The sequence below is a fragment of the Lissotriton helveticus genome, chromosome 6 (assembly GCF_964261635.1).
Source record: "Lissotriton helveticus chromosome 6, aLisHel1.1, whole genome shotgun sequence".
Classification (NCBI taxonomy): domain Eukaryota; kingdom Metazoa; phylum Chordata; class Amphibia; order Caudata; family Salamandridae; genus Lissotriton; species Lissotriton helveticus.
Window position 1 is genome coordinate 1,980,624,140 of NC_136067.1, and position 144,179 is coordinate 1,980,768,318.

Consider the following 144,179-nt stretch of genomic DNA (forward strand, 5'->3'; position numbering starts at 1 on the left):
GGAAATATTCTGCTCTCCTTCCATTTCTTGCTGTAATTCGCATAAAAAATAAATATATCAGTAGAGATAGGGCACTGTTGGGTTTAAGTTCAGACAGGTATTTGTGAGTTTATAACAGAGAAGTAATCTATGGGCACTGTATGGTTTCAGGCGTGAAGTAGTACTATTAAAAAGTGCCTGTGAAGAAGCCTAAGTAAATTCATAATTATACCACAGAAACCTAAATCAATCCATAATTATAATAAACAAGCCTTTCTCAATGTCTAACTCTTACAGAGGGACAGTATATAACTATCTAAAAATGTTTTCCCAAATTAATTTAAAGTGCATGACATAGTTCTCCTTTCAAATTTACAAAATAACATATTACCTTTTAAAAACAAGTTTAAGTTGTCAGTGAAAATGCTCTTGCAATGTACTTCAGGAAGTAGTAGTCAAAATGGCTGTGTTTCTCTCTCTTTTGTTATATATATTCAGGTACATAACCAATCAAATGTCAGGTAAAAAAAGTAGAAAATGAAAGTAACATTTTAATTGGTTGTCAATTCCAACAATTCAGATGTGTTTTGTGAAGTAATTTACCTCAGGGTATTTAGAGAGGTCTACAGGCTAAATGGCTAAATGGAATTCCAACCAAATTTGTGAAAATGGTAGGGATTGGTATGTAGTATGAGCTAATCTATATTTGGTGAAAGTGTCTCCAGTGGTTTTTCTGTATATTACTTTCCTACCTTTTTTGAGCGAGCGCTTCCCGGTGCGCTCCCCGGTACGCGAACCGGCAGCGTTACGGGAGTCCTCCATTTTGTGTTTCGGTAGATTTGAGATACAAGATGGAGGGCAAATAATGTTGAGAATGTGTAGAAGGGGGCACGGTAGACGTATCCTGACCCCCTAGGTTTTCTGAGGGTGGCTGAGGAGGCCCATATGTGCGAGAAAAAAAACATATTTTTTTTAATTTTTGCACAGTTAGAGTCCGGTGCGCGTACCGGGTAGCGCTCCGAGGAGCGTACTTTGGTGAAAATTAGTGAAAAAAGTTAGAGTAAAATAATAATTGTGAGTGATCAGATGTAGGGTAGCTCTGAAAAGAGCTTTTGGGTCCTGTGGCTGTTTTAGGTACCTACAAGTAGGTACCAATGCACAGTCTTAAATTCAGGATGAAAATTCTGTTCCCCTCATCTGAGAAGTGAACTCCATCTCTTCTGTAGATATCTTGCATGTAGTAACGCAATTTTAAAACATTTAAAATTTTAAAACATTTTGTGTTTATTTTTGCGCTCGTTTTTTAAAACTTACCTTCCTATTCACTCTCCTTAGAGACTCCTGTCCTGCCTTGTCGCCCCCGTGCAGCTGAGGTAAACGCTGCAGCGGGTCAGGCTTTCCTCGCTCGCCGCCATCAGCGAGCCGCCCCTCTAGCCACGCCCACCTCCATCCGGCCACGCCCACTTCTCTACATAGTGAGGAGCTGAGTACTAGCTCGGATCGCTAGACTCTCCCCTGCCTCCGCGGGAGCCTAGCTTACTTAATACCTCATTTTAAAACATTTTGTGTTTATTTTTGCGCTCGTTTTTGAAAACGTACCTTCCTATTCACTCTCCTTAGAGACTCTTGTCCTGCCTTGTCGCCCCCCGCGCAGCTGAGGTAAACGCTGCAGCGGGTCAGGCTTTCCTCGCTCGCCGCCATCAGCGAGCCGCCCCTCTAGCCACGCCCACCTCCATCAGGCCTCGCCCACTTCTCTACATAGTGAGGAGCTGAGTACTAGCTCGGATCGCCAGACTCTCCCCTGCCTCCGCGGGAGCCTAGCTTACTTAATACCTCATTTTAAAACATTTTGTGTTTATTTTTGCGCTCGTTTTTTAAAACTTACCTTCCTATTCACTCTTCTTAGAGACTCCTGTCCTGCCTTGTCGCCCCCCGCGCAGCTGAGGTAAACGCTGCAGCGGGTCAGGCTTTCCTCGCTCGCCGCCATCAGCGAGCCGCCCCTCTAGCCACGCCCACCTCAATCAGGCCACGCCCACTTCTCTACATAGTGAGGAGCTGAGTACTAGCTCGGATCGCCAGACTCTCCCCTGCCTCCGCGGGAGCCTAGCTTACTTAATACCTCATTTTAAAACATTTTGTGTTTATTTTTGCGCTCGTTTTTTAAAACTTACCTTCCTATTCACTCTCCTTAGAGACTCCTGTCCTGCCTTATCGCCCCCCGCGCAGCTGAGGTAAACGCTGCAGCGGGTCAGGCTTTCCTCGCTCGCCGCCATCATCGAGCCGCCCCTCTAGCCACGCCCACCTCCATCAGGCCACGCCAATTTCTCTACATAGTGAGGAGCTGAGTACTAGCTCGGATCGCCAGACTCTCCCCTGCCTCCGCGGGAGCCTAGCTTACTTAATACCTCATTTTAAAACATATTGTGTTTATTTTTGCGCTCGTTTTTTAAAACTTACCTTCCTATTCACTCTCCTTAGAGACTCCTGTCCTGCCTTGTCGCCCCCCGCGCAGCTGAGGTAAACGCTGCAGCGGGTCAGGCTTTCCTCGCTCGCCGCCATCAGCGAGCCGCCCCTCTAGCCACGCCCACCTCCATCAGGCCACGCCCACTTCTCTACATAGTGAGGAGCTGAGTACTAGCTCGGATCGCCAGACTCTCCCCTGCCTCCGCGGGAGCCTAGCTTACTTAATACCTCATTTTAAAACATTTTGTGTTTATTTTTGCGCTCGTTTTTTAAAACTTACCTTCCTATTCACTCTCCTTAGAGACTCCTGTCCTGCCTTGTCGCCACCCGCGCAGCTGAGGTAAACGCTGCAGCGGGTCAGGCTTTCCTCGCTCGCCGCCATCAGCGAGCCGCCCCTCTAGCCACGCCCACCTCCATCAGGCCACGCCCTGAACGCCACTATAAATCATGTGTCTCCCACGTATGCGCAGCCAAAGGCGCGCCAAAGGCAAGCCCGTCTTCGCCCGTCCGCGGCCGGCCGGGACCAGGGGCCATAGACCCTGCCCGTCCCCTGGTCTATTCATCTGTTCAACTCTCTGCACTTATGGCCCCCTGCTCGCTTTCCCCTCCATTGGTGCAACGCCTCGACACTTTTGGTATTCTCGCGCCCCATCTTCCCCGGTCACTTTCTTCCTCTCACAGCTTCACTTCTTCTTCTCCCGTCCCTTTATTAGTATCCTCTCCCCCATCCCCCCCTCTACAGCCTCAGCCTGCCTGCTCAACACTCGTTCGGCAGTCAAGCTCCAGATTGAACTCTTTAACCTCTTAAGTTCAGATTCTCCTGACTACCTATTCCTCACCGAAACCTGGTTCTCCATCGACTCACTTCCGGACCTTCTGGCCATTCTCCCTGATACTTATTATGCTTTACGAGCGGACCGCCCGGCCGGAAAGGCCGGGGGTGGTGTGGCGATGATTATTCGTTCCACTCTAAAATTTCAGCTTCTCGACCACCCTTCCATACCCAATGTGGACTACCTGGTGGCTCGGTCCCTTAACCTTCCAGATCCTCTTACTTTTGTCCTTATGTATCGTCCTCCCCAACCCATGCCCCTATTTGTAGCTTCTCTGCAGGATCTCCTGGCCACCCTGGCGGTCAACAATTCATCGGTCATCCTACTCGGAGACTTTAATTACTGGCCTGACGACCCTAGGGAAAATTCCACTTCCAAAGACTTCTCTGCCACCCTCCAGTGTTTAAATTTCACGTCTCATATCGCAGCCCCTACCCACGTCAAGGGTCACATTCTGGACCAAATTTGGTCACTGCGCCGTGAGGTTTCTCCCCCTTCTATATCTACGTGTATTTGGTCCGATCACTTCTCTATTTCGTTTAGTATTTTTTCTGCCTCTTCCGTCAAACCCCCCCTACCTAGGAACGTGTTAGCCCGTAGCTGGAACCACACGGACCTCACTCTCCTTTCATCTTCTCTGGCCTCCTCAGTGCCTGACCTGACCGACCTTTCCCTTGACTCACAGACCAACGCCATCAACACTTGGCTCTCTTCCTCCTGTGATCAGGTTGCCCCAATCAAGAAAATCAAATCTGTCCGCCCGCATGATGCACATAGATGGTTTACGAGGGAGCTTAAAGACCTTAAACTTAATCTCAGGCGCTCGGAACGCCACTGGAGACGTAATTATTGCCCTATACTTCGGACCAAATACAAACTTCTCCTCAATAGCTATAAAAAGGCAATCTTGACGGCTAAAACAAATTACTTCACGGAGAGAGTCGCTCTCTCTGTAAATAAATCCCGAGAAATGTTCTCCCTTGTCCAGCAACTCGCCACCTCTGATCGCACTAGCACTAGCCCCGCCCCCACTCAGTCCCTCTGTACTGCACTCAACGATTACTTTATTGACAAGATTGCCAATATTAAAGCCAACATTCCCGTAGTTTGTCAACCCTGTGCCACTCCTCCCCTGCCTCTGCCCTCCTCTTCTCTGGACTACTTTCCTCCTATTTCCACCGATAGATTTCTTCACTTGCTTTCTAAAGTCAAGTCTGGCTCTCCGGCGGACTGTGCTCCGGCTCGGATTCTCAAAGCTCTCTTCTCTAGCTGCCCTGCTCCCCCTCTTATTCTGCTCAACACTTCTCTGGCTCTTGGCTCTGTTCCCACTTCTTTTAAAACCGCTATGGTTCTCCCTATCCTTAAAAAACCTGGTCTGGACCCTTCTCTCCCTTCCAACTTCAGGCCCATCTCTCTTCTTCCTTACTTGCGGAAGATTCTGGAAAGTTATGTAACATCTTGCCTGTCCTCGTACACCGAGGAAAATTGCCTTCTGGCTCCCCATCAGGCGGGCTTCCGACTGGGACACTCTACGGAGACTGTGATCATCGCTGTCCTGGATGAACTTAAGGGGAAAGCGGACATCAATCTTCCCCAAGCTCTGGTGCTCCTCGACTTGTCAGCTGCGTTTGACACGGTCGACCATGCCATTCTTCTCGACCGTGTCAGCGCAGTGGGCATCAGGGGAACAGCACTTTCTTGGCTAGCGTCCTTCCTCCAAGGCAGGTCCCAAGCGGTCCACCTTTCAGGCTTCTCCGCTCCCCCCCGCTCAGTCATGTGCGGGGTGCCCCAAGGCTCTTCTCTTTCCCCTCTCCTCTTTAATCTCTACATCTATCCTCTTATTCTTTCTCTCCGCGAGCAGGGGGTCTCCGTGTACAATTATGCGGATGACCTCCAGCTCGTTTTTGACCTTTCTACTTCTTCGGATTCCCCTCTTTTTCTTAGTTCCACCTTAGTTTTTATTTCCGAATGGATGAGCACTAACCATCTAAAGCTCAACCCGGACAATACGGAGCTTGTCCTCACGGGTGGCCCCTCCAATCCTTGGTCCCCGACTTATTGGCCCCCATCCTTTGGCTCCCCTCCCTCACCGGTTTCCTCTGTTCGAACCTTGGGCATCAAGGTCAGTGATGACCTTACCATGCATGCCCAAGTCAGCTCCGTCGTATCCTCCTGCTTCTTATCCCTCCGTCTCATTCGGAAAGTCTCCCGGTATTTTTCCACGGATGCCCTTAAATCCATAGTCATGGCCCTTATCACCTCTCGCCTTGACTATGGGAACGGCCTCTACGTGGGCATACCTGCTTTCGAAATTCGACGTCTACATGCCATTCAAAATCAGGCAGCCCGTCTTATTCTTCACCTTCCTAAATTTTCCCACATCACGCCTGCACTTAAGTCCTTCCATTGGCTCCCTGTGCACTTCAGATCTTTTTTTAAATTGGCCTGCCTGGTCTTTCGAGCCTATACCCACTCCGCTCCCCTTTTTATTGTTTCTTTGATCACTCCCTACACTCCGGTTCGCACTCTCCGCTCTTCTTCTCTCTCTTATCTCCAAGTCCCCCGTTTCCGTAAATCCAGAACAGGGGGCACCCGTTTTTCGGTTCTTGCCCCCCCAGTTCTGGAATAGTCTCCCTCTCTCTATTCGTTCTATTCCTATTTACACTTCTTTTCGCAAAGCCCTGAAAACGTTCCTGTTTGCCCAGGCCTTCCCTCGCTAGTTCCATTGGATGTTCTGTAGAGTCTGGCCCTAGTTCTCACCGCCAGGAAGCCGATTGGCCGCAGTGCGCTTTAGCAAGTTCCTTTTTTTCATTTCATTTCAACGCAAGTTATTGTTGTAGATGGAGCCCATTCCATGGTCTCTCATGTAAGCTGAAACAGACTTATTTACATGCTTCCTCGATTTCTCAATTTGTGGACAAAATTGGTTGGACCACCTCCATTTCTGTCTTTGGCATATATTTGAATATACCAAGGCAGTTTGAGGAAAAAGTGCCATCAATTGGTCAAAGGTGTCTTTTAAAAGCATTTCCAGACCTACCCCAGTCAAAGTGCCCAAGTCATTTCCTCCACAGTGCACAATTAACAGGTCAGGTTTTGGCAAATGCAAAAAGGTTTTCAACAATGGTATCAATTGGTGACATCTTAATCCTCTGTGGCCAATCCAGTTGATTTCCACATTTTGTAAATTGAGGTTGTGTAAATTTCTGTTATCAGCATACCTTTGAGCCCAGTGGATATAACTATGTCCAACAATCCAGACAGAAAACATGGTGAGAGGAGGTTCTGCTGCAGTCAGATGAAGTGTGGGAATGAAATGGCAGTTGGAACATTCGGAGTATGTAATGAAAAAAACTGTGGAGTTTCTGTGGTAATTAATTAGTAGCAGTGATTGGTGGATTTTGATTGCTGAAAACAGAAAATTAGGGTGCATGGATGAGTTATTTGAAAGATGTAATTTGAATGGTCAAGAAAAAATCATTGTATGAAAGATTGCACTGGATACGCAGGTGTACTGAGAGATCAGAGTTCAATTGAAACATTGTTGTGTGAACTTGCAAACATGAGAGGTCTTTCGGGAGGTGGTTGCTATGGAAAAAAGGCAGAAAGGGCAGAAGGGGGAAGGGTGTTGATTTGAAAAAAGTGAGGGAAGAGTTTTGATTGGGTGACATGAGAGATATGTGTGATGAATTTCAGCATTTCTGTGACATTGTTGGTTGCAGCCTCTGGAGTGCATACCTTTTGCTCTGCTGAAGACAAATTGGTGTGTGTCTGAGACTGTTTTGAAACTCAAAAAGTATTTGCTAAGGTGAGAAAAGATTCATTTAATTTAGATAGAGAATAGTATGCTTTAGGGAGAAAATTATGAAGAAAGTTGTGTATTTAAAATGTTGCCTTGTTTCATAGGTTGCTTGGGGCATATTTACAAGGCCTTTGAGTCCCTTTGATATTATTTTTCCCATTTTAATTTAAGACATTTCCCCGTGGTGCAAGGTCCTTGTAAATATGCCCCCATGTGTGCTTGGCAAATTTAGATTTTAGTTCTTTGAGTTAAATAGCCATGTTAAAAGTGATGCAAAAATGGTTTAAGGGCCTTCAAAATACGCTTTCATGTGTGTTAGGGCATTTTAAGTCACTTCCCCATGATTGTAGTTGAATAACTGCTTTACTTGATGTGTTTAAAAACGTTTATTGAAGTCATTTAAGTTTCTTGATATGTACTGCTAGAGTTTCATAGGCTGCTTTGGGCATATTTACAAGGCCTTTGAGTCCCTTTGATGTTATTTTCCCCATTTTAATTCAAGTCATTTCCCCGTGGTGCAAGGTCCTTGTAAATACGCCCCCATGTGTGCTTGGCAAATTTAGATTTTGTTTCTTTGAGTTACATAGCCATGTTAAAAGTGATGGAAAAATGGTGCAAGGGCCTTCAAAATATGCTTTCATGTGTGTTAGGGCATTTTAGGTCACTTCCCCTTGAATGTAGTTGAATAACTGCTTTAGTTGATGTGTTTAAAAACGTTTATTGAAGTCATTTAAGTTTCTTGATAGGTACTGCTAAAGTTTCATAGGCTGCTTGGGGCATATTTACAAGGCCTTTGAGTCCCTTTGATGTTATTTTCCCCATTTTAATTTAAGTCATTTCCCCGTGGTGCAAGGCCCTTGTAAATACGCCCCCATGTGTGCTTGGCAAATTTAGATTTTGTTTCTTTGAGTTACATAGCCATGTTAAAAGTGATGCAAAAATGGTGCAAGGGCCTTCAAAATACGCTTTCATGTGTGTTAGGGCATTTTAAGTCACTTCCCCTTGAATGTAGTTGAATAACTGCTTTACTTGATGTGTTTAAAAACGTTTATTGAAGTCATTTAAGTTTCTTGATATGTACTGCTAGCGTTTCATAGGCTGCTTGGGGCATATTTACAAGGCCTTTGAGTCCCTTTGATGTTATTTTCCCCATTTTAATTTAAGTTATTTTCCCGTGGTGCAAGGTCCTTGTAAATACGCCCCCATGTGTGCTTGGCAAATTTAGATTTTGTTTCTTTGAGTTACATAGCCATGTTAAAAGTGATGGGAAAATGGTGCAAGGGCCTTCAAAATACGCTTTAATGTGTGTTAGGGCATTTTAAGTCACTTCCCCTTGAATATAGTTGAATAACTGCTTTACTTGATGTGTTTAAAAACGTTTATTGAAGTCATTTAAGTTTCTTGATATGTACTGCTAGAGTTTCATAGGCTGCTTGGGGCATATTTAAAAGGCCTTTGAGTCCCTTTGATGTTATTTTCCCAATTTTAATTTAAGTTATTTCCCCGTGGTGTAAGGTCCTTGTAAATACGCCCCCATGTGTGCTTGGCTAATTTAAGTACTGATAGGATGTGCTTCTACATAGGACCTGTGTTGTGTTTTCAAATTATGACCAGAAAATCGTTTGTTTTTTTTTTAAAACGCTTTTCACATTTATGAGAAGGTCATATTGGTGTCTGCTTCTTTAAATAAATATTGAACTGAGAAATATTAAACTGAGGCTTCTGTAAGTGTCAAAGGAGGTGAGTAATGTACATTGCTCTGTTGCATACAGTCCTCATCCTCTGCGTACTCTTGGATATGCTAGACTAAATCTGCTCAATGAGATAACTAAGCTGAGGAAACACAGGTGATGTGATTGTGAATTGACCATAAATATTTGCACGTTTTTCAATTACATCACCTGTGTTTCCTAACATTACGAATCACATTGTGCAGATGAGGTTTAGGCCTGTCCAGGGAGATAGAGGAGGTCTGGCCTTTGTTCAAGAGTGTAGTGGACATGACTCACTTCATTGGTAGGCCTGCACATGTATTATCTCCTCTGTACTCTTCAACAAGCCTAAATTTCATCTGCAACACTGAGTAGGCCTCACCTGAAACAAACCTCTGGATAGGCCACACCTTATCGTCATCGTGAATCAATCATTTAAAATGTTAGGGGCAGATTTATGATTGCTGTGCGCCTCTTTTGTGCCGCTGTTGCGTCACTTTTGTGATGCAGCAGTGATGCAAAAGATGCACCATGTTGCAAGACAGGCCTCACTTCATCTCCATCAAGATACCGTCAGTTTAAACTGTAAACATTTAGGACTGTGTAGGGGGCATGGAGAAGCTGAATCTTCTGTAAATGTCAAATTGTTGCATACAGTGCTCAACTTCTGCGTAGTCTTTGATATGTTAGTTTCCATCTGCACAATGAGATACCTAAGCAAAGGAAACACAGGTTATGTGATTCTGAAATGAGGAAAATAAATTCCACATTTTTCAATTACATCACCTGTGTTTCCTAACATTATGAATCACATTGTGCAGTTGAGGTTTAGGCCTGTCCAGGGACACAGAAGAGGTCTGGCCTTTGTTCAAGAGTGTAGTGGACATGACTCACTTCATTGGTAGGCCTGCACATGTATTATCTCCTCTGTACTCTTCAACAAGCCTAAATTTCATCTGCAACACTGAGTAGGCCTCACCTGAAACAAACCTCTGGATAGGCCACACCTTATCGGCATCCTGAAACAATCATTTAAAATGTTAGGGGCAGTTTTATGATGGTCGTGCACCTCTTTTGCGCTGCCGTTGTGTCACTTTTGTGACACAGCAGCAGTGCAAAAGATGCACCATGTTGCAATATAGGCCTCACTTCATCTGCAACAAGATACTGTTAGTTTAAAATGTATATATTTAGGACTGTGTAGGGGGCATGGAGAAGCAGAGGCTTCTGTAAGTGTCAAAGTTGTTGCATACAGTGGTCACCTTCTGCGTAGTCTTTCATACGCTAGACTACATCTGCACAATGAGATACCTAAGCAAAGGAAACACAAGTGATGTGATTGTGGAATAAACAAAAAAAATTGAACGTTTTTCAATTACATTACCTGTGTTTCCTAACATTATGAATCACATTGTGTAGATGCCTCACTCAGTCTGTATCTGACACTCTTTCCTTCACTTCCTCTGTCTCCTCTCTCCCTCACTCTCTTTTCCTTATTCACCCTTTCCTTATATAGTTTACCTTACTCAGTTTTTTTAGTAGCTTTCACAACTTCAATTTAGTTTTCTCTTCTATCCTTCTTTTCTGTCACTGAAAGTATCTTCTTTTTTTTCTCTTAGTAATTTACTCTATTTCAATTTCTTTTTGTCTCTGACTGTCTATCACCGTTTCTTTCTCTTTTTTTCTGCATGTTTATCTCTAACTTTATTTCTTTGTAAAATTGGATGATTGTCAATCTTTTCCCTTGTCTTTTCTAATTTTTAAATACATGTTTTAATATTTTTCACATTTTTGTTGTTTCTTTCACAGATTGAAAGTATAAAAATAACAAGTGACTAAGTTAACGACAATTATAAGGTAAATGTTTTGTACTCTTTTCGTTACATTTCTATCACATTTAACTTCTATTAGTTCCACTGCTTCATTTCTTTAACCCTCAGTTTCCTGCCTTTGCTAATTCCCTCATTCCTTTCTCTATTACTTACTTACTCTACTCCTTCCACTCTTTTTCTCAGTCCCTCTGTTCTCATAGTTCCTCACTCCTGTTCACTCACTCCGTCTGTATTACTCTCACTTTCTCTGACTGATCACTCTTTCACTACTTGTTCATTATGCTTTCTCCCTGTAGTTCAAGCACACTAAGGGGCATATTATCAACACAGGCGATAAAATTATCGCTGCTTTTATCGGCAGAAAACTGCTGCAAAAGCGGCTTTAGCTGCAGTTTTCTGCTGCAAAAGCGGCTTTAGCGGCAGATTTCTGCCGATAAAAGCAGCGATAATTTTATCGCCTGTGTTGATAATATGCCCCTATGTTATTTACATTTCTTTGCTGTTTCAATCATTCCTTTTCTGTCACTTCTTCTTTTCTGCTTTCTGTTTTTTCTCTCTGTTATTCCACATGTTTTAACCTTAGTCACTATCATGCATCTTGTTTTATTCCTATTTACTTTTGCTCACTGTTTTCTTAACACTTTCCCTCAGAATTGTTCTTTTAGTCAGGTTCTATCCCTACCTCTTATTCTACATCCTTTATTACTTTTCTTCTTATTTTGAACATTCACTCACATTCTCTAAGAAACTCTTGTTTATTATTCTTCTACTCTCTTTTTTTTCTTTCACTTCCTTATCTATTTTGTTTTTCACAATTATACCTTCTTCCATCTTTTCTTTGGTAAATAGATCTATTAAACAGTATCTCTGTGTTACTCCCTCTAGCTGTATTTCTTTTAACATTACTCTCTGTTTCCTTCCCTTATACTTACTCTTCTTTTTAAAAAAAAATAATAATTTTCTGGTTCGCTTCCGGTTCGCGTACCGGCGCGCGAACCGGGAAGCGAATCAAAAGAAATAGAGGTTGCCAGAGTGCTAAACATTCTAGCAATTTTTTATAAAGCGTAGGTAGTTCTGAAAAGAACTTTTTTTTATATTTTTGTTGTTTTATATTTTTTAAATTATTTTTCTGAATTTTTTTTTACTTTTTTTGTATTTTTTGAACGATTTTAAATTTTTTTTGGTTGTTTTTTGAGGGGGAACAACGAAAAACAGGCATTTGAAAGGGCTCAACAGGAGCAAAAAAAAATAATTTATTTTTTGGGGCGTTTGAGCACTTGTGGTTTTCAAATGCTCTGTTTATCAAATTGATACTCATATTTGCACATGAGAGTAGGTCACCACAATAAAGGCACACTATCTTCATGTGCACAAAATTCTGTTGGATGTTTGGGACCGTTTCCCTCGCCTCTGGTCCCGACAGTGTTACCTGTGCCGATGTACTGGCCACAGGAGTTGCTGGGTTGTCTTGGAGGTGACGCATCTCTGCAACGCTGTAATTCAGTGGATGCCACCACTGCATATGACGGTGCATAGTATAGTTACCATAACTATACTTTTTGTCTGTACCTCTAGATAAAACATCTTTACAAATGAGGCATGTCACATGTCGGGCATTCACTTTTTTTTGGCCTCGAGGAAAAGAATAAAACTGCCAAATAAAACTATCTTTGTGGTGGGATTTCCGGGGCTCTTCACGTAAGAACTGCCTCCTCTCTACTTCCTCTTCCTCTTCTTCTTCCTCTTCCTCCTCTGGGTTGGGAAGGAACTGTGGAGGTGGTCCTTCCTTCCTAGGTGGTTGTGGTGGTGGTGGGGGTCCACCAGCTGCAGCTACGACAGATGCTGTTATTTTAATAAGCAAAAACAGGTCTTCCTCTCTCAAAGATGAAAGTCAGAGTGAGGAAAGAAGGTGGGGGCTTTCATCATTTGGGAAAAAAAAAGTTCTAAACCAATGAAAAGTGTTATTTTTAGGTCACATGACTTAGCCTTACATCATTAGGAAACCAAAAGTGAAATGAACCAATAGAAAGTTTTATTAACAAGTCACATGACCTGTTACGCTTACGTTGCGCGCTCCGCGCCGCGCCCCGGATCGCTTCCGGGGAGCTGCGCTTCGCGCCTCGGTTCGCGCTCCGGAGCACTTCCGGGTGCGCTAACGCGGCGCGTCATAAGACTCATTACGCGACAACGCGATACGTCGCGCTTACGCGAGGCGTCACGATGTTGTTTTCTAACGCGGTAGTTGCGCAAACGGAACGTTTACCGGTTCGCGGACCGAGTCGCGGCACCAAATTGAGCTAACGGGAAGCTCACCGGTTCGCGTACCGGGAGCGAAACAAAAAAAATGATTAAAAAAAAAATACATAAAAAAAATGTATTAAAAACATATAAAATATATTTTTCGATTTAAAGAAGAATACATTTTAAAGGTTTTGATATTTGCTATTAAAAAACCATTGAAATTCACTGAAAAAACCATAGGTTATAGACCATATATAGTTAGGAATTAGCATTTACAAAACCTTGAAAATTCACTGAAAAAACCATAGGTTAGAGACCATATATAGTTAGCTGAACATTTTATTGACATAAAACCAATGAAATTCCATATATAGTTAGTTGCACTAACTATATATCGCGCACCCGCAATCCACTGCTGATGATGTCACATATTACATCATTCATGACATGGTCAGTGACATCACTGATGACATCACTGATGACATCTCAAATGACATCACCTATAGTGGCCGAAAACGATTCAGAAAAGGGGGTGGTGATGAACAGAGTGTCTGAATTAAGCAGACCACTCTTACCCAGTCCAAAGATCAGGGCTTGATCCATCACCGTTATTTATCTCACTGCCCCATCCCGGCTCAGAACCTGGCTATATGCAAATTAGTCTGTCCCTGGCCCAGTGCATCATGGGAACAGGGCAGACCAAACTACCAAGCCAATTCTTCACCAGAAAGGAGACAAGCTTCCGGGGACCGGTTTCTGGCATTTCAGCCGTCGTCGGCCCGGCTTGCTTGAATCCTGATGGAGCAGTGAGCAAGGGACTCATGTCTGAGTATACCCTGCCACACCTATAGTGGCCAAAAACGATTCAGAAAAGGGGGTGGTGATGAACAGAGTGTTTGCCAACAACACGCAACTTACTGTTACAGGTCTGCTGCCCCATATCTGGTCGGACCATGTGGCAGTATGCTTTGAGCTTGCTGGTTCCTATCACCATGAGATGGGTAAACTAACTAAGAAGCAAAGGATCTCCAGAGCATGAAATAAAATTGATGCTAAAGAACTTAACGATCTGCTGAACTCTACCTTATTCTGTCCGGCTGTGGACATCGAAGAGGCAACTACTCAATATTCTAACTGGCTCGAGGTAGCCAGCAATAAGCTAGCACCTAAAAAAGTCTCAAACTCTAAAAGAGAACAACCCTCGGCCCCATGGTACTCTCAGGAGCTGAAAGATAAAAAACTAAAGTGTAAAATGCTAGAGAGGAAATGGAGGAGGGGATACAAAATCGCAAAAAAGTATGCATATAAACAGAGCCTGGTGGCTTATGAAGGTCTACTTTTTACAGCTAAGAAAGATTTCTTTGCCAACTAAATTAATTCTGCAATAAACTCTGCTAAAGAACTCTTCAAAATAGTCACCAGCCTAGCGTACCCTGGCACACTTAGTATCTTGTCAAGTCAGGGGCTTTGTGAGGAAATAGCCAGTTTTTTCAGTAGTAAAGTGAAGGCTATTTTCACCACATTTAAAGGGCCAAGGACAAATGGATCACTTGGTGTCAGGGAGAAATATAAACCTTGGTCAGGTCTCTATCCGAGTTTTGAAGAGTTTACACCTCTATCCATCAAGGATATTCGTAAATCATTGATGTCAGCCAAATTGGGCTCCCCCTATGATCCATGCCGGTGGCGGTGTTAAACCTGAACCCATTGTTATAACGCTCACTACTATGAAGAATTCAATTTTTAAGGAAGGATATTTTTCTAAAGACTGGAAAACTGCTTCAATACTTCCTCTACTCAAGAAGGCGAATCTGGACCCGAAGGATCCCAATAACTTTCGGCCGATCTCGCGCATCCCCCTGCCGTCTAAATTGATAGAGAAAGGCATGAATGCACAACTAAGTACAATTTTACGAGAGGTAAAAATATTGGATCCAACGCAATATGGGTTCAGAGTGGGACACAGTACTGAGTCCGCTCTCTTAAAATCTACAAAGGAAATTAGGGTTGCGCTCGACCAGGAATGCAAAGCTGCAATGATTATGTTGGACCTGTCTGCGGCTTTTGACACGGTCCACCATGACTTGCTGCTGGACCGTTTGTGGGATTGTGGAATCCAAGGTAAACTTGGGATCTCCTGATGTCCTTCCTCTCGGACAGAGTACAAACAGGTTCGCTCAGAGCATTCTGTTCCAAACCCTTCTCTCTGCCCTGTGGAGTTCCGCAGGGGTCCCCACGTAACCAAACGCTTTTTAATGTCTACATGTCCCTGCTGGCCCCTCTGATCAAATCCTTTGGATTTGCTCTGACATCGTATGCAGATGACACTCAGATTGTGGTGTCCCTGCTGCTTGAGCAAGAGACTGTGACTGCAAAATTATTTCATGACTGTATGGAAGCAGTGGGTAAATGGATGACCCAAAATTGTTTAAAACTCACTTCTGGTAAGACAGAAGTCATTCTGTTTAGCTAGGACCCCAAGCTCTGGACCCCAAGTTGGTGGACCGATTCGCTGGGAGTTCTACCGATCCCTACTAGGAAAGTAAAGAATTTGGGTGTCTTGATTGATGACAAACTCAACTTTGAGGACCAGATCAATGCAGTTGTCTCGGAGACTACATTTGCTCTTAGAACATGCAAGAAAATCTTGCGGTTTCTACCTAAGGAAAACCAGTGTACAGTAGTGACAGCACTAACTATGTCGCGGTTGGATTACTGCAACAGGCTTTACCTAAACATTCAGGAACGATTACGGCATACCCTCCAACTTTTACAAAATTCAGCCGCCAGACAGCTCACATCAATACGCTTAGTTCTCCGGAGATATCAGACGACTTCACTGGCTTCCCGTGAAGACACGGGTGCAGTTCAAATCACTCTGTACAGTTTACAAAGCTCTTCATGGTACCGGGCCAGAACATTTGAAGCAACAGTTTCAGTGGTATGTCCCCAATAGACCACTTCACTCTCTGGGAGCAAAATTGGTAACTGTACCCATCTCTAAAAATGCCAGCTCGGGAGGTAGGAGCTTCATAATAGGTGTAGCCAAGGCATGGAATACCCTACCACTTCATCTTAGAAACAGTCCTGATTTACTGGCATTCAGGAAAGCCTTAAAAATGTTGCTTTTTGGTGCATAACTCTGGGCTCTTCATCTATATCTTGTCAAGTTGCGTATAGACAGCGCCAGGACACCTTCAGGTAGCAGTTTGCGCTTTTAAAATACTTTACCATTAACACTTCAACATTAACATATAATTCCAAAACAGAATAGATGTATCATAAGGTATCTTAACAATATAGCCCAGAAATACATAATCATATATTTACAATTTATAGCGCTCTGGAAGACAAACTATGTTTTAATCCCTGACCACTCTCCTCTTCACCCACCACATTCATTCATACCTCATTCATTCATCATCTAGAAACAGTAAGATTAAAAAAACAGAACAGCTGGGTAGTTAAATATTTGAAGATCACACAGCATTCACAAAAATAGTAACTAATAGTAACAAAAAAACTCTTGTCCTAAAACTATCAGGGAAGAACTCAGTCCCATTCCAGCCCCGGAAAGTCAATACTGCACAGCTGAAGACATTGACACCATAATTAAAAAAGGCCGCCATGATGGGGCTGCAGGCCCAAATGGCATCCCCCAGGCTATCTTTGGGGCTGATCCTAACTACTGGCCAAAATTGTTATCAGGACTCCACAACGAAATCAGTTTAATTAATACCCTTCCCGCAAGTTGGAAAGGGTCAATTATTAATCCGATTTTCAAGGGAGGTGATAGGGCAGACCCGGCAAACTATTGCTTAATCGCACTTATGGACGTGGAAGCGAAATATTTTGCCTCACTAATCCTGGAGGACTTGGTAGAATGGTCCAACATGAAAGGGCTGATCCCAATAGCAGATAAGTGCAAATGCCAGCGAAGGCCACTACAATTGTGTTTTATAGATTTTAAAGCTGCATTTGATAGTGCGAGCCGTGGGCTGCTATGGACCAAACTACAGAACCTGGGTCTCCCGGGAACAATGTTACAACCCATTATACAACTGTATACGTGCACGTGGGCCACGTGAAAATGGCGAATAGTTCAAAATTATCAAAAAAGATACATACTGTGACAAGGCTGTGTATTAGCCCCCCATCTATTCAACCTTTTTATGGCAGACCTTTCACCCCGACTGGAGCAAGCAAACACACATCCTCCGCGCTTGGGAACACTGCCCATAACGCATCTTTCGTACGCAGACGATAAAGTTTTGTTTAGTTTGACCCAAGTAGACCTACAGAGAGCACTTAATGAGCTCCTAATTTTTGCTAAAACTAATGCACTGGAAATTAACAACACTAAAACAAAAACTATGGGGCTGATTATGATGGCGGACGGACCTGAGTCCGTCCGCCACCCCGGAGTAGGATGGACCGTCCGCAGGGGCAGCGGCGGTCCCTCCATGCAAATTAGGATGTGACCACCACCCTGCCGGTCACATCCTGTATTTGTAACATTGCTGTGTATTTGCACGCACAAAGCGGCAGGCACCGTGTGGTGCATGCAAATGCAGGGGGGTACCACAGGTACCCCCCATGTGCACCCCCCACCCTCCCTTCATACCAGGGGGCCCGCAACGGGCCCCCAAACAAAAATCCGTATGCCTTTGCACGGCGGAAATGCCGCCGTGTAAAGGCATAGTACTCCAGACATCCTAATATGGCTGGCGGTGTCTAATAGACACCGCCAGCCATGTTAGTGTTTTTCTGCCGCGGACGGGAGGTGACCGTGGCGGAAAACCTGCGGACGGAAAAATGATCCCCCAGCCATCCTAATCTGGCAGGGGGTCTTTTTTTCAGTCCGCAGCGGTTTTCCCGCATCCTCCGGGCCGGCGGTGGCTTCCGCCGGCCCGGAGGATGTGGGAAAACTGATATCATAATCAGCCCCTATCTCAGTCACGAATTGCTCACGGTATCACTATCAATTCAAATTGGGAGAGACGCGCCTTGAAATAGTAAGTACTTATAAGAACCTAGGGGTATACATAGATAAAAGATAACATTTTAAATTTAAAAAACAATATCTGGAATATGAGGAAACCACCAGTAGAAGTGGGCTCAACCACAGACACCTGCTGTGTTATATGGTGGGCAGAAGAAGCACATGATTGACCGTGCAACTTAACAATGGATGAAAACAGTTGCCTGAAAATTCTCTGTACATAAGTATGTTAAGGTTTATATATTTTTATTAAAATTAAAAGTTCTTGGCTCAAATCTGATCCATTGAGTTGCTTCCTTCCCGACATATGCATATACTCTGTAGCACACCTCATTTTAAAAATAGACAAGCATTACAATAGCCTTTGAGACTGGCATCCTTTTGGCTTTGTAATTTTGTTTGTTATGTCATGGTTTTTGTACAAAAATATTGTTGTGGAAAGCTGCTGGCCACTCACCACTATTACAAATTCTGGGATAAAATTAAAAAAAAGGTTTGGTCTCCAAAATCATACAAATCAAATCAAATCAAATCATTTATTTGTTTCGAAGGTTAAAAACCATCATAAAAATACATAATCATCATAATACATAATCACAAAAAGGAACATTCTGAGCAACATGACAATTGTTAAAAAGAAGACAGAGAAAAAGACATCCAATTAAAAAAAGAAGGATTTTTGTGACAGATAAAAACCTGTAAGCAAATGTGATGCAGGACCCCATATACTATTTCAGATACCTCCCTAACCCACCAATTCATCATCCCCTTGTATTTCTCAGTTTAAAAGCAATTTTAAGGAAACTTATAACAGCAAATAGGGTTCGCGTTTCAGTGGCTCTTTGCAGGAACAATAAGGCAGATTTAGCATGGATAATATTTGAGTCCTTCAAAACACCCACCAAAAATCTTTGGCGCGGTGTTTTATAAAAAAGGACACAATAAAACAAGGTGAAGGGTGTCCTGCGGAGACCTATTGTCGCAGCCGCAGGCACCCTTCTGCTCAATTGTTTGAGTAAAACCTGATGGATAAGCTAAAATATGGTGCAACAAATTGAGCCTAAAACGAGTCATTAAAAACCTCTCGTGCTGACTGTACATTAAAAAGAGGTACGGTTCCATGCCAACTTGATTAGAGACAAGAGAGTGGGCAACTGCCGAGGATTTAGTTAAATCCAACTCCCTCCTCCTGCCATTAAATTTATCCAACAGTAGGCTTTGTACAGAATGTCTAGAGTATATATCCACCCTGGTGGGGTCCAAGAATAGCATTTGTTCATCAATATCCCCCAGAGTATCTTTGACGTATTTCAGCCATGGGATTTGAAGGTATTTCTCTTTCAGCAAGCAATCCTGGATAATCTGTCTGGATAGTTCTGCCTTGGGATGTGTCCAAATTTTGAGCCAGGCCATTATAGGTCTCAGTCTAATAGTATCAGCAATATATGTGGTTCCCAGCTCTTCGTGAGTAATTGCTGCAGTGATGCTCGGCGGAAGTTTTAGTAGTTTTTTTAGAAATTTATCTTCCTCCCTTTGGATTAGTTGTGCATCTCTGTAGCCCCACACTTCTGCTCCGTAAGTGGTCTTTGAGATACTCACTGATCTATACAAAGTCATCACTTGTTCTGGGGACCAGCGACCCATTCGGCGTGCAAAGTTTAATATGGCCCCATTAGCTGATACTAGTCTCCTCGCCCTCTCCTCAATCAAAGGGGCGAAGTTTAACTTCTCGTCAAATAAAAGGCCCAGATATGGGAATGTTTTAACAGTGTCCAAGACATGATTCCCCAGTTTGAATGCAAATTTCTTTTGAGGTTTCTTCCCCACTATCATGATAAATGATTTTGTCATATTGACAGAGAGGTCCAATTTCCTCATGAAATCCGAGAAACCCTTGATTAACAGTTGTAAACCAACAGCCTCCAAAAGCATACATTGTCATGGGAGTCCCTGGCTTTGGAGGGAACTTCTTTGATGGTGGATGTGCTCCATGGTAAAGAGCAGAGTGGTTGTCCCTCAAAATGATGTTAGACAATAGCTATCATTTCTGTAAAATCTTAAGGTCTTGGCTAGTTTCAGACCAATAAATAAAGGAGACCATATACTCTTTGTTGTTTTATCTCTAAAATGGCTCCCCCTTGAAGCATGCAGAATGTATAATTGAATGAGTATTACTTAGAGAGAGGTCCTCGAATTGTGAGAAGCCAGAAGTCTGTCTGATGGGAAGCGCATAACTCAAGATGAAGTGCACCCCACACAAGCCTTCTAAGAACACCCTTCATGGACTACTTGCTGACAAAGCATTGAGATACATAGTGAAAATACAAGCACCTTTAGTTTCTTTAGAAACATATGGGGGACTACTACACCTCCACCGATGGTGATTTACAGATGAAACTCTGCCACATACGAATCGTACCCTGCAACGTCCCCCGTACGTACGATGGAGTACGATCCGTACCAGGAGCTGAACTCCGTATGAATCGTACAGGGACCGTATGAATAAAATCCCCTTACGAATCTCCCTCGGAAACCGCTGTACGCGACATCTGTACGGTTCGCGGCTGCTTTTTCCGAACCAGCAAGTATGATTCGTATTGGGTACGCACCGTACGACCCTTCTTATACGGGAACTGAAAATAGCCGTAAAAGCAGAGTTCGCCCCGAAACAGGTACGGAACGCCCCCCCCAGGGGTACGGTGCGTACACCCCATGATCACAGGGGTACAGTGCGTACCCCGCGATCTTGGGGTGTACGCACCGTACCCCATGTACGCTGGGTGTACGGTACTTACCCCATGTCTGCTGGGTGTACGGTGCGTACCGCCCATGATCGCAGGGGTTGCCCTTACCTGACGTGGACCGTACGAATGGCGTCCTGAAACCCCGGTCCAGATCGTACTCGTCAAGTCGTACGGTGTGTGTATGAGTTGTACGGAAACGGCTCCGGATGCGAATCGTACGGACGAGAATTTTACCGGATCGGAATCGGCCCCCATATGTAAATTGTTTTTGTTTTTTATAACTCTGTATTATATTGAAATATGTTGCTCCTCAAAGTCTGCAAATCCTGCTGACTCCAGCGGGGCCTAAAAGTTGTAAACAAATAAAGGGGAAAGCATGTTTCAGTTATCTGAGGTTGTCATGGTAAATGGTGGGATATTCAAATGAGTTTCTTGTTATCTGGCCTCACCCAGTGCTCTGTTTCAGTAGTCTCTTCCATGTTCATGGTGGCCCTCTGCTTCCTTTCCAGTTTCAATGAAATCCAAATGGCTAAACATTTATTTTTTCTATTTGCAGAATGAAAGCTGATCTGGCAACTGCGTTTGTCTGCACACTTCTGCTTGGGTTGGATTTAGCAGTGACAGGTAATATAAATATCCATTATTAGACACTATTGAGTTTATTTGAAATGTACACAGCTGCATTTTCATTGTTATCTTCATATTATATTTCCCTTGTCACAAGCCCATTGTCTAAGTCCTTGAGCACTTGCATCTCTGTTGGTCTTTCTCTCCAAAGTGCTCTTTGGTAAGCACCTGGTTCCTCTGCTAGACACTGGAAGGCTAGATTTATGTTGCTCTTCTAAAAATAAGATTATTCAGCAGCATGTTCTGAAAGTATTGTTCTACGGAATATCGAGGCTAGGAATATCGAGATACATTAATATCCTGCACAGAATATTGAGGGACAAAATAAGGTAAGTGGTTATGGAGGAGGTATAGATTAACTATTCCTAACTCCATATCTATTGACCTTAAAGATATATATATTACCTACTGGCGGTCGCCAGTAGGTATATATAGTTAGGATTTTTTCTCTATGGGTTTTTTGAAAATTCTATGTCTAATAACTTTGGCGTTTGTGGACGGAATTGGCTGAAATTTTCAGGAAAATGGCACATTTTGTTTCTGAGCAGCCCCTGAAAATTTTGGGGGGGTTCGTCAAGGGGGGGGCCGAGAAAAAAGGGGGGTCCCAAAACGCGTTTTTCCCATGTTAATTTCCATAGGGCGGTTGGCCTCACTTTTAGCCCGAACGGCTGAATGGATTTGCACGAAACTTGGCAAAATTGTAGGGACTGGTAGCCCGATGTGCCTTTTGTAGGTCTCAATATATGTGCTGCAGTGGATTTTGAGAAATTAACGTTTAAAAAAAGATATATATCTGTAACAGCGGACTGGGCAGCGGCCCAGGACGCGGACTTTTCGCGCAACGGAGCTTTGTGAAGCGAAGCTGATTGGCTCTCCGGCGTCTGTCAACATTCCAAACAGTCTGTAGCGGCCGCCATCTTGTCTCTCGGTAGGATCGAGAGACAAGAGGAGGCCAAAGCGAAGGGGCAAATGACCATAAGGGGGCATAGTACATTGTTGCTGACCCCCTAGGTTTGATGTGGAGGTTTTAAAAGGGCCCCGCGGGGCAAAAAAAAATAAAAATAATAATAATCGAACAGCTGAATGGATTTGCACGAAACTTGGCAAAATTGTAGGGACTGGTAGCCCGATGTGCCTTTGCTAGATCTCAATATATGTGCTCCAGTGGATTTTGAGAAATTAACGTTCAAAAAAAGATATATATCTGTAACACCGCACCGCTTCGCGTACTTTTCGCGTTACGGAGCTTTGCGAAGCGAAGCTGATTGGCTCTCCGGTGTCTGTAAACATTCCAAACAGTCCGTAGCGGCCGCCATCTTGTCTCTCGGTAGGATCGAACAGCTGAATGGATTTGCACGAAACTTGGCAAAATTGTAGGGACTGGTAGCCCGATGTGCCTTTGCTAGGTCTCAATATATGTGCTTCAGTGCATTTTGAGAAATTAACGTTCAAAAACAAGATATATATCTGTAACAGCGCTCCGCTTCGCGGAGATAAAATTATATGTGTATTACCTAGCTGTTGCTAACACTAGTTAGCGACGGCTAGTAGAAGATAGCGACCATCTTGGGCCCCACTTTGCATGTGAGTGATATTTATCACTAATGACATGCAAAGTGGGCATGCCAAGATGTTAGCGACTGGAAACAGTCGCTAACATCGCTATCTCCTATTATCAACTTTTGGAAATATTCGAGATAAGCGCGAATATCTCCAAAAGCTACCACCTGCCCTGAGCAGTTCTTAGCCATGTTATCCAATGGGAGGTGGATAACATGGCTAAGAGCATTAGCTCGGTAATGCATGAATATCGCTGAGTTTTCAGCGATATTAATGCATTGCGGTCGTTTTTTATCGTATTTCCGATAAACCTTGATAATAGCAAGGTTTATCTGCGATAATTTCTGACGGTAAAAAAATCGTTGCTAAGCATCGTTAGGGATAAATATCGCTTAACTTTGGTAATATGCCCCAACGTCTGTTAACGTTCGATTCGAAGGAAATCAGGAAGTGTTGAAAAACATTGTCTGCGCCTTCTTGTCTTTTTTCAAATGCCACACTTTTGTCGTGCACGGCAGCCATTTTAGATGCCTTGACCAGACCCACTCTGTGCACGCTGTCGATCCTTAGCATGGCTCCCCACCCTCGCAAGCATCTCCCCCAGGCAGTGGTCACCCCCGCTCTCTGTCTTATGCATGGGTAATAAACCTCCCCCCATCTGCGCTGCTCTTCCCTGAGAATCACACCCTGTGCCCGCCCGACACCTCCCTTTCGCCCTATTCACTACCGCACCCTCTGACACTCCTTTTCCTCTGTGTCCGATTGTCCAGGCTGGTCCTAGGGTATCAGCTAGCCCTGCAGATGTAGTTTATGGCCACAGCTGTAAAGAATCACCCCTCTTCAAAGGAGTTATAGTAGATCAAGGCCCACACTGGATGAGATCCGTCACAGCAGAAGCGTTGCTATTATCTGAAAACCATCCTGTATTGTGATTGGGGAGGGGACCGAGCCTGAAGCGGAAGATTCCAGGGATGACTCTTTGTACATCAAAGTTTTTACAATTATGTGTCACATTAAATATATATAGCACTCCGACAAAGTAGTAAGATTATAAAACTTTAATAATTGATAAATATATACAAGAAAACAAAAATAGTAATAACATATAAACATTTTTAGGGAAAAACAACGAAGTAGCGGTCGGCTGTGCGAATAGTCCCAACGCAGCACAACGTCCAGATTTCCGGCGTGGGGCGTCGCGGGGGGTGGGTCATCAGTAGCAAACTGTTGTGCGAATAGTTCCAAGGCAGCAGAACGCGCCGAAATCTAGATGACACGAAAGGGATGTCTAGTAAGTTGCCACCCAGCAAATAACGGCATGGGGCGTCGCGGGGGGTGGGTCATCAGTAGCAAACTGTTGCGCGAATAGTTCCAAGGCAGCAGAACGATGGCACTAAGGTGATGTCCAGTAAGTTGCCGCACTGGTTTTGGTATCCTACAATGCTGCTCCGAATAACGGCGCGGGGCGCCCCGGGGGAGGCGGTGAACGGGCCTCTCCAGGTGGAGTGTCATCTGTTGTAGTGGGGCGCCCCTTTACCGTTTCAGTTGCCATTCCGTCCGTTTTTGGTCCACTGTGTCAAAAGCCGCAATTCAGCTGAGTTGCGCCCACTCTTGCGGTGCAGCGATAGGCGGCTGTCACAGGACTCTCAAAATGGCGGCAGGCTGTTTCCTTTTTGGGCCTGGTCCACTGAAATGGCCCTGGGACACCTTGGAAATCGGACGCTTGTCTGCTAGGTCTTGGACCCCATTCTCGAAAGCGTCCCCTTCGCCTTGAGAATTCATCAAAAGTTTTGGGGGCTCCGACTCCTGCAGGCTTCTGGTGGGGAGCGGCTGCCATGATTGCTCGTGGAATGACCACGACTGAGCTACGAGATGGTGGTGCTCTCATGCTGACGCCAGCTTCAGTCTGAAACATCCAGAAACAAGGTGCGGCTTTCATCGTTTGGGGAAAAAAAAAGTTTTCATCCAATGAAAAGTGTTGTTTTTAGGTCACATGATCAAGCCTTCCATCATTAGGAAACCAAAAGTAAAATGAACCAATGAAAAGTTTTATAAACAAGTCACATGACCTGTTATGCGGCATAGGGTGTAAAATGCGGAGAAAATACGTTGGCACGTGAGGCGGCGTCAGTAGCGGACCGATGTGCGAATAGGCCGAAGGCAATACAACGCGCCAAGATCCGGATGGCACCGAGGTGGTGTCCAGCAAGTTGCAGCACTGGTGTGGCCATCCTACAATGCTGAAAGTCGGCGTGGGGCGCCCCGTTGGCCTGTGAGTTTGCGTCAGTAGCGGACCGATGTGCGAATAGGCCGAAGGCAGCACAACGCGCCAAGATCCGGATGGCACCGAGGTGGTGTCTAGTAAGTTGCCGTACTGGTGTGGCCATCCAACAATGCTGAAAGTCGGCGTGGGGCGCCCGTTGGCCTGTGAGTTTGCGTCAGTAGCGGACCGATGTGCGAATAGGCCGAAGGCAGCACAACGCGCCAAGATCCGGATGGCACCGAGGTGGTGTCTAGTAAGTTGCCGCACTGGTGTGGCCATCCTACAATGCTGAAAGTCGGCGTGGGGCGCCCCGTTGGCCTGTGAGTTTGCGTCAGTAGCGGACCGATGTGCGAATAGGCCGAAGGCAGCACAACGCGCCAAGATCCGGATGGCACCGAGGTGGTGTCTAGTAAGTTGCCGCACTGGTGTGGCCATCCTACAATGCTGAAAGTCGGCGTGGGGCGCCCCGTTGGCCTGTGAGATGGCGTCAGTAGCGGACCGATGTGTGAATGGGGCCGAAGGCAGCGCAACAATATTTTCGGAATAGAAGACACCACTAGGCGCTGAGATGCCAAGATCCGGATGGCACCGAGGTGGTGTCTAGTAAGTTGTCGCACTTCTGTGGCCATCCTACAATGTTGAAAGTCGGCGTGGGGCGCCCCGTTGGCCTGTGAGATGGTGTCAGTAGCGGACTGATGTGTGAATGGGGCCAAAGGCAGCGCAACAATATTTTCTACTATATTTCCGGAGTAGAAGACACCACAAGGCGCTGAGATGCCAAGATCCGGATGGCACCGAGGTGGTGTGTAGCAAGTTGCCGCACTGGTGTGGCCATCCTACAATGCTGAAAGTCGGCGTGGGGCGCCCCGTTGGCCTGTGAGTTTGCGTCAGTAGCGGACCGATGTGCGAATAGGCCGAAGGCAGCACAACGCGCCAAGATCCGGATGGCACCGAGGTGGTGTCTAGTAAGTTGTCGCACTTCTGTGGCCATCCTACAATGTTGAAAGTCGGCGTGGGGCGCCCCGTTGGCCTGTGAGATGGTGTCAGTAGCGGACTGATGTGTGAATGGGGCCAAAGGCAGCGCAACAATATTTTCTGATTTGAAGACACCACAAGGCGCTGAGATGCCAAGATCCGGATGGCACCGAGGTGGTGTCTAGCAAGTTGTGGCACTGGTGTGGCCATCGTACAATGGTAAAAGTCGGCGTGGGGCGCCCTGTTGGCCTGTGAGATGGTGTCAGTAGCGGACTGATGTGTGAATGGGGCCAAAGGCAGCGCAACAATATTTTCTACTATATTTTCGGAGTAGAAGACACCACAAGGCGCTGAGATGCCAAGATCCGGATGGCACCGAGGTGATGTCTAAGTTGCGGACCGATGTGCGAATGGGGCCAAAGGTAGCGTAACAAGATTTTCTGTATGGAAGATACCACTAGGCGTTGAGATGCCAAGATTCGGATGGCACCGAGGTGATGTCTAGCAAGTTGTGCCACTGGTGTGGCCATCGTACAATGGTAAAAGTCGGCGTGGGGCGCCCTATTGGCCTGTGAGATGGTGTCAGTAGCGGACTGATGTGCGAATGGGGCCAAAGGCAGCGCAACAATATTTTCTGACTGACACCACAAGGCGCTTAGATGCCAAGATCCGGATGGCACCGAGGTGATGTCTAAGTTGCGGACTGATGTGCGAATGGGGCCAAAGGCAGCGTAACAATATTTTCTGTATGGAAGATACCACTAGGCGTTGAGATGCCAAGATTCGGATGGCACCGAGGTGATGTCTAGCAAGTTGGTGTGGTCATCCTACAATGCTGAAACTCGGCGTGGGTCACCCCATTAGCCTGTGAGATGGCGTCAGTAGCGGACCGATGTGCGAATAGGCCGAAGGCAGCACAACGCGCCAAGATCCGGATGTCACCGTGGTGGTTTCATAGTTGAGAGGCACTTCATCTGCAGTGGGGCGCCGAGATCCGGATGGCACCGAGGTGATGTCTAGCAAGTTGCTGTACTGGTGTGGTCATCCTACAATGCTGAAATGTAGTGGGGCGCCCATTTACCGTTTCAGTTGCCATTCAGCTGAGTTTCGGCTGCTCTTGATGTTATAGCGACAGGCGGCTGCAAGAGGACTCTCAAAATGGCGGCCTGTTCTTTGGATTTGGGCCTGGTCCACTAAAATGGCCCTGGGACACCTTAGAACTCGGACGCTCGATTTTTTTTTCCTTTCCTGTACATGCAAAAAAAGGTAAATGCCCGGTACGTTACACGCTTCATCTGCCACGATGAACTCTCCAGAGGAACCGGAAAAAAATATAGTTGTGGTAACTATACCATGCATCGTCATATGGAGAGGTGGCACCAATTAATTATAGTGCTGCATAAAAGAGAGATTTGGAGGAGAACCCCTGACCTGCTAGTACATTCATCAAAGAAGTGGCACTGAGAGCTTCAGAGGCAAGGGAAATGGTCCCAAATATTTAGAAGAACTTTGGAAAGATTAAAATGACATGTTGAGATTGTGGTAAATTAATTTCATGTGGACAGATGAGTGTTACTCTAATAAATACAGCATATGAACATCATCATAGTCGATGGTTGGTAGAGACATTTTGACTATATCCTGGACCTGCCCGTCCTCGCCCAAAATGGCGCCGGAATAAATGGGACTCGTAACTCCTTGTTGTGTACTGGTTGCAGAACCTTGAAATCACGAGATACGTATGCAGTTTTGAAGCACATGGCGGGCGGGGACGAGAATTGATTGAATATTTCGACATCCCTATTGATATTAAGTTCTGATGTGTTATTGATTACTGTACTGTTGAAAATTCGAATTAACGTCACCCATGGTACTTGCCCGCAAATGTATATCTAGATAATTTTATTGTAACTGGCCCTGTCGTCTTTTAATTATAAAATGTACGTCCACCGATTCCGTAACTGTTAGACACCTTAGTTCTTGCAACCTAATGGCCCGCCCGTTACGTTCCTCTACAGTGTAAATGTCTATTCATCATATACGATTACAGTTTGCTCCGTGGCAGGCCCACGTGGTTATAGGCTCGTATTTGTATAATGAAATTTTCACAATAAAGGTTTTTAAAAGAAAACATGGTAGTAGTATATACATTGGTAAAGTTTTTAATAATAGTCACTGTTTTAGAATCATTAAAAGGCAAGTGAAATAAAGCAGACCAATTACATGAAGGGTAAAAGGTATAATACGAAGGAACGCAGTAAAGATAAATGGTCAAGGGCTGTTGTGTTTTCTATTCCTGCAACATAAAGTGATCGATAAGAATCTCATATTCAGGCGTATCGGCGACTAAGACAGCAGGTCGACCCTCTTTTGCTCAACGGCTCCGTCATGGGACGAAGAAACGCTCTTTTTCTCGAAAAAAGAATATATTTTACTTGCAGGACAGTTGTAAAATTTCCGGGAAAGTACATTAGCCTGGAACATTATAACATATATTTAAGAAAAAATAATGTTTGGAAGTAATTAAAAGCGTAATTTTTAGGTGATATGACCAAGGCTTTCATCATTAGAATAAGAAAAGTAAAATGAACCAATGAAAAGTTTTATTAACAAGTCACATGACTTGTTATGCTTACGTTACGCGCTGCGCGCCCCGGATGACTTCCGGATGCGCTAACGCGGCGCGTCATATGACGCATTACGCGACAACGCAGGTCCAGAATATAGTCAAAATGTCTCCACCAACCAGCGGTCGAAACACAACCCCTTTCAGCAGGCTAAATAGTTCTGTTAAATGACAACAGAAGGGACAGGGAACAAGAACCATCAGTCAAAGAGGGGAGGGCTAGTTCTTGTCTACCGGGTTACATTGGGGCGCTACCGGAACTGATCGAATTGGTAGTCTACAGTGTTTCTGGATGTTTCAGACTGAAGCTGGGGTTAGCATGAGAGCACCACCATTTCGTAGCTCTGTTGTGGCCATTCCGCAACCAATCATGGCAGCCGCTCTTTATCGTTATTTTGGGCGGGGTGGGTGGCGGAGCCGAGCTGTTTTGCAGCCATCATTGTGTGGAGTTCAGTTCATCTCACTAGTTTTGTATTTGTCATGAGGGGTTGTTCCTAATGTTTCTATTTTAGCGAGGTCAAAAAGAGATCCCATTAGTGGCCTACTGATTTTACTCGATTCCTTTTCTTTTTTTTTACACGATTTTTCGTTATCTGCAAAAAATAAACAGAGCATTGCGACTCTGTGTTTGTTTGTAAATAGAGAATGAACCAAAGAGAACTAATTCTAAAACAGTAAATACTTGGATAACAATCAATCAAATGGAGAGAGAAGCAGGCATGACGGATTACAACGGGGGCAAAGGCCTGCGTTAACTACCTTTCACTATCTGCAAAGAGAGAGTACTCCTAATAGAAATGAGGGGGGGGGGCACCATTCAAAGCAGATCAGTGTGCATAAACACGAAAATGTTTTCACTTACCACGTACTTGACATTCGACAGCTTATGATATTTGCTATTAAAAAACCATTGAAATTCACTAAAAAAAACATAGGTTATAGACCATATATAGTTAGGAATTAGCATTTACAAAACCTTGAAAATCACTGATGACATCATCCAGTGACTGTGTGTTTCTGTAAAGTTTAAATATGTTTTACATATTGAAGAATGAGTAGATGTATAAGTGTCTGGACGAAGGATTTAGTAGGTGCAAGACTGAATGTATGAGTCAGTGATTAAATGTGTCTCACTGAGTGCATGGGTTAGTGACTAAACTGTCTTAATTTGTGCATCATTATGTCTGTTGTTCTGTAAACTGCTGCATGTGTTGATCAGTAGCTATATGATTAACTATATGGGTTATTGATTGATTATCCAAGTATTTGTATGGGAGACTGAGTGTGTGTGTGGCTGGCTGGGAGGTGTGTGACTCTGTGCAGATCAATGTGTACTTGTATCAATGATTGTATAAGAAAGTAAGTATGTGTTAGTATATGTTTGAAAATGTAAGGTGCTCTATGTTTAACTGTATAGACAAGAAAATGGAAGTGTGATTGATTCTTTACAGGACTGACTAGGTGTGTGAGTAACTCCATGGATGAGTGGCAGAGTGTGAGTGTCTGTATAGGTGTATGACTGCATATGATAGTGTTGTAAAGATGAGTGATTGTATGTATGAATGATTGTATGGGTGAATGAGTGAATGTGTGTGTAGACGTAGGAATCAGTGAGTGCGTATGTAGTAACTAGTATTGGTGTGTCAATGGTTTCAAAAATTATACTCTGTATTTAACACTGGGTGAAACAGAGGTTATATTAAAATGTGAGGAGATGCATTGTATTGTCACATGAATGATATCATCAGTGATGTGGTCATTGATGTCAAATGAGATGTCATCAGTGATGTCATCAGTGATGTCATTTGAGATGTCATCAGTGATGTCATCAGTGATGTCACTGACCATGTCATGAATGATGTAATATGTGACATCATCAGCAGTGGATTGCGGGTGCGCGATATATAGTTAGTGCAACTAACTATATATGGAATTTCAATGGTTTTGTGTGAGTAAAATAAGGTTTTTTAAATGCTAATTCCTAACTATATATGGTCTATAACCTATGGTTTTTTCAGTGAATATATATATATATATATTACCTACTGGCGGTCGCCAGTAGGTATATATAGTTAGGATTTTTTCTCTATGGGTTTTTTGAAAATTCTATGTCTAATAACTTTGGCGTTTGTGGACGGAATTGGCTGAAATTTTCAGGAAAATGGCACATTTTGTTTCTGAGCAGCCCTTGAAAATTTGGGGGGGGTTCGTCAAGGGGGGGCCGAGAAAAAAGGGGGGTCCCAAAACGTGTTTTTAACATTGAGTTTTCCATAGGGCGGTTGGCCTCACTTTTAGCCCGAACGGCTGAATGGATTTGCACGAAACTTGGCAAAATTGTAGGGACTGGTAGCCCGATGTGCCTTTTGTAGGTCTCAATATATGTGCTCCAGTGGATTTTGAGAAATTAACGTTTAAAAAAAGATATATATCTGTAACAGCGGACCAGGCAGCGCTCCGGTTCGCGTACTTTACGCGCAACGGAGCTTTGTGAAGCGAAGCTGATTGGTTCTCCGGCGTCTGTCAACATTCCAAAAAGTCCGTAGCGGCCGCCATCTTGTCTCTCGGTAGGATCGAGAGACAAGAGGAGGTCAAAACAAAGGGGGAAATAACTATAAGTGGGCATAGTAGATCCTCGCTGACCCCCTAGGTTTGATGTGGAGGTTTTAAAAGGGCCCCGCGGGGCAAAAAAAAATAATAATAATAATAATCGAACGGCTGAATGGATTTGCACGAAACTTGGCAAAATATTAGGGACTGGTAGCCCGATGTGCCTTTGCTAGGTCTCAATATATGTGCTCCAGTGGATTTTGAGAAATTAACGTTCAAAAAAAGATATATATCTGTAACAGCGCTCCGCTTCGCGTAACGGAGGTTTGCGAAGCTGATTGGTCATTCTGTCACTGGGCTATAGTTGGGCTACATCTGGCTGATATTTGGGCTACATTTGTTTTTTTGTGTGTCTGGCGGCCATCTTTGGGCTACATTGGGCTACATTGGGCTTCATTGGGCTACATTGGGCTACATTTGGGCTCCAACATATATATAGGCCAATGTAGCCCAATATATATTTTTCAAAGTTAATTTTCGTAAAAACCACTGGAGCATATATCTTGAGACATAGCAAAGGCACATCGGGCTACCAGTCCCTACAATTTTGCCAAGTTTCGTGGACATCCATTCAGCCGTTCGAGCTAAAAGTGAGTCCAACCGCCCTATGGAAATGAAGGAAATGAATGGGTAATTTGTAATTAGCAAATAGCTAATCGCAAACTAGGAATGGTAAAGAATCGCTATTTATTCCTTAAAGTTCGCTATTTAGGAAATGCAAAAAACTTTGATGATACATATGGCGGTTCATCTCTAACAAGATAAGAAGCATAGGGATACATTTATGATGACTGGCGCATCACCAGGGATGTGTTAGTCATTCTGTGCCGCTGTTCCGTCACCTATGGTGTGCTGCATTTACAATGCGGCGCATCATGGGGCAAAAACAGCACAGATGCGTGATGTATCTGTGCCGTAAAGGTGGCGCATTGCTGGAGTTGTATCGCAAGTGTGATGAAGCTCCAGCAAGGGTCGGGGGTGCCCCTGTCGCAGGGTTTCTGTTCTCACACAGAACTGTGGACAGAGGATTGGAACCTCGGCGAATTAGGGTGTCCCAAAACTCACGTTAGTAATCAAAAACTCCTTAGCAAGCTAGGTACAGTGTCACATTGGATATAACAAACTCTCAATGTTTAGACAATCCAGAATATGAACTTATAGTACCTCAGGATACGTGGAACTCATGAACAGTCGGTCGTTATATATTTCTTAGAAACCAGAACATGGAGTTAAGAAGAACACATGTGTATTTGAAATGTTTATTTACTAATGCCGTCTTCTCAGGCGTAGTATCTTAGATAATAGAAGTACACATATTATCAGTAGCAAAATTACCAGCATAGTTACTAGTACATAAAAAGCGAATGGTGACAGTATGTTAACATGCTGTAAATGAATAAGAGTTAGCAACACTTATAAGCAGCCGCGGGCCGTGGAGGGAGTTACGGTGGGGCAGGGAGGCGGGGAGGGGGAGGGGCAAGGTAGAGAGGGCTCCACCCTGCTTCTCCCCCTCCCCGCCTCCCTGCCTCACCGTAACTCCCTCCACGGCCCGCGGCTGCTTATATCTCACCCTCCCTAATACACATATTATATTAATTGCTAAGAAGGTCTCTTTGTGTTGGTTTAGGGCGTGCCCATACTTTAGTGTCTTAGATTTGAAGGAATCACATCAGCATACACCAGCTCTCTCTTCATGTGAACCGCATCAACTGTTGTGTATGTGTGTTCGGCAAAGCAATATAAAACTCGCCTCATGCCCAGAATTGGCAGAAGTTGCACTTATGTTATGAGTATGAAGTCGTGGAGATCAGACCTCATAACAATTCTGTATCGTGTTGTTCTTGAAACTTTAGCACTCGCTGTACAGATATAGTTTAACAAGCAAAGCAGATAGTAGAGCAATAACATATTATTCTCATGTAAACCACGATGAACTACTAGGTGGAAAGCTAAAGCAACAACTAAGTGTCGTGTGCAGAAGTTGCAAAAAAGGAAAAATGGCGTTTAAACCGGTAATGAGCCCATGCTAACTTAACACGGTGTAAAGATATCCAGGACCTAGATGACACCTCCCCATGATCCGGAAACGAACTGAATAAGATAATAGAAGTGCCATCTCATGAGAGCAGATTGCAAGTTTATATGTGGACGGTCCGCAAGGTAAAGCATTAAAAACTAGGAAAATTTAATGCTAAAGAAAAATAAAACAGCCAACTACTTTATCGAGTCTTAAGCCAATAGGCAAGGTAAATAATAAAAACTTGACAAATAAGTCAATGAATTGTCAATGAAATGCTAGTACTCAGCATATCAAACATGAAAAAGGTCTATGACATAACTGTGTATGCAAAATAAGCTGCAACAGCCTCCAATAGGAAGTCACCGTCTTCATCCGAAAACAGTTCAGCCATCCAATTTAAAAGCGGAAAAGAACATACGTGCTCTCCCAGCACCGGATCCTCTATCACCATCAGAGGACAGCTCGGTGGGTTTTCAAGAAAGCTCTGTTCCAAGAAAGACTGTGCTGCCGCCATTAAATTCCAGGGACCAAGTAGTCCATGCATCAATGCCACAGCCATAATCCTTTCGCCAGGACAAACCAACTTGTGAGTAATGATAGGAGTCATCAGCTGATTAAAGTCGACGTCAGGAGAAACCGGTCCGCAGAGACACAAATCAATGGCCCAATCGAAATCACAGGTCAGGCAGTGAAATACAGGCTGGACACAGGTGAAGTAGGAGAATCGAAAAGATAATCCATATGCCGTGCTTAATATCGCCAACGGCATTGTGCCATAATATTCTAGCATGCGATTGCGGAACAGTGTCAGCAGCTGCAGGGTGGGAGGTTGCATAGGAGGGACATCCATATTTAAAAATGTAAAAATGCACAAGAGCGTCCGCTGGTAATGCAAGTAAAAATGCCAATCCACGAACCGGAGTGGAGAAAATGGAATGAAAGGAAGCAGGGATGACTCCAAAGATTTTCTCAAATGAAGTCACGAGACCACTGGTAACAACTTTAAAAAAGTGCGCCAGGGTCTTTGTGGAGGATGCGTTAAAGATAGTCGGAACCATCTTGCTGAAATTGAAAGGCAAATCTGAATTAAAAGTATTCCTTTTATCGTAACAGTAAGTGAACGGGTTATTTGCTGCAGAAATGTTCTATTTCCTCCCACACATGAACATAGGAGTTTTCAATCTGGCCACAAATACCAACCTTGGGACAGATTTCAACGGCATGGCAAGAATAAGAGCTCTTTTGTCTCAGAGAGAGGTGGCCTTGAGTTCGGCCCGTGAAACTTTCGTGCTTCACATAGCGAACACCCGTACAGAGGTGCAGACCCTTTTCAATTAACTCAGAACAATCTTCATTATTGAGCATCAAATAACTACCATTTTCCAACAACTTGAAAGTGGGGATGATAGCAGGAACTGGCGTGCCTTGCAACACGCAAGCCATATTTGGTCGGTGTTTGTTGCATGAACCGTGTAACTGTATGTGCCTACACATTAGTGAATGATCTGGCGTCTCAGTGCATTCCTCTCCATTCAGATAAACTTCTTGATCATCTTTGAAACATCTGTATGTGTATGGAAGCGACCAGACCTCATGAAGAAAAGCACTACCTAAAGGTTCATAACGACCTATTGGTATATATTTCATACAATTTGAAAACTTATATAAAGCAAAAGGCAGCGTTATTAAACCGTGGATAAGGCACGTTGCCAAAAAACCCGCAATCCTCTGCTGATGATGTCACTGACCATGTCATGAATGATGTAATATGTGACATCATCAGCAGTGGATTACGGGTAATAGTATCTCTAGTTTACTCCCCTATAGCTGTCTTTCTTTTAACATAAGTGTCTGTTTCCTTCCCTTATACTTACTGTTTTTGGTTCGCTTCTAGTTCGCGTACCGGCGAGCGAACTGGGAAGCGAACTAAGAGAAATAGAGGTTGGCACAGTTCCAAATATTGTATCAATTTTTTAATAACGGGGAGGTAGTTCTGAAAAGAACTTTTTTTTTTATTGTTTTTGTTGTTTTATATTTTTTTTATTATTTTTCGGAACATTTTTTTACTTTTTTTGAATTTTTCTGAAGTTTTATATTTTTTTGGGTTTTTCTTGGAGGGGGCAATGAAAACGATTCATTGTAAAGGGCTCAACAGGAGCAACAAAACAAAAAAAGAAGTATTTATTATTTTGGGCGTTTCGTACAAACTTGCATATGATAGTCAATAGCTCTGTTGATCAGAGTGATGCTTTTTTCTCCGTAGGAAATGAATCCATCGCAAAATACGCAGGTGTGTTTTACTTCACCAAATTTCATTTGTATATTTGGCACCATCTCCCTGCCCTCTGGTCCCGTTACTTCCGGTACAACAGATCTTCTGGCCATAATAGGGAGATTATCTAGGTCGTTCCGAAACTGTGCAGCACTGTAGTTGTTAGGATGCCACCTAGTCATTTGGCGATGCATTGTGTAGTTTCCGAAACTGTATTTTTTCTCGGTTCCTCTGGACAGTCTATCTTGACATATAAGGCAAGTTACGTATCTTGCATTTACTTTTTTCTGACCTTTGGGAATTTTAAAAAATTGCCAAATTAAGTTTTCTTTCCGGTGAGACGTCCTGGGCTGCTCAGGCAAAAACTGCCTCTCTTCGTGCTCGTCGTCCTGTTCCTCTTCTTCTTCTTCTTGTTGAATTATAACTTGAGCAGGTGGTCCACTCTTCCTTGGATGTGGTGGAGGTGGTGGGGAAGCACCAGCTGAAGCTACTAAAGAAGCCATTGCTCAGTGATCACAAAGGGTCTTTCTCTCACAATGATGAAAGTCAGAGTGAGGAAAGAAGGAGGGATTTTCATCATTTGGGAAAAACAAGAGTTCTCAACCAATCAAAAGTGTTCATTTTAGATTATATGACCTAGTCTTACATCATTAGGAAACCAAAAGTGAAATGAACCAATGAAAAGTGTTATTACCAAGTCACATGACTTGCTGTGTTTACGTTAAGCGCTTTGCAGGGCCTCCCGGTTTGCTTCCAGAAACCTGCGCTTTGCGACTCGCTTCGCGTACCAGTTCGCTAACGTAGCACGTCATATGACGTATCACGCAACAACGTGAAACGTCATGCGGACGGGAGGCGTCACGATGTTGTTTTCTAACGCGGCACTTGCGGTAAAGAAACGTTTACCGGCTCGCGGTCTATTTCGCGGCATCAAGGTCAGCTAACGGGAAGCTTCCCGATTCGCGAAGCAGGAACGAAGAAAAAAAAATATTAGAAAAAAAAATTATTCATAAACATATAAAATATATTTTTGGATTTAAAGAAAAATACATTTTACAGCTACAGATATTAGCTGTTAAAAAACCAATGAAATTCACAGAAAAAAACATAGGTTATAGACCATATATAGTTAGGAATTAGCATTTACAAAACCTTGAAAATTCACTGAAAAAACCACAGGTTATAGACCATATATAGTTAGGAATTAGCATTTAGAAAACCTTATTTTACTCACACAAAACCATTGAAATTCCATATATAGTTAGTTGCACTAACTATATATCGTGCACCCGCAATCCACTGCTGATGATGTCACATATTACATCATTCATGACATGGTCAGTGACATCACTGATGACATCACTGATGACATCTCAAATGACATCACTGATGACATCTCATTTGACATCAATGACCACATCACTGATGATATCATTCATGTGACAATACAATGCATCTCCTCACATTTTAATATAACCTCTGTTTCACCCAGTGTTAAAAAGAGAGTATAATTTTTGAAACCATTGACACACCAATACTAGTTACTACATACGCACTCACTGATTGCTACGTCTACACACACCTTCACTCATTCACCCATACAATCATTCATACATACAATCACTCATCTTTACAACACTATCATATGCACTCATACACCTATACAGACACTCACAGTCTGCCACTCATCCATGGAGTTACTCACACACCTAGTCAGTCCTGTAAAGAATCAATGACACTTCCATTTTCTTGTCTATACAGTTAAACATAGAGCACCTTACATTTTCAAACATATACTAACACATACTTACCTTCTTATACAATCATTGATACAAGTACAGATTGATCTGCACAGAGTCACACACCTCCCAGCTAGCCACACACACACTCAGTCTCCCATACAAATACTTGGGCAATCAATCAATAACCCATATAGTTACTCATATAGCTACTGATCAACACATGCAGCAGTTTACAGAACAACAGACATAATGATGCACAAATTAAGACAGTTTAGTCACTAACCCATGCAGTCAGTGAGACACATTTAATCACTCACTCATACAGTCAGTCATGCACCTACTAAATCCTTCGTCCAGACACTTACACATCCACTCATTCTTCAATATGTAAGACATATTTAAACTTTATAGAAACAAAAAATCACTGGATGTTGTTATCAGTGATGTCATCAGTGATGTCATTTGAGATGTCATCAGTGATGTCATCAGTGATGTCACTGACCATGTCATGAATGATGTAATATGTGACATCATCAGCAGTGGATTGCGGGTGCACGATATATAGTTAGTGCAACTAACTATATATGGAATTTCAATGGTTTTGTGTGAGTAAAATAAGGTTTTCTAAATGCTAATTCCTAACTATATATGGTCTATAACCTGTGGTTTTTTCAGTGAATATATATATATATATATATATATATATATATATATATATATATATATATATATATATATCATTAAGCTACATATATGTGGAGTTACCTATTGAAAATCTTTATTTACATACCTTTCAATATTTTGCCCTTCAGTATTGTGTGTGCAACACTTGGTTCCAGCGAGATTCCTAAGTCGATATTTTTGGGAAATCGTTTACATCACGGATTGTACTCTGCGATGCAAACACAACGCGGTTGTTACAATTATAAAACATTATCAGACACAGAGATAGTAAACAAGTCATGATTTGATGTAAGGACGCATTAGAAGGATCTCAGAGAGTGAATTAAAAAAGATGAAGGGCCTGATTTAGGGTTCATCAGAGAGGGTACTCTGTCGCAGTGGCAATGGAGTACCCTTCTCCACTAAATGGAACTCATTTAGGGTAAGGCAGAACTTAAGTATCTCAACAATTTGATTTGAAGGTTTTATATAGAGCGAACGTGAACCAGGCGGGTATCAGAGCGCTTTACAATTAGGATAGGTATAACATGAATATGCATAAAACAACAAGATATGAGTGCGTCACAAATAAGGTAGGGCAGATATAGGCCATGGAGAGGAATATTCAACAATGTTCGATACATACATGAGAAGGGCAGGTGAATGCTTGGATTCAAAGGTGTCCAACAATCTAGTGGTCAAACAGGGGGCATTCAATAAGTGGTGGGTGAGGGGGCGTGTTATGATAAAAACATGGACATCAGGATTTTTTTAACTTCCTTTTTGAAGTTAGCAGTGGAAGAAATTCATCGGACTTGCGGTGGAAGAGAGTTCCAAATATTTGTGGCACCACCAGCGAAGGCTCTCTGACTCGTTTTCCTTTTGTGGAAGATCTGTGATTTTAGGAGCAATGAACTTGCACTTCTTGGCTGTCTGAAACCTCCAGATAGTTCTATTTTTTGAGTCAGACAAGTGGGATTCTTGAGATGTAGGGCTTTGTGGCTCATGCAGGCTATCTTTAGCTGTATTCTAGATTCATATAGCAGCCAGTTTAGGAATGGTAGATGTTCTTGTTTCTTTGGTACTTGTGATCAGTCTTGATGCTGCATTAATAGAGGCTCTTAGCGGGGTCAAGTTCTATTTGGGAAGTCCACAGAGTGTGGTGCTACCATAGTCTAGCCTAGGCAGTACCAGAGCTTAAACTGCCATCTTGAAGTTCTCCTGTAGAAATAATAGTTTTAGGTTCCTTAGTGTGTTCATCTGGTGTGTAGAACCCTTACTTAAATAGCTAATGTGATTCTGCATGTTCAAGTAATTAGCAAGTATGAATCTGAGGGTGTTTGCAGAATCGGTAAAGTGGGGAATGCAGTTGAAGGCCGTAAGATGTTTTATCCAGTGGTCGATCTTAGGGGTATTATTAGGCGGAGTGATGACAAGGAATTCTGTTTTGAAGGAGTTGAGGTGGTTGTCAGTTAGACAGTTTTGAGTATCCATGAGGGTAGAGTTGAGTGAGATGAAGTCTTCAGGGGAGGTGATTTTCAGAAAAAGTTGAGTGTCATATGCATACATATGGAAGAGAATGTTCCCGGAGTTCAGAGCGTTTGCCAAAGGTTCTATTGATATATTCAAGAGAATCTGTGATAGTGAAAATGCCTGTGGAACCCCCATAGAAACTGAGGAGGTCTGGGATCGGGGTTGATTTACCTTTACTTTCTGTGATCTATTATGGAGAAAGGAAGTAAATCAAGGAAATACCTTGACCTGAAAAGCCCATCTTGTTGTCAAGGATGTATAGGAGATTGTCAGGGTTAACAGTGTCAAAAGCTGAAGAAAGTTCAAGGAAAAACAGGAGGCATGCTTCATTTTGGTCTAGCATTTTCATGATGTCATCCATAATGTGAGTGAGAGCAGATTCCATGCTGTTACTTCTTGAAAATCCGGTCTGATATTGGTCCAGAAGTTGGAAATAATCCATGTGTGCACAAAGTTGCATCTGCATGTATTTTTCCAGCAGTTTAGCCAGCGTGGGGCTGGTGGATATAGGCCAGAAATGTTTTAGATCAGATCTGACTGCATTAGTTTTTTTTTTAGAATGCGAGAGACCTACTCTACTTTTAGGCAGTTGGGGATGGTGCCTTGCGATAGTGAGGCATTGACAATCTTTGTCCATGGGGAAGGATGGTATCCTTGATGTCTTTGAAGATGGGTGGTGGTAGCGGGTCAATGAAATTATTAGATGGGTTTATTACCCACAGAGTGTTAAATATGTCTCTTTTGCTGAGGGGAGTGAAGGAGATCCAAGAGGCGGCGTTCTTGGTACAAATACCAGAGAGAATGGTCTGCTCATGGTGATCTGGAGGAGCAGCCTTCCCGGATGTTGGGACAATGGCCCTCTTTGCTTCCAGGTTGATACAGATGCTTTTTGTTTTCTCTGTGAAGAAGGCTGACATCTTGTCACATGATAGAAGGCCGTCACAAAGGTCAGAGTTTTTGGGTGTCCTGCACAATTGTTGTTTAATATTTTCAAAGTTTCTTAGGGCAATTTGTTGGTTAGATTGAGTTGGGTTAAATGAATTCAGCCTTTGCAGCTGTTCCTGACAGATCTAAGGTGAATTAGTCGGTCAGTGGAGGATTCTGATTGTCCAGGATCTTTCAGCTACCCATAGGTTATGGCGTTCAGCATTTAGGTTGTCGTTGAACCAAGGTTTGGAGATTTTGAAGGAGGCACTTTCTTGTTATAGAAGGGTTACTTCTTCCAGGACACCAGCTATGTTGGTATTATAGAAATCCATGAGGACATGAACATCAGACATGTTCGACTGAGGAGTCAAGGCTTTTCTATAGCATGTTGCTAAATCAAGAGAGTTTATATTCCTATGGTTCCTTTTCCACTGCCTCGTTTTCTTGGGTTGGACCCTCTTCAGTGACACCTGTTTGTTAATTAGGAAGAAGATGCTGTAATGGTCAGACCAATCACAAGGGATAATGTCATCTATTGAGATTGTTTTTCCTTTGGAGATGATGTGGTCCAGATTTTCACCCTTGTTATGGGTCGGACTCTTGCAATATTGTGTCAGCTCGTGCTTCAATATGAAGGATTTTAGACAGTTTATAGCTTGATCATTTGGGTTAGACCAGTGAAGGTTGAAATCTTCCAGAAAGATTTGGTAAACTAGGGTGTTATAATTGGAAGAGATGATTTCTATTAATTGTTCAATGAAGAATAGATTGTCTCCAGGGGGTGGTGGAATGTGTGTAATTTGCTAGTGGGCGGTATTTGCTAGAGATGTTGATGCATAGGCACTCACTGGAGTCTAGAGTGGGGGAATCAGAATGTGAGATCAAGAGTGTATTTCAGTGTATTCAGGCCAATCATCCACCCTGTTTTATAGATCTGTCCAATTGAATTATGTCATGGCTAGGTGGGACTAGAAGGTGAAGGATAGGGGTGGACGAGCCATTTAGCCAGGTTGAGGATGATCATATCCAGCTCATTGTTTTGAATGAGGTCAAAGATATTGGCTGTGTGTTTACTCGCTGATCCGCAGTTCAGTAGTACGAATTTCAAGTGGAGAGGTGCATGGGCGGTCGGAGTCTGCATATTGTTCACTCGCTTGAGGTTTTCATTGTTTATAACTCTGAGGTTGTGTGAGGGTTCCCTGTTCGGGTTTGAATGGATGGCTTGGATTAAGCCCAGAGGGGCCTTGCTTGATGCCAGAGGGGACGTGTTGGTGTTTAATGGGAGGGCATAAAAGAGAAAAAGAACATCAATATCATTGTTCGATAGCTTGGACTTCATTCTTCTGGGGTAGGAGGGGGCATTGGGAAGTGGTAAAGTTTTTGAGGTAAGGTGAGAAGGACTCATGTCTGAGACAGGTGTTGTGCCTGTGAGGCTCAAGGGCAGGTCCCGTAGTGCACATAGCATTCTGAGCAGGGGAGATGATTGAGAGCGAGGGCTTTCAGTTCATGAAGTTCCTCTGTGAGTAGGCGCAGATGGAGAGAGATGTCTTCAAGGCGTGCAGTCAAGTCAGAGTGTTGGATAAAAGATAGTAGTTGTATGGATAGTTCTCCCAGAGATATGATGTCTCAAGGGTGATCTGGTGGGTCAATAGTGGCAATGGAGAGGTCAGGGGGACCTTGTGATTCCATGATATCTTGGGTAATACCAGTTCGCATGGAGAGAGGATACGGCAGTTGTGCAGTGAGCTGAATATGAAGGATAGGAGTCGGGTGAAGTGGGTTGGGATGGAATGGATTGGATAGAAACCACAGAGGGCAAGAGCCAACAGCCCAATTGAGATGGTGGCTTGTTTGGCAGTATTGTGCAAAGAAGATCGCCAGGAGATAGAAAGGGCAGTGGAGAGTGAAGGGATAACCTTCAACTGGGAACAGGGTGTGACCGCTTAGTGATCAGGGAAGTATAATTTGATGAAGAGCCATTAGCCACCTGAGTCTATGGTCGAATGGAACGTAGCAGTATAGCGTTTTGGGATCCAAGCAAAATTTACTGATTCATGCCCTTATATAGGTACAATTCACATTGCCCTTATATAGGCATAGAAATCATAACCATATTTAGACATAACCCGTGCAGTCCAAATACAGACATGGCTACTTCCACTCGTTCCAAAAAGCCACAACAATCTCTTTGCAAACTCAGCTTCAGCAGTCAGGGACATTCCCTTGCTTGAATATTGATTTGTCCAAGAATTCATAAAGTTTTCAAAGAACTACCATTCCTTTGTGGTTCTTTGATGGCGTTATTATGTCCGACTTTACGTCAAACTAGGCACCTTCCAGGTAGAAATATGCCTACACTAGCCCTAGCAAACACACAGTGGTTCGGAGCAGCTCGACTATCTACTTGCCCGACGGAGCTCGCTACAACAAGTGCCGAAGGAAGCTGACCCTCCAGCTGATGCACTGATTGAGAAGCTGTCCTTTCTCTCACTGAGAATCCAGCTCCAGTGTTTCCAAGCTCCCCTTGAGGGAATACCAGACCTCCTTCATTCTGAAACCAAGGTACAGAGCTGATTAGACCCTAAGAGAAATCTTGGTTAGATTCTTGGCAAATACAAACTAAACATATGCTGTGCCTCACTTGCTTCTTCCCATGTACTAGACTTAGGTTAGGTACATTGGGGTAGGCATATTTTAGAAGCACTAGTTGGGTATTTTTAGCCTCTGTTATTTATGTATGTATTTATCTATGGTTTAGAAACCATACAATGCTTTTACAGTATTATTTTATAATACTCTTCCTACTGTACGTATTATACTTTGCAACCAGTATTTCGATTGTAGCAGTTCACTTTACTTGCTAGAGAAAGAAGACTGTTCAATAAATCCTTTTATTGAAAACACCTGTCTATTTTTCTCTGCACCTCTGATGAAACAAAGCATGCACGATTGACTGAGTAAAATATCTATCTATTGTTTCCACGACTCTGAAGATACGTTTATTCTTGCGGAAACAAAGTTGTCATGTTGATGCGGTTGTCAGAAACAAATCCCTTCTTGTGTATTCGAGAAAGTTTCTAGTGACCTCTGAGCTAGCTGTCACTCACAATTAAGTCTGATATATTCGATAGAGACCTCTTAGACCTCAGTCCTAAAGTCAAATCTATAGGATATATTATTCCAATGTGCAGAGCCTATTGGGAATATAGGAACTACATTACAACGTGAGGGGTCTGGCAAAACTAACTAAGGGGATTGAGAGGATCCGATATCACATAGGTGGTGGGGAGAGTTATGAGGGGTTGAGGGCATCCCAGTTGCAGTGGTGGGTGTGAGAGTGATATTGTGTGTTGTAGGATGTATTAAGCCAGAAAGATTAGACCAAGAGTGTATTTCAGTGTATTCAGGCAAATCCTCAGCACTGTTTTATAGATCTGTCAAATCGAATTGTGTCATAGCTAGGTGGGACTAGAAGGTAATGGACAGGGGTGAACGAGCCATTTACCAGGTTTCGGTGAGGATGATGATATCCAGCTCATTGTTTTGAATGAGGTCAAAGATATTGGCTGCGTGTTTACTCGCTGATCTGCAGTTGAGTAGTACGCATTTCAACTGGAGAGGTGCATCCGCAGTCGGAATCTGCATGATGTTCACTCGCTTGAGGTTGTCATTGTTTATAACTCTGAGGTTGGGGAGGGTTTCCTGTTGGGGTAGGCATGGATGGCTTGGATTAAGCCCAGAGGGGCCTTGCATGGTACCAGAGGGGGTGTGTTGGTGTTTAATGGGAGGGCATACAAGAGGAGAAGAACATCACTGCTTGATAGCTTGGTCTTCATTCTTCTGGGGTGGGTGGGTCCATTGGGGAGTGGTAAAGTTTTCAAGGTATGGTGAGAGGGACTCAAGTCTAAGACAGGGGTTGTGTCTGTGAGGCTCAAGGGCAGGTCCCTTAGTGCGGATAGTATTCTGAGCAGGGGGAGATGTCGATAGAGAGGGCTTTCAGTTTATGACATTCGTCTGTGAGTAGGCGGAGGTGGAGAGAGATCTCTTAAAGGTATGCAGTCAAGTCTGAGTGTTGTGTTGAATAGAGGATAGCGGTTGGGTGGATGGTGCCTCCAGAGATGTGATGTCTCGAGGGAGATCTGGTGATTCAAAAGCAACAATGGAGAGGTCAGGGCGAGCCAGTGATTCAATGATTTCTTATGTAGTACTAGTTTGCATGGAGAGAGGATAGGGCAGTACTGGGGTGAGCGACATTTAAAGGATAGGAGGTGGGTGAAGGGGGGGTGGGATGGAATTGATTGGATAGAAACCGTGGAGGGCAAGAGCCTGGAGCCTGGTTGAGATGGTACCATGTTTGGCAGTATCGAGCAAAGCAAATCATCAGGAAAGAGAAAGGGCAGTGGAGAGTGAGGGGATAACCTGCCACTGGGATTGTGGTGTGACAGCTTAGTGATCAGTGAAGTATGTGTCGATGTAGAGCCATTATTCACCTGAGTGTATGGTCGGGTGGAGCATGAGGGGTCTAACTTAGGGGAGTGAGAGGATCCAATATCACAGAGGTGCTGAGGAGAGTTATGAGGGATTGAGGACCTCCCAGTTGCAGTGGTGGGTGTGAGAGTGATATTGTGTGTTGTAGGATGTATTAAGCTGGAAAGATAGGACTTGGAGATCGCTGCTTTTTGAGAATAGGGAAAATATTATCCATCTTAGCTAAATTGTCATTCAATGCTTTAATTAGGATAATAACATTGTTGTAAAGGGTGATGGTAGCATACGCATTGAAAAAGGGCAAGGGCGAGGCTGAAAGATTGAGGCCATGCAGGGTGTTCCTGGTACCCGAAATACTAAGCATGGAGTGGAAGACAGACCTCCAATGAGCTCATTTTCTGGAGTAGAAGATGAGGTGATTTAAAGTTTACCCTTGTTGACACAAAAGTTAACATCTGAGACTAATGTTCCGGGGCAGGTTTAGAGTAATTGGTGTTTGTGTTTTTTGGACGCATTTTTGGAGAGGTTAGGTGGGTAAATACTAACAGTGAAGGAGTTGGGTCCTTTGGGTACAAGACTTATATCCATTATGTGAGAGGTCAAGGTGAGACCTTGTGAGGGTGGGAGCAAAATGATGGGATCCTAGTGTTTTTTTTTGGGGGGTATAAAGAAAAGACCAACTGGTGATGTACCTAGGTGCCGGACTAAACGGACTAAACTGCTAGCGGTATGTAAGGGGTCAGAGAGAGACAATCAGGCTGGTAAGAACAGAGGCCAAGCCCCTTTTTTGTAAGGCAGATCATTAGGACGAACCAGATGATAGGACCTGCAAGTTTTCCTCTTAGATGTACTAGATTGAAAATAGGATAGAGACAGAGCCCCTTTATAGCATGGCTGATCTTTTGGATGAGTCAGATGATAAGACCTACAAGTTTTCCTCATAAGGGTATTAGAATGCAAATAGAGTAATCCCACCTGCCTTTTAATTCCAGTGAAAGATAAACCAGGTCCTCTTTTAATTTTGATGACCACCTGTGCTGACCCTCATGAGACTGTTCCCTATGGACTTGTAACGGTAGCCATCTTGAAGTTTTTTTCAAAGCAAATAGAAAGGAAAGAAGGTATAATGGACCCCAGGCCAAGACTGATTTCCAGCTGCCGTTATAAAGCTGACCGGAGCTAAGCCATCCCGCCATTTTCACTGGGTGCTGGTATTTAGTGTGCACAATGAATGAATGAATGAATGAATGAATATAAGATTTATAGAGCGCTAACTTAGTCCCAAGGGCGTCAAGGCGCTAACAGCAGAGTAATTTGCCTGCAGAAGAAGACACACACGGACAAACATCCAAGGGAACAACTAGGTCTTTAAAACCTTTCAAAAAGAGTTTTTGAATGTTGTCCCGAAATGTCCTCAGGGAGGGAGTTCCACAATTTGGCTGCAGCAATTGAAAAGGTTCTCCCGCCCCATCTCATCCTTTTAAACATGGGAACAGTAAGGAGATTAATGCTAGATGACCTGAAGTTCCCAGCGGGAACATAATGGTGAAATAAAGCTTTAATGCAATCAGGACCCAGGCCATAGTAAGCATTGTGAGTGAGGCAGAGGGTTTTGAACATAAATCTGCGGTCCATAGGGAACCAATGCAGAGAAGCTGAGACTGAATAGTGTTTAGACAAGTCCATCACCAGCCTGTCAGAGGCGCCGCAACTGTCCCTTGTTAATGCCCAGATAAAGGGCATTACAATAATCCAATCTGGACAATATTAGAGCAACGACAACTTGTTTGCATGACACCAGTGAAAGAAATTGCTAGATATTCCTTATAAGCCTTATTGGCCCGAAAAAGGTAGCCATCGTCCTGCTAATCTGCAGATTCAAGGACAGGGAATTGTCCACCATAACTCCCAAAATTTTATCATGGGAGACGGGGCTTGGGCAAGTGCCCAGAGAGTCAGGCCACCACTCCCCGGACCAAATGTCCAACTTGTCCCCAAAAATAAGAACCTCCGGCTTCTCGCCATTCATTTTCAGACAGTTTTGCACCATCCAGGACGAGACTGCTTGCATGCAGTTTTTAAAATTGTAAGCAGCTTCACTGTTGTTATGAGTGATGGACTCCATGAAATGCGTGTCATCCTCATATGACAACACATCCAAACTAAAAGATTTGACCACCGTTGCCAGTGGGGCAACATAGATATTAAACAATGTAGGGCTCAGGGAAGAGCCCTGAGGCACACCACATAAAAGGGGAGTTGAATCCGAATAGAAATTGCCCAATTTTACAGTGTGAGTCCACTCACTAGGAAAGAAGCGAGAAGCCCTAAAGCCGAGCCCCCAACACCTATCTCTCTGGAATGCACCACAAGTCTCAGTGGGGATAGGGTATCAAAACCTGCGGTGAGATCAAGTAAAATTTGTAAGGTGGTGTGACCTGCATCCACCTGTGTATGAATGTTATCAAACACCGCAGTGAGCACAGTTTCAGTACTATGACAGCTTCCAAACCCATGTTGAGAACCATCAAGAATTTGATGGTCCCTCAGGTATGCACTGAGGTGGGAATTCAGCTAAGATTCTAAAATCTTTGTTGGAACCGGCAAGAGGGAAATGGGATGATAATTTTTCAGTTCCATCAGGTCCAAAGAGGGTTTTTTTAAAGTGGCCTAACTACTGCCGTCTTCCAGGTCAGGGGATATTGCCCCTCCGAGATGGCTTAATTTAGGACAGTGGTAAGATGCGGTAAAATAACAACTTTGGCACTTTTTAGGACCTTCAAGGGACAGGGGTTCATAGGAGATCCAGACTTAAATCCGTCAAATGAGTGGTCTATAATCTCTGGAGACAAACTCGGAAAGGAAAGTAAACTAGGAGTCGCATTCTTGCTAGAACTTGCCATTGGATAACTTACAGGCTGGGCATCTAGGTCCATATTTAAGTTTAAGGCTTCCAACTGGGCATATATTTCTGAAATCTCAGTGCAAAAGAAAGCTGAGAGCCTATCGCAGATCTCCTGTGAAGACTCCACGGGTCAATAACCAGGGAAGAGATTAGGGAATTAAAATTTTTTTATAGAACCTTCCCTTTTCCTCTAAGATAGCTGCATCGGGTATGCAGTTCTCTACCTGAGGGTGCTATGCACCATAGTCTTTCCTGCCTCGTACACTCCTGTCTCAACGTATGCAGTCTGTCAGAGAACCAAGGTGCGTAAGACCTTTTCCTAGCTGAATAATGACATTTTATGGGAGCTAAGATGTCCATAACTGGTACTAACTGTTAAGATAGCTCATCTGCATCTAAGTTAGTGCTTAAGTGACCTGGAATCAGAAAATTTGTGAGAGCGCTAGCGACAGCCTTATTACTAATCAAATTAGGATTCCGTTTATCAGCCACTTTCCTATTTTCAGGTTGCATATTCCAAAATGCCGAGACCCTTGAACTAAAGGAATGGCAAAGTGGTCTGACCAAACTAGCGGAAGGGGATCTCCCACCCTAATGCGGTGATCGTTAGAGAAAATCCCATCTAGGGTGTGGCCTACCACATGAGTGGTGGATGTGACCAGTTGTGAAAAGCCACAACAATTCATACTTTCCAACAGGGTTTGTGTGTAAAATGTGTTCTTTCTAGGTTCAGCTCCAGAAGATTACAAAAATCCTGGCTAAAGGATGCCCTAGGGCCAGGTTGAGGATAACAGAGAACAACAGAAAAGCTTTCTGTAGGATGCTTGTTTATAGAGAAATATAAAGCTTGATACTGGTCGAAAGGTGAGGTGAGTGGTTCAGAGCAACAGGTAAACATATCCAGTACCCCCCTCATTGTCCTACTCTGTCCAATCTAGTAAGTCAGTATCCCAAAGGGATAGCCTCTACAAGGTCGGGACCTGAGCAATCATTAGCTCACGTTTCAGTTAAGAGCACCCCATCCGGTTTCCGTTCAATGACCAAACATAGGTAATATTGACTCCGGGGCTCTGGTGAGCACTAAGGGGAGAGAGATATGGGAAGTATGGATAGGACCCCCAGCAGCTGGGCTAAGCAAAAGCCATGGACTGTGCTGGCAGACCCAAACGGGGCCTGGTGTTGATGAGGCACCTTTTTCTGGTGTGAAGGCGGCAGGTTCCCAACACCGCGGGTCAGGTTATGAGACCCCCTTGCTAATGCACCTATAGTTAGTATATCCCAAACAGGTTTCAGGGAAAGAAATCTATAAATTAAATTGCATGTAACATAGAGGTACGTGTACATAAACTCATATGACTTCCCCACACCTTTTTTGTTTTTTCGTCCTGGAAAAGACTGGTAGCAGACAGTGTGCTTCTTGGCAAATGGACAGTTAAATTACTTTCTGCTGTCGAGACCAGAGAAAATCGTGTGTCTGCTGTAGTAAGATCAATTACGAGGGGATGAGATTTGAGCTGTATGCCTTAATAGTGCATATCTGTTGACACTAGAGCAAATCTGGGGAGAATTCCAATAAGCTGAAAGTGCAGACAATTTTAGAATCACTGTTGAGTTATAGAAAGTGGGTGGCAAAACTGATGATGGCTCCCTGTTCAGGTTCACAGGATCCATAGATGGAAATTGTGTCCATACAGGGGACAACTGATGGACATTTCTCTATACAAAATATAGAAGATTGATGCATTATTTCTTATAGGGTAAGTGAATGAGATTTGTCAGCTGATATGGAAACGATATGATGTATAGGTTTTGAGGTGTGGTGTTTTATGCATTTCGCCACTTTCTTTTCCTTTTTGGAATAATGTAACTGGCCCTTAATGTCCTATGCTTGCGTACCTACAGTAAAGATATAGGAACAATATTAAATCACACCAGAGGCAGAGCCCTGGTTAAGGTCACCGTAGCCAATAAATAGGGTGCATTGGTAGGCAAGGTGGGCATGTAGATAACTGGTGCTTTTTCTGACTATTTGTATAAATATGGTAATGATTTGAGAGAAATTCATTACTTTAACTGTTTGTTGATGATGGTGTCCGGAAAAGGAATTATGTGACACTGTTTAACAAAGTGATCCTTTCTTTATTTCTCTTACCCTTTATTGAGAATAATTAATAATGTTTTCATAGGAAATCTGACAAAAAAAGAGGATAATTATAAAAGAAATGAGGCAATTTGTAAATGAATTATAATGTGTACCATAATGTCAACAACCTGTCTCTGATGGTACAAATGTGTAAATAGATGAAATGTAAAGTTGTAAGATTTAATAAGTAATGTAAGTTATATGTGTAGCCCTTAAGAAGCCCATAACTGGGCAAAATGCGTTGGCTGAGAGGAAAATGTTTTTCTTGACTTCAAGGTGCTTGAATATATAATTACAATATTCAAGGAAATTACCTCTCAATTCATCTAATTTTGAACAAGCATTATTTGGTGTTTAATTTTTGCTTTAAAGTTTCCTCTCTGTTGTGTTTTGAAAAAAACTTGTATATTGTATTGTTTAGATTAGTGGCAAACCGTTTGAGGTGGGCAACAACTGAATTTTGGATTGAAACAAATATAACACATGTGGTAATGCAAAAAATGGGACCCCTAGCCGCCATTACATGTTCCTCCTCTAAATCAACCTGACATAATCAGTAATAACAAATTGTAATTATATAAAATGTCAGTTGATCACCAATTCATAATATTCATGTAAGTTTCAAAGTCCCGAAGTAATAATAAACCATATGGTGCACTCCTTGAATTGATGCAGTTTGACTGAACTGAACTATGTACCCAGTTTAGCGTGTAATCCTTCTATCATGCCTGCCATGCATATGTGAAGACAATGTACAGAAGGGGCCAAATTATAACAATAACTTGGACTGGAAAGTGCACTGCTGTCTGAGACTAGGCCTGGGCGATAAATTCCGTTCTGCTTGTGGAGTTTGTGGAGATTTCCTCAACCTCGTTACTCGGAGATCACAGAGTTCCCAAAAACTTCCCTTCGCGCATCGGAGCAGTGTGATTTCCTTGCTTGCGTTCACCAATGCCAAGTTGACGAGCGCGAGATTTTTTCTCATTCACTATCGTCAACATCAAGTTGGTGAGCGGGAGCGTGGAAAATAAACCTCCATGCGAGATTTCTCAATGTGGAGGAGTCATGTTTTTCATTGCATGTAGTCGTGTATGATCGCAAACACTCACGTTGAGAAACTGCCTGTTCGCATTGATAAAGCTGCTGCTCGAGTAAAAATCTACCTGAGTGCCAGAAAAGGAAAGCCTGCGCTGTGCACTGTGCCGTTCACGATGATCTCAAAATGATCGCGCTGTGCAATCACCGCGAACAGCATTTTTTTTTTCAAACTCTACCGCTCGCAGAGATCCGCGTAGGTCAGCAGAGTTTTTTACCACTTCGCAGAGTTTCACGTAGCGCAACGCTGTGAACTTCGCCCAGGGTTCAGATTCTTACATATGTGAGTTTATTCCTCATTAGTTCACTTGCCTTTTGTTGACTGTGTATAACATGTCCATTTTTTATAATCAACTCAAACTCAACGCAAAGAAAAGAGAATTTCTTCTAAGTTGCCCTCCAAAAACCGACCCTGAGATTCAGATATGGAATAAGTCCATCACAGCCTTAAATTGTCCCCCGACCATTGTGGTCTTGGCCAAATCACTGGGAATAACATTGGATTGCAACTTGAACATGCGGGACCACATCAACTCAATGGCCAAATCAGTCAGATTCCACCTGAGCTACCTATGGAAACTGAAACCCTTCCTTGATGCTCCCGACTCAAAAACTGGCAGTCCAAGCACTACTCATTTCTAGACTGGAATATGGCTGTTCCACCCTTTCTGGTTTACCCAAGATCTCCCTATCACCTTTAAAAGCCTGCCTCAATGCAGCCGCAAGACTACTTACTGGCACTTGAAAATTTTATGACATCTCTCCACACATGAAAGCGCTGAACTGGCTTCCTCTCGAAGCCAGAATACAGCTTAAGATGGCATGCATCACACACAAGGCCTTATACTCAAACTCCCCTGCATATCTTGCACAGACACTTGTGGTATCCGGAGGAAACAGAAACTCATGGTCCGCCAGAGACCTCCTACTCCAACCTACAAGCTTTCACAAAAAAAGTATAATCGGGCATTCGCTGGGGCTGTGCCAAGAATATGGAACTTCCTCCCACCTTCCTTCAGAAGAATCCCCTCTCTTACACGTTTCAAAAAGGAGGACAAATTCTTCCTTATGGGAATTCCTTGTCTAAACCCTTACCTTTAACCACCACAGAAACTATTGCTCCCTCTGATGACCTCTTACCCCACCAAGAAACCTGGGATCTGTCATCAGCATCTGTAATGTAAATTGTACTTTGTATCCCTCCATCCCTCTTGTACTCAGCACCCCCTTCCGATTTATGGTATACTCTCGTGATTCCATGCCTCTTGTACAACTCTATGACTTTTTAAAGCGCTCTGATACCCTAACAGGTCAAGTTCACGCTCTATAAAACACAATAATAAATAATAAATAAAATAAAACTATGTTACACCACTCCATTTTACTCTACTCCACTGTATGAGACTTTAACTCACTGTTTCTCACACTACCTTAATCTATGCAACTCCACTCTACAACACTCGACTATACAGTGCGCCATTCTCAGACATATTACTCTCATCTCTACCTCTTCACTCTACAACACTTTGGCATACTGTATGCCACTGTACAACATTCTATTCCATGATACTCTAATTAACTATATAACACTGTTCGCAATTCTTCATATGGCACTGTACTCCACTTTAATCCATTCAGTTCTGACACAGTACTCCTCTCTATTCCACTACTGCACTGCACACTACTCCGTGCCACTAAATTACATCGTACTCTATAACACTGTATGCCAATCCACTCTACCACTCTACAACACTCTACTATACACCACTTTACCCTACAAAAATCAACTAGACCATATGCCACTTCCCTCTACTTTAGTTTACATTACTTTCCAATAGTGTATGACACTCCACTGCACTCTTGTGGTATATCATTTTAGGACCCTAGTGTAATTTTTACTGATTCATGCCCTTATATAGGTATAAATCACCTTGTCCTTATATAGGCATAGAAATCATAACCATATTTAGACATATCCCACACAGTCCAAATACAGGCATGGATACTTCCACTAGTTCCGAAAAGCCACAAAGATTTCTTGGAAAATTTGACTTTAGCAGTTAGGGACTTCCCCTTGCTGGAATATTGATTTGTCCAAGAACTCATGGAGTTTTCAAAGAACTGCAACTCTTTGATGACATTATTATGCCCACTTTACATCAAATTCGGCACCTTCAAGACATAAATATGCCCACACTTGCCCTAGCAAACACACGGTGGTTTGGAGCAGTTCGACTATCTACTTGCCCGACGCAGCTCGCTACAGCAAGTGACGAAGAAAGCCGACCCACCAGCTGACGCTTTGAGAGAGACGCTGTCTTTTCTCTTGCCAAGAAATCCAGCTCCAGTGTTTCCAAGCTCCCCTAGCGGGGTGTGGGGAAATCAAGTCCCGAGATAGAGATACCAGACCTCCTTCATTCTAAACCAAGGTACGGAGCTGATTGGACACTAAGAGAAATCTTGGCTAGATTCTTGGCAAAAAATACTAACCTTATGCAACACCTCACTAACTTCTTCCCTCGTACTAGACATAGGTTAAGTACATCGGGGTAGGCGTATTTTAGAAGCACCAGTTGAGTACTTTTTAGTCTTTATTTATTTATTTATTTATTTATTTATTTATTTATGTATTTTATTGCTTAGAAACCATAGCATTCTTTTACAGTATTATTTTATAATACTCTTCTTGCTGTACGCATTATACTTTCCAGCCAGTATTATAATTGTAGCAGTTCATTTCTTTTGCATGAGAAAGAAGACTGTTCAATAAATACTTTTATTGAAAACGCCCGTCTCTCTATATTCTCTGCACCTCTGATAAACCGAAGCATGCACGATTGACTGAGTAAAATATCTATCTATTGTTTCCATGACTCTGAAGACACGTTTTATCTTGGGGAAACAAAATTGTCATGTTCATGCGGTTGTCAGAAACTAATCAATTCTTGTTCATTAGAGAAAGTTTTTGGTGACCTCTGAGGTAGCTGGCACTCACAATTAAGTTTAATAAATTCGATAGAGACCTAGTTGAATAAAGTCCTACGTCACATCTATAGGATATATTTATTATTCCAATGCGCAGAGCCTACTGGGAATATAGGAAGTACACTACACTATACTGTACAACATGGTATTTGAATGCATGACACTTTACTCAGCTGGATACTGCACTCCTCCACTCTACTGCACTCCATGCCACTATAGTGTACGACATGTTACTCCACTCTATGACACTTTACTCAAGCCTACTCCATTCCATTGTACTCCACTCCACCAGACTCCACTCTAATACACTTTATCCCACTCTGTGCCACTGTACTATACTCCACTCTGAGCCACTCCACTGGGCAACACTCTGCTGCACTGTATCCAACTCCAATCTTTGTTATGGTAATAACATTTAGGTAACACTTGTATACCCTGAGGTGCTTTGGCCCTGAGACCAGGAAGAAACACGACTGGATGAAGATATTAGTTATAAAACAGCCACGTTTTAAGCTCCTTCCTGAAGGAGAACAGTGATCAGATTTCTTCCCACCCCAATTTGATTTTCAGAATCTGGGTGTAGCAATTGGTTTTGCCCCAGCAAGGTGCAGGAGTCAAGTGGGCTGGTGCCATTTAAAAAGATGCCTGAAGAAGTCAGGGTCAGAATTATTCAAGGCTTTATAGGCAATGCATAGAGCCTAGAATTTGAGGTTTCTTACTTGAAGCCAGTGTAGTTTATGAATTTCTTTTTAGATGGATTGGAATTTGGGTAAACCTAGTAATAATCTGGCAGCTGCCTTTTGAATTTGGGTAAACCTGGTAATAATCTGGTAGGTGCAGTTCGAACAATCTGCTGTTTGTTTAGATATTGAGCTTGGATATTCATAAAGAGACAATCCAGCTTCGATAACACTAATGCATATGATAACGGTCCTTTAGTATTAGGATCCCCAGAGAAAAACACTGTACTACACTCTGAGACACTGTACTACACTCTATGCCCATCCACTCCACGCCACTGTACTACACTATACGGCACTCAACAACATGTCACTCAACTTCTCTCTATGGTGTGCCACTCCATTATAAGACACAACACTCCACTCAACAACACTCTCCTCTCCTGTACTCTACGGCACTCCACTTGACGATACTCCACTATATGATGCTCTACTTCACCCTACTCTACTTTAAAACACACTACTCTGCTCTATGACAGCCTACACCACCGTACTCTACTGCTTGAAATGCCATTCCCTTGTATAACTCGTTTCTCCAGTCCACTATGTGAAACACCATGCCACTATACTATAAAGCATTTTCCTGCATTGCGCAATACTCTACTACAATCTATTCTGCTCCATTAGATTCCAATCTACAATATTCCAGTCTATGACAACAGCCTTTGCAACACTCTTTTCCACTGTACTATTGACAATCCACAAAACAACTCTCCACTTGCTTCACAGACTATGATTTGAAACACATTTTTATTAAAACACTTTAAAAAACATTGAAATGTAATGAAAATAAACAAAGGTTACAGATTAGTTCTAGTCAGGCAACTTGTTTTGCCTATAAAACCAGGTTAAAACTACACAAACATAAAAACGACTAAAGTTATAGTTATAAATTGTATTTCCTTTTTTATTTATTTTTTTATTTTTTATTTTGCAGTGTAAAAAATAATAAAGAGATCTGACATTTCAACCGCCCACCCCACCCCCCACCCCCCACACTGTAAAACAACGGAGTCAGAGGCACAGAGAGAACGAGTTGACCTAAGTCCTACGTCACATCTATAATATATATTTTTCCAATGCGCAGAGCCTATTGGGAATATAGGAACTAGACTACATGGCGCCCAACGTTTGGTAAGGCACTAATTTAATGCCAGATACTAGAGTAACTCAGTCGTGCTTTTCACAGAGACCCCTTTTTCCCGTAAAACACTCCAATAGACGTCTGGAGTGGGTCAAAGGATAACATATCCGCCATAATTGAGTAGGTCTAAAGTCCTATTTATTCATTTTTGGTTTTGTTCAATGTTGAAGGATACAGTGTTCCAAAATATTGTGCACCTTATCTTTGTTTCCTTGAAACTTGCTCTGCAAACTTTCAGTCAACAAAATGTCGACTAGTGACGAAGAAAACGGTGAAGATGCATTAAATGCAAACCAACCGGGTTTAAACCTTACAGGTTTCCAAGAAACCTGTGTGGATGCTATAATCATCCCGGAAAACGTACGGCAAACCATCGCTATAAAGCTTATACAAAATGGCCTATCAGCGAGAGGTGGTAGGGTAATATTTGTCATAGAGGCATATGAATATCCGCAGACAGAGGTATTCTATTCATGATTATCTTCCCTGACGCAAATCCAAGAACATATGTGTTCCACTTCTAAAAGATAGAGGAACCTCCAGTGGAAAACACTCCTTTCGAGTACATTGAAATTCCATTAACATACCAAGAGCATGCACTATGGTTTAAAGGCGCCCTACAACATCAATATCACATGACTAGGCTCGGTCCACTAGGTAGACCAGGAGCAACATGGCTGGTACTAGTCAGCTATACACCACATCCTGACTTTGAAAGAATGTCAAGTGAAGAACTCTTAGCTCAGCTAAAACAATTAATTAAAATACATGGACAATTGGTTTAAGATGTCATGAGGACTCTAACAGTACAATCTTCTATAAGAATTCCACAGCACACCCCTCATCAGGGGAACACAAACAAAATTACACCACAGACTATACAATCGGTCATTGGTAAATTACCTACAAATAGGGAAACATTTCAATTCTGGTTAGCTCAAAGAATTACTCAAATAGAGGCAGTATTTCCATATAGTACACCTCATGAGAAACACAGGATTCTAACAATCTGTTTACCAATGGGAACGCACCACACCTGGAGGACAGTGACACTCGGGGTACAGTCCTTGCTGCAATCTACATAAAAACACATGATGTTCCGTCTATGGCGTTCATACCAGACATCCTGAAACAGAGTCAAAATGAATACTGTGCAGAGCCTGCTTTAAATCTGGGTATGAAATTACTGAAAGATTTCAAACAGGTCTCAGCTATAATATTAGCTAATATTAAAGGTGAAGCGGCATCCGTGGCAATCCGTCAAAATCTAAAAGAACTTGATGTACCTGAGCAACCGTATGAACCTGCCAAAATAATAGAAAAATCCTATGAGGAACTAGGTACAGATAGTTTGGGTGGGAAACAAGTAAAGCCCGAACTAACAGAAAATCCTGAAAAAGTTTTTATTAAAAACACTCTCACTACTAAAAGGAAGTGGAACAATACTAGACAGACACTTCATAAAGAGAAGCGTTCTCAATCCAGAGGTAGGTCTCCTCAAAAGGAGCCCTCTGAAAAGAGCTATAACCTCAGAAATAGGGATAATTTGAGAAAACCTGATAGATATCAAGATACTGATACACGTTCCTCTCGTACCTTTCAGACTTCCTCACAAAAATCGGAAAGAAGAGGACAATCAGAACACAAGGAAGAACGCGTGAAGTCCAAAGATGGTCAACACGTTCTAAAGAATACGAAAACTCAATTCACCAAAAAGAAGGTAGCAGGTCTAAAAATCAGACATTCCGAGGATCTTGAGGACGCAACTCAAGAACGGGGAGTGGGCCCAGACCATGCTGGAGAATGCAGCAGAAGTTACCATAGCTCGCAAGATCCTGAAAGGTTCATCTGGAGAAAGTGGACTTGAATGAATACATTCAAGATGAAACTGCCGATACTAGGGTTAGTGTACCCCATAAGTTATATGAAATAACACTCCAGTTAGAGGGGGACATAACTAGGAAAATAAGAGCACTCTTTTGGGAGAAACTCTCTAAGGGCTATGACATTCTTCTGGCTGAAAAAGACTGGCCACCTGAATTGGTAAGGGAATGCCCACATGGCGAAGAGATCATTATGCCAGCCTTCACAAATCATATTCCTATTCATACAAAGTACACCAATGCCAGAAAATGGGCTGCAGTGTTATATAAAAATCATGTGGGATGGGATGAGGATTCTTATCACCATAAGATCCATTTAAAAAAAACAACCAACTGCTCAGAGGCAGTATCCAGTTAAGCAAGAAGCTGCAAAACAGGTCAGGGACATTTTAGATCAACTTGAATACCAAGGGGTGATTTAAACATGCACCTCGTCAATGAACAATCCTTTGTTTCCTGTCCCCAACCCAGATAATACATATATTATAGTTTTGGACTACAGACATTTAAACTCTTGTTGTAAAACCTTTGCAGTACAAAACGCACACAGTGCAGCACTGATGAGTAACATCGAGCGCAAAAAACATAAAACCACATTAGATATTTCTAACGGTTTCTTCTGTCAAAACATTGCACCTGAAAGCAGGTACTTGACCGCTTTCTCGATTAGGGGGACAAAGCTTCCCTTCTGTCGTCTCCCCCAGGGATTCAAGAATAGTCCGAGGTTATTTTCAACCGGGGTAACAGAGTTACTACAAATGTATGATGATGAGGCAATATCTTATGTCGATGACGTCTATCTTACAGACGATGACCTGCATAGGCACTTGAACAGAGTGAATACCATAATACTTGGTTTTGCATCTGAAGGATGCAAATTCAATTTTAAGAAATCATGAATTGCCCACCTCAACATCCTATTCTTAGGATACAATTTTTCAAGTGAAGGCAAAAGCCTGGCATCCAACTTTCTAGAAAGGTGTGCGCTGCTCCAACCTCCAAAGACACTGAAAAACTTACAGTTAATTCTAGGCTTCCTGAATTTCAGAAGAACTTACATTCTAAAATATGCAGAAAGGGTTAAACCTCTTTACGAACTAATCAAACCTGATTTTAAATCAACTAATTGGACTCAAAAACACACAGAAATGTTAGCAACAACACACTTACAGACATGCATAAACGTACGCAACCTTGCAGTCTGAATCATCCCAGGGAGATGCAGATTCATGTACTTAACCTTTAATGAAGGTGAAAAGGTACCAATAGCTTATAAATCACACGTGTACACACAAGCTGAAATGAAATTCACTTCAACAGAAAAAATTCTGACAGCGGTTCAAACTGCAGTAGCAAAAGAGAGAGCCCTTGCACAGGGAAAACGCATAATTGTCGTTACGCCTGTACCTGCCTTAGAGGCAGTGACAAAAGCAAGCATTCCGAATGCAAAGGCTTTACATCCAAGATGGATACAATGGGTTAATTCTCTTGCTGCAACAGACGTTGAATACGTTTTTGACCCTTTCTTGAAAGCTCAAGAATTTCTACAATATGAACAAGAATGTCCTCTGCCCACTGAGATTTGCCTCTAGAACATTATGAAAGTATAATTTATACAGATGGATCAGCACAGCCCGCAATTGGGGGTAAACAACCTTATAGTGATGAGTGTGTGACTGTTAAAGGTCGCTGGCGCGACGGTAAATTCTGACCTATGGTCACAAAAACTCAATCTCTAGGAGATTGTACAGCTCAGCGAGCTGAACTACAGGCTTTCAAGAGGCGCTTGAAAATACCGATCGCAAATTCCCCACACTCATAGTGTGCGATTCGTATTACTATGTTCGATCTTACAACGAAAACTGGGTTCAAAACGGTTTCAGAGACGCAAAAGATGGCAAAATAAAGCATAAATTGCTTTGGGAACAAGTAGTTCTATTACAGAAAGAACTACAAAAGACTCATGTGATCCATACACAGTGTGATGGCGTTCAGGTTGCAGGGAATTCATTGGCTGATGAAGCCACAAAGGCAGCTGTGCAAATGGCTTCCGTAGCTGCAAACACTTGTTCAAAAACAAAAATAGATGGCGAAACAATGCTAGCTGTCAATGCCACAAGCAAAGGCAGCGGTGCAGCATTACCTCTAAACTATCCACTCGAATATGCATTTATAGTAATAGATGCAAACTCCGTCCCTTTTGCTCGAATCCCTGGAGTGGTGGTAGGGTAATTCCAAACAGGGAACGTAGAGGTGCTTTAATACAAGAAGCGCATATGGGAGAGGGTCTGATACATCAAGGGATCTAAAAATCTCTACTAGAATTAAAAGAATAGTACTGATGGCCAGGGATGAATGCCAACATTTACAAATTTGGAATTATTTACGATGTCTGCTACAGAGATCAAAGCATAGAAAGCCACCAGATACCTGACTACAGTGTAGCCAGCCCAGTACAGACACCATTTTCTTTAACGGCACATACGCAATCGGCACGCTACATTCTGACCAGGGTCCTGCGTTTAGCTCAAAAGCTTACAAGGAGGCTATGGCCAATCTGGGCATTTCATTGCGGTGCTCAAGTCCATTCCAACCTGAGGGAAATTCGGTTGTGGAAAGAGAAAAACGTGACATAAAGCAATCTATAACACCAAGGTTATTAGGCTCAGGTGACGGGTGGGTCAAACATCTAATAAGTGTCCAACGTAGTCTTAACAATCTGCTAAGAAATTTTCTTGGTGGAATCACTCCATATGAAGTCCTTTTTGGTACTAGAATGATTGTCGAAGACCTCGATCATCATACTTCAGAGCTAGAACAAAAACCCTTTGATATCAAAGACCGTTTGGCTGTTTTGCAGGACTTAAATGAAACAAGAAGAAGTCTAAGCAACACATTACAGAAGCCAACTACCACTGAAGAAAAACACCTGTCTCAGCAAGACCTGTCTGGATTCCAAAGATTGTGGATCTGGTCAGAGAACAAATAGCAGATAAGAAGGAATTTGGACCTCTTTACAGAAAACCAGTACCTGTGCTAGCAATCCCCGGATCAAGAACAGTGTCGCTGCCGCCCCTTGCTGGAAGAAAGGAGAACAGGTTTGTATCAATTGACCTGGTAAAACCACACCATGTGGCCGATAATGAGTAGTAGGCCCAATGGACTCCAAAGATGTAGCAGACGACAAAATCTCGCTACTATCCAAGAGGTTCAAACTGAGAGACTCAATACCTTTGAAGAATCTGCAGTAAGAAAAGAAGGACTATGCAACAAAGTCATGGAACTCGTGCCTCTTTAAACCTAAATAACAGTTCGTCAAGAAACTCCCATCTAAAATGATGTAACATCTGACTAAACTAGTATGTCAAGGGATCAAGTAGCTCCAGCGATTTCAAATAATCCAGATGCAATATCAACAATTGACAGAAATGCCTCTGGCTATTTCTTCGCCTTTGATACGTTTTCTGAGGATCCTAGTGAACCTGAAACAACACCAGCAAATAAAACTTTCAAGGAACAAGTAACAGAACTTTTTCACCAGCTTACAAATACTTATCTAGTTCCACCATGGGTTAAATTTTGGATTGTGTTATGTGTACTTTTTCTCCTACTTTGGCTCATTCTTGTTTTAAGTTTGAGAAAACTGATAGATGGGAAATATAGTACAATGGACACAGCAAGTAAGAATATCAACGTGCTCCGGAAGCCAAACAAATCAACTCATCGTGACTAAAGAGACCTGTCATCAGTGAACATCACAGCCATTCCTCTACCTGGTGGTATAGCATGGGACAGAACTGATTATGACATGTATGGTCCGGTAGAGCTGCTGAGGATTCCACACCAATTCAAGGTTTCTTTGAGTGTCTTTGTTTCTCCCAGCACATTTTCTGATGATTGGTACTTTGGGACTGTTAATAACATCATGGCAGACTTTGAAATGTCAGCAAAATTTACAAAACATGAATACTTAGAAGGTTCATCAGATTATGAACAAATGTATTGTTTTAATCATTATGGTCATCATTATTTGCACAAATCTGCAAACCCTAGAAATGTTTTAACTTATAATCATTGGGAACATTGTCCAATGCCACCAAAAGTTAGCTCGAAAACATTTTATGAAAAATGTCTATACCTCTCAGGTTTTAATGTCAAAAATCCAATAACATTTTTCTTTCAAAAGGTTAATAAGACAGGAATGAACAGTATGTTGACTAATACAAGCAAATTTATTCTGCGGCCTTTTATGCTCAATTGTCCACATGATGCTTTGACTTTTGGAAAGACAATAATGAGACAAAAACTGTGTGGGACACAAAAGACTGGCAGGTGCAAGGTTTAGAAGCCTTATTCAGTGCCTGCATCATCCCAGAACAAAAAATGTTCTTTAATGACACTGTTCAACAGACATCTTGTCTTGGCCTGGCTAACATAAAAGACTTAAACAAACTGTCCATTCCCAAGCCCACACCTGATAGTAATGGAGCTACAGATGAGGAGGTAGACGTGAAATATTTTTTACAACAAACAGAACTAATCCTGATTGAAAAAAATGGTTAATCTGGCCCACAGACACGAATAACATTCAAGATAAATTCCTGAATAAGAAACAAGGGTTTACAGTAACTAGGCTATATCCAATATATGTCCAGAGACAACATACAGGGATAATAATAACATACAGTGTAGGAAAACTGTGCCTTGAGTGGCTAGAAAAATCCACACTCCCAGATACAAAACAACACTTAACTTTACTTAAAGATGGCGTTGATTTGAGAGACTTCTTACAAGGACCTTGTAAACCACGTCATAAACGTTTCATATACGCTGGTATTTATGCTGCTTATAATGAAGCATTGAAATGCACGCAAATGGAAACTGCAGAACAAATACGAGAAATTGATTGTATAAATTTAGAGAAAGCTCTCTCTGTAGTTGACAATGGGTTAACAACTTCTGTCATCCAGAATTTATTCTTTGGACAGCATTGTATCCTCTGCTATAGACATAATGGAACAGGACTTGCTCATGTCACAACATGGACAGTCTCAATTGCGATCTATAATGCTGCTAGGCTGGATGTTACAAAATCTTCATTCAGGCTATGTGCCTTGGCGTCAAATCAACACCACATCATTGTTTGCTTGGTTTAACCTTACAGATAAAGACATCTCTTGGGCACAGAGGGGAGCAGACTATATGGCACTGAGCATAGAAAAACTGGAAAGATTACAATTAACCGTTTCTGAGAAGCCAGCAGTAGATTGGATAATACATGGCACCATCTCAATGCCAGTGACGATTTTCCAGTTTCTGTACTGCTTTAAACACATACCAGCAGGCCTGTATGAAAGGTTCGGTAAAGAATACATAAAGTTGACCTGGGATTTACAATACACACACAAATGTTGAAGTGGGGAAAAGGAGGTATTTCTTAGTGGTAAAAATTGCAAAAGCACACTGAGCAGTACACTTTCATGTCAGGGTATTAATTTGCATGGCACCTGCGATGGTTCTTCGACCAACTTATCCTGCCACCTGCAGGGTTCTCCGACAGAAGTGATAGATCCAGTTTTTAGGCAGCTTTCCAATGGGAGCTACATAATGTTGAATGATAACAGCTGTTGTGGAAAGATGCCAGGAATAGCCTATCACATTAGTATGTCAGCTGGGGTCAGTTGTTATATGCAAGTATTGTTTCCTAAACCTAAGACAGACGGGGAGTCGCCGCTTTGGCCTTCACTGTATTGTGTTTTTATCTAGGACCCTAATCTGATATTCCTAATTTATGCCCTTATATGGCTATAATACATAATATCCATATAAAGGCATAAGAATCATATCCATATTTAGTCGTAGCCCGTGCAGTCACATTAAGCAAGGCTACTTCCCCGGACTCCTAGAAAGCACAACGAGTTCTCTAAACAAACCAAACCTCCAGCAACCTGGGAAATCCCCATTGCTTTTGTTTTGATTTTGTCCTAGAACTCCTGTGAGCATTGTAAGAACGGCCAGTTCTTAGTGACATCTTTATTGACGTCTTATGTCCAACCTTACGTCAAACCCGGCACCTTTCAGGTATAAATATACCAACGTTGCCTTAAGCAACACACGGTGGTGGTTTTGGAGCAGAGCGGCTATCTACTTGCCCGAGAGCCCAGCTGATGCGAGAGCCCACGGAAGCCGCCCCTCCTCTTTGACGCACTGAGAGAGACGCTGTCTTTTCTCCTGCCGAGAAATTCAGCTCTGGTGTTTCCAGATACCCTCACGGGTTACTGGGATATCGAGTCCTGAAAGAGAGATACAAGACCTCCTGCTTTCTATTACCCAGGTACGGAGCTGACTAAACCCTTAAAGAGAATTATTGAGTCAGATTCTTGGCAAATCAAACTTAACTTAAACTGCTACTTACTTACTCCTTTCCACGTATTAGGCTTAGGTCAGGTACACCGGGGTAGGCATATTTAGAAGCACCAGTTGAGTACGTTAGTCAATGTATATATGTATGTATATATTTTATCTATTTTAAAGTATCATATGGCTAAGAAACCATATCAATGCTTTTGCAGTATTATTTTATAATACTCCTTTTACTGTACGCACTTTACTTTACTATGAGTATTGCAATTGTGGCAATTCATTTCTCTTGCATGAGAAAGAAGACTGCTCAATAAATTACATCTTTTATTGAAAAACGCCCGTCTCTCTTTTCTCTGCACTCTGGTGAAACTAAGTATGCACAATTGACTGAACGAAATAGATGTCTATTGTTTTCACACGACTCTAGAGATACACTCTTATTCCGAGGGAGCAAAGTTGTCATGTTTTATGGTTGTCAGAAGCTAATCCCTTCTTGTCTATCCAGGGAGGTTAAACTCCTCCTTGTTTATTCGAGAAAGTTTCTAGTGACCTCTGAGCTAGCTGGCAAACCATAAGTCTAATATAGTCAGTAGAGACCTAGTCGACCTCAGTCCTACGTCTACACTGCTGTTTATATTATTCCAATGCGCAGAGCCTATTGGGAATATAGGAACTACACTACATGGCGCCCAACATTTGGTAAGGCGATAAATCTAACGCAAGACGTTAGAGTAAGTCAGTCGTGCTTTTTCACACAGAACCCCTTTTCCCGTAAAAACTCCAATAGACGTCTGGAGTGGGTAAAAGGTTAAAATCCGCCGGAACTTAGTAGGAAGAGATCCCTATGTATAGTTGTTGGTTTATTCAACGTTGAAGGATACAGTGTTCCAAAATATTGTGCACCTAATCTTTGTTTCCTTGAAACTTGATCTGCAACAAAAAACCTTTCTGTCAATAAAATGGTGGAAAGTGACAATGAAACAGAGAGAGCTAGAATAGCGGCTCAGCTCTTAGTGGATGACACAAGTCTCCAAGAAAATGACCCGAATGCTATACTCATTCCGGTCAACATAAGAAGAACTATAACTCTTAAACTTATAGAAAATGGACTGACGTTACAAGGTGGTACAGTCATATTCGTGGTAGAGGCCCATGAATATCGGCAGACAGAGGTATTCTATTCATGGATAAACTTTCCAGCAGCAAACGCTGTAAAACACGACTTCCACTATTACAAAATAGAGGAACCTCCGGATGTATACACTCCTTTCGAGGAGGTTGAAATCCCATTAAATTACCAAGAGCACCTGCTCTGGTTTAAAGGTGCCCTAAAACATAATAATCACATCACCTGGCTCGGTCCACTAGGCAGACCAGGAGCCACGTGGCCGGTTCTAGCCAGCTACACACCACATCCAGACATTGAATAAATGTCAAGTGAATAACTTCTAGTTAAAATAAAAGAATTAACAAAGGCATATAGAGAATTAGTTCAATTGGCGACGGAGGACATAACATACCTCCAGAAATTAAAAGAAACAGATATAGCAGAACAACCATTTGAACTTGCCAGAATCATAGAAAAATTCTGTGAAGAACTAGGAAGAGATAGTTTGGGTTGGAAACCAGCAAAACCCCAACTAACTGAAATTCCTGAAAAGATATTTATTAAAAATAATCTAAACACTCCAAAAAAGAGCTGGGATGGAAATAAACAATCAACTCCCAAAGAAAAAAGATTCCAGTCCAGAGGAAGGTCACCTCGGTGGAGAGAAAGGTCTCCTGACCAAGGACACAAGTCTCCCCAGAGGGAGCCCTCTGAGAAAAGATACAACCTTAGAAATAGGGATAATCTGAAAAAACCTGATAGATATCAAGATATTGATACACGTCCCTCTCGATCTTTTCAGACTTCCTTGCAGAAATCGGAAAGAAGAGGACGGTCAGAACACAGGGAAGAGCACGTCAAGTCCAAAGACAAGGATCCTGCTCAAAGTAAAAAATTACAATTTCCGAAAAAGAAGGTAGCCAGTTTTAAAATAGTTAAACATGCCGAGGATACTGAGGACACAACTGAAAAACGGGGAGTGGGTCCAGACAATGCTAGACAGCGCAGCAGAAGTGACCATAGCTCGCAAGATCCTGATGAATCTTCTGGAGACAGTGGACACAAATGAATACATTCAAGTGGAAACTGCGGATACCAGGGTTAGCAAACCTCCTAAAATATACGAAATAACATTACGTATAGAGGGAGATAAGACCAGGAAAGTAAGAGGTCTCTTTTGGGATAATGTTTCGAAAGGCTATGACATCCTTTTAGCTGAGAAAGACTGGCCACCAGAAATTGTCAGGGAGTGCCCTCATGGCGAATAAATGACTATGCCTGCCTTCTCAGATCATATTTCAATTCATTAAAAATATACATATGCAAGAAAATGGGCAGTAGCCCAAGCTCCTGCATTATACAAAAATCATGTAGGATGGGATGAGGACTCTCCTCACAAAATCCAGTTAAAATGTCATCCAACTGCACAAAGGCAGTACCCAATTAAGCAAGAAGCTAAAAAGCAAGTCAGGGAGATCTTAGATCAACTTGAATACCAGGGGGTGATTGAAAAATGCACCTCACAAATGAACAATCCTTTGTTTCCTGTCTCCAAACCAGACGATTCATATTGTCTAGTATTGGACTACAGACACCTTAACTCATGTTGCAAAACATTTGCAGTACAAAACTCACACAGTGCAGCACTAATGAATAACATTGTGCGCAAAAAATACAAAACGACATTAGACATCTCTAATGGATTCTTTTGTCAAAACATTGCACCTGAAAGCAGGTATTTGACCGCTTTCTCAATAATAGGGTCATAAAAAAAATTCTGTCGACTCCCACAGGGGTTCAAGAATAGCCCAGGATTATTCTCAGCAAGGGTAGCAGAGTTACTACAAATGTATGATGATGAGGCATTATCTTATGTCGATGACATCTATCTAACAGATGATGACTTAGATACTCACTTGAAAAGGGTAAACACCATAATACTTGGGTTTGCAGCTGAGGGTTACAAATTCAACTTTAAAAAGTCACGACTTGCCCATCTAACTGTCCTGTTTTTAGGATATCAATTATCAAGTGAAGTCAAAAGCCTAGCAGACAATTTCTTAGAGAAATGCGGTGTACTCCAAGCACCTAATACGCTGAAGAACTTACAATCAATACTAGGTTTCCTGAATTTTGGAAGAACATATATTCTAAATTATGCAGAGAGGGTTAAACCTCTCTATGAATTAATAAAACCTGATTTTAAACCAATCAATTGGACTCAAAAACACACAGAAATTTTGAGATCATTGCAAACAGACATGTTAGCTAAAACAAAATTGCAAACACGCGAAAACACACGCAACCTTGTAATCCGAGTCATCCCAGGAAGATGCGGATTCACGTACCTGACCTCTAATGAGGGAGAAACGGTACCAATAGCTTACAAATCACATTTGTACACAAAAGCTGAAAAAACATTCAGTCTTACGGAAAACATTGTAAATGCGGTTCAAACAGCTAAAGCAAGAGAAAGAGCCCAAGCCCAAGGCAGACAGATAACTGTTCTAACAGCAGAATCAGCCTTTGAGGCATTAACAAGCCCACGCAATTTGACTACCGTGGCATTAGATCCAAAATGGATACAACGGGAAAATTCTCTTGCTACAGAAAAGGTCAAATACTATTTTGACCCGAACATGAAAAAACTAAAACATCTAAAATATGAAGAAGAATATCCTCTGCCAATCGAAATTCTGCCTCTGAAATGTTACGCCTGTATAATATATACAGACGGATCAGCTCAACCCGCAGTTGGGGGTAAGCAAGATGACAGTGCTGCGTGCACGGTTGTTAAAAGCCGATGGCACGAAGGAAATATTGAGACCACTTGTCACAATAACTCAATCTGTAAAAGATAGTTCGGCTCAACGAACTGAACTACTAGCTTTAAAGATGGCGCTCGATATTGCGGATCGTGAATTCCCGACACTAATCGTGTGCGATTCGCATTACTGCGTCAAATCTTACAATAATGACTTGCAGAACTGGGTTCAAAACGATTACAAAGATGACACAGGTGCTACAATAAAGCATAAGAGGCTTTGGGAACAGGTAGTTATTGTACAGAAAGAACTACAAAAGACTCACGTGATACATACACTGAGTCATCAGCGTGATGGCGTTCACGTTGCAGGGAATTCATTGGCTGACACAGTCACAGCGGAAGCAACTAATCCGGCTTCCGTAGCCACAAAAAAGCGTTCAGAAAAATACATAGATGGGGAAACCATGCTGGCCGTAAAAATGTCTTCAAAAGGCGACTGTGCAGCACTACCCGTGAACTATCCACTCAATTATACATACATAATTGATGCAAACTCCGTTCCTTTTGCTCGAATCTCTGGAGTGGGGGATAGAATAATTCCAAACATGAACAGGAGAATCTTCTTGATTCAAGAAGCACATATGGGATTAGGTCTAAGGCACCAGGAGATCATGAAATCTCTGAAAGAATTACAATCAGAATACTGGTGGCCGGGGATGAGCCTGCATAATCACAAATTTGCAATAAACTGTCAAAACTGCAACAGGGATCGCAGTGGCGAACCGGCCGGAGTATTGCCATGGCTCTTCGTATAGATAGCATAAGGCTATCTATAAGCAATATACAACAGGAAAAATGCGTCCCATTTATGTTTAAGACTAGATTCACTTAAAATGTAGACACCAGCGCTCGGCTGACGCCAGAACTGTTATAAAAGATTTGTGAGTCTTTATCGGCACATACGCAATTGTCATGCTACATTCTGACCAGGGTCCTGCTTTTATCTCTTGAGCTTATAAGGAGGCCATGACCAGCATGGGCATTGCATTGTGGTACTCTTGTCCCTTCCATCCTGAGGGAAATGGGATTGTGGAAAGAAAAAACCGGGACATAAAGCAATCTATAACAGCGAGGGTATTAGGTTCGGGTGATGGGTGGGTCCAACATTTAACAAGTGTCCAACGTAGTCTTAATAATCTGCCAAGAAATTCTCTAAAAGGTTTCAGTCCGTACGAACTATTGTTCGGGACTAGAATGCATATTCAGGACCTTGATAGTCAGTGGTGGAAGAAAAATGCTTTGATATCAAAGATCTTTTGGCTATTTTACAGGACTTAAATGAAACAAGAAAAGGCCTGAGCAACGTAAAGTTAAAACAGCAGCCAACAGCCACTGAAGATAAACGACCTGTCCCAGCAAGGCCTGTCTGGATTCCAAAGATTGGGGATCTGGTCAGAGAGAAGATCGCGGTAAAGAAGGAATTTGGACCTTCTTACAGAAAAGCAGTACCTGTCTTAGCTGTCAGCGGAAAAAGATCAGTTGTACTACTGCCCCTTGCTGGTAAAAAGGAGAACCGAGTTCAAGTTCAAGTTCAAGTTCAAGGATTTGTATAGCGCACTACTCACCCAGAGGGCCTCAAGGCGCTTGGGGAGGAGGATTATTATTTATCGAATAGACAGGTTTTGAGTTCTTTTCTGAAGGGGATGTGGTTCTGTGTAAGGCGGAGGTAAGTGGGGAGTGAGTTCCAGGTCTTGGCTGCCAAATAGGAGAAGGATCTACCTCCCATGGTGGATCTTTGGATACGCGGAACTGCGGCGAGGCCTTGATTGGAGGATCTTAGTTGGCGGGTGGGTGTGTAGAAGGATAGTCGAGTGTTGAGGCATTTGGGTCCTAGTTTGTAGAGGGCCTTGTGTGCGTGGGTGAGGAGACGGAATGTTATTCTCTTGTTGACGGGAAGCCAGTGGAGGTCTTTCAGGTGGCTGGTGATGTGATCTTGGCGAGGGATGTTTAGAATGAGTCTCGCTGATGCGTTTTGGATGCGTTGGAGTTTTTTCTGTAATTTGGCTGTAATTCCGGCGTAGAGGGTGTTTCCGTAGTCTAGTCGACTCGTAACCAGTGCGTGGGTGACAGTCTTTCTTGTTTCGGTAGGGATCCAATGGAAGATTTTTTTGAGCATACGAAGTACGTTGAAGCAGGAGGATGAGACGGCGTTGACTTGTTTGGTCATCGAGAGTGAGGAGTCTAGGATGAAGCCAAGGTTACGTGCGTGGTCTGTGGGTATGGGTGCTGAGCCCAGATCTGTAGGCCACCATGAGTCGTCCCAGGCAGAGGGGGAGGATCCTAGGATGAGCACTTCCGTTTTGTCTGAGTTGAGTTTTAGGCGGCTGTTTTTCATCCAGACGGCTACTTCTTTCATGCCTTCGTGAAGATTGGTTTTGGCGGTGTTGGGGTCTTTGGTGAGGGAAAGGATCAGCTGGGTGTCGTCGGCGTAGGAGATGATGTTAAGGTTGTGTTGACGCGCGATGGAAGCGAGTGGACTCATGTAAACGTTGAAGAGGGTGAGACTTAGTGATGATCCTTGTGGTACACCGCAGATGACTTCTGTTGCCTCTGATCTGAACGGGGGAAGTCGGACTTTCTGAGTTCTCCCAGCTAGGAACGAGGTGATCCAGTCCAGGGCTTTTCCTTGTATGCCGATGTTGTTGAGACGTTGTATGAGGGTGCTGTGGCAAACCGTGTTGAAGGCGGCGGAGAGGTCGAGTAGAATGAGGGCCACTGTTTCTCCGTTGTCCAGAAGTGTTCGGATGTCGTCTGTTGAAGCGATGAGGGCTGGTCCGGTGCTGTGTTTGGCTCAAAAGCCGGACTGTGAGGGATCGAGGGAGTTGTTGGATTCGAGGAAGGCGGCGAGTTGGCTATTGACGGCTTTCTCAATGACTTTGGCCGGGAATGGGAGGAGGGATATGGGGCGGTAGTTTTTAAGTTCGGAGGGGTCTGCAGTTGGTTTCTTCAGGAGGGCGCTGACTTCGGCATGTTTCCAGCTTTCTGGGAAGGTAGCAGAGTTGAAGGAGCAGTTGATGACATCACGGAGATGGGGTGCGATGATGGAGTCAGCTTTGTTAAAGATGTGGTGGGGGCATGGGTCGGTTGGCGAGCCAGAATGGATGGAGTTTATCAGGCGGATGGTATCTTCAGTGGAAATTGGGTTCCAGGTGCTGAGGTTGTTAGCGGGCGGTTTATGTTCTGAGGGGGGTGGGGAGTATTGTTCGTTGGAGCTGTTTCCGAAACTTTTATGAATGTCTGCAATTTTGTTGTAGAAGGAGGATAATGAGTCGCAGAGGTTTTGGGAGGGAGTGATGTCATTTGAGGCTGCGGTGGGGTTGGTGAATTCTTTGACGATGTTGAATAGTTCCTTGCTGTTATGGGCGTTGTTGTCGAGTCGATTCTTGAAAGCAGATTTCTTGGTGGATCGAATTAGCTGGTGGTGCTTGAGGGTGGCTGTCTTGAGGGTGGACATGTTGTTGGTGGTTGGGTTTTTTCTCCATGTTTTCTCGAGAGTGCGGCATAGCTTCTTGGATTTCCTAAGGTCATCGTTGAACCAGGGGGCCTTTTTGCTGTTTTGTTTGGTGCGATGGTTTTTCAAGGGTGCTAATTCGTCAGCGCTGTGAGTGATCCATTGTTTGAGTTTGATGGCCGCTTCGTTTGGGTCCGATGAGAGGGTGGGTGAGTTGTATCCACCGACCTGGTAAAACCACAATCATGTGGCCATTAATAAGTAGTAGGCCAAGTGGACTCCCAAGAAATAGCAGAGTACCAAAATTTGCTACAATACAAGAGGTTCAAACTGAAAGACTAATCACATTCTATAAACCTGCAGTGAATAAGAAAGGACTATGCAACAATGCCATGGAACTTGTGCCTCTTGAAACCCAAATTGCAACAGTTCGTCAAGAAACACCAGTCTACAACGATGTAGCCTCAGCATATGCTAATGAAACAAAAAAATGCAAAAGCAACTGAAAATCCGGAAGCGTTTCCAACAATTGAAAGAACTGCATCTGGCGACTTCATCAATTTCGATAACTTTTCTGAAGATCCAAGCGAACCTGACGAAACGCCAGCAACAAAATCTTTTAAAGACAAAGTAACTGAATTCTTTCATCAACTCAAAGAAACCTATCTGATTTCTCCATGGATTGAATTTTGAATTGTGTTAGGTGTACTTTTCCTCCTGCTTTGGCTCATCATGGTTCTTTGTTTGGGAAAATTCATTGAGGGAAAATACAGTACAATGGACACAGCAAGTCAGAACATCAACTTGGTCCTAAAGCCACACAAGTCATCTCACATCGAGAAAAGAGAACTATCATCAGTGAATGTCACAGCCAATCCAATACCCGGTGGGGTAGCATGGGACAAAACTGATTATGAAATCTATGGCCCGGTTGAGCTCTTTAGATATCCACATCAATTCAAGGTTTCATTAAGTGACTTTGTAAAACCGAGTACATTCTCTGATGATTGGGACTTTGAAAGTATTAATGATATGATGTCAGATTTAGTAATGTCAGCATAATTTACAGAACATGATTATTTACAGGGTTCATCAAATTATGAGGAAATTTACTGCTACAACCACTTTGCACATCACTATTTGCATAAATCTGCTCAACCTAGAAATGTTTTTAGTTATAATCAATGGGAACATTGTGCAACTCCACCTAAAAGCAGTTCGAAAACATTCTGTGAGAAATTCCCATACTTCTCAGGGTTTAACACAAGTGATGCAGAAAAGTTTTATTTAAAAATGTTAAATAAGACAGGCATGAAAACAATGCTGACAAACACTAAATTGATCTATTCAGAAACATTTTATGAAAAAATGATTACATTTGGTTTTGATTTCTGAAAAAACAACATTGAGACAAAAACCATCTGGGGTATCAAAGATTGGCAGGTCCAAGGTCTAGAAGCATTATTTACAGCCTGCATGATCCCAGAACAAATAATATTCCTGAATGATACCATTCAACAGACTACTTGTCTTGGCCTAGCTAAGATAAAAGACTTAACAAAACCGTCTATTCCAAAACCCATACCTGATAGTAATAGCACTACAGACATGGAGATGGAGGTATCCCATATTATAAACCAAAAGAGAACACATCCTGATTGGAAAAAATGGTTGATCTGGCCCACAGACACAAATAACTATCAAGATAGATTCCTGAACAAAATACAGGGGTTCAAAATGACCAGGCCAGACCCAAGATACTCCCAGAGACAACATCCAGGGATAGTTACAACATACAGTGTAGGGAAACTCTGCCTCGAATGGCTACAGAAATCCACACTGGCAGAAATTAAGCAACACTTGACTTTACTTAAAGACGGTGCTGACTTGCGTGATTTCATAATGGGACCACGCAAACAGCGTCAAAAACGTTTCATAGCGGCCGGTATATACGCTGCGTACAACGAAGCTTGGAAAGTAATGCAAATTGAAACAGCAGAGAAAATACGAGAAATTGATCGTATTAATTTGGAAAAATCACTTTCTGTTGTGGACAATGGGTTAACGACTGGACAGTATTGTATAATCTGCTATTGATATAATAGAACAGGACTTAATAATGTTACAACATGGTCAGTCCCAATTACGTTCTATTGTACAGCTTGGCTGGACGTTGCAAAATCTGCGTTCAGGCTACGTGCCATGGCGTTTAATCAACGTAACGTCATTATTTTCTATCTTTAATCTTACTGATAAACAAATCAGTTTGGCACAAAAAGGAGCAGACTATACGATTCTGAGCATTGAAAAACTTGAGAGATTACCATTGACAATGTCAGAAAGACCTGTCATTGAATGGATAATACACGGAATATTCACAATTCCGATAACAACTTTCCAATTTAAATACTGCCAAGAGTATATACCAGCGGGCCAGTATGAAAGGTTGGGTAAAGGGCACATCAAGTCTGTCTGATACCAGTGGTATTGTACATGTATTTCGGGACTGTTAGCACCTTGTGAAGCAGTCCTAGGCATTTTTCCAAACTTCGTGCACTTTGTGTTTGGCGGCCTGCCTCTCATCTTGGGACTCGTAGCAGGGATACTGTTTTTGTTTCTTCTGCTCCGATTTGGCAAGACCAGTCACCAGGGATACCCATATTACACTCTTCTGGCAAAGCAGTATCATGAGCGCATAACACAGATTCTTGGCTTGGCTCGTTTGATAGATCTGAATACCACGTGGTTCCTATCGTTCAGACCATCTTACCTGTTCTACAATGCCTGCTTTGTGGAGAGGAATGCGTGTTGGATATTTGTCTAACACTTCCATCAGCACAGCCAACGGATGTTGACGCTTTGCTTGGTTCGGTAACGGCTCATGCATTGTGTTGTCCCCAACAGCTACCAATCCTGATGATGGCATTCATTGAGGTCTCACCAGCAATTCCAGCTGACCGTGAGATACGTGGACCAACAGGCACACAGGTACCATCTACTGCGAACATTGCTAATGCGACTGACGCTGATGGTGATGCTTCTCATCTGTGTACGATTGATCTACTTAATGAAGTGGTTCAACTTTCACCTACTGTGGTAGATGTTTTCTTTGCCAGCTTAGAAGATTTAATATTTTCTCCTGATACCGAGAATAACTTTTCAAATTAGCACACAGCGTTCCATCAACTTTGAATTCAACCTTCTGTTTTCAAAACAAAAACCTCTAAATTTGGAACTCTATTTTTTCTACGATTTGATTTGACTTTTTCCAAAATTGAACTTTGGCACAAAGTAATCTGCTTAAAGAAGAACCATTCTTAGAGACAAGAATTCTTTGAATTCTTCATAGAAACAATATTGACCTTATCTACAAACCAAGCCAGTTTATATATTCTGCTAAGGGATGTTCTCGACCTTTTTCTTCTGTATTTAAGAGCCATATCATAAATGTAATTTAGCATGTCCAATATCCTACTACATGCTTAAAATGTAATCATTGCTTTCAAATGCGTACAGTACAAATGCTCATTTTCATGTGCAACCATTTCAAATGCATTTTTATGTATTTTTGGGTAAACACATGCTTTAGATATGCTTATTATTTAGACATAGCCCATGCTGCCCAAATACAGGCATGGATACATCCACTATTTCCGTAAAGCCACAACGATTTCTTGGAAAACTCGGCTTCAGCAGTTAGGGACTTCCCCTTGCTTGAATTTTGATTTGTCCAAGAACTCATGGAGTTTTCAAAGAACTGCGACTCTTTGATGACGTTATTATGTCCACTTTACATCAAATTCGGCACCTTCAAGATATAAATATGCCCACACTTGCCCTAGAAAACACACGGTGGTTTGGAGCAGTTTGACTATCTACTTGCCCGACGCAGCTCGCTACAGCAAGTGACAAAGAAAGCCGACCCTCCAGCTGACGCACTGAGAGAGACGCTGTCTTTTCTCTTGCCAAGAAATCCAGCTCCAGTGTTTCCAAGCTCCCCTTGCGGGGTGTTGGGAAATCATCGAGTCCCGAGACAGAGAGATATCAGACTTCCTTCTTTCTAAACCAAGGTACGGAGCTGATTAGACCCTGAGAGAAATCTTGGATACACCTCACTTACTTCTTCCCTCGTACTAGACCTAGGTTAGGTACATCAGGGTAGGCGTATTTTAGAAGCACCAGTTGAGTACTTTTTAGTCTTTATTTATTTATGTATTTTATGGCTTAGAAACCATACCTTGCTTTTACAGTATTATCTTATAATACTCTTCTTGCTGTACGCATTATACTTTACAGCCAGTATTTCGATTGTAGCAGTTAATTTATTTTGCATGAGAAATAAGACTGTTCAATAAATACTTTTATTGAAAACGCCCGTCCCTCTATTTTCTCTACACCTCTGATGAAACGAAGCATGCACAATTTACTGAGTAAAATATCTATCTATTGTTTCCATGACTCTGAAGATACGTTTTATCTTGGGGATACAAAATTGTCATGTTTATGCGGTTGTCAGAAACGAATCAGTTCTTGTTCATTAGAGAACGTTTTTAGTGACCTCTGAGGTAGCTGGCACTCACAATTAGGTTTAATAAATTTGATAGAGCCCTAGTTGAATTAGTTCCTATGTCACATCTATAGGATATATTTATTATTCCAATGCGCAGAGCCTACTGGGAATATAGGAACTACACTACACTGTAATGTACAACATGGTACTTGAATGCATGACACTTTACTCAGCTGGATACTGCACACCTCCACTCTACTGCACTCCATGCCACTATAGTGTAGGACATGTTACTCCACTCTATGACACTTTACTCTACTCAACCCTACTCCATTCCATTGTATTGCACTCCACCAGACTCCACTCTAATACACTTTATCCCACTCTGTGCCACTGTACTATACTCCACTCTGAGCCACTCCACTATGCAACACTCTACTACACTGTATGCAACTCCACTCTATGTTATGTTAATAACATTTAGGTAACACTTGTATACCCTGAGGTGCTTTGGCCCTGAGACCAGGAAGAAACACGACAGGATTAGTTATAAAACAGCCACGTTTTGAGCTCCATCCTGAAGGAGAACAGTGATCAGACTTCTCCCCACCCCAATTTGATTTTCAGAATCTGGGTGTAGCAATTGGCCCCAGCAGAGTGCAGGAGTCTGGTGAGCTGGTGCTATTTAAAAAGATGCCTAAATAAGTCAGGGTCAGAATTATTCAAGGCTTTATAGGCAATGCATAGGGCCTAGAATTTGAGGTTCCTTACTGGTAGCCAGTGTAGTTTATGAATTTCTTTTTAGATGGATTGGACTTTGGGTAAACCTAGTAATAATCTGGCAGCTGCATTTTGAATTTGGGTAAAACTAGTAATAATCTGGCAGCTGCATTTTGAATTTGGGTAAACTTAGTAATAATCTGGTAGGTGCAGTTCGAGCAATCTGCAGTTTGTTTAGATATTGAGCCTCGATATTCATATAGAGACTATTGCAATAATCCAGCTTCGATAACACTAATGCATATGATAAAGGTCCTTCTAGTATTAGGATCCCCAGTCTTCGCGGGTACCCACGGTTTCTCAGTTTGTTTGCCAAGACGTTTGCTTCCTTAAAGTAGTCTATTTTAGATGAGCAATTGCGTCTGATTCGCAGAAATTGGGAGTATGGGAGGGATTTTCTGTAGACGGTCGTGCCAGTGTGCACAATTCCGACGGACATCGTTCCGCCACCCTGGTAAGTCTCCAGCCCTTTTCCAGTGATAATTCCCCGCAATGCCACTGGTTGTAATTCCAACCTATAACTCTCCTTGTACCCCACACAGCGGATCTAACTATTGAAGGACCGCTGCCCCAACTACAGGACCATTGTGCCCTTGTTCACTGCGTCTATCTGTGAACCTCCCCGGGTATGGGTAATTATTATTTCTCACCACGCGCATGACTAATCACCCTTTTTCCGTCACAATCTCATGTTGTGGTTTTTCTACAGAAACCACGAAGCACTCATGCCGCCACTCCCAATCCGGTTCTTCTCTACTCCGGAATTGAATTATTCAAATTCTAAAGGTAATCACTCTTGCCTTCTCTCCCCGCGGGTTGTTGTCATCAGCGCACATTTTAATGTTGTCTATTTTCAACAGAAACACCGTGCCAGCCGTGCCGGTTTAATACCCTACCTCGGAAGTGAAGCAAACTAATCCTTTAATTTTACGAGTTGCGGACCGCACTATCGATCATTTCGGTATCATTTTGAGCCCACCCCACAGCCCAGAGGTAATTGCTCAGCCACTGAATCCCTTGCGATCACCTGCATGTCGCCTTAGTCACCTCTCCAGTTATCACGTTCACCTCAATCGCCGGATTCAACCCTTAATCACCAATCCAGTCCTGAAGTCACTGATCGTGTTTTAAAATGTTCAAACTCACTGCGATTCCGAGTATACCGTAAAGTAATTGTTTTTTAGGACGCACACTGATGTCTCTTTTCCTTAAACTCTACAGTAAATAACTAATTGTAAATCGTTTTCTCTCTTTCCCTGTTCCCTTTCTACACAGGCGCATCAATGGCATAGAAATTTTATAAAGTCCTGATGATGATCCCAATGTAATTTAGAGCGCGGGATCGAAACGTCGACCTTTTTAAGTAGTCATACAGTGTCACTATTTTTTGTACCAATTTCTGTATGTACTACTCTGGTATACACTTGCAATATTTATTCAAAAAGTGCACCAGTCTGCTCTACTCTTCTCTGCCTGAAAATCTCGTCTCTTCTCTACCAACTATATCTCACTTTACTTTCTGTCCTGAGTTAAGCACAGGATTGTGCCCGCCATTTTTGAAACCTTGTTTCTAAATTGAAATGTTATACATTTCTTGATCATTGGATATTAATAAACTCCATGTCCGGCTGGACATGGACAATCTAACAGCAGCCTATTATGGTCTGTCTAGCATCTATTATGTTTATCTTTGAAAGTGCTCTGGAGCACTGTTCCTTTTAGTACCAACCAAAAAGTTAGCATTTCCCACACCTCAAGACAATTCTTCTGACTTTTACGCCCTTTCCTGGCATAGACAGCTTTATCTAGATGGTAAGTTGCGACTAGCCTAGCCAGCCACTGAGAGAATGATCGGGGATTGACGTCCAACCATGCAGAAGCAACACAGATCCTCCACACTGCCATTGCAATGAAGATTAACCCCCACTTTCAATGCTAATGGTTTCAGAATCCCCAGTATGATGACTGTGGGGGCTAGCACAATAGTCTGAGTTGTGACTTCCCCTGGAAATTTCTGTACCTTAAGGAGGATTGAAGCAAGTTTAGGATAGGTTGCCAATATGTGAATTGAATCGTCGCCAAACTCCGAACACCGGGGGCATTGTGTCCCTTTTCTAGCTCCCCACTTGGCATTTTTACTGGGGGTAATGTACAGAATTTTTTTTTTTTAATGCTGTGCTTGTAGCTTGGCTGACAGCAAAATGTTTTGAGAAAGTGCTAAGGAGTTGAAAAACATACTATGTGGAGATTCGAGTTTGGTGTTCCATTTGTCCTCTATTTTCTGTAAAGCGTCTGGGGTTTGTCTCTTTAGTATGCTATGCAAAAGACCTATCCGTGGGGCCAGGGTGTTGCGCAGTGCGTTAAGAAGTTCCACTTCCATGAACACTGCGGTACCCCCGACCTTTCTGGAAAGAAAATCACATATGGAGAGATACTTAAAGTCATCCAGGCTTTTCAAACCGTATTTAGATTGTAGGTTGACAAATGATTTGACTCCCTCGCTAGAAATGAGATCCCTCAGTTTCGTGATGCCTGCCTTGTGCCAATCTGAGAAGTAGGACCTACCAAAAATAGCTGGAAGATTGCAATTTGTCGTGATGGGAGAGTAATAGTTAAATCTTCCAAGGCCAAAGATTCTGCGGATATTACGGAAGACCTAGTATGAGTTCATTAAGGTCTTGAATCTCACACGTTTGTAGTATCTGAACGAGGTCTCACGGAGAAGACAACCCCAGTGCTGTTCCCCCAGTAGGAGTTGGAAAGGCGCGGCGAGCACTGAGCGCTATGCACTGAGGCCCACTAATATAGCATAATGTTGGGTAAGGACCACCCACCCTGCTCTCTTGGAAGAGATAGTTGCCTTAGATCCCGCGTTGGTTGTGAGTAGGCCCAAATGAACTGCATGAATATTTGCTGGAATTTCTACAGATTGGTTTTACTAAATTCTAGGGGTATGGTGAGAAAGAAATAAAGGAGTTTAGGAATTTTTTATTAACTTGCATCTACCATCAAGGGTCAGGTGTAGGTTATCAATTTGTTTAAGGGCTTACTTGGTATCTGCAGCGAGAAGAACTAAGTTATCTTTTGCAATTTTATCAATGTTGGCAGATAGGAGAACCCCCAGATATTTAGCCTTAGGCACTACCCTCCCCTCAATCCAGGTGATTTCTTTGTTTATGATTGTTCGTGTTATTTTTTTGTTCAAGGCGTAGCCCGAGATTTCCCCAAATTTTTGAGCCTCTAGCTCCGATTCCAGTATGGTATTCTCGGGATCAGGGGAAGTAATAGCCAGATCGTCCGCATAAGCCATGATTTTAGTATTGATGCCCTGGATGCTAATTGCTAAGATAGCAGGATTCCTTTCAATTTGTTTAATGAATGAGTTTAGGTAAAGGGCAAATAACAGAGGGAAGCAGGGGCAACCCTGCCTAGTGCCTCGGGAGATGTAAAATTGATCAGTAAGTTGCCCAATAATGGATACACAGGCCGTCGGTTTAAGATATAGAGCCTGTACCGCCTGAGTGAGTCTTGGACCAAAGCCCATCCTGCCCATGACCTTCCACAAGAACCGCCAGGAGACCCGGTCAAATGCTTTTTCAGCATCTAGTAGTGTTAGTGACATCGGGTCTCCAGCTGCCTGGGCTGCGTCCAACAGGGTAATGGCCCACCTGACATGTTCCGTGGTGCCTTTTTTGGGAATGAAGCCATGCTGCAATTCTGATACTAAGGATTCAACCACAGAGGATATTCTAGATGCCAATATTTTGGAAAAGACTTTGGAGTCGCAGTTAATGAGAGTTTTGGGTCTGTATGAGCTCATCTCTAGTGGAGACTTACGCTTTTTGGGGAATATAGATATTCTAGCATTGGATCAGGAAGCAGGAGGGGAAGCCCCATTGAAGATAGAGGTTACCACATCTGTGAAGATTGGTTTAATTTAAGGGGCAAAGATCTTTTAAAATTCTACCGGAATGCCATCCATTCCTGCGGCTTTCCCGTCTGGCAAGCTTGAGAGGGATTCTATGATTTCATACCAGGTTGGTATCCTGATATCCTGTCCTGCTTTGATCATTTGGACCAGTTTTGTTTCTGCTCTCCTTAGTTTTCCCTGCAGATCACTAATTAGCAGCTTTTTCTTCCTGTTTTTCCTAACTGAGAACCTCAGAGTTTCGCCCCTGACTCCCGCCTTTAGTGTATCCCAGACAGTCATTGTTGAGGCGGTACCGATGTTTATTTCCAGGAATTCCTGGATCCAATCTTGCATATGTGCCTGATAGCCTGGGTCCTGTAAAAGGGCTTTCTCAAAGTTCCATATTGTTACCTCCTTCCAGTTCCCAAATCCCTTGATGTTTAAAATGAGAGGATTGTGGTCTGACATAAAGCGAGGTTCAGTGTCTATGGTGCAATTGCTAAGAAGTGAAGATGAGACAAAGAAGTAATCTAATCTAACAAAAGTGTGATGCGGGCCGAAAAAAAGGTGCAGTCAGGTTGCGTAGGATTTAAGCAGGCCCAAAGATCACTTAGTCCATGGACCTGAGCTAGGTTGACTAGAGCTTGAAACACTAGGGGCTTACTGCCTTTGTACCTCTATTTGCTATCAGTTTTCCAGTTGCTGGGCAGATGTATATTGAGATCACCACACAAGATGATAGGGGTGGGCCAGTGAGCTAGTTCCCCTGAGACCATGTTGATGATCCCTGGGTCATCTACGTTGCTACCGTACAGTGAGCAGAGGGCGAAAGGAGGGTTAGAAGGAAGGTTGCACTCAGTTATTACCCATCTGCCCAGTGGGTCCGATTTAACACAGGGATTATTAGGAGAAAGTCTTCTATCTACCATGATTTATACCCCTTTTGTTTGGCGCACTGTGTGGTAGCCCCCACAACTTTAAACCCCAGTGTGTCAAGTAGATGTATCTGTGAGCCCTTTATGTGGGTCTCCTAGAGGCAAATAATGTGGCCCTCTAAAGAACGTAGACCTTGGGCAACATTTTGCCTTTTTGAGGAGTCATTCAGTCTGCAGATGTTGGCAGAGACAATCCTAAGTGAGTCTATCTTAGCCATCTTAGTATAGGAAGGAAACCTTTGATCTCGCCCAATATCTTGAAAAGTGAATACGGAGATATGTACGTGCCAAAAAGTGCCCTTGAAACTTCTGTGCCGTGTTTAGTGCCCGTCTTGTCCCCCCCACACAGCCCGCCCCCCTTCTTCTGAGCAATCAGGAATAACCTGAGTGATAGTGGTTAGTCAGAGCCCCGGCTGTCAACCACGCCTAAAAAGGCCAAATGAAACTTTCATTAGGCTAGTAGCCCCCTTGTTTTCCCCCTTTGGCAGAGAAGAGGAGAAAAATAAAAAAAAAGACGAAAGAAACAATCAAAGAAAACAAATAGCTAACCACTACATCAAGTGTAAGATTCGTAAAAGAGCTGCTTGACTATAAGAACAGGAGTGCGAGCATAAAGAAAATAACAAGGGCAGAGGATGAGCTTTTCATCTAAGACTCTTCCTGGATTTCAGCTCGTCCAAGTATTCACCAGCTTTTACTTCGGACAGGAAGACCTTGGTGCCCCCATTGACGATTGCTTTGAGTCTGGCAGTGTTCATTAGATATACTTCGGACCCTAGCTGCTGAAACGGGAAGATCAGTTGTCTCAGTCGCCATCTCCGTTCTACTGTCTGATCGCAGAATTCAGGTTTTGCAAAAAATGTTATGCCATTGGCCCCTTTCTTGAATTTAGGGCGAGCCTGATCATAGATTAACTGCCTGAGAAGAAAGTTTCCAAAGTCAAGGAATACCCTTGGCTGTCCCCCAGTGGAATTGCCGCAGTTGTGCTGCCATCTCTGGTTGAAGGGGAAGCGATGCTCCCTCTGTATCTCGCGGTCCCAGTCCTAGCTCTGTTGATCAGGAAAGGAGTCCTGCAAAAGTTTTGTGATGAAGCATCTAGGGTCGTCCCCTTCCTTCCCCTCTGGAATACCAAGCAGGCGGAGATTGTTCCTGCGTTTACGATTTTCTGGATCCTCCATCTTAGACATTAGGTCTTTCAGGCAGGCAGTGGTAGACTCACTCTGTTGCTTAGTTGCCATGGCTTTGCTTTCCAATTGCTTAGTTAGCGCTTCCGCCATGGAGACACGGTAGCTTATGTCGGTACAGGTTTTATTCAGCCGTCTTAGATCATCCTGAAGTTTCTTGGCAGCACTTTTGGCTGCGTGATTATCTGCCCAAACTTCCTCCTGAAACCCGTTTGATGGAAGCTAAGATAGAAGCTAGGGAGGGATCAGTTGTGTCTGGATGCAGGTTTTTGGAATTCCCCCACTGTGTTGGGCTAGGATCATTCTCATCCAAAGGATAAGACATCTGAGAGTCTGAATAGTCCCATTTCAACTGGCTGTGCTGCTTGCTTACGGGTTTCTTTGGTTGCTGGACCGTGCCAGTGTCCTTATTAGAGACCTCGCAATCTCCTTCACCTGCATCGGACTCTCCCTCACCCGAAGAGGTAGGTGTGCTATCAGAGACTGAATAAAAATGCTCGGGCCCTGTTTCTGGATTCCAAGGGGCTTGCGCCACAGGGGGAACCTCTGGCTCTGAATGAAATTGGTTATACCTTCCATCTGCATCTCTGGTGCTGTGAGCAGGGTGCCGGGACTATCAACTTCGGAGCCATTACCCGGTTCCTGTACTACAAAGGGGAGGGCTGTAAGAGCTTGTTGCGTGGTTGCCCCATTTGAAAGATAAATGGCAGGTACACAGGGAGACATGCCTAAGGTCGTAGCAGGGTCTGGTAGCCCAACAGAGGAGCCCTTAGTGCCATTGGTGCTAGTGTCAGCGCGTGGCAACTCCCTGAGCCCATTTTTAGCCAGGGCAGTCTCTTTATTAGCCACTAAGCAGGCCTTCTGCTGTGGGCCGAGTACGGGTGCTAGTGTGCTCAGCAAGGTTAGTGGAGCTATGGGGACACTCTCGGTGGGGAGCGCAAGAGTCTTGGGAATGGTACCTGAGGATTGAACTCTGGCTCCCATGAACATTTTTGCTCGGGGGGGTGCATAGGTACAGAGTCTTTAGTGTCCTTGAGCAGACCACTCTCCCCTGCTTTACCCAGTAGTTTTTCACAGCTACTAACCGCTTGCATGGATTTGGCAGTCCCCTCTGTGGATACAGCATCCCTGGAATCTTTGGGCTCGGAATGGCTGCTGTCTTCAATTTGCCACTCTTCCTGGCCCCCCGGGCACTCATGTCAAGGCTGATGACCTTGCTGGTCTGTTTCCCGCTGAGTCCATGGGCGATCGAAGGGGCCAAAGAGCTGTGAGCGGCGAGATCAAAGCTGCGCTAAAGTACAAAATGGACCGTGCAAGGGGATCCGACGGATGTATAAAGATGCAGAGAGTAGCCTTGCTGGTTGACTCGCTGATGGTGCTACATCCATGTCGTGATTGCAACAATTTGGGACCTCCTGACGGCAGCCTCAGTGTTTTATGAGCTCTCCAGAAAAGCATCACATCACAGGGCACAGCCGAGCAGCGCGAGCACTCACGCTGACTTCATCTTGCTCCATAACTTTTATTTCCAATGTATCCACCACCTTCAAATTATTCTAAGTGGTGTACCTTGTTGTTACTAGGCCTGGGCGGTACATTCCGTTCCGCTCACGGAATTTGCAGAATTTGGGTAATTTCGCCTTCCATAGAGAATGTGGAATTGCAAACAAATTCCGCGATCCGCGTCTTCGTGGAATTTTTTGCTTGTTCGCATTTTCAAAATTCGTGTTTGCAAGATATATGCCCCGCGCACGCAAACAGCGTTTGCAAACAGGAAAAAGCTTTGCGAACGTGCGAAACAATCAATTCTACGTGTTTGTGGTATTACCGCGTGCTCGCGGAGATTTTTTACCCTTTCAAAGAGCTTTGAATAGCGCAACGATGCAAATTCGGCCCACCCCTCCGTGTTACTTTTTGGCAATTTTGTGTTCTTCGCAGAATGCCAAATTACCCAATTCCCACGAGCGGAACTTAATTTACCACTCAGGCCTACTTGTAGATGCACTTTTCAGCTTGTTAAACAGACAGCACATAACTATAACTCACTGTTATAATCATACGGCACAACCATGCAGTTCCATATTAGTCCATTTGTTTAGTCTTGTGACCTCAAATGAGTCGCAGACTCGAACAGGTATCGTGCTGTCAATCCTTTATTTCTCATGCAACAGGAGTAAGGCATACCAAATACCAAAAACCAAACCATAGAAATTCAGCAGTTATAGTTATTATCTCAAGTAACTATAACTTGTATCCGAAGGTAACTATAATTCGTGACCCGCATGGCACAACTTACTTGAGCCCATAGGTGACATAAAAGTGTGAGAAGCACACACTGCCTCACACGTTTGACCACCACCTCATTGCTTTTTCTGCAGAATCCCAGGGAAGCTGGTGTGCTGCAAAGGAGTTTGGATGTGCGCCTGTTCCTATTAGAGATGGAAACAGCAGAACATATCCATTATTACCCAGAGAGTTAGAGAGCAATTAGGGTCAAAATGAGGCCCAGGATGCATTTAAAAGAGTATGACATAAGACTCACCTCTTTAAAGAAGATTAGAACATAATTAATTCATAATCCACAACACATCTTGCTGGTTTGAAGTTTGTCTTTGATCATGTTCAGCCTTTCACTGCCTTTAGGCTAAGTCCATGCTGTAAAAATACTATATAAATGCATACATACATATGTTCCATGGATAGATTTGACCTAGCACATACATATGATACAGTTCTCTTGTAGGCACTGGTGTTTGCAATGTACATTTAGATTAACCTCTCTGTAGTGAGCACGTCAGGCTTTGAAGGACCCTTCTAAATTAGCAAAACATTTGTTTGTGAATAGACCTGGTTTTGCTTACTATTTTATTGGCGTAGCATATCTTTTTTATGATGGGTTCCTTAATCCTAGACATCTAATGGAGACAAAAGTATATGAGAGGAACAATGAATGTAGCAATGGTTGAGGTGGCCTTGGTTTCATCAAACATATGCACATACCTTTTCACACAACAAACTACGAAATGTGCCCACACCTGAGGTTCTGTAAATTACGAATTCGTTCATGCTCAGCCTCCATTTTGTAGTCGCCACCATCTTGTGTTGCCCTCACTCAGGCAGTGTGGCGAACGCGATGTTTTTTTTTGTCGTTTCTGCATTCACGTGTCAGGTGGCTTCTTTGCCTATGTTTACTAACGAGTGTCAGGGTCTGGCCGAGTACACTAATTCCTGTCTGAGCTGATAAATCCCCGTCCGGACTATTTGTTGGTTCGCACCATTCTTTCCTTTAAGTTATCTTATCTGCTGTCCTTCGCTACATGTCTCATGCATTCTCCTGTTTCACGACTGTCCTTTTAAAACGTACAGCTGTGTTTTCTCTACTCGTAAATCGAATTGTGTGGATTCATTTGTAATTTGCTTAAGGGGTCGAGTGACAAACACAACCGGGAACTTGAGTTACTTTGGACTTAAAGCATTGTTTATAACGTTTGCCTATGTCTCATGCTCTTGTGTGATTGCATTTTACATTGTATTGTACCGTATATAAACCTGTGCGCCACGGAGTTAAGTGGCAGTCTCTTTTGAACCTCGTTATACCAACGACTTCTAAGACAACTGTACTAGCTGCAGCTAATAAATACAATCTTCTACGCCAGATGAAGAGTCCGTGTCTCTGTTTCTGACAGGGCAGGTGAATCCCGGGGATTTCAGGCGTACCCTGCACCGCCGGGCCTTAAGGCTGCGGTTCTCCAACTGGCGCCCAACGTAGGGCGACTTCAGCGGTAGCGGATGAGCCAGAGGGTCATGAGTAGCCCTGCAAGAACATTCTGGAGGAGGCGCACCACGTGATCAACCCCTGTATGTCGAAAGTGGACCGAAGGTCTTTTACAGCGCGGCTACTCCTTTCTGACGGCTGCTGACGACTGTTGCCCTGACTGTCGCTCTGCCTTGGACCCTTTTGACGATGTTTGGTAAAGCGAGACGATAGACGGACCTTCGCTGGTGTAGGACGATCCTTAGTTAAGAATTGGGTGGGTCGCTCCCACAAAACTTTGTTTTGTCTTGTTTTTGGGTTTTTATTCGGGTACTGCAATAACCGAAGCCAATGGGTAAGTACGTTTGTACTGTTTCGTTGATTTACACCCCTTGTTGTTTGTGAGCAGTCTAGAGAAGTAACGATGCCTTGACTGAGTAAGTTCAAAAGAATTTGTTGCTTAGGTTGTACGAGGGATTCCCAGTTGGAGGATTCATGTCCGATCCCTCCAGTTGGAACTCCCACTTATGAGCTCTATTCTAAACATGGTATTGGTCCCATTACCTTTAACGAGACATGGGTCCGATACACGAAGAATAGTGGAGTTTTGAGATGGCCCCAAAATGGTAGTTTTGACTCCGCCATACTAGATAATTTGGAAACGATTCTGTTTAGAAGAAAAGCCCGGCCGGCAATGTTTGACTCTTTTCGCCTTTGGCATAAGGAAGCCAAACAGAAAAAAATTAAACAAGCAAAAAAAATAAAGAAAGCACAAAACATGTCAATTATACAGGCTGCTCAGCAGTTTAAAAATAATGAAGTAGATGGTGCGAGTGAGATACTGGAGAGACAACATCGCATGGCGATAGATAGATGCTATCCGATGCTGCCTACTTCCTCTCCAGATAAAAGTAAGGTATTAGAAGAAGATTCCCTAATGTCTTGTTTATTGAATTCACCTCCGCCCTATGCCCAAAATCCTAATGCACCTCCGTTCCCCCTTCCTATTGCTCAACCAGTGGTTGCTCAATTGCCGATTGTTCAGCAACCGGCTCAGCCTACTAATGCTCCTTTTTCTGCCTCTGTTCCGTCTTTTCATCCTGTAATTCAGCCCCACCTCCTCTACAATCCCCCGCTCTTGTTCCTCAGTCGGCTACATTTCAGTCTCCGTTGCCTTCTACATCTGTAATGTCTCCTATTCTCTCAAGGGATTCTCCTACCTCACATAGGAGAATAGCAGATGCTGTCTCAAATTTCTTTTCTCCTCTTCTTGGGTCTTTGAATCTGTCTCCAGCTTTCTCTAGACGACAATCTTGTTGTCAACTTCCTCTTACGGACGAGAAAGTAGTTTTGAGTTCCCTCGCTAGTAAATGGATTGAAAATGGACTAGAATATAGTACAGAAGACATTATGAGTTCCTTCCATCAATGGGCTGAGGCCTGTATTATGAATTTGGCCGATATTGATATGTTGTTTGTGCACGGATTCGTAGGGAAAATCATGTTGGTGAATTAGGTGGTGATTGGGCTGCTATTAGAGCCGCCGATGCAGATCAAGTGGGTGGTGCGAAACCCGATGATCTGATTACGGCCTTACCAGGCAGAATAATTGAATTGATGAAAACAATGATGCCTGCGGTGCGAGTAAATTGGGATAAGCTGGCCGCATGCAAGCAAAAGAAAGACAAAAGCGTCTCGGATTTCTTCACTCATTTTGAAGAGACGTTTATTGATCATAGTGGTCAGGATTTGAATGTAGAGGGTGTTCAGCGGTTGTTTGTGGATGAGTTTGTAAATAACTGGCTTCCCGAATTGTCAAACAAATTAAAGAGTTCTGAAAGTGCATGGGCTGTCTCTTCCCCTGCTAAAATATTGGCTACTGCACAGTATTATGAGAATAGAGATAAGGAGGAGAAGGAGAAACAAGAGAAGAAAAATAAAGATTTGAAAACGAAGGTTCTTTTACAGCAGGCTTATCCTCTGTGTCCTGCACAGCCTCAGTTTTCTCAACCTCCACAGCTTCAGAAGGTGTTCCAGAGGCCTGAGTTTTTCGTACCGCGACCTTTGTTACGTCCTAATCAATGTGCGTACTGTAGGGAAGAGGGACATTTCAAGAATAGGTGTCCGGTTTTATTACAGCGTAATAATGGGATGTCTGCTCCACGAGGTCGTGGTAATTTCCAGTCAGGATCTAGAGGTAGAGGACGAGGTGTGTCCTCTCAGGAGCAGCGTTCTTTTCCTCCTTTTCCTCCATCTACTACGAATTACTTTGATCAGCAGAGAGTTCAGTCTGCGCAGTATTATAATGACGATTATACTGTTGAAGATAGGGTTGACGATTTTCATATCGAATAGGACAGCCATGGACGAAGTAAGGGAGTTGTGTCGATTCCAGTAGATCAAAATGGGCTGTATGTCACTGTCAATACTATGGGTGTTTCAGAACCGTTTCTTTTGGATACTGGTGCTATGAGAAGTTCTATTATTCATTCTAAACTCCCTGGGGCACCTTTGTCTAGCTTAATAAATACTTCTGTAGGATTTTCTGGTGCCCCAGATCATAATCCGGTTTCTATCATTCATTCTAAACTCCCTGGGGCACCTTTGTCTGGATTAATAAATACTTCTGTAGGATTTTCTGGCGCCCCAGTTCATATTCTGGTTTCTTGTCCCTTGTCTGTTTGGATTGGTCCTTATGATTTGGATGCTTCACTTATTCTGACAACTGGTTGTGGCAAGAACCTGCTGGGTCTGGATTTGTTGAAAAGATTACATGCAACATTGTATTGTTCTCCTTCTATGTATTTGTCCCGAGACCAGTTTCCACCTGAGTTGCTTTCTCTTCCTGAAAGTCTTTGGGCTACAGGCCCAAATGACGTGGGTCCTCTTGCAATACCACCGTATGTTGTCACAGTTAAAGAGAATGTTAAAATGCCACGCATTCCCTAGTACCGTATCTCTAGTGATGGAGAGAGAGCACTTTTGGCTATCGTTGATGATTTTATTCAGAAGAGCGTGGTTGAAGAAACGAGAGGCAATGTTTGTAGCAGCATTGTTCTTCTGATTCTTAAGAGAACTGATCCTTCACAGCCTCCTGTTTATCGATTTGTTATTGACCTTCGAGAAGTCAATAAAATTGTTGTGCCACAGTTTCCTGTTGTTCCGGACATTACAGCTTTGTTGACGATGATTTCTGCTTCGGCAGCTTGGTTTTTAGTCATAGATCTTAAGAATGCTTTCTTTAGTATTCCTATTGCTGAAGAAAGTAGGGATATCTTTGGTTTCTCTCTGGGTGGCCGAAGTTTTCGATTTAAAAGAGCACCTCAAGGTTATTGTGAAAGTCCCTCCATCTATAGCAAGGCTCTTAAGTCACAACTTGATGCTTTTTTCTTGCCTCCAGGTGCTACGGTTATTCAGTATGTGGACTATTTGCTGGTGGCTGCTGATACGGAAGATGTGTGTAAGAGTGTGACTGTTGCGTTGTTGCATCATTTGTCTGCTCTACATCATAAGGTGTCACCCTCTAAGCTGCAATATGCCCGCCAAGAGGTTACCTATCTAGGTCATCTCTTGTCGAAGGAGGGAAGGCGATTGACCCCAGAACGTATTCACGCTATTTCACAGATGTCTGTACCGACCACGCAGAGAGAAGTGCGTGCCTTTTTTGATATCACTTCCTACTGTAGACAATGGATTCCCAATTTTTCACTTTTGGCTAAACCATTGTTGGCACTAACGTTGAAAGATACACCCCATCCGCTCCCTTGGACGGATGAATGTCAGAAAAGCTTTGTTGACCTACGTACTGTTCTGTGTTCTGCTCCAGTGTTGGGTACCCCAGATTATAGCAAGTCCTTTACACTGTACGTTCACGAGAGAGAGGGTTGCGCATTGTCAGTTTTGACACAGCAATTTGGCAGAGGCCATGTGCCTATTTCTCCGCTACACTAGACCCAGTAGCTAAAGCTTTGCCCAGTTGTCTCAGAGCTACGGCAGCTGCGGCGATTTTCTATTAGACAATCTGCCAGATTAGTGTTGGATAAAACACTCATTGTTATGGTTCCACATGCAGTGGATACCTTGTTGAACAGAACAAGAACACAGCATCTTACGAGTGCTTGTTTGTCTGGATACGAGCTGACACTTCTGGCGAGTCATGTACATATCAACAGATGTAACACGTTAAATCCAGCTACACTGTTGCCACTCCCAGATGAGAAAGATGTTCAGGAAAAACATGATTGTTTTCTTCGAACGGATGAAGAAACAAAGGGTAGCATTGATTTGAAGGACACTCCGCTCAAGGACCCAGATGGGATCCTATGGGTGGACGGTTCTTGTTTCAAGCTTCCAAATGGGGAGACTACTTCTGCCTATGCTGTCACCACCTTATGCACAATTGTTGAGACGGCACGTATCGGACATAATTCAGCCCAAGCAGCTGAATTGATAGCCTTGACTAGAGCATGTGTGTTGTCGAAGGGAAAGAGAGTGAATCTGTACACAGATAGTCAGTATGCTTTTGGCGTTGCACATAGCTTTTGTAAATTATGGAGGGAGAGAGGATTCTTTAACTCGCACGGGACAAAGATCCAGCATGGTCAGTTAGTGACTGATCTCCTTGAGTCACTTACCTTACCTGCACAGATAGCGATCATAAAGTGCAGCGCGCATAGGAAAGTCACAGATGATGTGGGTCGTGGAAATGCGTTTGCTGATGAGGTAGCAAAAACTACCGCTAGAGACACCACTAGCCGAATGTATGTAGCAGGTCCTGCATACTGGGTTAGGGAAATTGGAATGTGTGAAGACACGATTGAGAGTGTGAAAACGATTCAGGGAGAGGCTACTGAGAAGGAATTGAGAATGTGGAAAGAAAGTACAGGAATGTTAGACTCGATGGGTTGTTGTACGGAGTTGTCGGAACATCATCGATGGTTATTACCGGATGCTTATGTGTTGCCGGTTGTGACTATGGCTCATGGTCCAGCTCACATTAGTGCGAAAGGCATATGTAAGCTCTTGGCTCCTGTGTGGCAGAATAAAGGAATCCCAAAATGTGCAGAGAATGTGGTTAAGCATTGTATTGCAGAGAATGTGGTTAAGCATTGTATTGTTTGCCTAATGCATAACCCAGGAAAGGGTACCCCAACTCCGGCAGGTCATTTCGCTCCCCCGTCATATCCTTTTGAGGTGTTGCAGATCGATTACATTCATATGGATCGATGCAACAACCTTAAGTATGTTCTGGTGGTGGTATATGCCTTTTCCCGTTGGATAGAGGCCTACCCTTTGAAAGATAACACTGCTCTGTCAACTGCTAAAGTGTTGCTTAAGGAGTTCTTTCCCAGGTTTGGTTTGCCGCGAATTGTCTGGAGTGACAATGGAAGTGAATTTGTGGGTCAATTTATGCAGAAAGTGTGTTCTGGTCTTGGTATTAGACAGAAGTTCCATGCGGCAAACTATCCACAGTCAGCGGGTTTGGTTGAGTGTTATAATGGTACACTCAAGCTTAAACTAGCCAAGATTCAAGCCAGTACGGGCCTCGCTTGGCCTGATGCCTTGGCCCTAGCTCTTTTGTCAACTAGAACTACTGTGCACTCTTGTATGGGACTTAGCCCATATGAAGTGGTATTCGGACGCCCAGCTAATGTTTGGGGTGTCCCTCGTCCCAAGAAATATTCAGATATACCATATCCTCTGTTAACTGACTACTTGCATAACTTGACTGCTAAATTAAGTATTATTCGTCAACAGGTACAAAGTACTTTGCCGGAGGCCTCCACAGACCCAGGTCACACCATTTTGCCCGGTGACTGGGTTTGCATCAAAAATTTTCAGCGGACTAAGAACTTGGAGCCTAGTTGGTCTGCGCCTAGGCAAGTTTTGCTCGTCACCCGCACAGCTGTGAAAGTGGTCGGAAAGAAGAATTGGGTACATAGCATACACTGTTAAAAGGTGCCATTGCCATTACCTTTCGACCAGTGGATCCGCAGTGGCGGAAGGGAATCTGATTCTGCAGCGATTCCTTGTTTTGTGCCTTTCAGTGATGCTCAAATTTATGGAACTCAGTCCGAGAAAGTGGATGACGACATTCTTCAAGCCGCTGTGCCTGCGCATCTTCGAATAGACACTACCAATCCAAAGACTTTGTTTAAGGACCAGACCGTACCGAGCAAAACACGCTACAACCTGAGGCAGAGAGCTGACCAGAGGTACTGAACACTTTGAACACTTTTCCTTATTACTCAAAGACATTTTTTTTATTTTGTTTTTTGTTTGGTCTTTTTGCCTCCTTGTTTTTGTGTGATATTTAGTATTAGATGTGCCATCTGTCTCCGTCGCAGGGTCACGGTAGGAGACTCAGACTGTAACCTGTTTTTTGTTTTTTTAGGAAGTAGAAGTGAGTAGCTGAGTGATTGAGGAAGATTGCTGTGAGCAACATTTTTTTTTAGATAAAGATGGATGGTACAACAACCATAGGTAGGGAAAATAGGAAGCAGGAAATGAGATCGAAGTATTGTAAATTATTGCGTAGTCAATTTGGTGTGACTTTGTGTGTTTTTATGTTTTTGTGTATTTTATTAGCCTGCACAGGTTGGATTGTACATGTTCTGCAACAGAGAAATATTGTTAATTCTACAACTTCTTTGCCTTCTCATCTTTCTGTCTTTTCACATAAAATACATGCTCTACCTCCTCATGAACAGATAAGGAGAGCCGAATATATGAATAATACATTTGTCCAGTTGTTACACCAACATCAGTTGGCTATTAATATGACTGATTGTTGGGTGTGCGGACTTAAGCCACACAATACACAAAAGGGAATGCCATATTTGGTTCTTCCTTTCTCATATGAAGGTTCAGCCTGGGCCTATTTGACTATGTTTTCAGCCGCATACCACAACAGACTTAGAAGCCCTGTAAAGACTTCTGGGAATGGATTGGATTTCAGCCACCGCTCTTTGATTAAAGGTATAGTGGTGATGGCTAAGATAGTAGAGAAGAACAAGATTCCGTTAGACGAGAAAAGAGCTTATGAAGGATGGAATGTTACCCAGTATGGACTGTACCCCATCAAGGTAACTTTTGTCTCCAAGTCAACAGCAAGAAAGCTGACAGCAAGCAGAGTTGTTTGTACACCTACATTTTCTCGTCCCCTGATTTCCCTCCGTTGGTTCCGTCTCAAGGAACATATTTTGTTTGTAATGACAGAGCTTATACATGGCTCCCTTCTAACTTTTCTGGAACCTGTTATATAGCTTTCCTTCTTCCCCCTACATAAACGGCTCCGTCAGACCACCACAGAGTTAGACATAGCCGAGGTATATTCGATGCCAAGGACACGGCAGCACAAGAGGGAGGAGACTTCCTTAAAGGATTCCTTCCCTTTTGGGGCCCAATGGTTAACAGCAGAAACATCAGGCAATTGGTTTGTGTGGTTGAGACCAGTATTAATGTTATGGCAGGTGCGATAGGTAACATTACAGCAGAGCTTCAGGCTGATCGTCTTATGACGTTGCAAAATCGGATTGCGCTAGATGTGATCTTAGCAGACCGAGGAGGTGTCTGATCGGATCTAGCTGCTGCATTTATATTCCAGATGATGCTCCGGCAGTATACCAAGCCATTTCCAAATTGCATACCATCTCCGAGTTGATTCATCAGGACGAAGGGGACTGTTCTTTTATTGGTATGGTTTTGGGGAATATTGTCAACTTGGGGATGGAAGATCTTAACGTTCCTTGGAGCAATTTTGGCCATCATATTCTCGTGTTGTCTGTGTGTCCAATGTGGGCCTGCAGTTTGTGGCCTACTGGCTACTTTATGTGTTCCACAACCTGCAACTCAGAAGACAGAGAATATTAGGATGATGGTGCAGCAACAGCTTGGGGATTTTATGAACATCGATGCTGATTCCGACTCAGATTAGCATGAGTTGATTTGTTTTTGCCTGAGTAGTGGCAAAAGGAGGGACTGAGGTTCTGTAAATTACGAATTTGTTTGTGCTCAGCGTCCATTTTTTAGTCGCCGCCATCTTGTGTTGCCCTCACTCAGGCGAACGCGATGTTTTTTTTGTCGTTTCTGCATTCACGTGTCAGGTGGCTTCTTTGCCTATGTTTACTAACGAGTGTCAGGGTCTGGCCGAGTACACTAATTCCTGTCTGAGCTGATTAATCCCCGTCCGGACTATTTGTTGGTTCGCCCCATTCTTTCCTTTAAGCTATCTTATCTGCTGTCCTTCGCTACAAGTCTTATGCATTCTCCTGTTTCACGCATGTCCTTCTAAAACGTACAGCTGTGTTTTCTCTACTCGTAAATCGAATTGTGTGGATTCATTTGTAATATGCTTAAGGGGTCGAGTGACAAACACTACCGGGAACTTGAGTTACTTTGGACTTAAAGCATTGTTTATAACGTTTGCCTATGTCTCATGCTCTTGTGTGATTGCATTTTGCATTGTATTGTACCGTATATAAACCTGTGCGCCACGGAGTTAAGTGGCAATCTCTTTTGAACCTCGTTATACCGACGACTTCTAAGACCACTGTACTAGCTGCAGCTAATAAATACAATCTTGTACGCCAGACGAAGAGTCCGTGTCTCTGTTTCTGACAAGGCAGGTGAATCCCGGGGATTTTAGGCGTACTCTGCGCCGCTGGGCCTTAAGGCTGCGGTTCTCCACACCTGTACTGGTTAGTGGGTATGAGAAATTGAGTTGTTGGTTGACATTGGTGTGATCCCTAGTTAAGCAACAGCCGCAATCCCTTGCTGGGTGAATCACAAAAGGGCACTAAATTAACCATGGCCATGATTTTCTCCCCGTAATAATATGGTGGCGGGGAACCGGACTGCGATCATGGCGTACACAAAGACCGTCTGCAACAGAACCACCACAGGCAATCATCACGTTGCCTGGCGTACGGTCAAGATAGTCCAAAATGGTGGAGGTGTCTAGTAGGCACTGTACTCCAAATTAGGGTGCCGTCTTAATCCTGCCATTCCATGGCAGCAAAACCTCCATGGAAAGGCTGGTGGGGATTGGTTTTCGGGGCCCAGTGCAGGCCCCCCTTGTGTTGGGGGAAGGTGTGGGTGCACTGGGGGGTACCCATGGTACCCCCAACATTTCACTGCACCAAGGGGCAAGCACTGTGTGTTGCCTGCCACGTAGTTCAGTGAAATGCACAACATGCATTTTGAACATCGAGGCGGGTGCTACACTCAGCAACACCCACCGCAATGTTAAAATGCCAAATACAACCGCCATGGTGGTGGTCGCATCCTAATTGGGGGTGCGGGACCACCGCATGTATTGCTAATGGACCCGATCACCACCACGATGGCGGACGGACTCCAGTCATATTCAGCCCCATGGACTATAATTAAATACAGTATTTGTCACCAAAATTATACAAATCCGATCAGTGGAACCAGAGTTATGACTTTTGTAAGTTTTTAGTAAAAAATAGCACCTAAATAATGAAAATGGGCAACCGCAGACATATAGTTGCGCAAAACTATGTTGAAGTAGAAAAATATGGCTGATCGCGATTTAGCATGGTTTGGAGACAAGAGGTGGATTGGGCCCTGTTAGCAATTACCTTTGGACTTGAAATTATTTCTGTGAAACATTTTCTGTAAAGGTAAAGTTCAGGGCGGTAAAGCTGCAGGAGTGTCCCAGAAGGGAGCATTTTTGTTGGATAGCAATGGGTCAAAGGTGCGGTGAAGATTTTTACTTCGGACCTAGTCTCTGAAATGGAGCCTGAAAATCTTCAGTCGGATGAGGCAGACAGCTGTAGCCAAAAACATTTCCACACAGCTGTATACCCCCATGGCGACTGTGTACTCAAAATTATTTGTTGTTGCATAGAAGAACGTAGTGGGAAAAAACCATGAAGTCAATCCAACCAGAGATGCACCTCGGACGGATAGGAAAGGCAGGTTTGTCTCAGTCTCCAGTTGTTCTCAGAGCAGTTTTTAGCCACATTTTCTAAGTACACACTTTTTGATTTTGGCTATCTAGTCACTTTCAGCACCACTTCCAAGGGTCCAGGACTGGTGGAACACCACTTGGAAGATCAGGACTTACTCAGGTTGGGTACAGGTGTAAGAAACCTTTTGTGTCCCACTGGCCTAGATCAAGAGGTCAGCAGACTACCCTTTGGAGTCACTCTGGTTGTCCTGGGTTCAAGTTACAAGTCTTGTCCTTCTTCCCCAGGTATGAGGGCAGCAGGGCAGAAAGGCAGCAATTAAGCAGGGCAGCAGCAGGTGAGCAGTCCAGCAGAGTGGAAGTCCTTTCAGCAGCCCCACAGTCCTTCTTCCTGGCAGGGGATTCATAGGTCCAAAAGTGTACTGAAGAGTTGATATCTGAGGTCACCTTTTTATACCCTGGCATCCTCCTTCTAGAAGATAGGAGAAGCATCTAGACAGTGGCTTTGAAGTGTATGGAATTTCCTGACTCCCCTGCCCTGGTTCCAAGCTGGCTGCAGTAGCTATTGTCTATTGGGTGCAATATTTTACTTTTTAAAAGAACACTTACCACACTAACAGCCACACAGCCCAAATTATTAGCAAATGACAGCTTGACGTATGATTTAGACATGCATGTAAATGCCATATCATTTTTCATCAGGTGTTATTTTAAAATAAAATAATTTTTGTGCAGCAAAAGAACATCAACTCACAAAATAGAAACGGTTATTTTAAAAATAAGATCCAACATTTATTTTAGAGTGTTTACATACTAATTTGGATAATTCTTCATGTTCTTTTACTGTTTATAATTAAGCTTTAATTTATGATGTTTACCAGGGTAACAAACTGCCTCAAATGTCCCCAAAAAGTCTTTATTGCGATTGGATTCCAAGATTTTGATTAATTAATGACAGACCTTTGTCCCATAATTGCTTCAAATGCTCCAGCCTGCTATTCAGAATGCATTTGCTTGAACAGAATCCATTTGGAGGAAAGCTTTTGTAGGGATCCAGTAGGAGTTTTGATTGGTTTGGGCTTGTTGGGGAAGTTCTAAATGTTTATTGGTTGTTGGGCCTCAAAGACTGCGGAATGAATTGTGATTGGCTTGGGGAACTCTTACCAGTTATTCATTGCATGGGATGTGCTGATGATTGGGCCTACAAAGCGGAAAAACGGAATTTGGAAAAAGGAGGAACAAATAACAGAGTATTTAACCAATAGGGGACTATTGATTCTCCTATTTAAGTGGCCTTTGTCCACTATTACTACTGTTCATTTAAAAAAACCATCACTATACATCGAGGACGTGACTACATATTTTATTTACTGTAATCACCAACCGGTTATTTTTCCGTGAGTTCTTTGTTTTTCTTTATCAAATTTTCCACACTATACACAGTTATACATACCTATATACACAATTATATACAACAATATAGATACAAAACCACACCATAATTTATACACAAAACAATACACAAAGATTGTCTTTTTCACGCAACAAATAATACTGTTTCAGTGTCCTCCTATTCAGTCTAGAAGATATACCTGGAGGTAGTCTGACACAAGTGGTTCTAAGAAAAAATTGTACAGAACCTACAATAAGATTGTGTCAAATGGATACAAATTCCAAAATATAATAACATAAAGACTCCTCTGCAATGAAAGTGTCGACGCGGTTGCGTTTCGGCATTCAAAACAATCTGGCCTCCTCAGGACTGGGTGATAAGAAACCTAAAAAAATGTATATATGACAATATGTACACTATAAAATAACTAAACTGTCAAGATCTCTGTGCCCCATACCAGCTGGATCCAAGTACGTCACCCGAGCAAGCTAAAAGTGACTATAACAAATGCCAAGGAAAAGTGAAACAGTCCGAAGTACAGCATCTCAATAAGCCACTGTTCCCAAAAGATTATATCCAAAATAATGAGCACCGCAGATTAAAAGAGAGGGGGAGGAAATGAAAAAAGTGTTTACAAAAAAGGAACAGAAAATCACAGTCCCATCACCTGAAAACAAAATACATATTAACCTATAGCTACTCCAATGGCACCCTCGACTAAGCGTCACAATCGTGATCAAACCTACAATAAAAAAGAACAACAAAACAAGCAGGTTGGCATGATATTAAAAACGCCAACCCTCAAATACACTAGAGAAATCTCGCTATAAATCAAAAACCACCCATGTCTCATACCTTAACGAGCAACTTGCTTCGTTATTCCAAACAAAGTCAGGGTATGGTTGCAGGCTGAAAGTTAGAAAATCCTCACAGCGCTCCTGCTCCACAATCGCAAATAAGAAAATGTCCGTTACGAATCACGTCTAAAAGAAACCAAAAACCCTTCTTAATTACAACGTATAACAAAATATATATACAGGTTACCAGAATAAAGCCGAGGGGTCTAAATTACCAGCCCAGCGTGAATGATTGGGCCTAACACAGCATTTACCTGCTACATGTGTGCCCTTACAGAGGAAAATACAAGTTTCGTGCCCTTGCCATCTACACCATCTAATGTGGCTTGCAGCAGAGAAAAGAACAGTTCATGAAAATATTTTGTCACGTCTCACCTGGAACATATGTCTGTCTGAATCATCACATAAATGATCAAAGGTGAAACTAGACCACAGTTGACCAGCATGCGACCTGTAGTAGCAACTGTGCTATGGCAACACATCAGCTGACCTTAGTAGGGTCTATAGCACTGATTTAATCTATTACAGTCTTTCTATGGATGTCAGAGGGACCTCTAGTTACACACTGAGGCACTGAACCCTTTCTGCCCCTTTCTGAGGGACCTTTAGCAACGTGTTAAAATGATGCACTCTTCTCCTGATTTTATCAGGTGGTCTACCAATTCTCTGAAGAACTACACCACTCTTGTGTCTTTAGAATGAGCAGGTATGTGGTGTCATCGGCAATACTACTATGGGCTTATTACGATGTCGGTCGGAAAGACCGTCCCACAGACTCAGTCACAGATACATTCCGACCGGCTAGAAAGCGATGTCTTCAACCGAAGTATTATGATGCATAGAAAGGAAAACTCCGACCTCGTTGGTTGGAGATGACTCCAATACAACTGCGTTGGTTGGAATCAATTGTAAATTAACATTGTCGGTTGGAAAGGCTGCACCATAGGAATTCAGATTACAAACATGTATAGCTTGTTCCACCAAGCAAATTAGGATGCTTCCGACGTGGTTGCGGAACCATGGCGGTTTGTGTGCTACATGCCAAGTGCAAAACTGAAAAATTCAGTTCTAACAACAGCAATACGCATTGGCAGCACCCAAAGAAATAAAATCAAATAGTAGACACACCCACAAATCCACCTATATAAAGACAAAAATATGACCATTGCCCTTTGCCCACACAACACTGCTGGAAGAACTGGGGAGAACTTGTTCAAGTCACTGCTGTCAGTCCTGCACACACTCATGCACTGCCTTCACACCATTACTTGCACATATCACTTTTTCGTTCAGATTCCTTTTTTTAGACAACACCCTCCAATTCATATTCACACTCACACTCACCCTCACTATGTACAAAAAGAAGCAGACATGTTTTACTGATGAGGAGTTGAGAGTGCTTGTTGATGTAATCCTAAGAGTTGAGCCACATATATTTGTACAACAGACCCCATCAGCCTGAAAAATAAGATGTGGGACAGGATAGTTAACAAGGTGAATGCTATAGCACCTGTCCAACGCACAATGGATGATATCATAAAGAGGTGGTACGAAGTTAGAAAGGAATCTGGTAAGTAGGTACTCCACATTTCACACAAGTTACCAATTACACTTCTTCCGATATCTCTGTAATGGACCCTGTTAGCTAAATTACATTTTTTAGATTCAAACAAACCAATAGTCAAAGATCATGTGATGTGTATGTAATACAGATAACCCACATACCTGCAATATGAAAAGGCTCAAAACTATTGCGATGTACACACTTCTCCAAAACACACATCAAAGCCTTGTGCTCCAAACACCAGACACCAATGTCAGCCATGCCGCCAGTACATTTCCAATCACTGTCAGGAAAGCTAAGTTCCAAGTGGGCTGGGTGGGAGGAGGAGTGTTTGCAAAGGCTTCACCTTCTGTCAGGCCTTGTCCTACACACACCTTCCCAATCAGCACAAACAGTGCTGAATACAGCATTGTCCCAAATTCAGCTCTCCCACCCCCTACTGCCTTTTCCATATCCACAGTCCCAAGTACCGTCCCTGACCAAAGTACATGCAAACATAAACATGCGTCCACCTCAACATCCAAGCGCAGCACACAGACGTGCGGGTAAACATATGCACACTCACAAGACAGATGTCACAATCACTACCAGAGACAGGCCAACAGATACCACATCAGCATCCACAGACATGCCGCAGACCTCACAACCATCTGTCTCCACAGCCTCTACCCTTGCCTCTCCTTGTACCCACGCTGCCCAGAAACCCTAAATCATTTCCCTAGACCTCTTCCCTACTCAAACTGGCCAACCACCTCCCAAAAAGAAGAAAATGATGCCCCTGCTGCATGCTTTAGACCCCTCCACCCAGTCCACCAAAAAAAAGTACCCTCAAGGTTCCAGCACAAGAAAATCGCCATGTTCGAAAATGCTCCCACCCCCTCCAGAAACCCTTACTTCCACATCCCACCCCAGTACCTTGACAACCAAAAAATGCACCTGCCCTCCCTATTCCCTTGCAAACCCTTCAACACTACTGTATTACCAAACTCCTGAAACTCAGCCCATCCTCCCTCTAACTAGCCCTCCCACTGCAGTTGTGTTCCCTCCATCGATCTAGCCCTCCCACTGCAGTTGTCCCACCCCAACTATCCCTCCCACTGAAGTTAACCCACAGCCCCCTTCTAACTCCATCCCTCTCAACAACCTACCCAGTCCTCGCTAGTCTTGTTCCTCCGGTGTCTGGCCTGCCCCATAGATGCCCCTACCGGGGGAGATGTCCCTTTGCAGGACAAGTGTAGGCAAGTGATGATGGGCATGAACTTTTTGACCCATGAGAGGAACTCTGTTGGACTGGTGAGTGGCCTTTTTGTCTTTGAAAACACATATTTTGTGCAGAAAAAAGCATGTTATATTTTAATTGTCAGATGTATGTGTCTTCAAAATGTATTTGTAGTTAACTGTAAATCATGTGTAATTAGTGATGTAAGCATACAGTGATGGTCGTAGGGCATGGCTTGCATATGGTCCATGGCGTATGAGAACTATGTATGTGCCAACATTGTCTGGGTCTCAATATCTAAATTAGTTCTGTATAGGAGTGTGACATGAAGTCACGCACCTTTGCTTTTGAATTTAGACTTCCTCATAGTTTCTACTTACTGATGTCAACATAGTGCAAGTATGACAAAGTACAACAGTTTTAGAGATCCATGATGTATAATATGGCCTGGAAGAAAACTGTCTCATCAATACACCTGGATACATATCGGCTCTGCCTACATTGTAGTGACTTTGGACACACATATGTACACAGAGTAATGGTGCAATTGATGTATGTGACTTGATAGTGGTGGAGCATTGTCTGTGCCTTCAATCAATCTGGTTTATGAGTTGCAATGACAACATTGCCACAGGTGGCTTCTACTGTAAACCAATTCCCTTTTAAGGCAGTTGACCATTATGACACATGTCCTGTGCCTATGGTGAGTGTGAGTTAGGTATTGTTTGAATAGTGTGCTGACCTTGTTTCTCCAGTGCATTTAAAACTCCAGTGCATTTAAAACTAGATGTTAGTCATTACATCCGGATATATGTGGGGTACTTCATGTGGATGGTGTGTGTCCAGCACATGTCTCAGTGAGTTACAGTGTTTATCTGTCCTTATTGAGACATAAGTGTTGTAATTGTTAGTTGCATGTTGACCGAGTGTATGGTACATGAATAGTTGGAATGCTACTGATGACAAGCTGTAATTGTTTCACCTAGATCATATAACTCCACTGACCAGAGAAACGCTATCTTCTCTGGCGGTCCGTGTCAAATCAGGCTCCCCCTCTGATGTCTGCCCAGCTCCCGTCCTGAGAGAAATCTTTCAAGCCTGCCCTATCCCTCCCTTGGTATTCCTTAATGACTCCCTCAGGAACGGCACTGTCCCTGATCTTCATAAAACAGCTATAATCATTCCCCTACTGAAAAAACCTGGTGCCGACCCTTTCTCCCTTACTAATTACCGCCCCATTTCCCTTCTCCCTTACCTGGGTAAAATCTTGGAATGTCACATCTCCTCTGTCCTCAGCTCTTTTGTGGAGGACAGCGGTTATTTGGCCCCCTGTCAGGCTGGATTTCGCCCTCGTCATTCTACCGAGAGGGTCGTGGTTTCAGTCTTAGACAGCCTCAGGGAGGGGATGGACATGGGCTGCCCCTAGGCTTTCGTCCTCCTAGATTTGTCCGCTGCCTTTGACACAGTTGATCAATCCATTCTTCTCACCCGTGTCAGGGCAGCGGGCAGCGGCGGGCCTCCTTTGGCTTGGCTTACCTCCTTCCCGAGGGACCGAACCCAGGCTGTTCATCTAGAAGGGTTTTTTGCTCCCCCACGTAAGGTGCAGTGTGGTGTCCCTCAAGGTTCCTACCTTTCCCTCCTTTTATTCAACCTGTATATTTTCCCCCTTATTTTTGCTTTACAGCAACTGGAGGTCACTGTCTTTAATTATGCAGAAGACCTCCAGTTGATCTTTAACCTTTCCCATTTTCCTGAATCTATCCATAACTTCCAATCAATTATGATTTTTATCAGGGACTGGATAAACTTTAACCACCTTAAATGTAACCCTGATAAAACTGAGTTGATTTTGACGGGTGGTACATCCAGTCCCTGGACCCCCAAGTTCTGGCCCCCTTCACTTGGTCCCCCCCTCACCTTCCCACTCAGTTAAAACACTTGGGATCACGTTAAATCAAAATCTTACCCTGCACTCCCAGATTAGTATGGTGGTATCCTCTTGCTTTTTCACTCTCCACACTATCCGGAAAATTTCCAGATTCTTTTCTCCCTCTGCTATCAAACTCATCATGATGGCAATGGTATTATCAGGGCTGGACTATGGTAATATCCTGTACAATGGCATTCCGGCCTATGCCCTTCGACGCCTACAGCTGGTTTAGAACCAAGTGGCCCATCTCATTTATGGTCTCCCTAAACTGCATCACGCCACCCCCTGTATTGAAGAACTTACATTGGTTGCCCATTAGGGAGCGGGCCCTCTTTAAACTTGGCTGTACCGCGTTTCAGGCCTGAGCTGGAACTGCTCCAGCCTTTATAAACTCGGCAATCTCAAGCTACATCCCGGTAAGGGAGCTCCGTTCCTCCACCCAGTCCCTCCTCTCAGTCCCTCGTTTTAGGAAGAAGAGGATGGGGGGGTGAAATTTGCGATCCTCGGTCCTATTTTTTGGAATTCTCTCCCCCTTACCCTCAGATCCATTCTGTCCTACCCTGACTTCCGTAAGGCCCTTAAAACTTATCTTTTTCTGCAAGCCTTCTCAGTTTAAGTTTCCCCACAGCCCTCACCCAGGTTCTAACGTCCCTCAGCGCCAAGAAACCGCCAGGTATATGTGCGCTTAACAAAAGGTTTTTAAATTCAAATTCAAATACAAATTTTTGAGTTGTGCAGTACCTAGCGTTGTAATGTACCTATCAATCTGGGAGTATGCCACAGTTAGAGTGTAAGAGTCTGGGCATTTCCCTAACCTGTGAACTGGTCATAGTCCTTTGGATTCTGTATTCGTGTACACATGGCCCTGCTTTGCTCATACACCCAGAGATATGATGCACCAGACCAGAGTTTGGTAAGTAGCAGGGTAGGGGATGTATGGACTATCCAAGGGTAATGTTAGTTACAATTTGTTGTCCAAGCTTTTCATTGAGTATTGGTGAGGTAAGTAAAGTTGAGTGTGGCTACATGGCCAGAGAGTATGTGTGTAATGAACTGAAATGTGTGTGTGACCTGCACACCCCTTGTTTTAGACCTTAGTGCTATTTATATATTTAAACTTTTAAACAAATCGGTGCAGTCCTGCTACCTGACTGACCCCTGTCAGGTTTTTTTAAAGAACTGTACACTCAGAAACAACTGTGTCTATTGCAGGAATGCACTGTTCGAACGCGCACAGGTGCAACATCAATTTTTTCTTTCGTTTACTTAATTTAACAACTATTTCAACATTTCTTCCACATTTAAAGGTGCAATGTAGTACATGCATAAATCAATACCATACCATCATTATTAATCCAACGAACGAAAGTAATCAGTGGAATATCAATTCGTCAATTGTTTACTATTCATTTTAAAGAATATTTTATATTTTCAGCTCTTTTACAAACATATTTCACAATTCATTTTCATTGAGAATATGGTTTGCTTTCTTCTAACAAATACCAAACTAGTACAAATATGGCAAATTAACTTCATCCGAACTCGCGACGACTTCCAATGCATTTCGATGCTTCAGCATCTTCGTCAGGGGAAATGCTATGTAAACAAATGTTTTATAATATGAGACCAATTGGTAGTGTGTACATATTTTTCAATCATCATCTTCACTTATGAACGTGTACTCGTGCATTAAGTCATAATGAGAAACGTAAGGTATGCATTGGGGTCAGTTTAAAATGTGGGCTGAACAGGACTTCGGGACTAGTAATCACAGAGTCATAGAAATGTAAATAGTAAGGAAGATTTTTTTGTTACAGGCAGATTTTTTTGTTACAGGCAGAACATTGAACTCAGGATTTTTTCGAGCTCTAAGGAGTTACGAGAGGAAGTAAGTGAGGGGTTCACAGAGGTTGCTGTACAGACACGATTTTATTAGTTTCGTGTCATTTTAATAGCGGTTATGCCTTGTTCACAGATACAGTCGTTCTTGTTATGATATCGGTTTAGGAGACTACACACCCGCTTGGAGGGTATGTTTTCTGGTTGTTTTTATTCTTTTTTTCTATTTGGCACGGGTCATATGTAAAACGCACGTTGGATGCACTATATCACACTTGATGGCATGTATAGGGCACAACCACAATATAAACAACTGTCTGATATTTGGATTGCTGGCATGCTTGGACACAAAGAGATTATGCAACTGCATGACTTATGACTTAATGCACGAGTACAAGTTCATAAGTAAAGATGATGATTGAAAAATATGTACACACTACCATTTGGTCTCATATTATAAAACATTTGTTTACATAGCATTTCCCCTGACGAAGATGCTGAAGCATCGAAATGCATTGGGAGTCGTCGCGAGTTCGGATGAAGTTAATTTGCCATATTTGTACTAGTTTGGTATTTGTTAGAAGAAAGCAAACCATATTCTCAATGAAAATGAATTGTGAAATATGTTTGTAAAAGAGCTGAAAATATAAAATATTCTTTAAAATGAATAGTAAACAATTCACGAATTGATATTCCACTGATTACTTTCGTTCGTTGGATTAATAATGATGGTATAGTATTGATTCATGCACGTACTACATTGCACCTTTAAATGTGGAAGAAATGTTGAAATAGTTGTTAAATTAAGTAAACGAAAGAAAAAAATTGATGTTGCACCTGTGCCCGTTCGAACAGTGCATTCCTGCAATAGACACAGTTGTGTCTGAGTGTACAGTTCTTCAGAGAATGTGTGACATTCTAACTGTGCTACACAGTGTGTAGGACTTCTGGGTTGTTTTTTTGTGGTTTAGTCTACTTATTCATTCCATTGTTGCATGCGTTATGTTGTTCCTCAGATGAGACCTATTGTTTATTTAAGTTTGACAAGAGTTTGGTTGTGTGGAATCATAGGGATGTGTATCACAAGTATGTGGTTACTTTTTCCAACCAAGTGGGGAACTTGCTAGTGCATTTCATAAAATGTTGTCCTTTCAGGCATGTGATGATTCTGAGATTGGGTATCACACACAAACATTGTTCCTAAGATGGCAGACAGTTTGTATTTGGCAAAGGCTGTGATACGTATTTGGAGTTGTCACAATACTCACTGGAGTGGATTGTACTTGTTGCGTCTAAGATATATTATCTACTTGTTCGGGAACACTGGTGGGTAGTGCAAGGGGTAAGTGTGTTATATATGTTTCAGACATTTAGCCAAACTCTATTAATTTCTAAGGGTATTTTTTTATGTACAACAAATTGACCTGTTGGGAATTCTAGGCTATGTCAAGTCCTGTTAGTTCATTAAGAGTAGGATGTCCTGTTTTCAGTTTCTATTTAGGGCATATTCTGGTGTTTTTTTTTCAGTATTTTCAAGTGATTTCAATACCTTAAAAACAGTGGTTATCAGTATTTACACATTTTTGCCCCATTAAAAACAGCAGAAACAGGGTTTTCTGGTCTTTATGGAACGTTTTGCTCTTAGTATTGCTTATTTCTGCACTGTATATGAGGTCCAAATATATTTCCACAAATCAAACTTATTGTAGTACACCATACAATACTTCTTCAGTGAGTCTTTGGTTATGCGCGCTAGCTGTTTCCTTCTCATGTAAACTTTTACCTGTGAAAAGGCCCTCTCAGCATTGGCACTTGAGACAGACAATGCCAGCACAATTTGCTAACTCTGGCATAGCTTCCCATGCCAAAACTGGTGCACCTGAAAATTGCAATTCTCTGGGTCAGGTTCTGCAACATAGACTTTGAACTGTTCGCACATGTCCTCAGAGTTATTGAAGCAGTCAAAAATTAAGGATCACTTTTAAAACTCTGGAGAAAATTCTCCTTAATGGAAGGGATCTAGAACTTATGCAGAGTACCACAGTGAGGTTTCATTGACTTCAAATGCCATGGTTGGTGAAGGAAAATGTCTATGCATTATTGCCAGCCATTCTCATACGTTGTAGAATAAAAGTTCTTGAATAGCTCCTAAACGTATCTTTGTTTACCATGTTGCAGTGCCAAAGTCACTAAAATTGTTGCCCAGCCAACTCTCAAGGAGATGTTTCACATCTACACCAATTACGCTGAACACTTGGTAGACAAGGGTGTTATCAGACTCTAGCTTTTTTTTATTATGTCCACAACAGTAGTCATGGTTTCCTGTAAAAATCTTAGTACTGTAAAAATCTAAGAATGCAGTAGTGTACTGATTTCCACATCACTAGCAATATGAAACCAAAGATCTTCACATTTCTTGTCTTTGGCATCATCACTCCGCAAACATTCTGTGAACAGTTGCCACATGCATAATATAGCATTCAACGCCTCTAAAACTGAGAACCACCAGCTAAGTGACACAGTTGGGATGATTCTTTCTTTTTTCTTTAATGCCACACAAAGCACAAAATGAGAAATATTTGCATTTTAGTTCACACGCACAACTAAACAGTGCACCAGAATGGACTAAAAAGTCAATAGCATTCTTTATTCACTCTGAAGATTGTAAAGAAGCTTTCAGCATACCATCTGACAAGTTACAGGCAAGCCCTTCAACTCAGGTTTTGATTTTGACAGGTCAGCACACTTTTTTTCATATAAGTAGTTGATTCACTGCGAATATAAACACTATCACTCCAATCTTTGTTTGAACTTGGTAAGATCTTTTTGCACCAGCATCCTATGTGACACTATCCCAGATGAGTGGTGACAGAAATGAAATTGAAATGAAAATATGTATTTATTGTTCAGTTAGTTAAAACCATAACAATATAACAAACTCTAATTTTAAAAGAACCACTTCGCATAAGTTACATGTCTTAAAATGTATATGATAATGAAATACATTTAATGTTTAATCATTACTCAGATTTAGCTTTCCGTTCTTCTTCGTGAATGCGTAAACATGTAATCAATTTACAGTTCATTTGGGGTCAGTGGAGTCCAGTCCACTTATGATAGCTGTCCTGCACGACTTAATGCCTCTATCCTGAAATGCTCGCTCTAATATTGTGGTTTGTGCTGGTTTCAATGTCTTGCAGTGACATACAAGGTGAAACAAACCTTCCTTTTTATAACCACAATGCCAGCAATTTTCATTTTCCTTAAATTTCCAATGAGGGACATCCGCAAGAGTAGGAAACTGTCCGAATTTTAATGTTATTAATTTCTTTTTTACGTAAATGGAATAAGTGGTATCCAAGTAGTCCGCTTGTTTCAAGGTTTTATAAGTGTTGATCAATATCCACAAATGACTTCTTGTACGTAAAAGGTCTTTATCAACCAGTAATTTATTGTTAATTTGAATGCTTGTATATTCCACAGCTCCCTTGTGCATGTAATCTTTAAGGAGTGTTCCAAAAATGTATATGCTGGCGAGTGTTTATCTTGTTCCATTTCCTGCCATAAGGATTCATTAAGGCTGTTTTTTTCTACATTTTGTTTTATATGGTACAATACTTTAATGTATGTGTAAAGCCTACCCAGTGTTTTGTTCACTAGCCCGAACTCCAAGCGCATCTATGCTGGTGAGGCAGTTTTCGAGAGTTGAAGAACCTTTTGTAAATGTGCGTTATTAGATTGTTTAGGCTTTCTGCATCATTTCCATGCATTGCAGTACTGGCGTATGATAGTGTTGGCAGAGCTTTAGATGAAATTATCGTCAATAATGGTTTCAAAGACGGACCCTCCAGTTTCTTTACAAGTGTTTTAAGGGTGAATGTTAGTGCCCCTTCTCGCTGTCTCATGTATTTTTCACGAGACAAAAGTTTATCATCAATGCATAATCCCAAATATTTATAGCATGACACTTTCTCCAGCAGATTGCCCTTTAATCTAATATGTTGAGTCGAGGCTGTCCGATTTTTAATAAGCATAGTTTTGATTTTTGAGAAATTTTATTCCAGATTATTTGCCAACAGAAATTCAGAGAGTTTGTTTAAAAGTCTTGTCAAGCCTACCTTAGTCAAGCTTAAGAGAACAATATCATCTGAGTAGGTGAGATGAGATATTTGGTAGTTTTCCCTGTTTCTATGTGTGTGAATTAATTCCATCTAGCTATCTTGCGAGGTCTGAGATAAATACATTAAAAGTGGTGACAGCATTCTTCTAACATATACCTGTCACTAAACCTTGTATTGAATGTTTAAAGCTTGGGGTATTTGGCAATTCACCTACTATTAATAGTGACTCACTAGAGAAGGGGAACAATGTATGAAGGGTTTTTACCCATTCTCTGTGGATAAATGTGATGGTACATATTGGGAAAGATTCTTATGAAACCTGCCATTTTACCTATCAGTGAAAAATCGAACAGAACCACAATATCGAATATGATTTCGATATTTCCTGATTCTCTACAGTTTATAAAATAATTAAACAAGACCTAAACCATGCTTCTAAACCCTGCTTCTTTAGACCAAAGACTACAAAGTTGGAAAAGGAAGAACAAATACTATTTTAGTGACATCCCTGAACAACAAAACTCAAGAAGAATAGTGTTAGCCCAGTCTTCATTGCAGCTACCTTGCTTGTATAACACAGTTACATTGTTTTGGCCCCTTCAGGAAGACATGCAAATTACTCTTTCCCTGTCATTTACCCTTCATTGAATGACATTTATTTTGTGGTTGTGCAGGTGTTTTTTTCAGTGTTCATATGTTTACACTTGCGAGGGCTATTTCCAGTTCGCTAGAGTTTTATCAGTTATTATAGGTTTAAACCTAAACCAGGACAGCCTAATTATGAGTGAACGACATTTGTCTATGATTGGTCTTCCAATGCAGCTTCTAGCCCCCTTATGTGACTCAGGGGAAGGTATACCTTTTCAGCATGATAATGCACAGCAACAATCTCCTTCTTGGCTCAGTTCATGCAAGCAGACTGAACCTTCGTCGTTGGTAACAGGAGTGGTGTAGAGTATATTTCATTCAGTGTGGATGATGTGTGCCAGTCCGGGCTGGTGCTGCCCATGTACAGTTGCCAGGGCCTCACAAATGTTAATGACTACAGGGCCGAGCAACAAAGCACTGCCTTTATTGGGCTGTAAGTGTAAAGAGCTACAGAGAGTCAGCCCCTTCCCTTAGGTTTTTTAGCTAAAGTTCAGCAGGGTGATGCACAATAAACTAATAAACTAACAACACCCCTCACCTGGGTCCCTTAGAAATGGTCTGAGATCAATATGTTTGCAAAAAGAACAATTGATGGACAGAATGCTGATCAATGTCAAACTTTCACCCCAGTACCAAGTTCGGGGCCTAAATCCATTGTGTTTTTGCTCCCCATGCCATTCCAGTTTAAACACAGCCATATGTAAATCAGTCTTGATGCTGTTCCCCATGGGAACAGTCCAGCCTGAACTTCCAAGCCAGGTCCTCCCTGGACACAAGCATACTGGAACCAGTTTTATTACATTACATTTCATCAGCAAGTCTAGCTTGAATCCAGTGGCATGGAGAGCACGGGACCGACGTCTGGGCATGCCCGTCTAATTCAGGGTGACAACTGCAAAAAGAACAACTGATGGACATAAGGCTGATCAATGTCAAGCATTCCCCCCGGTACAGAGATCTGGGCCTAAATCCATCATTTTTTGCTCCCCGTGTCATTCCAGTTTAAACCCAGCCATATACAAATCAGTTTTGACCCTGTTCCCCATTGGAACCTTCCAGCCGGAATTGTCAGGGTACGTCCTCCCTGGACCAGAAACAAGCATCCTTGAACCGGTTTTGGGCATCAAACCTCATCAGCCAGGCTACCTTGAATCCAGTGGAAGGGAAAGCACAGGACCGACGTCTGGGCATACCCGTTCCACTCGGGGTGACACATGCAAAAAGAACAATTGATGGGCAGAATGCTGATCAATGTCAAACATTAAACCCCACAGCAGAGATCTGGGCCTGAATCCATAATTGTTTTGTTCCCCATGACTTTCCAGTTTAAACTCAGCCATGTGCAAATCAGTCTTGACCCTGTTCCCCATGGGAACAGCCCAGCTCAAAATACTAGGCCAGGTCCTTCCTGAACCGGAAACAAGCATCATGGCACAGGTTTTGAGGCATCACCCCATATCAGCCAGGCTAGCCTTGAATCCAGTGGCATGGAGAGCATGGAACCCACAAAACGTAAGTCTGACAGCCATTATGCCATTGTAGCCCAACGGGCACTGCTCACCAGGGATGAGGGTAAAAGAAGAAGAGTGAAGAAGGGATGCATTTTGGTTTTTGTTCCCATTTTTGACTGACAAACCTTTTGTTTGTACAAGCTATGACTGTACGATTTTACCCACACATCATTTGGAGTTGAGCATATGATAGGTGTGTATGTAGTTATTTGTGTATTGAAAATAACAAAGGAGTTTTGAGAAATGCTTGCTGCCAGCCCAGATTACACAGAGATGAACTAGGAGGTTTATGAAGGCTAGTAGATTGCCCTGTGCTACATGTGGTCAGCCGAGTGGACTGTGAGTCTCCAGAATTGTTGTGGGCCCTTCCGCTGTGCAGGTGCTACAGGAGCCTGTGTTTCACCCATGCACTATATTGACAGACAAAGGAGGAAGTGGGTGTTGAAATTTGAAGCATAGCTGCACATGTTGTTTGAGAGGTTAATGTTGGAGGGGCTGAGCTAGTTAAACAAGGGGAGAGGTGTGAATGAGTTGTGTTGATATTTTGTGCATGGAGGGGAGACTCAGATGTAATAGGGCCAGAACAAGTAACAATTTAGATAAGAGTGAAAGGAAGGAGTTATGGTCATAGGACATTCTTGGATAGGATATGTAGAGTATCCTTATGATTTCAATGTGAATTGTTGCAACTGCTGGGGTGTGGATATCAGAGTATAGAACCTTGAAAAACTGGTTAAAGCTAAGTCTGGGCGGTGAACTCCACTCGCGGAGTTTGCAGAGTTTTCTGCACTCCGCGTTACATGGAGACACAGAGTTCTGTAAAACTCCGCTCCACGGAGCAGAGTTTTTTTCCTCGCTCGCATTCGTCAATGTCAAGTTGGCGAGTACTAGCGTGGAAAATCCACCTCCCGGTAAGATTTTTCTTTGTTCTCGATCATCAACATCAAGTTGGCAAGCGCGAGCGTGCAAAAATCAACATCCCTGTGAGATTTCTCAATGCTGGCGGTCAGCTTTCTAATTACGAGTGGTCGTGTATGCACGCAACCTCTTGTATTGAGAAACTCTCTGTTTGCAGTGAGAAAGCTGCATCTCGAGTACAAAATCTACTCGAGTGGCAGAAAGGAAGCAGTGCCCACTTGCGCTGCACATGGGGCCATTCGCAATGATTGCACAGTGCGGACAAGCACCTGGCACAGAAAATCACAGAGAACTGCATTTATCTAACACACTCTGCTGCCCCCTGAGCTTTGCATAGTGTGGCTGAGTTTTTTTGCACTCCGCCCAGACTTTGTTAAAGCCTGGGTGAGGTATGCAAGGAATAAGTAGATGTAAAAGAGGTCGAGCCAGCCAGACAAGGTTAGAGGCTGGCAGGAGATGAGAGCTGAAGTATGTGGATCTATGATGAATGGTGGCTGTGATAAAGGCAGATTCATTGAGAAAGGTAGTTGTTAATATGCAGAAGTTAATAGAGGAATCGAGCATGGAACTAAGATAAGGATGTAAGAGAGAAATAGTGAGACAAGATTTTTCGGGAAACAGTGGATATGTGGATGTCAAGGGTATTGACCAGTTCTGTAAGTTAGGATGCAGGATGTAGAGATGTGAGGTGTTAGCCAGTAGATGGGTGGTGTGTTTGAATACGTGGATACTTTTTATGACGATTAGTAAGCCTTCAGCAAAGTAGAGTGAGTGAATGGTGAGAGGCTAATGAATAAGGCCAGATCATTGAGCAATGTAAGTGAGAGGGTGAGAGATGTGGTGAGGTGTTAAGAGTGCATGTAAGAGGTGGAAATAAAGGTGCAAGGGGTACATTTGAAATTATACAGTTATCGTCTGCTGAGGAGGTGATGAGTACAGTACATTGTTTTTATAGCATGAATGGGAGAGCTGTTGTGTACATAGAGGTGAATAGTGGTGCAGGGAATATATGTGTGGATATAAGAGGTGCAGCAAAAGAATGATAACGTGAGAGTCTGGGTAGAATAGTAAGGGTTCAAGTGTAGAACTTAGAGGCAGGAAATGGTTTTAGGAATGGCAGTAACAGAGGGTGATTGTAGGGAGCTTGTGGATAAAGGATAGATTGAGAGATGAGTATGTACTTTTAGATAGATGTAAGAGGGGTCAGATCAGCACATGTAGATAATAGGGAGGTGATTTGTGTTAGCTGCTGCTTGCTGTCTGACACAGATTGTTCATTACAGATTTTAGAAATGGACGGTTGGAGTCCACCTTCAAATGCGAATCCTATCAGGACACGTCCCACCACGCTGCATGCCTTGGCTGAGTTGTGTGTGGGCATGGCTGCTAGGTTTCACTTTGTAGATTGATGTTGTCACTGGTTGATCAGTCTTCCCCCTGGATGCTGCCCTGGGGTGGAGATATTGAGGGTGTATGTTTTCTTTCCGGATGCAGAACCATTGAGGGGCAGGCCATCGATTAGGGTCCATAGCACCTCCAAGTAAAAGCTCCAGGATGTGTGCTAGCTACCCACCTGGGGGCAGGCCACTCCAAAAAGCCCTTCCCACACTTCCCAGTACACTACACTTGTAAGGGTACTCATGGTGTTAGGAGTTTGAATGTCAGATGTATGGGGATGACAAGGAAGAGACACACATTGTTATGATATATCAGGAAGCACTGGCAAAAAACATTGCACTGTTACAAGAGACCCATGTGACAAGGGAGCTGGATACCCAGTTCCAGAAGTTCTGCAGAGAAATTATTTTTGCATCCTCTACTCTTATTTGACAAGGAGAGCCCTTGTTTAGCTCCGTACAGGGTCCATTTTTGTCCATTGGTCACTGCCATGGAGACTGAGGGCAATATGTCTTTGTAGAGGGCCTCCTTGATATTTGCACATATTATTGGGCAGTGTTTATGTGCCGAATGCGGGCATAACAAACTTCATTCTGCGCCAATCACACATTCTCACAAGGTGCATCCATATCCCTTGGCTTGAGGATGGCAATGTCAATTGTGTCCAAGAGCCATAGATTAACCGTGCTCCATACCCCCTGCCATCTGCTCCCGTGCTGGCAGCATGCCTTACACAAGGGATTGTGCACTGGTCCCTCTGACACTGTTGGTGGATCCTACATCCTGAGACCCACTACTCTGCAGTTCAATCTTCACATTCTGAAACTGAATATTTGTTATCACCCCACACTACAGACTGAGGTGATAGATGCTGAATACCTGTGAAGACCATTACCAGAACATAATTCTAAACACATACGCCTTGGGTGTTGTGTGCAATGACCCCCATTCCACACATACTATGTTGCTGTTGCCCCATGCATTTTGTGAATTCCTGAGGGAATCCATCTCCACTTATTTCACTGACAACTGGGGTGCAGCCACTTGTAGTTTGTTGGGGTGGAAAGCACTGAAAGCAGTACTGAGCGGCATGGGCTTTGATGGAAATAGAGGCACCGCTAGGCCAGCAGGAGGCTGCGGTCCAATTCCAGCCTGGGATGTTACCCACATTAACAGATGCTCAAGCACACCACAACCATCTCATTGAGCATTTGCGCTGCTTTTATTTTGAAACATAAAAAACTGAGATGCACGTGAAGGAGATCAGTCAGGGCAACTGCTGGCCTGCTTCCTCCATGGCATAACTACAACCCAGCACATGAAGATAATTGGGAATCCCCTGCATTGTATGTGCACTATTCAGGCAGCCATCCATGAATCCTTCACCGTGTATTGTTGTGGCCAATACATTCCCCCCATAGTCTGTGCGCAAGGTAGATATTTCCTAATTGGATTTAATCTGCCTGTACTTGATCCTGCAGAACGTGCTGTGATCATCAACCCATTAGGTGGTACAGAAGATACACAGAGTGCTTATGCCCACTGCCATGTTGACAACTCCGGGGTTGGATGGCCTTCCGCCCAAGCTCTACAAGGCCTATGAGCTTTTACTTGCCCCCAGGTGACTGTAGCTCTCTCATGCCAACTTGACTGATGGGAGACTTAGTGAAGGCATTCCATACCTTTGATTGTGAATACCTGTTTACAATGCTGTCAAAACTGCCCACTGCATGTCGGCTGCAACAAGATATTTGTCTTTTTCCTACTGAGCCAACTGTCCAAGTCAGGTTTTGAAAAGACATATAACCCTCTTTATATTGGTCAGGGTGAATTATCAGGGCTATGCCCTTTCCCACTGCTTTTTGCCCTGGCAATGTAGCCGCTAGCGTAGCAACTTTGTTTGGGGTGGTAAGCATGGCGAGTTCCACTAGGCGATGAGGTACATGTAGCATCCATTGATGTAGATGACATGCTGCTCTATATTCAGTATATCTGCAGGGAAATTCCAGATATATCTCTGACACTATCAGATATCCAGTTTGTGTTGAGCCTGGGTGTAAACTGGGTCAAGTGTTGTATTTTTCCGTATCTGTGTGGAATATCCTCCCCAAGAGCTAATTGCGGCTGAGCAGAGGGTCATGTGGGAGCTTCAGGTGTTTAGGTACTTGGGGATCTGTAACTGTCAGTATGCAAACAATCTTATTGTGGAAATTTGACCAGGGACACATCCTCCTTTCGTCCACAGATGGATTTTTGTAGCACTCTCCCAGTTACAGCCCAAGTATTTATATCACTTGCCAAGATAGTAATGCTCCCTTGCATCTTGTAGTTTTCACATCACCTAGTGGTGGCTGTGCCTCGTGCCACCTCCAGGGAGTTGGACACCATGCTGGGAGGGTTGATCTGAAATAGGGGCAGGATAAGTGTGGCACTTCAGAGGCTGCAGCTGCCACTGTGAAAGGGTGTCCAGGGTGTGCGGTTTCTATGAAATTGTACATGGTAGCACCGCTGCAATGGCCAGTGTGATGTTTGGTAGGGAGTCAGTTGTATCAAGTGGGCATGTTCCCAACATGCAGGACACAGGAGATGGCAAATGAATGTTGCTCCCTGGAGCACAGCTCCCCTGTGGAGCTGACAGCCTGGTGAAAGTGGCTTATTTTAACTATAAGGACCTGAGGGTACTGACAGATATGATCTCGTGGTCTTCGTTAATAAGTCTGCACTTTCTACTACTTTTCCATACGAGCATTATTAGGGAAAGACTGACAGCATGACCTCAGTGGGGGACCTATTCAGGGTCAAGAAGCACCTTTGGCCCACTGCAGGAAGATCCTGACATTCTGAGGTGGGGCATTTCGTGTCATATGACTCAATGATAGCTGAGGTGGCATACCTGTCGAAAGTCACAGACACTGAACCGGATCATCACCCCCTAACTCATGGCCTGCATGTCATGGGTCGAGGTCGAAGACTGGTGACCTTGTTTGTTAATGCCTTTACACAGAGGACAACTGTCACCTGTTTGCTGGCTATGAGATACTAATATAGTACGAGTACTCACGGCCTTGAAGTAAGGATGCACTAAGCACTACCAATGTACAGTATCTTGTGATGCCAAACTCTAGTACATTCAATTTGACATCCAGCACAGGGCATGTCTCACCCCCGCTGTCATACCCCGTGAGTTTGTGTTCTGCCCTCTGTGTCCACGATATCATGACCCTAATTTGAATGTATTACATATGTTCTGGGCATGGCTGTGTGATGCAAACCTGAGGTCCAGAGTCACAGTGACTGGTTGGGTCAACCTCCTTCCATTGGAGGGGATGCTGCTGGAGATATTCATTCAGGTGAGGTTTTAAAGGTATCCAATGAAAGCATGGATTTCTAAATGCTCATAGCATGCAAAGCCATTTACATGCATTGTTAGGCCACTGCACTAACACTACAACACTTGGTAGCAGCAAATCTCTAATGGGGTAGGGCCAAGGCAACTGCGCTGCACAGGGAGTAAGATGTGTGCCTCCACAGGTTACAACAGGTAGGCTGTAGGAGAACTTGTAAAAGGACTTACAGGAGACACTGGATGGGTGAATGACATTGAAGTGCCAAGCTCATGTACACATGGTCACGACCTATCAAGGTAGTCCAGACATGGCTAGATAAAGCAGCTGCTCCATCATGTGAGGCAGACTGGGTGCCTGACATCTCCTCCTTCGTTCACTTGGAGGGGGGTCTCTTAGAATCCACATAAGCAAAAATGTTGACTGTTAACAATGGCTTTTGTACAAGAGACCATGTTCTCATCTCCCATGTATGGACTGTGAGGTATGTGGGATGCTGAACTTCTAAACGCACAGGATCCATCTGTGCTCATCTATCTTGTTATGGTTATTGTATGTTTGAAGTTGTTCAATATTTTATATATATGCTCTTGTTGTGGTATACTTGATTTAGTGATGCATGTTTGTTATGCACACTTCTACTGATGTTGAAATGTCTTGTGACTCATGTGTTACTACATGCATTGAGGGTACACTTAGACAATCGCCTAACATTCCTAGTGCACCTCAAAGACATAGAAAGAAAGGGGGCCACCTTATTGCACGCCTTCGCCAGTTTGGCAGTCGAGCTAAAGGGTCCTCTTGTCTCCCCTTTGCTAATCGCAATGAAATCAAAGCTATTGCCCACAATAGCATATGGGAGTGTTTTGCACCATGGGAAAAGCGCCACCCTCCTGGATAAAATTCAAACTAAAGTCTATAAACGGGTTTTCCTGCTATCGAATAGTTCCTCCCCAGCGCAAGTCAGACTTGAATTTGGATTGCAATCTCAAGTCTTACAGAAAAAATACGAGGCCATTAAATTCTGGCACAACGTCTGGAGGAAACAGGAGAGTAAAATGAACGGTGCACTTTGGAAAGCGATCCGGACAAGCCCGAACTCCGAGTACTCAAAGTACCTAAAGCTCTCACTAGCGGTAACTGAGCTGGGAACATTGTGGGAAACAAAACTGCCAGTTCCTTCGTTTAACCAGGTGGTTAAAAGGATTGCTAAGAAACACTCGTTCCTTAGCGATAAAATAACCTTTAGTACCCGAACCCACGCCTGGATGACTATTAAATCGTATACAAGGCCTGCCCCAGCACCCTACCTAGATGCTGCATTCTCGTTGATACTCAAACGAAAATTTCTCCATTTAAGGATGGGCATTCTGCCCTCAAGACTAGACCAACCTAAATGGAGACCACAAGACTCAGCGGAAGACATGATACACATATTTTTCATCTGTCCAGCCATGTATCAGGGTCGGCGGCACTGGCTTAAGGACAAACTTAACGAGCAAGGAGTCCGCACCTGCCGATCCGCGATAGTCCAGATCCTATGCTCAGCGGACCCCCAATTGATCTGTAGATCAGTAAAATTTCTGGACAGTTTTGCGAAAAAACGAGGCCCGCTGCCATAGGCCCGACCCTCATTGAGACCTAAGAATACTGCCTTTAAGACAAACTTGTGCTCTGGAAGAGTTTATTGAACTTGGTGATAGATCCTTTGCTACATAGTCTTTATGCTTTTATATATCTCTTTCCCTTTCCCTTTTCTATTTATTACTCTTTTATTACAGCCCCAAAAGTTTTTGTTTTATATGCCGCGGAATGCTTCATATTGTAATGGTTTTAATTAACCTAACAATAAAGAATTTACTTACTTACTTACTTACTTACATGCATTGACCCATATGCCACCAAATGCAATTCCCTGTCTCTTTCTTTTGTATGTGAGACATTGTCTTAGTTTTTAGATGTGTATCTTCCTTTCCTAAGGTTTTGGATCATGAACAATCCTTTATGTGCATGTACAATTGAAGCATGCTCAGTGTGTATTCTTATTACTCTAGACCTTTTTGACAACTCTAACTCCAAGTAGGACATTTTAAGACCATGTCCTGACTGTACAGGTAGGGATACTACCTGATGCCCTGCTGACTGACCTCAGTAAACAGTGGTGGGGGAATGCCAGAGGTCCACCTGGGACATGTAAACAGGCCATAACAAAGCATACAGGTCCCACAATAGTTGTGGCCCAATTTATTGAAGTAAGGTGTATGTGCAAGCAGACCTGGCTGCATGATAGGGATAGTATGGAAGGAATGCATTTGTCTTTGTCCTGCTCTAGATATGAGCTGGATCCTTCAAATGTTGTTATTAATGACACGTAAAACATCCCTTGCTAGTTGTGACTCCCTATTGTTACCTGGCTACCTGTCCTGCGATGAATATGGTATCATGAAGAGCAGAGTGTCAAAGCTGAGTACCTGAACCTTGCTCCCACAGGATCAAAAGAACTTTTCCCAACTCCCCAACTACACTGCAGCCAATGTGAATTAACTCACAGTAAAGAGGGGGAAAGGGGAATGGGAGTAAAGAGAGACTGCCACTGCGATGTCACTTCATCTGAAAAACCTGACAGGGCCTTCTACACATCTGTAAAAACAAAGCACAGAATTATTACTTAACACTGCCCCTTCCCAACCTACCTGTTCCCTCCCTCTCATCTTCTTTTTGATTCCTTACAGCTCTTTTACCGGTTATAACAGTGGAATTTGCTTCTCTCATGCTGGACTTATTATTGTAATGTCTTTGCTTAAGATGCAATGTTGATCTTGTCAGTATTAGTTCAGTCTTGTTGTTTCCCTACTAGATGCTGCCTCAGCAAACTCGGGTTATCAGAGAGATAATAACGTTGGTAAGTATAAATATATATATATTTATATCTACTAGTAACTTTCCAGTGCTGGCTAAACTGTTAGTAGAAGATTGAATTTGTTGCGTTGCAAAAGATTGTCCCAACTGCGTGCTGTAGGCTTCAAAAGGATAGTCTCTATATTTGGTTCTTTCTGCATTCCTGAATGACTTGAAATACTCAAAACTCACTGCCTGACCAAACGTTGAAGAAGAACTTTAACAAAAGCTCACAAAATGTCTTTGTAGAACTGAATTGAGCTCTGCTTACAATTGGCAGGTCACGGAATGCAACAACACACTAGGTGATAGGGGGTCTCAGGGAAAAGTTTAAAGACCTGTGCGGACACAATCCCCACTTCAATACGATTATAAACATATGAAATCTGCGGGTCTAAAATAATCCTACGAGGAGCAATTTCAAAGCAAAAATGATACTGAAAGAAATATAGTTTAAGAACATGGAAGGAATCCTATTTAAGAGGACGGAATCCCATCACCCACCGAGTTGGCAAGCTTAATCATCTGTGATCTCCTCTTAGTTGCAATTCCTAGTGCAACCAAGGGTTGCAACCCCCTCCATATGAGGGAGGAGCTCACAGATGTTTTTAAGAGGGTTAGTAATCGCTGAAGTATGCAAAAATTGACGTGGTGTAAAGTCTTTGTAGTGCCAACAAAGGTATTAAAGTGACATTAAAATTGACTACCAACCCAAAAAATATATTTAATGACTATCGCTTGGTGTCAAGCAATAAAAAACAGAGCAAATGCTATCTGAATGAATTTGCAAACGTGTTGGTCTACAAAAAAGGGTCAATATGTTTCAGCCATGATGATCGTATTCTGATCTTGGCCTCCTCAGGACCTAGATCAGAATCATGGCTTAATGAATCTTCATCCCCATGCCTCGACCTCTTAATACCCCCAACTTCAACATTGCCAGGCTCGACAGACAACATAACAAAAAAGGAGGTGGAATTGCCTGCATCCATCACTCTAACCTCCTTGTCACGGAGCTTTTAACGGATGCCACTGACTCCTGCCAATATCTAGCCCTCTCAGTCTACAGTAGGACCATCCACTTATGTTACCTACACATCTTTTACCACCCCCCAGGCACAAACGAACCTTTCACTGACTACCTCATGGAAGTTATTACGGCCAAGAACTCCCCAAACACCAAGGACATTTTCCTCGGCGACGTCAACCTGCACTGGAATGACCTTAAGGATCCCCATGTCAACGCCATTAAAGACCTCTTGGCCGATTTAGCCCTGACCCAAGCTTGCCCTCTCCCAACTCACTCAAAGGAGCAACCCTAGACTGGATCATCTCCAAGGAAACCACCGTCAAGCTCACCTCGATAGAGCCCTGCGACTGGTCTGACTACCATGCCATCGCCTTTCTGTTACCTAGTACACGCAAGACAAGGTCACCACAACAGGTACTCCCAAAATGCTGGGTCAGAGACACCAAAAACCTTGACATCAACAAACTTGAGATCCGCTGCAAAATCGACCTACCCCCACCACCCCACATCACCTCGGTCAGTGACCTCAATGATCACTACTCTGCTACAATGTCAAACATCTTGGATGACCTAGCCTCTCTTAATCTAAAAAGAACTCAAGCCAGAGATAGAAACCCATGGTTCACTGGCTCCCTCAATGATGAGAGAAGATCCCTCCGGCAATATGAAAGAATCTGGAAACAGCACTCATCGACAGATCACCTAAAACTTATTCGCCAGGCCAGAAATATCTACAACAAGAACATTGTCAACTCAAAAAAAGAATTCTTCAGAGCGGAACTAGGAAATGCCCAGAACAGACCTCGCAAACTCTTTGAGATGGTCAAACTCCAATCGAACAAACTGTCCAAAACAGTGAAAGAAAACCCCAAGTCTCTCATCTCCTCTGAGGTTATCTCTTCATTTTTCGCAAACAAAATCCAAACCTTAGATACTGAACTCATGGCCGCCTCCTTCCCCCCTCTGAACTTTGACCCTCTGCCTCCTCCCTCTCTGCCGCCATGGTCCTTACCGAAAAGTTTAGCACACTGGTCCGAATTTGCACCCTATGATAAAGTCGCTGTCGTGAAAATCCTTGCCTCCCCGAACCCCAACAACCACTTCAATGACCCGCTCCCTTTAAACTGTCTAGCGACCGTTACCAAATCCATCATTCCCAGCTGGACTGCAACCATCAATGCCTCCTTATGACAGGGATCAATACCGACCTCGCTGAAAACAGGCCAAGTCCTACCCATTCTGAAAAAGCCGTCGCTGGACCCATCCTCCCCAGACAACTTTAGGCCAATTTCCAACATTCCGCTCCTGGCTAAAGTGCTGGAAAAGTGTGTACAAATACAGCTAAGTCAATACATCAACAACTTCCATCTACTCGATGACTGCCAATCAGGCTTCCGACCGGGGCCCAGCACTGAAACCACCATGCTCCACATCGTTGATGACGCTCTTCAAGCCCTTGACCAAGACAAAACCTGTCTCCTGATCCTCCTTGATCTATCATCGGCCTTCGACACGGTCAACCATGAGATGCTACTCGAACATCTCAATCTCAGGATGGGATTAGATGGCACAGTCCTCGACTGGTTTAGTTCCTACCTCCATAACTGATCTCAGTGATTCCTAGTCAATGGCAAACTGTCCGCTCCCTCCGTGGTCACGGTGGGAGTCCCTCAGGGATCAACATTGTCCCCCACCCTTTTCAATCTCTATCTGGAACCTCCTGCCGAAGTCCTGCGCACTGCAAATATCTCCTTCCATATGTACGCTGATGACACTCAGATCTACATAAAAATCTCATCTCTTGCAGAGATCCTCACCCTGAATGAGGCCCTGAAGCTGACTATCAGATGGCTCTCCTCCAATCAACTTAAACTCAATGCTAAGAAAACTGAGTTCCTTCTAATCTCCCCGCCCAAGAACATCCCTGATATCCAGACATGGATAAAAGTCATCACAGCCTTAAACTGTTCCCCGACCATTGAGAATTCAGCAAATCGCTGGGAATTACCTTGGACTATAACCTAAATATGCGAGACCACATCAACACAATGGCGAAATCGGACAGATTCCACCTGAGCTACCTATGGAAATTGAAACCCTTTCTAGACGCTCCGGACCTAAAACTCGCAGTCCAATCATTAGTCATCTCTCGACTGGAATATGGTTGCTCCACCCTCTCTGGCTTACCTAAGATATCGCTGGCACCCTTAAAAGCCTGCCTCTACGCAGCCGCCAGACTACTTACAGGCTCAAAAAAATTCGATCACATCACTCCTCACTTGAAAGCGTTAAACTGGCTCCCCTTCAAGGCTAGGATTCACCTCAAGCTGGCATGCATCAAACACAAAGCCCTACACTCGAACTCCCCTGCGTATCTTGCACAGAAGCTTGTGTTATCCGGAGGAACCAGAAACTCAAGATCGACCAAGGCCCTCCTACTCTGGCCTGCATGCTTTAGGAAAATAAAAACCTACAATCGGGCTTTCACCGGGACTGCACCAAGAATATGGAACGCTTCAAAAAAGAGGCCAGGGGCTTTCTCATGGGTAAATTCCTTGGCTAAACTCGTTCCCACAGCCACCTGAGAGACTATTGCCTTATCCTGCGTCCTTGTACATTACTCTTTTGTTTATTGTAATATTTTTGTCCTGCTGTTATAGCTTATCCTATCCCTCAATGTACAGTACTTGTATGCTACCCCATCCCACCTACGACCCCCTGATTCTGTAAGCTCTCCGACGTACTAATTTTTCCTGTTTTGTTTGTTATGTTCTGCCGTAACCTTGTATTACTCTATTGAATCAGTAAAGCGCTCTGATACCCTCACGGGTCATGTTTGCGCTCTATAAAACCTTAAAATAAATAAATAATAAGCACAGTGACATTATATTCAATGTTAATACCTCAAATATGTCAGTATGTACTCAAAACAATGTTGTATCACCAAAGGAACTATTTTACCACATATGTTCCTATCATTTCTTAATCATTTGTGCATTCAAGATATTTTTAAAGTTCATTTTAGTACTGTTCATATATGGGCAATATCCTCACCACTCCTGGCAGCAGCTCAAGGTGTGAGGAACCACTCTCTGGGGAGTAAAAAAATCTAAATTCATGGAACTGTTTGAATATGCAATCAATTAGTTTACCTCCCATTTACAATCAACTCACAAGAAGTCTGAATCTGACAGATAGATGAAGGGTGAAGATAGCGTATCTGATTCTATAGAAAATGCTCATTTTTTTAGGGTATTAAGCCCCATTGACTGCCCTATTTGATTTACATGTTCGGGGACCAAAGACCGTTGTAGGAATCTCAGGCAAAAGAGCAAAGAATAGTCATAATAGTAAAGTGCCTATCTCGCCACAAACATGTACCAAGCAATTTAATGAGATACTGGTATCGTCCCATACATTCATCGTGCTGGATACAGCGTGTTGGTCCAGCATGGTGGTGAGCCCAGGAAAACAGTCCTCATTCTTAACTATGGGCCCCCAACTGTTCTTGAAATTTTTTGATATTTTTTTCTGACTTACCTCTCCATCTATACTACCGGCCCCCGACTCTTCTAGAGATTTTTTTGAGATTTTTCCCTGACTTACCTCTCCGTCTGTACCAATGACTGTCTTCTGGATGTCCCAAGCGGTAACCAGCAGGAGAGTGCGTGCGCTATTTAAACTCCGTTTAGCGACAGAAGTGGATGCAGCTGGCTTCACTAATTTTGACGCGCCTTGAACGCGTCACCACACAGTGCAGAATGATGGGAACTGTAGCCTCACTTTCCTCCGTAGACACCAGATCAATAGACTACACTATCATGAAGGCTCATGGGAAATGTAGTGCTCAATGAGTAAAGTCTGGTGAAGTACCACTTTGACTGTAGTAAACTAGTGGCAGAGTAGTGCGAGAATGTGGTGTCCTAATGCATTATCGAGACCATTTGTTGCAAAGCTACAATTCACTAAACCGGTGTAGATGCCGCATTAGTGAACTACAATAAGGCAACGACTCATAGGAAATGTCGTTTTCCCTTTCTGAAAGAGAGCAAAACAGTAACTGCGCAGATTTTTTGGCCTCGATTAGTGTATCATTGAGCACTTACCAGCTTACAACAGTTAAAACAATAGTGCAAAATTTGGTGTCCCAAATCATCGTTGATGACATGTCTTCGCAAAACTACAATTATCCTGGAGGATCATGGGTAATGTGGTTTTCCATATCTTTTACCTTTGTTCTGTGAAATGGTTTTGTTTACACAGTATTCATTCAGACAAAGTGCCTTTATTCGTAAATCAATTCAGATGGAGAGCGAGATTGTTAGATCTATAATTGTTCACATATCTGACATGCACTAGCTCTTGGTTGCTGTATTCCATACCTTTTCATAATATAGATGTTTATTCAATGATCTGTTATGACAGTGTCCAACGGAATGTCATTGTTCAAACCCATAGTATCACTATGTAGTTTGAAGACCCAGTGTTGCTCCTTCTTAAATAGAAGTTTTGATATGCCCGCAATGTGAGGAGGAACAAATGGTTGTTCTAGAACTGTCCACATTAAGTCATCTGCTTTGTGTTGTTTTTCTAGAAAGTGGTTCGTCAGTCTGGTGGATGGTTTCTCCCACCGAATCGTGCTTTTATGTTCGAGAATACAATGTTTAACCTATTTATTTGACCTAGTAAATAATTGAAATATGCTTTCTGCAAACTTTAGAGTAATACAAGGAAACAATGAAGAAGATCTCGCGTAAGTTTCCTTTGAAACAGTCTTTGTTCATTTCACTACTAGGCTCTGGATTGGTCAGTGGAACAAAGTGTCCTTAGAAAGGCTTTAAGTCAACAGCTTGCTTCAGCGTTGTCTTCTCTATGTTTGTATATCTGTATTTATTCATTCATAGAGTCCTTTGACTTATAATGTCCTTCCTTTTCTAGATTCGGAAGAGAGTCCTTTGGATGACTTTGCAATGCCCCTTGGAAGGAGAAAACAAAAGAAACCAGGTAAGGAACTTGCTTGTCCTTAGTTGAACAATACACGGTGCACCCCAAATCACCTGTGCTGGGAAGGGAAATGGAGGCCAGTGTGGAAGGGAGAAAGGAAGATGTAGGTTATGGGCCTCTATCAGGAGTCAACATTAATGTCTCACCAGGGAGAGGAGAATAGAAAGTGTGAGTCTGATTAAGCCGAGCTTGTTATGAAGAGAGGTGAGCATTCAACAAAAAGATTGCTGGCTGTTCATCCGTTGCCTCTACCTTCCCAGTCTATTCCCATCCCGTTTACCAAAATTACGCCCCCGTACTTGGCCCAGTCACATTTCTCCTGAAAAGTGGTCGTGAATTGTCAGGTGAAAGGTCTCCCTTCCACTGCGTCAGCCCTCGGGCATCTCTGCAGGCTTTCCGTCAGCCGGGATCTTCAGCTGGATGTGGCATCGTCTGTATTTATTCCCCGGGTCACTCAGGTATACTTGAACTACAAACAAGCTCCTGAGACGACTGCAACGAATCCAGAATGCCTCGGCTCGACTGATCCTCGGCGTCCCCCGCCGCAGCCACATCACACCCCACCTGAGAGGCCTGCTCTGGCTCCCCGTCAACAAGAGGATCACCTTCAAACTCCTCATCCACGCACACAAAGCACTACACAACACCGGACCCACCTACCTCAACAACCGACTCAGCTTCTACACCCCCACCGAAGCCTCCACTCAGCCAACCTCGCCCTCGCCACAGTCCCTCGGATCCGAAAAACCACAGCCGGCGGAAGATCCTTCTCCTACCCTCGCAGCCAAGACCTGGAACATTATGCCAACCAACCTACGACAGACTCAGGACCTGCTGGCCTTCAGAAGACTCAAGACCTGGCTCTTCGATCAGTAGTGCCCCCCTAGCCCCTCCCCTCCAGCGCCTTGAGACCCTCACGGGTATGTAGCGTGCTTTATAAATGTAATTATTGATTGATTGATTGATTGTCTCCTGCAGGCCGAATAAATCCTCGAGGAAGTTGGGCCCACAAGCTGCGACTGAAGAAGTACGTAGGTCGAGGTTCTTTCTGAGGACTTTCATGTCTCACCTCCTGCACTGTCTCTGCGTCTTCTCCCAGATTTTCCTGTAATTTCCTCACTTCTGTCTTCCCCGGTTGAAAAAGCAATCCCTCATTGCTGATTGGATGTAGCGATGACGTAGGAGGCATGTGAGCGCTAACCTTGCTCCCTACCCCTGAACTAGATGTGCCTTGGTTTCCTGGTCGTGAGTGTAACTCTTCCATCTCAGCGTCGGTGCTCGGCTACGGAAATGAAGGAGACGGGGCAGGTAAGTGGAATATATGCCAGGGAAATGTTTGTCCATCGTCTAGGTCCTGTTCCCCATCACACATGCCCGTCTCTCCTTCACCAAAGCGATAACCATTAAATATATTTTTGGGGGTTGGTAGTCAATTTTAATGTCACTTTACTACCTTTGTTGGCACTGCAAACACTTCACCCCACATAATTTTTTACATGCTTCAGAGATCTTAGGAGATCAGACCAACTAACCCTCTTCAAAACATATGTGAGCTCCTCCCTCATAGTGAGGGATTTTCAGCCCTTGGTTGCACCAGGAATTGAAAATAAGAAGAGATCCCAGATGATGAAGCATGCCCCCTCAGTGGGTGATGGGATTCCATCCTCTTAAATAGGATTCCTTCCATGTTCTCACAATATATTTGTGTCAGTATCATTTTTACTTTCGAATTGCTCCTTGTAGGAGTATTAAAGACCTGTGAATTTCATATGTATATAATAGTATTTAAGTGGAGATTGTGTCCGCGCAGGTCTTTAAACTTTTCCCCGAGACCCTCTATTACCTGGTGTGTCGTTTTGATATGAGCAGCTACTGCTGCAGGTGTTTTTATGACTGTCACAATATCTATTGACATGATAATTAAGCTCTACCAACTCACAATTCTCTAGAATCTGACAATGGCTGACTTGAGAGGCCTAGCATTTGATGACGATGTAGCCCACGCTATACTAACTAATAGTCCTAGTATTATCGACTCAGTACAAAATCTCATGATTTATAATGAGCATGATTGGTCGAAACTCTTGGTCTTAAAAAAAATCACACTCCTACCTCGATTCATGGAGCTACCATGACCGAGTATCTTTGCGGCAATTGTACTCCTACTGGGATAATTGTCACAAATGCTCCTAGACTCTTTTTGCAAGATAAAGCATTCTCAAGGATTGGTCATTGATAGCGTGGCTGTGTACGCGCGATTAGTTAATTTTAATTCTCAGCAGAGCCAAGAACGTTGCTGACACCATTTTAATCGAAATACTGACACTAGAAGGACAGATTAAAACAACTTTGCCAACCAGTGGATATAAGAAGATCCTACAGGAAAATAACAAAACGAATAAGGAAAATAAGGATAGCATCCCCCTGACAAAGATCGAGAAATTTAAGAAAGACCTGGAACGTTTCTGTTTTGAAAGGGTATATCCATACACAATTGAGAACTATGTGCCACTGGAATACAACAAAGCAGGGGTCAAGGTCATAGCAACAGACGACAATGGAGGAGTACACCAAGAGGTCAACAAAAGCCCCAGTGGGGGTCACTGGCCCCTTGGAATTTTCAGAAGATGCCATTCCATTCGCAAATGTTACCATACAACCCACAGCCTCAATTCTATCCGAATCAGACTTTTTTAGGGCAGGGCTGAAGACGGTCCCGTAGATGGGGGAGAGGACAGCAGGCTCAGGTACATTGGAGTCCACCTCCATCACTACAGAGCATGCGCAGTGCCAAGAACAGCCTCCAACAACAACCGGGGACCAGCACAGAAAGGAAGACCTAGTGATCAATTTGAATGATCACATATTGACATGTGATGAACAAACAGTACTCATTAGAGGACTAGGATTCGTCCCTACTAATAATGGGGACCCATTCATCATTCAGTATGAGCTGGCTCAATTCTTTAGAAAGATTCACCTCCACTTCTTCTTTAAAGATAAAGATGGAGACAGCACTTGCTATAACACTGAAGACACCAACAGTGGCCTCAAATCTAGGTCTACCTTTAGGCAACTGAGTCACTTTTTCTAGATCAAGTACTGACTTTCGAGAAAGCAGTTAAACATAAAATCTCAATGATCAATACAACATCAAATCGCCAATACCAGAACCTTCCACAAAAGGAGAAGAAAGCACTTGAGATGCTCACAAAGAATGCATCAATAGTGATCAATTCGGCTGACAAGGATGGTGCGATAGTCATAATGAATACCGCTGACTATCGTACCGAGTGCCTTAGACAACTCACAGATATCCGATTTTATTAATAACTAACAATTGATCCAATGGACAGACTAATCAGGGAAATTGGCAAACTCATAGAAGAAGCCAACATTGAATGCTGGGTGACTGCACAAAAGGATAGTTTTCTCGTAACTCCACATACGGTGATGCCTTATTTTTGTGCTTTACCGAAGATAAATAAAGCACAAATGCCACCAGCAGGGAGGCCCATTATCTCGGGAATAAACTCTCTGTTGGAACCACTATCCACCTTTGTGGATAATTTTTTGAGACCATTGGTTAAAGAAAGGCCCACATAGCTTCAGGATACAAAGGTCATCCTAGGATAGGATTGCCTCCCAATATAGAATTTGATGTTTTAACTGATTTCCTTGTCTCCTTTGACGTCGAATCATTGTACACATGCATCCCCCAACAGGAGACCTTGGATGCCATAACATCACTACTGGACAAGAGACAAATGGAGACTATTTATTATGTCCACTTCTTCATGGAGTGTGCCAGGTTAGCTATGACTAAAAATTTCTTCAAATTTGAAGAAAAAATTGTACCTTCAAACAACGAGAACATCAATGGGGAGCATTTTCACACCCAGCCTCGCTAACCTGTATGTTAAACCTTTTGAACCACAGCACATACTGACAGCTGACAACCATTTCCATGAATAGAATATTTTATGGAAACAATATATTATTGATATCTTTGTTGTCTCGAAGAGTGATGCCATCACCATCAATTCTTTACACACCGGGCTAAACAAAATAAATGAATTTCTTAACTTCACGGTGGAGTACAGTAAAGACAACTTGCCCTTCCTAGATCTTTGGATTTTTTTCATTGTCTATGGGCTTAGACATTGAACTCTGTACTAAACCCATGTCAAGAAATTCTCTACTGACATTCAAACGGTTTTACCCTAAGTCCCTACGCATGAACTTACCATTCAGTTATTTCCTACGGATTCGTAGGAATTGCTCTTCGAATTAAATATATGAACACCATGCCAGCATCCTGTCTCAAAAACTACAGCAGAGACACTTTCCAAAAAGACCGACACAGCAGTTTTAGAAACGTGCTTCAAGTAACAACCGGGAAGCACTGGTAGAGTTCCCTGTAACAAAACAACCTATGACCAGATAAACCTGTGTGGACACATACCGTAATCTATCAACGAGGATTCAAAAAAGCATATGCAAACAATGGCACATTCTGAATGTGGGAAAAGAAACGGTCTAGTTACCCTTGTTTTCTTTCAAAAGAAGTTCCAATTACGTGACTGTCTAGTACACACTAGACCTAGAATGGAATCTTCCAAGCAGCAAGAAACCCTATGGAATCTACAACTTGTACAAAGACACCATCCTTGCGGTACATGTTTGGTATGTCCACAAACGAAACAAACAACAGAAGTAGATATAGGTACTGCCAAACCTTGGCAGCAAATAAAACATACAAACTGCAACAGAGAAAAAGTAATTTACCTCATCAGTTGCCCATGCCAATTGAAATATTTTGGGATGACAACCCGTCGCAGAACAAGTTCTGGGAGCCTCAACAGGACTCGGCCAGCTGCGTTCTGGACACAGAAAATGCGAGTAACTTCCACCTTATTGGCGCCCAACATAAGTGAATTAGCAAAGTCTCGCTGAGACAAAATAATCGCCTGGTCTATCAACTGGCAGGTAGGTGGATCAAAGAAGCCCAACATGGGTCTCAAACCCCGGAGGAGACCAAAGCAAGTGCCAGTGATCTTCTTGGTATGCTCCTGAAAGCCAAGATTAGATTCGAACCAGACACCTAGACTTTTTTACTATCGGCTTAGGATAGGGGCACCGCCCGGAAATGCCAGCCACCAATGCTTGCTCCAGAGCCCCTTATCTCTCCCCATCATCAGCACTTGTGACTTGTTGGCTTTAAGTTGAAGGCAGTTGGTGGTCATTCAGTGCACGACTGCCGCTAAGCCGCCCTGAAAATGCATGGTGCCCCAAATGTTGTCATCAGAGAGCGCCACCACCAGCTGAGCATCATCGGCGTATGAGACCATGGTCAAGCCATAATCCCTCGCCACCACCTCCAGGGGATAAACATAGAGATTAAACAGGACAGGGCTTAATGCCGAACGCTGAGGAACCCCCTGCTTGATGACATGAGCATGTGAGAGTAATGGGAGGCCGAGACCTGGAATGATCTGTCGGATAGAAAGGAACAAAACCACTCCAGGGCTGGACCTACCACATCGCCTCCTCTAGATGGGAGACAGTGTTGATTGCAGTGCTGAGGTAGAGAGAATGAGAGCCGCAGTTTGTCCCTCATCCAGGATGGACCGAAGATGTTCACTCAATGCTATAAGCGTGGTCTCAGTACTATGACCCGGCGGAAACCATTCTGGAAGCGGTATAAGGCACTAATGTTGTTCAGATAGCCTGAGAGAATGTTATTAGTATGGGCCTCAGCAAATTGTGCGACCCAGGGCAAGAGAGATATGGGTCTAAAATGTTCCATTTTAGTAGGGTCCAGGGAACCACTCTTGCATGTTTCCATGATAGGGACACCACCGCCTTGGTGAAGAAGGCATTTACGATCTGACGTAAAGGTGTCATTAAAACAGGTAGTGCATCTATGAATTGGGCAGGCCTCATCGGATCTATAGGGGAACCTGATTTGACCTTCTTACTCAGAGTAAGAAATATGTCCTTGGAGATAGGAGGGATATCTGCCAGGGTAATGGTGGGACGAGGATCTGATGTGACTGCAGGGTCCATATAGCCCATAGCTAAGGATTTATAGGAGTTAGCCTAACAGCTAGGGCGCTCGACCTCGGACCTAGGGACCTGGAGACCTGGGTTCGAGTCTCGGTAAAGACACTAAACCTCCTCTGATTCTGCGCAAATCACTTATTCTTCCCGTGCCTTACGAAAAGGAATGTAACGTAACTGGTGCTATGTAAAGTGCTCTGATACCTGATTCGGTTCGGGTCAAGTTTGCGCTATATAAAACTCGGCAAAAAAAAAAAATAGATGGCTTCAACTTTCTGAACAAATAAAATGGCCAGATCCTCACATTGCTGTTCAGACATAATCCACGTAGTGGAAGGATCTTTCCTGGTTTTTAAATCATTTAATAATTTTAAAAATGCTTTTTACAGTAATTTTGCTAGACTTAATCTCCTTAGTGAGGTAGGCTGTTTGCGCCTGATGTTTGGCATTGTATTAGCATTTAATTGCATCCTGGTACAGCAACACGACCTATCAAGGTGGTCCTTACATTGGTAGATGAAGCAGATGCTCTGTCATGTGAGGCAAACTGGGTGCCTGACATCTCTTCCTTCAATCACGTGGAAGGGGGGTCTCTTAGTATTCACATCTTCAAAAATGTTGACAGCTAACAATGGCTTTTGTATAAAATGCCATGGTCTCACCCTGCATGTCTGGACTACGAGGTATGTGGGGTGCTGACCTTCTAAACGCCAAGGTTCCCTCTGTGCTCATCTATCTTGTTATGGTTATCCTGTTTTTGAACTTGTTCAATATTGTACCATATGCTCTTGTTGTGGTATACTTGACTCAGTGATGAATGTTTGTTATGCACAGCAGACGGGTTCTGCAAAGCCTGCATAATGAAAGATGATTTACATCCATACCAATTTGTTACTAAGACATGATCAAGTGATAAAAGTAAGTGATGTTGAAATGTCTTGTGACTTGTGTGTAGCTACATGCATTGACCCACATGCCACCAAATGCAATTCCCTGTCTCCTTCTATTGTATGTGAGACATTGTCTTAGTTTTTAGATTTGTGTCTTCCTTTCCCAAGGTTTTGAAGCATGCTCAGTGTGTACTCTTATTACTTTAGACCTTTTTGACAGCTGTAACTCCAAGTAGGACATTTTGAGATCATGTTCTGACTGTACAGGTAGGGATCCTACCTCATGCCCTGCTGAGTGGCCTCAGTAAATTGTGGTGGGGGAATGCCACAGGTCCACATGGGACATGTAAACGGGCCCTAACAAAGCATACAGGGCCCAAGATAGTTGTGGCCCAATGTATTGAAGTAAGGCGTATGTGCAAGCAGATCTGGGTGCATGATAGGGATAATATGAAATGAATTCATTTGTCCGTGTCCTGCTCTGGATATGAGCTGGATCCTTCAAATTGTGTTATCACTGACACCTAAAACATACCTTGCTGGTTTGACTCCCTATAGTGACCTGGCTAACTGCCCTGCGGTGAATATGGGATCAAGAAGAGCACAGTGTCAAAGCTGAGTACCTGAACCTTGCTCTCACAGGATCAGAAGAACGTTTTCTAACTCCCCACTCCATTGAACGAAGGCGCGCCAAAGGTAAGCCCGTCTGCGCCCGTCCGCGCCTGGACCGCGCCCAGTGCCAGGACCCCTGGCTCCCACTGACGGAAGCCGACCCGACGCACCTACAACGCCACCGAACTCAACGCACTCAACACCGGCCGAACCCCGGGTTGCTACCGAGCCACACCGAGACGCACCCACGGACCCTTCAGCTACCACTCCTGCAAGTTCACCTGCAACCGGACCCACGCCACACCGGCACCCACCAAGCCGAACTCCAGCAGCACCCACCTGAACTGCATCCTGCTCAACACCCGCTCCGTTCACAGACAGAAGTACGTTTTCTAATTCCCCAACTCAATTGCAGCCGATGTAAATAAACTCACAGTAAAGAGGGGGAAAGGGGAATGGGAGTAAAGAGAAACTCACTGCCTCAACAAAACAAACAAAAGCTCCTAAAATGTCTTTGTAGAACTGAATTGGGCTCTGCTCACAATAGTCAGTTCACGGTATGCAACAACAACCCACGTGATAGAGGGTCTCAGGAAAAAGTTTAGAGACCAGTGCCCACACAATCCCCACTTCAATACTCTTATAAACATTTGAAATCCGTGGGCTTTTAATACTCCTACAAGGAGCAATTTGAAAGCAAAAATGATACAGACAGAAACGTAGTTTGAGAACATGGAAGGAATCCTATTTAAGAGGAACGAATCCCATCACCCACCCAGTTGGCATGCTTCATCATCTGGGATCGCCTCTTAGTTGCAATGCCTAGTGCAACCAAGGGCTGCAACCCCCTCAGTATGAGGGAGGAGCTCACAGATATTTTCAAGAGGTACAGTTGGTCTGATCTCCTAAGAACTGTGTTTGTAGTGCCAATAAAGGTATTAAAGTGACATTAAAATTGACTACCAACCCAAAAAATATATTTAATGGTTATTGCTTGGTGTCAAGCAGTAAAAAACAGTGCAAATGCAATCTGAATGATTTGCGAATGCGTTGGTCTACAAAAAGAGGGTCTACATGTTTCAGCCATCACGATCATACTCCTATCTTGGCCTTCTTCAGGACCTGGATTATGATACTGCTACTGAAAAAAAGTGTGTGTGAAACAAAATCAAAATACATTGATAACAGGTAGGTGGAACGTTACAACCTATAATCACCTGTGATCTTCATTGCGAAGAATCTACAGGATTTGTCATATCACCTGTGAAAAAATAAACACAGTGACATTCTATTCAATGTTAATACCTCAATCATATCAGTATGTACTCAAAGCAACGTTGTATCACTAAAGGAGCTATTTCACCACATATGTTCCTAGCATTTCTTAATCATTTGTGCATTCAAGATAGTTTTAAAGGTAGTTTTCTTACCCGTTCTTATACAGGCGAAGTCCTCACCACTACTGGCAGCATCTCAGGGCCTGAGGCACCGCTCAGTGGGGAGTAAAAAATCTGCATTCATGGAACTGTTTGATTATACCATCAATCAGTGTACCCCCCATTTAAAATCAACTCACAATAAGTCTTAATCTGACAGATAGATGAAGCGTGAAGATAGAGCATCTGATTCTATAGGAAATGCACATATGTTTAGGGTAATATGCCTTATTGACTACCCTAGTTAAATTACATATTGCGGGCCCAACGAACGCTGTAGCAATCTCAGGCAAAAGACACAAGAATAGTAATAATATTAATGTGCCTATCTTGCCACAAACATGTATCAAACAATTTAATGAGATACTGGTATCTTCCCACCCATCCATCGCGCTGGATACAGAGTGTTGGTCTAGGAAGGGGTGAGCCCAAGAAAACAGTCCTCGTTCTTAATTATGGGAGATTTTTCCCTGACTTACCTCTCCGTCTGTACCACAGACCGTCTTCAGGCTGTCCCAAGTGGTAACCGTCAGGAGAGTGCGTGTGCTCGATAGAAGTGGATGCAGCTGCTTCATTGATTTCATTGGGTCTTGAACACGTTACCACACAGTGAGAAATTATGGAACTGTAGTCTCACATACCTCTGTAGACACCACATCAATATACTACAATATCATGAAGGCTCATGGGTAATATAGTGTTCACTGACTAAAGTACCCCTGTGACTGTACTAAACTTGTGGTATTCTGAGCACATCATTGCGCGTAGAGCAGTGTGACAATGTGGTGACCTAATACATTATCAACACCATTCATTGCAAAGCTACAGTTTACCAAAGCAGCGCAGACGCCGCATCATTGAACTACAATAAGGTGAAGACTCTTAGGAAATGTAGTTTTCGCTTTCTCAAAGAGTGCAAAACATTGACTGCCTTGATTTAGTGGCCTCTATTAGTGTATCATCTCTCATTTACCAGTTTAATAACTACAACAGAAATGCAAAATTTGGTATCCCAAATCATTGTCGACATCTCTTCGCAAAACTACAATTATCTTGGAGGATCATGGGTAATCTGGTTTTCCATACCTTTTATCTTTGTTCTGTGAAATGGTTTTGTTTATACAGTATACATTAAGACAAAGTGCCTTTATTCGAGAATCAATTCAGATGGAGAGCGAGATTGTCAGATCCATAATTGTTCATATTTCTGACTCGCACTAGATCTTGGTTGCTGTATACCAAATAACTTTTCATAATACAGCTGTTTATTCAATGATCTGTTATAACAGTGTCCACGGGATGTTGTTGTTCAATCCCATAGTATCACTATGTAGTTTGAAGACCCAGCATTGCTCCTTCTTATATAGAAGTCCTCAATGTGAGGAGGAACAAATGGTTGTTCTATAACTGTCCACATTAAGTCGTCTGCTTTGTGTTGTTTTTCTAGAATGTTGTTTGTCAGTCTGGTGGATTGTTTCTTGCACCGAATCGTGCGCTTTTATGTTCCAGAATACGCTGTTTAACCTTACGGATTTTAATTTTTTTCTTCCCATAAGTGATTTGTTTCAAATAATTAATTAAATTGGTAACTAAGATACAAAAGTAAATCTAGGCTATATATAGGTAACATACTCTTACAACAGCCAAGGGCCTATTTTGGGCCTGGGATTCCCCCCAACTGTATAAGGGTGCCCATATACGTCTGCTGAGGGATTTACCTTTCTAGCCTTTTCTTTTGTAGATTCCCTTCTCAAGGTTAAAAGTAGAGAGACGCCGTGCCAACCACAGTATAAATGTTGGGGCGGCTTGGTCTAGCCAAGCTGAGGCAACACAGATTTGCAGAACTGCCATGGCAAGAAAGAGAAAGGAGAGAGACATAGTATGTCCCTGTGTATTATCAACCCTGAGTAGAATTAAAGGTGAGGTTAGCTTAACCCTAAGGCCCAAGGTAGACTCAAAAAATGTAGTAATTGAAATTTGTAACCTGTCTAATTGGGGGCAAGTTGAAAACATATGATCTAAGTCAGCATGTATAGAATCACGGCGTGGACACCTAATTCCCTGCAGCCCCCCCACTGTAGAATTTTTGGCAGAGTGTAGTACTGGGAACACACTGTCTTATAGTGTTGGACCTGAATCCCAGCAGAGCGCTGTACTGTCTGTCCCAGCTCTAATTGTGGTGTTGGGTTCAATCAGGCCTACATATTCTGCTAAACTCTCGAACACCTTAGTATAGAGGTTGGCACGGACACTGGAAAATGCAAAAGACAAGTTTATTAAAACCCCATGGGGTGGTGGTACATTCCTACAGCACCCTTCGGCAATGTAAGAAGTAGCACACCGAACATCGGTGCGCGACCTCTTTTATACAGTTTGATAGCATTAAAAAGATAGGCGGTTACAAGTTACACACTTTAGGTACATATAAGGTCATTTTTGGAACACAGCCAGCATGTGGGAGGAGTTCAATAGCACTGGTCAGTTTGTGCTAACAATCCTAAAGAATGACCAGTTAATGTATAGTGCGCATGTGCGCTTGACCAGTACTAAAAATAGCCTGTTGCCAAGCAGAATAGATGACCATGGGTATCGAGAAAGGACAAAAGGGCACGCTGACCACGAGGCAGCGTGTTCATACAAAATGGAGGTCGGAAGGATTTAAGATGGCCCCCGTTCATTTTGGTCAAGTTAACGAAAAAGACCGTGTAGCTGAGCTAAACGCTAACTCAGGAGCTGCCAAAACACGACAGACGGCCCTTTTAGCATTTAGCAAAAGCTACCTCATAACGGACGTAATCAGGATGCTCGTCATCAATGTTGATGGCCATTATTTTCAGCACTTCGTCGTTGACCAATTTCTCTTGCCTAATAATAGCTCGTTTGGACGGAATACAGGCTGTGATACATACAGAACATAAGGTTGGGCCACATTGAATACATAGACAAAGGGAAAACAATACTTCAATGAAAATACATAGAATGGTTAATAATTTCCAACCCCAAGTACTAAGTAGGGTCCAGAACCAACCAGAAAAGGTCCAAGTTCCATTTTCTGGGTGGATCTCAGCAGCTATCTTATGTAATTTCGTAATCGAATCATACACAGAAGGTGAATTATCTGCCATGTACACGCAGCAACTACTACCGATAATGCGGCATGCTCCGCCACGATCAGCTAATATCACGTCTAGAACCCTCCGGTTCTGGAGCGTCACAATTCTGGTAATTTGCAATTCTTCAGTTATATTTCCCAAAGCAGAGGCAGTTTCATTAGCGACGGCTTCCACCACACGTGTAAGCCGCCTTATCTTTCTGCTATTCAATGCAGCTCCTACAAATGAAAACAATCCCAGATTGAAATCTACATATTGCTGTAAAGTGGTATCAGTTTGGTCTATCCCATCGAGATCTAATGTTCTTTTAACTCTGTTTAGTACGAAGTCATGGTACAAAACGTAGTCATTATGATACATAGGAGGAGCAATAAATACAGGCGGTAATACAAAAGCTATGTAACATGTTCCTAACCATCCCAGTGGCAGACGATGATATCCCTTATTTCCACAAATGAAATATGTATTACGTGAGGCCACAAATGCAATTCCGTTTGGTGTATCAAAGGTAAGTGTGACATTACACTCACTGCGGCCTACTGGGATTGTACCTTTATTTCTAATACAAAGATCTGCTTTTGTATCAATAACCGTTATCACATGTAAATTTGTTACATTTATAAGTCTTTGATTCGTATAAACACGAGGTGCAGATACATTGTCCGGACGATATTCTTCCCATTCAAATTTAGTTCCTTCAGCTTGTGGATAACCATCTTTATCATTGAAACATATTTTATTCAGTCGAAAGAGTAGTCCGCCTTTCGTTGGCCATCGTAAAGTAAAAAGAAGAGTATACCAAGCATTGCAAGAACCATTATGAGAAAACGGGAGAGGAATGAGTGGAGTTCCTCCCCTTTTTTGATGTCCGGGCAACATTCCACACACCCAACAATTTGATGTGTTGGTCATGTTGTGAGTGTGATGCAAAATCTGAATAAAACTGTTATTCAAATAGGTCTGTCTATGCCTCTCTTCATGATAAGGCAAAGTAAAATGAAAATGTTCGGATGGGCTTGGAGTGGTAGGCAGTAAGTGTACTCGTGCAGGAAACAATTGTTCTATAGTCCAAGCTATTACTGCAATCACCACTATGGTCAAAACAAACAATACAGCACCAAGAATTCTCCCTTTTCGTGTCGAAGGAGATGCCATAGTTCGCAAAATAATGATCTTCAAGAGCAACACTAAAAAAAATAAAAAAGGTGGTTCTGAACTGAGGCTGCCGTTGGTTTGTTCTCCGAGATTCAAGACGGGTGTCACTACACTGGACAGAACTGATCCCCCCCCTTGATATTCCCGGCTTCCGTTTCACAAACCTCAGAGCGGTTACCAACCAGTGTGAAAAATGTAAAAAGAAATTATTTCCTGGGACTTAGATTATACTTCACTCCATCAGATACAGTGTGGTCCGGGAAGGCTCCCTTCAATTCATTGGACGTAACAGCTGGGCTCTTTTCTGCATCCAACATTTTTCTGTAGTCGGATAGCACCACAGGGCTCACCAGATCCGGGGAAACACGACGACAATGGGTGGCATGAATCCACCGTTTCTTGTTGGTGACTCTTACTGCGGTCCGAGTCGCCAGCAGCACCTGCTCAGGGCCATGCCATCTCGGTTCCAAACTGCTGGATCTCTCGAACACGCGGACCATCACGTGGTCCCCAGGATGAAGATCGTGAGCCTCTCCAGTAGAGTTATCAGGGAGCGCTTCTCGAACCTGTTGATGAATAGAAAGCAAATCATTTGTTAATCGTGCCAGATAGTCATTCATCATTATACAAGGCACGTCATGTATCAAACGAGGTTTAGGAACTCCCCAAATATTCATCGGCCTTCCAAACACCACTTCATAGGGTGTGAGGCCAGATCGGGAATGTGGCACTGATCGAATAGACAGCAATGCCAAAGGCAAAGCGTCCGGCCATTTCAAAGATGTGGATGCCACGATCTTTGCTAGCTTCAGCTTCAGAGTTGCATTGTATCTTTCTACCAAACCTGCTGATTGCGGATAAAAGACAGCGTGGAATCTTTGCTTGATTCCCAATCCTTTCAGGACGTACTCCACTACTTTCCCAATAAAATGAGGACCATTGTCATTCCACATAAACTTACAAACACCATAGCGCGGGAAGTACTCTTTGAGTAACACCTTTGCTGTTGTCAATGCTGTATTGTCTTTCGTAGGGTAAGCCTCAATCCATTTACTGAAGGCACACACCACCACTAAGACATACTTGAGGTTATTACAGCGCTCCAGCTGGATGTAATCCATTTGCAGTACTTCGAATGGTGCAGTAGGTGGAACAAACCCTCCTTTAGGAGTATAAGTCCCTTGTCCAGGATTGTGCTGTAAACATATCAAACCGGTCTGCACTACTCTCTTAGCCGTACTAGCAATTTCAGGATATTCCCAAACCCGTGTAAGAAATGTAGTAATTGCGAGAGCTCCAATATGTGCCAGCCCGTGTGTCATTTGCACCATTGTTTGTAAATAGGCCATAGGTAATTTCCATCTTTCCATATCTTTACTTCGCCAGAAACCCTCATTGTCCAACACTCCTTCAGTGGCCCATTTCATAAGTTCCGCCTCAGATGCCGACCTCTGTATATCTAATACTTCTTCTCTAGCATCATGCCACCGCTCGGCTTGTGATTTCACCACGTACATGGGGGAATTATTTTGTAGCATAGCAGTCTCTCTCGCAATGCGATCTGCGAAAGCATTGCCTTGTCCTATTTTATCCGTCACCTTTTTGTGTGCACTGCATTTGACTATTGCTACTTTCTTTGGACACAATAATGCATTCAGGAGATCGCGTACCAATTCTCCATGCATGATGTGTACTCCATGTGAAGTCAAGAATCCTCGTTCCTTCCAGAGTAGGCCAAAATCATGCACTACTCCAAAAGCGTAACGACTATCCGTGTAAATGTTCACACATAGCCCAGCACTTAACTCACATGCTTTCGTTAAGGCTATCAATTCAGCTGCTTGGGCCGATTTCCGGGGTATTCGTGCTGCTTCTACCACTGTCTTAAGTGTCGTGATCGCATAAGCTGCGGAAGTCGTACCATCTGGTAACTTCACACACGATCCATCGACCCACAGTTCCCCATCTACATCTGGAAATGGTGTATCCTGTAAATCGATACGACCCTTTGTTTGTTCCTCAGTCAGAAAAACACACTCATGTTGTTCTTCCTTCTGGGTCTCAACAACAGGATCCGGCAGTAAAGTAGCAGGGTTCAGTGTCGCACATCGTTTTAGTGTGATGTGCGGTGCCAACAACGTTAGCTCATATCCTGTTATGCGGGCACTTGTTAGATGCTGTGTTTTCGTTTGATTCAACAACACATCTACCGCATGGGGAACTAACACCAACAATTTGTGTGACAAAACTATTCCCTCACTTTGTCGTATAGCTACAGCTGTTGCTGCAACTGCTCGAAAACATCCAGGCAACCCTCGAGCCACAGGGTCGAGTACCGCCGAGAAGTATGCACAGGGTCTCTGTTTGTCCCCATGTGCCTGCACTAAGACTGACAATGCGCACCCATCCTTCTCGTGTACATACAATGTAAAGATCTTCGTGTAATCAGGTGTACCTAACACTGGTGCAGAACAAAGAGCTTGTCTCAATTGTTCAGAAGCATTCTGACATTCATCCGTCCATTCAATGGGAATCGGTGTATCTTTGGACAACAATGCCAACAAAGGCTTAACAATGTGTGAAAAACCCAATATCCATTGCCTACAAAAAGACGTCAGACCTATGAAGGCATGAACATCTTTCTGAGTGCGGGGGACTGGTGTGTCTAACACTGCTTGAATTCGATCTGGTGTTAATGCACGGCCCTCTTTAGACAAAAGATGACCGAGGTAGGTCACCTTGGGTCTACAATACTGTAACTTTTTCTTCGAAACCTTATGATTATGTTTGGCTAAGAAGGAAAGCAAAGAGAAAGTACTTTTCTCACATTGTTCCTGCGTATCAGCTGCAAGTAAAATGTCATCCACATACTGAATAAGAGCCACTCCTTCCTGTAATTCAAAGGAATCAAGCTGCCTTTTTAGAGCCTGACTACAGATGCTAGGACTTTCTGTATAGCCTTGAGGAACTCGACAGAATCTATACGATTTATTATTTAATGTAAATCCAAATAGATATCGACTATCAGGATGTACAGGAATCGAGAAAAATGCATTTTTCAAATCGATGACCGTAAAAGTAGTTGCCGTCGGTGGAACCAACGTAAGCAACGTGGTGATGTCAGACACCACCGGGTACTGAGGCACTACTATCTTGTTGATCTCCCTCAAATCAATAATAAAACGGTAAACCTTAGCATCTGTATCTCTTTTAAGGATCGGTAGAATTGGGCTGTTGCAAACATTGTAGGGAACTTCCTCAACTACTCCTGCCAAAATCAAATCATTCACAATGTGTATCAAAGCAATTTCGCCTTCTCTCGAAATTTTATATTGTGGGACATGTGGCAGAGATACTCCCTCCTTTACAGTAATACGTACTGGGGGAATATTCATCTGCCCTACGTCAGTATCAGAAGTGGCCCACAATGTTTTTGGTAGGGAGGCTAATACTTCAGATTCATAGAGAAGACACACTCGCTCAACTTCTGGATAATTTTCGTTCAACACAACTCGCACTCCTTCCGGGGCACAGCGAATAGTAGCTCGAAAATGTTTTAACATATCGAATCCCATAATATTATCTGGTGTATTTGGAGACAGCAAAAAGGGACAAGGGGCAGCAAATTTATCAACATGAAATGCAACGGGTTGAGACAGTGGGCTAGAAGTAGGTGTTCCATCCAACCCTATAGCTGTAATTACCTCGCCAGACAGGGGAGCCCTTGGAACCAAGTGTTTGGACAAAGCGCTACGAGTAGCTCCTGTATCGACAAGAAATTGATCAGTGGAACCCAAGACATGTGCTTCTATGTATGGACCCCTTTGATCAACCGGTACCTCAACCGATTCCACACTCCATCCTACGCAATCCTATGCATAGCGCTCATCGCGTGGCTCACCAGAGCCACCCTCATTTATCTGATATTGATTGCGATTATCGAACGTATTATAATCTGTCTGACCACGACCCCTTGCTCCATATCCTCCACGATCATTTGTCCCATAACCTCCGCGATCATTTGTCCCATAACCTCCGCGATCATTTGCTCCATATCCTCTCAGCCCTCCATAATTATTCCTAGACCTTCCACTTCCTCGACCCCTCAAATTACACTGTTCTCGAAACACCGGACAATCCGCAATCCAATGTCCAAACTGTTTACAGTATGCACACTGATTCACAGATATGTCAGAACGAGGAGGAGGAGCATTATTATATGATCCTCATCCACCTCTATTGTTTCCCCTCGTAGCCTGAACCTGAGCCGACATTACCTTTGTCTTCAAGTCCTTCGCTTTCTTATCACTACTTTCCTTTGCCTCCAATTCCTGTCGTTCATAATATTGAGCCATAGTCAATAAAGAAGCAGGGGTTGCCGTGGTCCACGAACTTTCACTCGTCTTTAATCGTTTTGCAATCTCCGGTAGGAGATTAGCCACATACTTGTCAACAAATAAATGTCTGCCTGTATCTTCTGTTAATGATTGTCCACTGTAATCATGGAACGCTTCCTCAAAGCGAGAAAAGAAATCAGAAACCGATTCATCCGTTTTCTGCTTACAAGAGGCTAATATGGTCCAATCAATCTTTTTAGCGGGAACGAACGTTTTTAATTTATTTAGTATGCACCCTGGAAGGTCCAATATTAATTGGCAAGGCTTACATGCTGGTT